Source organism: Doryrhamphus excisus, linkage group LG15 (genome assembly GCF_037039965.1).
Source record: "Doryrhamphus excisus strain RoL-2023G ecotype Guam linkage group LG15, RoL_Dexc_Guam_v1.1, whole genome shotgun sequence".
Taxonomy (NCBI): Eukaryota; Metazoa; Chordata; class Actinopteri; order Syngnathiformes; family Syngnathidae; genus Doryrhamphus; species Doryrhamphus excisus.
In genome coordinates, this window is record NC_136371.1 from 12,304,530 (window position 1) to 12,425,000 (window position 120,471).

The window sequence follows — 120,471 nt, forward strand, 5'->3', positions numbered from 1 at the left end:
CTTTAAACAAGCTGGAGTGCCTGTCTTTCAGGTTCCAAGTATTTCCTCCTTTGGCTGGAAAACCACGGAGGACTATTGTGTTATTTCAATTAGGTTTGACTTTGTATGTTGCCCAGTCCACATCCTGGTCCAGTCCATTCCTTGGCCAGTAGGGGGTTCAGATCAGGGGATGTTGTTGATTGTTGCCAGCTTGAAAAGCCCTTGGTCACACATACACAGTAAATTAAGTCAACTTGATGCCGCTTGCATGTACAGTCTGTTTTCATATATGTTGCAGCAGTACAAGTCCAGTACACACACACACACACACACACACACACACACAGATGAATGACATGAGTGAAATCCCAAACATCCATTCATTGACTTGAAATGACAAATCAGTTTACCACTGTCTTGCATTTCAACGCAGTCGTCGCCATTAGGTTCTCCATCTCCATAGTCGGTGTAGTCAGTGGGTGAACCATCCGTCCACATCATGTCCCCCTCCTGCAAGACAACGTCACATTTCAATCGTGACTCTGACCTGTCCGCCCTCGCTACTTGGCGGTTCCAACACCACTCCTTCGCTTTTGGGGTTTTTCAAAAATTCAATAATGAATAAATGATACCTGTTTTGTGGTTGAATAAGCCTATTATTTGGGAAAACATCACATTTAAGCAACTTTTACGCCTTTTTTGTCTAAATTAGGCATTATAAGTACAAAATGATGAAATGAACTAAGATCCAAATACAACGTTGTACACTGGTCACTCGATGTCAGTAATTGTTTGGTGAGAGGAGCACCAGACACCTCTTATTGCAGATTTCAATCATCTCACAACAGTGAACGATGACCATAAATAAAAATAAGGCTACTGTTCTAAAACTCGACATCACTTCCTGTCCTCCACACATCTGTTTCACAAATGTTTTACCTGGACAGTATCATGGAGTCCGATCCAGGTATTTTCAAACACGGCAGACCCTTTCCGAATGAGTTCTTTAACGACTGCATTTTCCAGGGCGCTGTGGATGGACACCAGATTCCCACCAAGAACTCTGCAGACGCTCTGACAAGAGAAAACAAAGTACAAATTGTTTTATACAATAGCACATCAAGGTAGCGCTGCCTAAATAGGCCAGGAGGCGTCCCTGTGAATGGCTTTCAAATCATGTCATTCATCATCCCACAGTCATGCTTTTAGTTGAGCGTATCTGTGAAACTGGGAACCATTTCATGTTGGCATGCTAACGGTGTTGGGCGTCTGGCTGCTATCGGCTAACTGCTCCGTTTCAGGTGGCCATACATCAGGTTGGCGTCACCGGCTCAAACAGCCTTTAGGGGTGGGGGGCATATAGTGTATAATCGTTGCTAGAAGTCATGTCAAATATGAGCAAATATTCCGCATACATGCGCTGTTCTTGCATGTAGAACTTCGGAAAAAGTTACCACTGGTGGGCCTTGATGAAGGCGGAATAAGTCAGATGGCCTGTGGGAAAAAAAGGTTAAGAAATGCTAGAATTCCAAGGTTCAATGGTTCTCATGATGTCACTTTTATAGACAGTGTATACATATTATACAGTAAAGTCTCGTTATATCGATATTCTCGGGAGTCGGAAAAAATATCGATATAACCGGACTATCGATATATCCGATCCTGCGCCGAACTGCATTAAAAGTGGGCGATAAATGTGGGATCTTTGATATGGCATGTAATTTTCTCCTTGAGTTCATGGATTGCGTATCTAGCATGCTTTTGTACTGTAGTGAAGTGAAAAATAAACTTATGCATTGAATAAAAACGTCTTTACACTTTTTTAATGACTATTTATTTTCTAAAATTCAACCAATGCAAAATCCTCACGCTTCAGCAGACAAAACCATGAACATTGTTGCAAAAAATGATTGCATTCAAATACATAACACAATTCGGTTAAAGTCAGATGGGTCAAATTTTTTTTCAACATTTATTATTTTCATAACGCACTCTTGCAATAGTGACTCTGAGTAAATATTCAATAATGCACTCGACATTGTTCTATACACACAAGAGAAACCACGAACGCCAGCATGTACATATGAAAAACAGTGATTATTGCAAGCGATAAAAAGATATCTGAATATCTGAATACAACTGTAATGCTACCTGTTTCAATAATTCAATTGTTCGTGCGGATCTTATCTCTAAAACGCTTCACGAGCTTCACAACGCCAATTTATACCTGCTTTCATCCCTTTTGATGTTTACTAGTATTGTAGATTTACTAATCATATTAATTTTTAAGATACAAGTGTATTGATTTATTTCAAACAACAAGAGATTGCTTATTTGATCAAGCAATACCGTAAGTTTACTTTCATAATTTATCAGTAAAGCTAGTGCCAAGAATATTGAACACATCTGAAAACACTAAGTCTATTCACTGAATCTTCCCTCTAAATTATACAAATATTTACTCCTTTACTTCAAAAGATTGTTTAATACTTACCTCATATTAATTACCTGTAATCCTCTAATTACCGTCCGTCGGTGGAAAAGCCGAAACGGTGTTAGCCGAAAATCAAACAATACGCCGTTTACAGATTTCGCTAATGGTGGTATTGAAATCCTTAAGCAAATATTGATTCAGCTTTAAGCTGCTTTTGTATCGATATAAGCAGACCAAACTGGCTGGCGGGAGATGAAACGGGCATCGTAGTAATCGGATTATCGTAATAACCGGGTATCGTACTAACCGGTACTAATTATATCATAAAAGACTAGAAATTTGCCGGGAAATGAAAATAGTATTGTAATAAGCAGTACTATCGATATAACCGATATCGATATAACGAGACTTTACTGTATTTGTATCCTTTGCCCCCCCCAACTACAATGATAACTACACCAAAGTTCATGTAAGGGATATCAATTTGGGAAATATGGGCCATTATTTAAACAAAATAAAATACTGTCCAAGCATTCATTCATTTTCTACCGCTCCGAGCAGACGCGGAGCGCCCAAGTTACAGGTCAATCTACATTCCTGAAATTGAAATAGTTGTAAAATTTTGAAAACATTTTTTGATACTAGTAGTAAGCTTTTTAGCTGAGATGTGTTTTTTCTCTTGTGCAGTATATCACTTCCTACTATATCTATACGTGTTGCTTGACAAATACCAAAGTGGCTAAGTTGGACACCCCGAAATAGAATGTATTCAAATGTGTTGTTTTGGCTAGACAATTCAAAAGGTGCACGCTACAATAAAGCTTTACAGTATAGATTTAAAACATGAATTGTATCCAAATAATACTATTGTATGGACTTTATGTGCAAAATGCTTAAAGTATTACAGTAGATATTGTGATACGTCCCAAAAATATCAGGATATATGGTGCATAGCGCCCAAATCCGCTTTCCACCATTAAGGAGTACGCTTAATGTCATAGAGTCTGCTAAGTGGTTTGGAAGAAGAATGTAGGTTCCATCTATCTATACTGTCTATACTGCTTATCCTCATTAGTGTATGCTGGAGCCTATCCCAACTGCCGTGGGGGAGAGGCGGGGCACATATAGACAAACAACCATTCCCACCCACATTCATACCTATGGACAATTGGAGATATGTGATGAGAAGGAATTTCTCTGAATTGCATTGAATTCAATTGAACATCCTGTGGTGGACTCAATTCAAATTCAGCTCAGTGCTGGCTACTGCTTGCTCCATGCCAGCAAGCTAAAGTACCTAGCCCAGGGTGTGTTGATGTCACGTCGGGGGCTACGAAATATCTGACACAGGTTGGAGGATGTCATAACAGTCATGTCTACAGTAAATGTCAGCATGGCTACATTTTTACTTAACCATCAATGTTGACGTAAATAAGCATTGTACGGTTATGTCATGGTAAAATGTCACATACTCACCTTCAATTCTTTAAACAAGCTGGAGTGCCTGTCTTTCAGGTTCCAAGTATTTCCTCCTTTGCTGACGAAGGACTATTGTGTTATTTCAGTTGGGTTTGACTTTGTATGTTGCCCAGTCCACATCCTGGTCCATAGCCTGGTCATCCTGGAAGGGGAACCAGGGACCGGGGACCGGGGACCGGGGACCGGGGACCGGGGACCGGGGACCGGGGACCGGGGACCCCCCCCCCGGGTCCTGGGGTCTTTTTCCCCCAAAAGGGGTTATGAGTTTTCCTTGGTCAGTAGGGGGTTCAGACCATGGATGTAGGATGTTGTTGATTGTCGCCAGCTTGAAGCCCTTTGCTACACATATACAGTAAATAAAGTCAACTTGATGCCGCTTGCATGTACAGTCTGTTTTTGTCACTTTATGAATGCAGCCTGAGGGCAGCTATGCAAATATTTCTTTTTTTCCTGAAGCAAGCTATCATTAGTGACAGTATTTGCCTTGAGGACCTTAAGAAAATCCTTCCTTTACGAATATTCAAATTCCTGTGAATCACTGCCAGGACCAATCAGACCAAGGGTGTACTAGTAAGTGCAGTCGGGGCTATTTAAGAACAGGTTTTTAAAATGAATGAATAGAATAACAGAAATAGTCATTTGACCCCAAGAAGATGACTGGAATTCAAGCATTCACTCACTGTGCAGCCTCAGACATGTGACTAGAAACTAGCCCTGATGACGTTACGACAGGCACAATATTCCTCAGCTCAACATTTTCAAAACATTGCTGAACACAAGAATGTGGGTGGAACATCATCAGCAGCAGGAACTGCAATCATGCGTTTGGGATAACCTCCATAATGCTGGAGGCTTTTCCTGCATCACAGCGCTTTTGAAGGTCATGCCACAGCATCTCAATAGGATTCAACAGAATTCATGCTTCCATTTATCACAGCAAGTATTCCGGGTCCTGAAGCATTTTCCCAAAGGTCTTGGGGATCATTAAGATGTTTTCTGAGATAAGCCTTAATGTTTTGTTGGTTCAGTAGTGGTTTTGGTCTTGGAACTCTGCCATGCAGGCCGTTTTTGCCCAGTCTCTTTCCTATGGTGGAGTCATGACCACTGACCTGGCAAGCGAGGCCTGCAGTTCTTTGGATGTTGATGTGGGGTCTTTTGTGACCTCTTGAATGAGTCATTGCTGCGCTCTTGGGGTCATTTTGGTTGGCTAGCTACTCCTGGGAAGGTTCCCCACTGTTCATGTGTGTGCCATTTGTGGATGAGCTCTGAATGTATTGGTCCATCTAAAGTATATCCTTACCCACGCTGAGGTCACAAGCTTTGGGTTGTGACAGAAAGAACTAGGGGACGGATACTGAAATGCGGAGGCCGAAGGAGTTGGGTGAAGAGCTCGGCCTTCTGGGAGGGGCGTGAGTGGAGCCACTACTCCTTCACATCCAGAGAGAGAGAGCAACCAGTTGAGGTGGCTCGGGCATTTAGCCCTCCCTGGTGAGGTGTTGCGGTCATGCCCAGCCAGCAGGAGACCCAAGGACAGACCGGGGACACACTGGATGGATTATGTCACACAGCTGGCTTGATGCCCTCCTAGTGGAACTGGAAGAAATGGCTGGTGAGCGGGACGGGACGTCTGGCCTTACCAACCAAGACCGCTGCCCCTGTGTGTTGGACCCGGATAAACGGAAGAAAATGGAAAGTGACCAACTCAAAATGGAGGACAGCATCTAAGCAAGAAAACAAGAGCTCTTGTCCAGGAGGGACCAATCCATGCAAAGAAATTACACCCGACCTGACGCTTGAAACGCCCCAATCTCTGTGGGCACAAAGCCCCAAGGCAGTGATTTAGTCAAGAAGCTGCTTACTCAGCCATGTTCAATCCCTAACATCGTCTGCAAAGTATACCAGAAAACCTCACAGATATGACTCAAACATTTCCTGGATGCACACCTTTACCCAGATTAGAACCGGTCTGCCAGGCAGGCATCTTCCACTCAAAGAAAAAACAGCTTTCACTGGTAGAATTTATTCGGCAGTGCATCTGCAATAGTTGTGATGAAGAGCTGTCAGGCGTTCCAACACTACAAGGAAATAAACTTTGTACTGTCCATGCTTGTCAAATCCCCTAACTTGGGTGCACTGACCATCACAAGCGGCAGCTAAAGAAACAAAGATGCTCAGGAATATATTCGGCAGTCCTCAGATCTGCTGTGGCCACACCTGAAGGGAAAAGCCAGAAGAGAACCAAGAAGAAGTCCTCACTGAAAAGTTTGCTTGTTTTGACGTGTTTTTACACTTCTTACCCAATATAGTAGGTTTTTCTACTTCCTGTTGGATACAGTACTTTCTGCGCTGGCTATTGCCTCTTCAATGTAAAATTCAATGTCATCTTCTACTTCATTTAGCCATTTTGTGCTTGAAAATGCTCCACTGGAGGCAAAAATATGCTTTTTAAAACTAATAGGCCGTATGGAACCATGAAACCAAGGTAAATATCGGTGAAGCCGTGCAATTCAAAGCTTGATGCGGTGCAGGAGGACTGTACATATTAAACTCCTTTGTCATATTCTGACTTGGTTAGAAATTGTGAATAACTATAATATTCAGTCCTGAATCTGTTCTTCTCTTTGCTTTGGGAGAAAAAAATGAAAAGATCTTGGTTTCAATGACGTGAAAAGCAATGCTGCATGTGAGTTTTATGAATTATTTACACTGTACACTCACAGGCTGCTCTTTCAGTCTCTTTCAGGGATAAGCCTCATATACACAAACCGCCAACGCACCAAGCGCGCTAATCAACACATTCTCGGGTCGGCTCTAAAAACCCCAAATTAAAAACAAAAAGAAGATGCTCAGAATTCCTCGTGGACGTTCTTGGCATAGTCCATCAACTTGCTGCCCGTGAAGTACTCGCTGTACTTGAGGATCTCGTCCAGCTCCAAGCTGAAGTTCCTGTTCTCATCGGCGACGGCGATCATCTGCTTGGCTTCGTTCAGAGCGTTGTGCTCGTTCATCGGGTCCATGTACTCCTGCACCATATAAACCATACAGGCATAAAAATATCAACGCCTGTGTGATTGTGACAGGTGCTCCACATTAAACGTAGCTTGTAATATTATTGAAGAAATGTTTAATACGTGGAATATATGTAGTATGTTCTGGAGAAAGCAACAGAGCGGTGAAAGCATGGCCTCACCTCCAGCTCTTCCATAGTGACGATGCCATTGCGGTCCGAATCGATGACTTCCCCAAACTCCTTCCTCCGCTCGCGGACCCAGTTGTCGTCCAGGTCCTGGGCCTGCTGGTTCTCCACAGTACCCGCGGGCAGCGAGATGAACTCCGATAGGGTCAGCTTCTGGTCGCCGTCCTGGTCTGTGACACGGGTGCACAGAACACATGAATCACGCACGCCTGTCACACGGCAAGCACCCCGGGGGATGTTTTTGAATTGAAGAGGGAACGTACCCAAGTCACGTACAATCTCCTTGACCATGTATTTGAGCATTCCTTTGCTGTGCTCCGGGTGCAGGAAGGACAGGAACTCCTCCTCGTTCAGCAGCTGGTCCATGGGAGGGTTGTCGGCCTGCAACCAGCGGTCCTTCAGGTTCTCCAGAACCTCCTGAGCTGTGAGGGGCAACAAACACACACAGGTGCTTAGGCCATTCAGTCCAAATTCTGTTTTCATTTGGGAAAAACGGCATGAGGTATTTCTACCCCTTCAGGGATTTCAGGATTTTGTTCTTTAAAAATGACTACTTGTTCCTGATCATATGGTACCTTTCATTACTTCATATAGTAGTATTTATATAATATTATTTTATTTATTATTTGTAAAATTACAACTTCTTTCCTGTATTGCTATACCTCGACTTTTGTGCTACATTAAAGATGTAGCCAGGAACCCAAGTGCAGGAACTGTTTGGTGTCGTTCTCAACTTACTTTCTTCATCCAGTTTCAGATCGTCTTTTTTCTTGATTTTCTCCGCAGTCTCCTTTTCATTAAAACCTTTGCTGGCAAGAAACTTGATTCTGTATTCATCCCACGTCACGTGACCTGCACATTCAAAACAAAAAGTTACAAAATAAAGATGAGAGTTGGTCGTGGTGCTTGAATCAGCTCACCATCGCCGTCCGGATCGACAGCACGGAAACTGTTCTTGTTCTCCTTCACAGCCTCCTGGAAATGCTCTTCCGTCTTCTCCATGATCCAGCGCTGCAACTCCTTGGCGCTCACGCTGCGGTCCTTGTTGAAGTCCACTCTGCGAGAGAAGCGTAACAATCAGCAGCCAAACCAACGTCATCGATTGTAATCAGTCATCAGTATTGCCTCGTACTTTGTGAATATCTCAGTAAGCTTCTTCCTGTTCCGCCTCGGTTCAGAGTCCTCGTCAAACTCCTCCATGTCTTTGCCCAGGAAGACCTCCTGGTGGAAGTCCCTGTTGAGGTGGCCGTCCAGCTCCATCTTCACGCCGTTCAAGTGGTCCGGCGGGAGGATCTCGTTCTCATCCTTGCCAGCCGCACCCTTGTCTTTGGTGTCGACAGACACATTGGCCGGCCGTGCCCTCACGTCTATCCCCAGGAGGAGCAGTGCGCACAGGAACAGGGCCGCCACCAGAACGTTGTGGCAGCTGAGAAATCTCCACACAGACATTTTAATATCGCCTGGAGACATGTAAAGTATCACATTACGAGTGCGAGTTCAACATCTCTGAAACACACACCATTTACCTCCTTTATTTTCTAATGCATTAAATAAGTGCTTTCACGACAGCTTTTTGCCTTGAAACATAAAGTCACCTTAGCTGGTTAGCTGACAGCCTATTTCATCCTTACACTTTGATTAAGAAAATACATATTTGTCAAAACTGTAAAGTTATCCAAGAATGGTCCATGTTTACACCTGCCATTTGCGTGCTGCTACGTGTCGCCAAGTGACGTGTATGACGTAATGACCGGTGCTATGATGCGTCCACGCAAAACAGAGCAAAGCGACGTCAGCCTAAAACTTCTAATTTGTACTATACATATGTATTGATCAAATAATACCCAGAAAAAATAAGGACGCTCCCCTAAAGTGTTGGTATCAATCACGGACCACTTCAAAGATGTCAAAATGAAGGCTACCTCGTCAATGTAGCCCTGCTGTGCTAGCATAGACAGACAAATAATCGAGGGCGTGGTAACATTGGAATTAAATAGACAACACAATTATTTATTGCAATACGATAATGACCGCTCACCTTAATAACCCTTACAGTAGTCAAAACCCGCTAATGATGACGTCGTCGGCCGAGAGGCGGGGGCTACCTACGGCTAACGACGCTAAACTGTCACACTGTCGTAGGTTCTCTTCCTGTTGCCGTGGCTGCTGTTCCTCTGCCGTTGACTGCACAGTGTGGGACGGATAACGACAGCGACCTACAAAATATCCGAGGGAACGTTGTCTTTAAATTAAAAAAAAGACGCATCGAAGCTGACGCCACACAGTTTTAAGTTTACGTCCATGCTAATCAAGGAAGTATCACGAAGACCGGAAGTGGGGCGTTCAAGTTAAAATGTTTCCGTACGAACGTAGCAGAAAAAAACTACCGCCAGACATGGAAATAAATTACAAACTACTAAAGAAATTTACTTATTTGTTGCTACGGTTTATTTAAATAGGGCTTTGAAGTCTAACGTCAAAACTACCCGTTCGCTGTGCTGTGATGTGCGTTACCGAAATGACGCGAGCTTGATCAGAACAAAGCCAGCCATTGACGCAGCCACTGCAAATCAGGTGACATCCATTAGGCGCCATATTGGGAAGGTCAGTTGTACTTCACGCTGCAGCCTCTGGGTGGCGCAATATTACAGCCTAATAATATTGCGTACTACACAATGAACAAAAAGTTGGAAAAAGTCCAGTTTTATTTTTGACATATATTTGCAACGATTACAGGATTTGACACTATTTAGTTACATGTTGTAACTCTCCTACTAGATGACAAGATATTTCGTGAATTTGCTCAAGGCAAATTGGATCTTGAAGGGCTTCAGGTAGCATTTCACCTGAATTATCATGCAGAGCTCCACACGTTGCAACACACCTCTCACGCATGCGAGTCGTTGCCAAAAGAACCTCTTGTACTTCATATCAGATAAAACAGAACCGAGCTAGGTCAGCTGGAGTGCTTGCCTACGGCGGAGAAGGGCGGGCGGACGGCTCCTGTGTGTTCCCTCCTGGAAGCTCAGAAAGCCAAGAGGACACTGACTGACGCACGGAGCCCAGCAACACAACTCGCTGCTGGTGTCTCCTGTGTGTGTGGGGTGCGGTGGGGGGCCTTCAGCAAACCACAATGGCCGTGGATGGCTGTGGCCACTGATGAATATTCAGGAGGAAGAGACTGGGAAGCAGGACCTTGCCTATACTCAAAGGTGTGATCTTTTTTTGTTGGCAGACTTGACTTTTACTGCCTACATCTCTGTGCAGAAAGAAAAGTTGTGGTCGCCCCTCCCCTCTGCCTTTTTGGTGCACCCCCTCTTACCTCCTACCTCCCATCTTCCAGCTCACCCCCCAACAGAGCAGAAAGCGTGAAAAATCTCACTAATGGGTTTATTTGCTGTCAGATGGGGGCCACGTGTCATTCCCTCGGTGCATTCTGCTTGAAACATTTCATAGTTGAGTAACCAGGAGGGCGAAGAGGGGCGAGGGTGGTGGTGTGGGGGGGCTCAGCTGCAGTTAGTGACTGTCTCTCGGAGTTGCTGCATTCTTCTCGGCTCGGTGGCTCGTGAGCATCCTCCCAACAGAGAGTCCTGTCAGGAACCCGTGCGTACGAGTCTGGAGATGCGGTGTGGGTACGCTCCGCTGGCTGTGGCGCTGGCGGCGTTGTGGACGTACTGTGTTCTGGATGCAGTGGAAGCCAAGAAGGAGAGGAGGAGGCCAAAAGAGAGCTCGCCGCAACACACCGAAACCTACAACGCGACTCTGTCAAACAGTGAAGAAGAGTCCGGAATCCTGAAGGTATGTGCCCAAACACTTGTGATGAAGTTTCTCACCAACGCTAACAGGTTGCAGGGGACAGGTGTGACCCGCAGGGGTCAAACCCCATCAAAAATGTGTGAAACCCTGAATGGATGACTTCCAGGGGGTATGCCAGGAATGTGCACAGCTGAAAGCTGATCACAGCATCAATTAGTGTGAAGTGGAGTGTGAACGTTCTCCACCCGCTTCACTGCAAGGTTTTTGCAAGGTTAGCATTGTTAGTCGTGATACCTTGACCCAAGAAGTCAACTTGTAAACACTTGCTAGCTTCTGTTTCTCAGTTACTATGCTTGTTTGAGGGTTGGCTTCAGGGGCGTCACTAGGTTCTGAGGACAGTGGGGGCATAGCCCCCTGGAGATGCACAGGATATGAATGAATGTAGTAGACATTCCAAAAAATTCAAAAAATCAAAAAAACAAATAACGAACAAGAACCGGGATATAACTTTCCCACTTTTGGACAGATTTAGAAGAGATACTCAATTGTTTTAGGCTACCATTAAATTTACACAAGTACACACAATCTATACTGCAAAACCGCTGCTCAAGCTCTAACAACTATTCTGTCCAGTGGACAGTGATCGATTACGTAATAATCATAATTATATTATTAATTAGCCTATTATTATGACTATCATCATTATTCTTCTTGAGATTATTACTACTACTATTACTAGTAGTAGTAGGCTAGTATTAGCCTGCTTATTGGCTCACTTATTAGCATGCTTTTGCCCTATTATATAAAATTTGTCTGAGATTTTTTTTGTAAACAAAAAAGATTTTTTTTTGTAAACAAAAAAGATTTTTTTTGTAAACAAAAAAATCTCTTTGTTTTTTGTAAACAAAAAAATCTATAAAAAAATATATGAAAAAGAAATCAATAAAATAATCAATAAAAAATACCAAATTATTTAGGGGGCCTTAAGAACATTTTAGGGGGGCTGACGTCCCCCTAAAATAGGCCTAATGATGCCACCAGTTGGCTTTATTCAGGTTGTTCAGAAACCAGAAGGTTGGTGGTTCGAACCCTGCTTCCTCCTTTGCAGTCTTAGTTGTTGTGTCCTTGGGCAAGACACTTTACCCACCATGCCTTCAGTGCTGCCCACACTGGTAGTCACGTTTCCATCAGCATGGAGCTGTGGATTCTCACTGTGAAGTGCTTCGGGTATTTTCAAAAGTGCTACATAAAACCAATTTATTAAAGATCAGTGTCCTGTCACCCGCCTCTCAAAGTCAGCTGGGATAGGCTCCAGCTCACCCATGGCCCTGAACAGGAGAGTCAAAAGATCAGGCTTCCAATCTCAGCATCTCTGTGTGGACCATGCAGGTTCTCTCCGTGCTTTCAGGCATCCAAGACCACTTGCGAATAGTGAATAGTGTCAACCAATTCTAGTTTTATTATGCACCACGAGAAAGGACACTCGCAAGCTAAATGCATAAAAGCTGAATCCAGGTTTAAAATGCATAGTTACTCACCGCTAACGAATGATAATGAACTGTGACCAGATGGAATCCAGGTAGGCCTGTCACCATAATAAATCTATGAATCCATCAAACAGGCGGGAAGCATGAGCCCTGGATAAATTGACATATAAGTGTATACATGTCTGCGCCATCTGTTAGTCTTTCTGTGCTACACAGGCTGGATGACAAGAGGGTTCACCCTGCATGTGTCTGTGTGCATTGGCTCTATATAAATCAACACAAAAGAGAGTGAGCATCTTCTCCCAACACAAATGAAAGGCCAAAGGTGATAGTTTGTAAGCCCGATGCAACAGTGTGCACTTGCTGAGGCTTTCGATGGGCGGTGTATAAATATTACACCAAATGGTGCAAAAATGTGACATGTGACATGACAACAATGACGTGACACAATGACCTTTGAATGATCACCTTAATGATTTTTTAAAAGTTGAAATGATATCATCTCAATGACTGTTTAGTCGAAATTGTCGACCAGCAGAACTGGTTATCGTGGCAGGCCTAAATCTAAGCCACGTTTTGCCGTCCTTGGGTGTGAATGTTTGTTTGTGTGTGCCCTGTGATTGATTGGCAACCAGTCCAGGGTGTCCCGGCCTCTCATCCAGAGCCCAGCTCATCCTAGTGAAGACAAGTCAAGTCCTTTCTGCTCTTCTGATGGCATCGCTGTCATCATAGCGAGTGGGCTGACATCATAAGGTAGATTGAATCCTTTGTCATGGGGAAGGACTCAGACTGCTCGCAGATTAGCCACTGTCAATGGGCTTGCAGCAGTTCAAGGTTTTACCAGGCAACTGGGCAACAAAAGAAAATGCAGCCAGACTCATCAGTGGATCAGGTGGCTCTTTTGCAGACTGTGTCCAAACATTTTGAGAAAATCTCTCCAGCCCAGTGGTGCCTCCTAGCTTCGGGTGATTTTGACTCCAGCACAGCAGCCATGCTGGCGGACATGTGCACAGAGATAACCCAAAAACTCTCGGCTGATACAATGAAAAGCGTCATACTGTTGGTCCAGCAGCGGATTGGCGACACACTTGTTGACAAGGTGAAGCCAATCCCGGAGGGCACCATGAATAAAGCCTTTTCTTTGGCGCTAAGTGTCCCCGTGCAGCCGTGTGACTACGCCAACAAGTTGGACTCGCTTCTAACGGATGAGATTTCTCAGAGGGTTAACCGCGGTTTGGCGTCGGCCATCAAAATGGAGGCTCAGCCGTTGGTGCCATTCCTCTACATCCCCGGCACATTCACCAATCTCAAGATACTCTTTCAGATGGTGCGGCTCGCTTGTGGTGCATTGTGGACTTACCTGGGTCAAGTTAAGTTGAAAACCCGGTGTTTTGGACCCTGTTGGCGTCAGTTGTCAGGCAACGAGCCACATGACCACACTCAGGTCACACAGCCATCCCGTCGGATGTCGGCCAACAGTCCAAAGTCAAACATCAGTGTTGATGAGACAACAGAGGCGGTAACTGAAATCCTCCACAAATGGTCTGAACCCAAGGACACAGAACCTACAGGTTTACGACCCAAGACCCCCGTGAATGTACACGGCACAGCATCTGACATTGTCACCACGATAGTCGCCGACCTTCATTACGCCTCAGACACTGACAGCAGCAGCAGTAACAGCAGCAGCAGCTCGGTCAGCCCTCATTTTGATTTGAGGTTGATTCAAAAGACGCTGATCAGCTTCTTCGCATCAAGCGTGCAACCCATCCACCGCCAGGTGTTTCTCCGCAAAAACAGCTTTGTGGACTTCTCAAGAATGAGATTCGAGAAGATGATGGCGGATGTGGTCAGTCAGGGTCTGTGGAAAGAGTCGGAGTACCTGGTGAGTCTCCCCGGCATCTCGGCTGGTACATCAGATCCGAAGGTTTCCCTGCCAACTGTCCTTCCTGAGGCTTCTTTTACTTTTGAGCTAATCCAAGATGACGTTGAGGACCTGTACAACAATTTTGCAGTCGCAGGAACAAAAGTCACCGAAACCCTTGAGAACCTGAGTGATGAGATCACAATGTTTTCCAAAAAGCTGAGGAATAAAATCTACAACTCTGTCAATGCCAACCAGGAGACCTCTCAGCTTGCAGCCAAGCTGTCCCACGGACAGAGAAAGCCCACCAAAACAGATGTTTTGTTTCAAATTGTCGACGATTCTGTCGGGAAGTTCTTGCAGCAGGTGATCCTCTGGATGGAGATGGAGCCCAGGAAGTGGAAGGCCAGTGCTGATGAAGTTTGCGGTACCCTAAGTGACATTGACGCGCTCATCACAACAATAGGCACCTCAGCCATCACTGACTCGTCACTTTCACGATTTTGTGCACAGACTCAAACAAAGCTGGCAAGAAGCCTCATGAGGAAGCTGATTAAGACGCTGGTCAAAGATCTACCTCCCAACAGGCGCAAGTTGCTGAAAGCACACACCATACAGCTGATAATTGTCCGACTAGGAAACAAAGTGTCCAAGAAGGCCAACCTGCAGTCTCTGTCTACCTTAGATGGTAACTTCATCCAGACTGTTGCGGAGGACATCCTCCAGCATTACCGTTCTCAGGAGAAACTCTTAGAAGCTTTAATTTCACAGGAATTGTCTTTTGATGACGTGGTGTTGAACCATCTGATGAGCAACCTCAAGAGATGCAAAAGTGCTGCTGAGAGAAGTAAAATCAAGAAGTTCTTTACAGTTTTACTCAAACCCTTCGCACCTTTCTGCATGGACTGAATGGAGGAAGGAAGGCTGTTCGTTCTTTGGTCCTGACCAAAGCACTGACACGATATACAGTTGTTGTCCAGTAATATCACAGTAATACCACAGTAATACCACTGTAATACCACAGTAATACCACTGGTTACTGGAATCCTCTTCCACTCCTCCATGATGACATCAGTGGTGGAGCTGGTGGGCGTTAGATACCTTGCACTCCTTTATCGTCCTTCCTTCCTTCCTTCCTTCCTTCTGCTTGAGGATGCCCCACAGGTGTGGAGGAGACATACTTGTCCACTCCATCACCTTCATCTTCCTCAATAAGACTCTTTGGTGTGTGTTTGGACTCCTTATTACGTTGGACAACTGCCATGCAGCCCAGTTTTTGCTTCACATTGTCACAGTATCTTGGAATTCATCTTTCTCCTCAATGAACTGCAGCGCCCTCAGTGGCAGTAGCATTCGTGCTGCCCAAATCGTTATGATACCACGACCAAGGGAACTGATCTTCAGAATGGCCCAGAACATGTTGGAATTCATGTTTTGCCTCAACGAACCACTGCTCCCTCAGTGCAGGAGTACTCATGCAGCCCCAGACCGCACTAACACTGCCACCACCAGGGGAGCGGATCTTACGTATCATACGTAACAGTACACATTGGAATTCATGTTTTCCGCTGAACCAGACTTCCCCAGTGTCAGCAGCACTCGTGCAGCCACAGACCGTGGTACTACCGCCACAAAAGGAGCGGACCTTCAGAATATCACAGCACATTTTGGAATTAATGTTGTGAACTGTAGCTCCCCCAGTGCTGACAGGACTCATGGAGCTCCAGACTGTGAGACTGCCGCCCCCAAGGGAGCGGATATTCAGAATGAAAAGTGTATCCGACTTTACTTTGTGTAGTATTGCCCCCTCTTTCCACTTTGAGGAAACGCATGTTTTCATTTTATTGTTTGATTTTTTAGTGGCTCAACAAAAGATGGATAGATTTCATGCTAAAAACAAAACAAATGATGGCTGGGAAGGCTGGGTCACAAGCTCCAATGTCAAAAGTATGGACTGGATGCGAACTGGATGCGATCCAGACTGTGCATTTGGCAGGAATTTGAAGGTAACGTGGAAAATCCCATTGAACATGTTGAGACGCTTTAATGCGTGTGTTGTGTTGATGTAGCACCCGGTTACATTGTGTTCCCTCGGATTAAACATTAAACATTCAACTCATTCATGAATGTGCGCATGTGTAAAGTAGCAAGCCGCAATGAAAAACGTTGCCTTGCTCAAGGGCAGCTTGTTGTGAATGTGTCAGTAGATTTGTTTGTTGATTTGGGTTTTTTGTTGACGTTTGGCCCACCCATTATGTTGGCATCCGTGTTGTAGTGTCCAATATAGAGTTGTGTGTATGCGTGTGTGTTTGGAAGACAGCACGGAGGCACTTGCGGCCGGCTGCTGTTTATTTGGCTTCAGGCCGCCCCATAAAAGCACAGCCAATGAAGAATGACGGCGCGTCTTAACTCAAGGCTGCTCAACATTATGAGTCGCTGGGATTCCGCTCATCCGTCTTGGCGGGGGTGGGGGTCTCGCTGTTTTGACAAACGACACCCCCCACCCTCTCGCCTCCTCCTCATTGTCGGCCCTGTGCCATGATGTCATTCCTGGGAACGCTCGCCGGGCAGATATTTTAAGAGTTCTTCCCAGTCAATTGATTCTGTCATTCAAAGCTCCATCTGACTCCGCCGTGTCTGGGACGTCCCAACCGGGAAGGGGGAGGGTGGGCCTGGAAAGTATCCAGAGTCCTGAAACAGAACACCTTAAGTCCAAAGTGTGGCACATTGAAAACTATCATTCAACAAGACAACAAACAAAACAACAACAGCAAAAATGGACAAATTAGTACTCTTTCAAGAACAAGTCAAAATATTTAGAGAGACATGTTGTCATTTTACAAAAAGTATTGTCAAATTATTAGGAACAATAACTAGTTTGGTGGCACGGCGGTCGAGTGGTTAGCGCGCAGACCTCACAGCTAGGAGACCAGGGTTCAATTCCACCCTCTGCCATCTCTGTGTGGAGTTTGCATGTTCTCCCCGTGCATGCGTGGGTTTTCTTCGGGTACTCCAGTTTCCTCCCACATTCCAAAAACATGCTAGGTTAATTGGCCACTCCAAATTGTCCATAGGTATGAATGTGAGTGTGAATGGTTGTTTGTCTATATGTGCCCTGTGATTGGCTGGCGACCAGTCCAGGGTGTACCCCGCCTCTCGCCCGAAGACAGCTGGGATAGGCTCCAGCACCCCCGCGACCCTTGTAAGGATAAGTGGTAAAAAATGAATGAATGAATGAATGAACTAGTTTGGTTGCATAAAGTGGAAAGATTTAAAAAAAGATTTGCCCATCTATTTCTATGCCGCTTCTATCCTCATTAGTGGGGGGTGGGGGGGAATACAGGGTGTACCCAAGTCAGCTGGGATAGGCTCCAGCATACCAGTGACCTCAGTGAGGATAAGCGGCATAGAAAGTGGATCGATGGCTTTGTTTTGTTTGTTTCTCTTTCAACTTGTCTTTTACCTTTTTACGTTTTTCTTCTTCATATTTCTTTATCATAAAGAAAAGCTACTTCTGATGTTCCCGATTCTAGCTTCTGTTCTTTTTTAATGCTATTTTTATCATGCTCAGCTGGTCAATTTAAAAACAGGCGCAGGCTGCACTTTGGACGCCCCGGCAACAGCATGTCAGCATTAATATCATGTATCCAAAATACGACAGAATGGTACCTTTATGTGTCGAGTGTTGACACGTGGCTAGTAGAAGGACGACACGTCCTGCCGTGACACGTGCATTGTGACAAAAGAGGCAAACATTCAAGCCTGACGTTGACGTAGCGGTGAGGGCGGCCGGGGCCTTCTCTGGAGTGATGGGGCCGCTCATGCCTTTCCAAGACACCTAATCCTCTCCTTGTGCCAGTTTACACTCTCTTAGAGGGAATGTGAGCCTCTACAAACAAAAGACCAGTGCAATCTGTCATTGTTGAGAGCGCTGAGGAATCTGCCATGGCGGTAATTGGGGGCGTGTCCAGTCAATGACTAATGGCGGGAGTTCGCCTCAGGCCCAGCTTTTTCTTTCCTCACGCTCGTCCTTGCCGTGGATGAATGCGCCTCTGTCTGTCTGACATTTTGCACCGAACAACGCCACAGATGCGCCTGTTGTTCGATAAGTCCGCCCGATCACGCGCCCCCGCCTCCGTACCCCGCCAGGGAGAATAACTCTCATTTTAGGATGACAAATACTTCAATACACGCATTGTTTTGGTTGGAAAACTATTTTGTGTCATGGGAAATCAGGGAAACTGTCATACAAGCTTCAACACTGCTGATAATACCGTACATAGAAATAGTCTGTTCCAGGGTCAAACTGTGGCTGTCATAAAAGCTTGATGAAGTGTACGAGCAACAGCCTTTTCTCAGGTGTGAAGAATGATTGATAATGATGGTAATGAATAATGCCACGTGGCTGCTGCACGTATGACAACATTTTACCTGGAGGTTGCCTACAGCCACAGCTGTTCGACCCTTGCCTTTATGGACCGCACACCCGGCGGTTAATTGAACAGAGGCGCCAAGGGATCATGTTGCGTATTCTGAGGTCTCATCTGCATGGAAAGTGAGTTTGTGTTTACTGGAAGCCATCTTGGCGTCTGCTGTTACGTGTTTCCCAGCAGAACGTGGATTTAAAAAAAAAAAGCTAGCTTGTTTGTTTAGTCTGAGAAAGTCGTGCCAGATGTTTTGAAAGCATTTTGATTCCAACGTGTTGAGAAGGCAAACAAGATGTGGCTTTTTTTTATTGCAGTGGAAAGCAGACGCAGGTCCGCTGTTGCTTTTGCAGATCAGCCAAAAGCTAAACAAATTCCACCTTGCTCTTTATCTCCTCATCTATCTGCACTGAAAGACATTGGCTGAAAGGCTGCTTAAGATTGATGCTGTCTGGAATTCATCGGGCCTGACGTTGGACAGGAATAATCTTTTTTTTTTTAAGTGGACGCGGTGCGATGCATGAAAACATCGCCGCGTCCAGACGGCTTCTTGGAGCTTTGGTGTCCGGCGAGCTCTTGGACTGGCTTGTTTCACACCAGCTAACATCGCACCCACGAACTGCACTACGCCGTTTCCCCCAGAGGGCAAACATGGTGTTACAAGACAAGTTTTCCACTTGTCTTGCAGGTTTCCGACCAGCAGAGAGTGGATCCACTGGGATCATGGATGGACTTTGTCAAAAGACCTGTTGGAAACTTCCCGGCCAAATGTCGCAAAAGGAAAAGACCTCTGGTAAAAACTCCATAGCACCCAAACCACCCCTTGACATTTAGCGCAGTACAATGTAGTACTATTATTTATTTAGGATTTATTTATTTCTTTTCCATCTTAATTACTCAAACTACTTCACCATTTTTCATTCTATTCCAACACCATTAATATTGCAACAATATTATTGCAACAAAATTATGGGTAGTACTAAAACCATTAGTACTAGTACTAGTACTAAAACCATTAATAGTAATTGTAATACTGTATTGCTTTTAATAATCATCATAATTGTTGTCAAAATACATGACTATTATCATTATGACCATCTGATGTCTTGCTAACTTTGAATGTCTGTCCTTCCTGAGCCGGGTCCAGCTGGTCCCCCGGGTCCTCCAGGCCCACAAGGCCCACCCGGCTCACCTGGAGCTGAGGTGACGCAGGAAGTTCTTCTGCAGGAGTTCAAAGAGATGATCAAAGGTGGATATGACGTAGATATACGATGTCATAGACGCAGGTAACATCACCGCGTGTTCTGTGACGACAGAGGCCACAGAGAGGCGGACTGCGGCCCTAGAAAGACAGTCCGTATCCAGCCAGCCGGCCGTTACTCTCCTCACGCTGGAGGACATGACCCCCTGCCGGCGGATCCAGGAGGCCTTCCACTGCAAGCTCAAAGGACCCGTGGTGGTCGACAAGAAGACTCTGATGGAGCTCCAGAACTTCCAAACCGTATGTTCTTCACTTTTACCCTGACTCGGAGTGCACGAGAAAGAGGAAAGGTGTAATACCAGTGGTGCCACGGTACAGTCCTAGTGTGTCTGGGTAGACCACCATAGACCTGAAAACGCTCCTTCCGACCCGTTTGCTTCTCTTCCTTAAGACTGTTGTGGTGAGACGTTGTTGTTCTTGGTAGTCGGCAATGAGTTTGTGTGCGGGGCCAGTCGCCCACGGAGGTACCTGGCTAGCGCAAGGCTGAGGTTCGGCGCAGAGACCGACGGGCTGTCCAAAATATCAGTTGAGTCGCACGCATCACTCTCTGGCCGGCGCACAAAAGACACTCTGTCTGTGACTTGGACGACACTTTGGAGAGGACAGAAATAGACACTTTCAGAAACAGCACGCCTGGTGCCCGGGCTAGCGTAGCATAGTGAGTTCCAGTCTTGAAGAATGACCATTTCATTGGGGGCGTCATAGCTCAGGGGTAGAGAGGTCGTCTCCCCAACCTGAGGGTTGCCGGTTCGGCCCTCTGTCCTGATCATGCCGAAGTATCCTTGGGCAAGAAACTGAATCCCCTACCTTGAAGCATTCATGGTTGTCCATGTGGTTATTAAGTTATTAAAGCTCTTTCACGCACCAAACCTCCTGTTGACCTGTTTCCTCTTTAACACACCTGATTGTATTTTCAGCCGCCGGCTAAGGGAGCCTTTCTGAGAGGGTCTGGCATGGACAAGTCCACCGGGAGATTCACGGCCCCCGTCTCAGGGATCTACCAGTTCTCTGCCAACGTCCACATTGGTAAATCACACAAGACAAGCTTCACTTGATGGGAGTGTCAGTGGTCTCACTGAAGTGGGTGCTGGATCTACTGTACATGCGTATGAGTTGTGTTCCTAAGTTAAACAGGACATGTAAAATACATTCATACAAACACTACATGCAAGAATGACCCTTTGGGTGTCTTACAGGCTTACAGGAAGAGGCGTTGCAAGGGAGGGAGAGTCAGGATTATTGCTTCGTTGTCACTTTTCCTTTCATAGGAGCACATGTTCAAAGATACCATCTTTATCCATGATGATGTTAGCCTTCATTTTCATTGACTCGCTGGGATCAGCAGAGCCCCCCCTGCATCTGGGGGACATGCCAACGTAGTTCTCTCTAACTAGTTCTCTCTTTTTGTGTGTGGTATTAATCATTTATAGGAGGGCATCGTAACCATGACACATTGTAACCCAAACGCCGTAATGCCAAACATCATACTACAAAATGTAACACAAAAACTGTAACCTGTAACCACGAAAGGTCGTAATGACAAACCGTATAACCACCAAGCGCCATAACCACAAAGTTGTAACCAGGAAACGTCATAACCAAACTTCGGAAGGCAAAATGTCGTAAAACGAAATTTCGGAAGGCAAAATATCGTTAACACGAAACATTGTAATGCCACATGTCATAACCACCAAATGTCGCTGGGCATGACACTTCACAACTTCAAGCACTGTAACCACAAAATGATGTAACCATGCAATTTTGTAACAGGAAATCTTATGACCATGAAATGAACATGAAACGTTTCAACCACAGAATGTCATAAGACTAAATGGCGTACTGTCAAATGTCATAACCCGGAAACATAACCACGAGATGCCTTAACCACAAACTTTGTAAACAAAATGCCACAACGCCAAACAGTGTAACCACAAAACCTTGTTGCTTTGGACATAAACGCTACAATCTTTCCAGATCACAGTGAGGTGAAGAGAAGCAAGAGCCAACTCAAGGCCAGAGACAACATTCGAGTTCTCATCTGCATCGAGTCGCTGTGCCACAGATACACGTAAGCACCACACATGGTGTCTTGCATGCTCCCAAGCTCCCAACGCCTTCCTTTTCACAAGTAATGCCAACATCATTTATCTCACCGTCTGTCCCCTCTGAAAGGAAAAAAAAAACAGACACTTGCTGGTGATGTTGTTGTCTTTTTAAATGTGGTTGTGAATATTGTCTTTTGTGGTTGTCATTTTGTTCTTTACATTCTCTCACTCTGTCCCCTCTTAAATGAAACTAAACCGAACACTAGCTGGTGTTGTTGTCATTGTCTGACACTTAAGCCTCCACAGCCTCTCAGTCTGTCCCTTCTTAAGTGAAACTAAACCAGACACTAGCTTGTGACGTTGTTGTCGTATTTTATGTGTTTTTGAATATTGTCTTTTGTGGTTTTTATTTTGTTCTCTACATTCTCTTAGTTTGTCCCCTCTGAAATGAAACTAAACCCGACACTGGCTGGTGATGTTGTTGCCTTTTTTATCATCTTGTCTCTTTGTCCCCAGTTTCTGTCAGTTTGGTTTCCATATTCAGTCTCACTTTTGTGTTACTCAGTCTGTCCCCTCTTAAATGTAAGCAGACTACGCACTAGCTGTGTTTATTGTCTTATTTGTAGTAGTTTTTCTATATTAGAAATAAGGTACACAGATGATTGATCAGCGCAACGTTCTCTGCAGGCCTTGAAATGAGAATTCCCTTTGAACTCGTCACTTAAGTGACCATGGCCGGTCCCCTTGAGCTATTCTTATGTCTTGCAGGTCGTTGGAGATGATTGTGGGCTTGGAGAGCAACAGCCGGACCTTCAGCGTGAGCGTTCAAGGACTCCTAGAGCTCCAGGTGAGTCCAAGGCAACTTTTCCACTGATTCTGAGTGAGGAAGGACACCTAGCATCGACTAACAATCGGGCTGGCCCCTGCAGGCCGGCCAATACACGTCCATCTTTGTGGACAACGCCGCCAGCGCCGCCGTGACCATCCAGAACGGCTCCGACTTTATGGGCGTGCTCCTGGGCGTGTAGCGCGACGCTGCGGCCGCCGTTGCCGCCACGCCACCACATGAACTGCTGTGCCGAGCGCGGCCACGCGAGTTCAAATTGAAGGGGGCGGAGCTTAAGCCAGTTTATTTTGGACAAACTCTGAGCAACCAAACGAGACGTGATTGTCACTCTTGTACTCCACGTAGAACGTAGAAGCATGTACAGTACGTATGATTCATACTGTGTACATTTCTTTACGCTGTTGTCATGGCAACATGCTCCAAAGTCCAACATTTGCTGTACATTAATATCCCTACTCTATACACCCTTGTAAATGATCATCATTTGTTAGCACTGGACTTTGTTGTGATATTTATGTATGAACCTTGCAGTGTGTATGCTATTCCACCAAATAAAATGACTTTTATTAGAAACAGTCTGTTCTGGGGTCAAACTGTGGCCATCATAGAAGTACACAAGTACAGACAATGTTTGAAGTCATTTTAACATTTTTACTTGCCATACAAGTGTAAAAAGAAGTTAATTGCTATTAACAATAATATAAATGGGCGGCACGGAGTGGTTAGCGCGCAGACCTCACAGCTAGGAGACCAGTTTGCATGTTCTCCCCGTGCATGCATGGCTTTTCTCCGGGTACTTCGGTTTCCTCCCACATTCCAAAAACATGCTAGGTTAATTGGCCACTCCAAATTATCCATAGGTATGAATGTGAGTGTGAATGGTTGTTTGTCTATATGTGCCCTGTGATTGGCTGGCCACCAGTCCAGGGTGTACCCCGTCTCTCGCCCAAAGACAGCTGGGATAGGCTCCAGCACCCTCCGCGATCCTCGTGAGGAAAAAGCAGTAGAAAATGAATGAATGAATGAATGAATAATGTAAATTGTTTCAGGGTCAAACTGTGGCCATGATAAAAGCTATAATAAGTGCGCAGGTCGAATGTAATTGTAAAAAGAAGTTAGTCATAATGTAAACAGAAATAGTCTTTTCCAGGGTCAAGCAGGTACAGGTAAGTCTCAAATTTTATTTAAGTGTAAAAACGTGGCATGTCATGCGGCGCAAACAGGATGACGTTTGTAGCGAGTTAGTGACCCCTAGTGGCCTTTTACGGATGTGCTGCAATGAATGTTGCCATGTGGATTTTGGGTTTTTGAAGAAATTGGTCTTGAATAAATTGTGTTGAAGCCAGAGCCTTTCCCACGTTGCAGCCAGACAGTCCCATTTCCTGTTCTATGTTTATCATCACATGTTGCCACACGGGCCACAGTTTGGATAGCATTGCTTTCCAGGCTCCCTGAGCTGACGTCTTTTAGGCACATTTTCCCAGAACAGAACTCAAAAAGTGTTGAAAATGGAAGATTCTTCCTTGGTACTTCCTGTCTCTATGGCGACGGCAGGAGGTGTTGGACGCGTGTGCTCGACGCCATCCGTCACCCCGCAGGTCGGTGAGGTGGAGGAATGTGCTTATTAGTGCACACACACACACACACACACACAATGGGGCTGCTTGATGCAGAAAGGTCTTGGTGTAGCAGGGGCGTCTCTCAGCGTTTGCTGTAATCGCCGTCACTCAGTCTGATGCTGATAATGGCGACGATGGGAAATTCCTGTCAGCGCTTGGGCAACCTCTGTCTTGGCAGGCTTACTCCAATGCGTTACGGCACGCACGCTGTCATTAAACACAATTTGGAATAGAAAGACACACAATTAAAACTCCAAAGGCGTATTGTGTGCATCAGGCTGCGCCTTCCTCCTTGCTCATCTTGGCATGTCGTGGAGAGGAATATGTGGGAAAGTGAGCTTTCAGCCGTGATGATGCTTTCATGGGAACAAACACAATCCGACATATGAAACCTCTTATGTCATCAAGCTCTGACAGGCGACAGGATTTTGGACTTGTGGTTTAGAACGCAGCCTATTTCTTGTATGACACTTGTATGACAGTTAGGAGTGTTAAAAATGTGATTTAATACTTTGCCTGGAAACACTAAAGCTTTTATGAGGCGGCTCCAAATAAGGCGGTGTGCAACAGCTGACCATAGTAGGAGGCCTTAGTGTGATTATTATTAGCGGCTGATCCGGGACTCCCGGGATCTTTCTGTCTTTTGTCAGCACTTCCAAACATGGCCACCTGCAGAGCGGCTCAGACCGTCAGACGGTGTGCAAAAGGATGCCAGGGTCCTGCATGTGACATCTCTGGCGGGCCTGGCATTTTTGTCAGCGCTGCCGTTGGTTACTGCAAACACTGGCCTGATGATACTAAACAAAAGCTACCTCCTGCTTATCCTCACAAGGGTGGGGGGAGGCTGGAGCCTATCCTAGATTTGTTGGGTGAGAGGCGGGGTCCAATCACAGGGCACATACGTAAAGACAAACAACCCACCCACAATCATACCTATGGACAACTTGGAGTGGCCAAGTGCGGAATCGAACCCAGGTCTTTCCATCTCCTGTCTGTGCGGCCTCTATTCTAACCAATTGTCCATCCAACATTTTCATGCTTTTCTTTTCTGTGTGGGTCTACTCTTGCTTGGGGTTCCACGTTTGGTGGCGTGGTGGAAGGAAGCTTTGGGTGTAATACATTGGCGGCCACTAGAAGCGCTGTCTTACCGCTTCGCCTGTGTATGGTGTTTTGAAAGCGTAGAAGAAGAGAGTTTTAAATTGTCGATCTTTTATCGGCTTTTCTTTGATTTAATCTTTTTCCCTCCCCATTTGATATCTTGTTATCCAGCACTCAAACAAGTGTTTTTCGGCGCAGTTCATCGCTGTCCGCCATGCTCTATAGACGCTTTGCGAACTCGTTGAATTGCTAAGGAAGTACCATATGGGAGTTGTTGTTCCCTCAACTTGGAGGATGGCAGGGAGGAACTTCCCTCAAGACACCAGGAGGATTTCACCTGTGGATTCAACGGTAGGATTTGTTTTCGTAGTCCATAGTAGCGACCTGAACGTGTTGTCACAACGTTGTACTGATGTGTTTTCTACTGACGTCAACACGAAGCGGACTTCCTTATATGGGCTGGCCGCAGGACCGGGGCTGTCAAACCACAGCTTTTATTTAAAAGGTTAAAAGGTATAAAAGTTTTTTTTTCAAGGAAACTGTGGTTGAGACCTTCTTGAGTCTGGTTGGTAAAACTTCATTCATTAGCTCAGTTCAGGGGTTTGCAACCATTGAGGGTACAATAAGCAGACAATTATTTAAAAAAACAGCCGAAAGAAAGGTAATACAACCAAAGCTTAAGCTAATGACACCACGAGTCACTTAGCCACGCAATAACAAGTCAATGAGAAATCATTCATGGCGCAATCAAACAAGTCACCTTACCACACAACATAGCCAATCACAACGGAGGGGGCGTGGCTGCAGGCGGGCCGTGCGTGGAGTAAATGAAACAGAAAGTCTGTGGAGAGACTGCAGAAAGAGGTGCAGATTCTGGAAGATCTAGAAAGTTTCTGTGCAGGTTGTGGTGAGTAGCTGCTCTACAGGAGTCCACAAATGAGCATCATATGTCCCCTTTGAAGAAAAAACAGTTGTAATATGTCAAACAAAACAAACTGAAAAACGAGTTGTACTATTTGTACAAGTACGTTGCAGGAAAAGTTCAAATATTATGGGGATGAAATAATAATTGTGAAAAGAAAATGATTTAAGAAGTATGTTGACATTTTTGGAAAAAAATAACAGCAAAAATGGGAAGTAGTAGGTAGTAGTAGGTTGGTAGGTAGGTAGTAGTAGTAGTAGTAGTAGTAGGAGTAGTAGAAGGGCAAAGTAGTAATAGATGCAGTTTTTTTCTTTTCTTTTTCTTTTCTTCTTTCTTTGTCTTGCACTCTGTGTGTATGATGGCGGCCCCGCCTCCATCCACGGAGTCAAAGAGACTGTATGACTGACAGAAGGGCTCACTCCGTTCACTCCTTTCTCGATGGCTCCCATCATGACAGGAAGTTAATGTTGTGGGTCTGTCACTGGGAAAGTGCCCTAGCTGGTGGTGGCATCATGTCAGTGGAACACCAACCGAAGACACTACATAAAAAGATGCCGCAAGGCATGCTGGGAGTGTTTCTGTATGCTACATTTTAGTTTCAAAACACAGTTTTTATGCTAGTGTTTGCATAAGCACATTATAATGGCACCCCCGAGCCTCCACCCTCCATTCTTCCTGGGCAAGACAGTAATTCCACCCAGAACAGGGGGTGGGGGTCCCCAACTGGAGCCGCTGGTCAGATTAGTATCGTGTTAATGGCTCCACAGGCTCCAAGAACCGTAAGAGGGCCCGGAATGCGGAGCTCCCTCCGATTGTGGCCCCTCATTAAAGACAATTGCTTGTGCTCGCCGTCTGCTCTTGGCATTTCCCATGCCACTCAGGTCTGCAAGGAATGTGCAGAAAGATCAACACGTCCATCCACGCTCAGCCACGGATGGGATCTATTAGTCTGCCTGCAATCGTACTGCAACCTGCACAAATGTGTTCCTTATACGTCATATACTGGACGTCTTTGTGCCGGCAGACGTTCAGAGAAGAAAATGTCATCATGACATGCATCGTAGGACAGGCAGGAGAGCTCCCTCCAAGTCAAATTGCTCTATTAGCACTAATAAGGCCAACTAGCCCCCATTATCTTTTCTCCGAGCCACGGCCAACGATGGAGATGGCGGTCTGCGAGGGCTGGACGAGGGCTGGACGAGGGCTGCACGAGGGCTGGACGAGGCCACTCGGCGGCTCCTGGGAATAAACGCACACCTTTTGATGACAATGATGCATAAACATACGTACCTATGATGGCCCAGATGCTCCTCCTCCTTCCGTAAACATAACAAATAAATCAACAAATTAATCAATCAATCATCAGGTGGAATATTCCGAGAGGAAAAAGAAAAGCATACATTTTAGGAGGCTAACATTGGAATATATGAAACTACATATTCAAGTTATGAATTATTATTAGTAGTAGTATCATTAGTAGTATTTTTTAAACCAGAAAAGCACATACATTTTCTGAGAATGAAGATGTCATATGATGAGAAAAAGACGATTCATTTTATGAGACTTCTGTTGGCATAATATGAGAACCAAAATATTGAATAAATTATTTTTACCAGAAAACTATGGAATCCGGGGCTGCACGGCGGTCAAGTGGTTAGTGCGCAGACCTCATAGCGAGTTCAATTCCACCCTCGGCCATCTCTGTGTGGAGTTTGCATGTTCTCTCCGTGCATGCGTGGGTTTTTTCCGGGTACTCCGGTTTCCTCCCCCATTCCAAAAACATGCTAGGTTAATTGGCCACTCCAAATTGTCCATAGGTATGAATGTGAGTGTGAATGGTTGTTTGTCTATATGTGCCCTGTGATTGGCTGGCCACCAGTCCAGGGTGGACCCTGCCCAAAGACAGCTGAGATAGGCTCCAGCACCCCCACCCTAGTGAGGATAAGGGGCATAGAAAATGATTATTATGATTTGCTGTTGCGATATTGTTTCCTTTGGTTCCATAGAGAAGGCATACATACTAAATAGAAAAAGCAGATCTTTGGGGAGAACACATTTGTAATATTAGAAGAAAAAGCTGTGGTTGCGTGTGCGCTATGTTGGTTTTGTAAATAACTATGGAATAAAACGTTGTTCGTTGAACCACGCATGCGAGTAAACCCGGGGATGTGGAGCGATCCTCATGTCGGATGGCAGCCAGTGGTGTTTTGGGCGGGTGGGAGAGGTTGCCAGGATGGATTCCTAAAAGTATCTTCCCAGACGCAGGGAGTGGAAAAACAACAACTCCCTGTCTTCTCCCAGGGAGACACGGCTCGGCCCGATATCCATCAACGGGGGTAACCTTTAACCCGAGCATCACATGACGCCGGGTGCTCAGAGATCCCGCTGCAGCCAGACAGTCTGTCTAGGAAGTCTTATCCCGACACTTCCTTTGCTCTCTCCTCACAGCCCCGCTTTATCTGGAACTCCACTGCACATTTGACCAAGCAACCTGCCAGGCAACACACACACACGTTTAGTAGCAAGTAAATATTTGGAAAATGTAAAAAACTCAAGAGCAAAAAGCGTGAATTTGATATTCATAATCGGCTTTTTCACTGATATCACAAAGCTGAGATGCAGTTTTTTCGTGATCCGAAGCAGCAGCGCAAAGAGCAGAGACCACGGAAGTGAAAAGCAAAGCGGAAGAAAGACTTATTATCGTCAATGCGGTCACGACGTACGACGGATGCAGCGTCTGGTTCCATGTTGGTTGCTTCTGAGCGTTGGATGAGCTCGCCAGATCTGGTGGAGCCAGGAGCTCGGAGCTTCCATGTGTGTTGAGCTTCACTGACGACCAAATCTTACTCAGGGAGAAGCGCTGTCACGTTCTCTGGCCGCTGGCGTTGTTGAGTGTCCACACGGGCTTGCAGGGATGATCATCTGGTAGACCGTGTCGAAAAAACATGGCCTGCTTTGACCTTCAATGGCATGACCTTGACCACCAATCACTGGACCGCTTAAACTCCACAACTTAAATACGTTGAACAAAATCTTAAAAACTGTCCTGACAAGACCTCTAACTAAATATTTTGGACAACACATGCCCGTCTTTTATTGGGAGGTTAGAGCTTGCTGATGTTTGGGATCTCTGCTTCTGGTTCAGCCAAATGGGTCTAGTGGACTTGTTCTTCCACAGCAGAGGTTTGTTGGGGGATTGGACATGTCCGGGTTTGGTGTTAGTTTTAGGTTCATTAGGTTGATGGGGTCAGGATTAGAGATTATGGTCATCTTCGTCCGAGTTAAGGTAAGCAGTGTTGAGGGTTAGGGGGTCAGGGGGTCAGGGGGTCACGGGGTCAAGGGTTCAGGTTAGGAATAGGGTCTGGTTGGAGTTGGAGCTTGGTTTGAGGGTGGAAATGTTTTGGAGCGAGGGTCGGTATCAGGGTTTCGTTGTGTTGGGGTTTTGGGCGTGAGCACCAGAATGTTAGGGTATCAGGGTTTGGTTTCGTTAGGGTTTGGGGCGTGAGCACCAGAATGTTAGGGTGTCAGGGTTTGGTTTGGGGCGTGAGCACCAGAATGTTAGGGTATTAGGGTTTGGTTGGGTTAGGGTTTGGTTGTCTTAGGGTTTAGCGTGAGCACCAGAATGTTAGGGTATCGGAGCGAGGGTCGGTATCAGGGTTGGGTTGTCTTTGGGTTTGGCGTGAGCACCAGATTGTTAGGGTATCAGGGTTTGGTTGGGTTAGGGTTTGGGCGTGAGCACCAGAATGTTAGGGTATCAGGGTTTGGTTGGGTTAGGGTTTGGGCGTGAGCACCAGAATGTTAGGGTATCAGAGCGAGGCTTAGTATCAGGGTTTGGTTGGGTTTGGGCGTGAGCACCAGAATGTTAGGGTATCAGGGTTTGGTTGGGTTAGGGTTTGGGCGTGAGCACCAGAATGTTAGGGTATCAGGGTTTGGTTGGTTTAGGGTTTGGGCGTGAGCACCAGAATGTTAGGGTATCAGGGTTTGGTTGGGTTAGGGTTTGGGCGTGAGCACCAGAGGCCATTTTATGTGATGCTCATGTTTCAAAAGCAGAGCGATGAATATAGAAGCTGCGTATTTGATGTGTTTCCCCGTTTAGCATTGTGCAGGAGTGAGCCAGCGTGGCCAACGTGTCGTCTCACGCTCCGTGCGCCACGCCGCGCTCAGGCCGACACCCCCCCTCCTGTTGGCGTGGCGTGACTCACTGCTGAGACATGCCTGCTGCGTGACGCCTGCCAAAGTAGGAATTGCACATAAATGTGTCAAGCAAAGCAAAGGGGGCCCACCTTCGAGACCCCCAATTTCAAAAGCTCTCGTCGCCATTCCCTCGCCAAAGCTAGTCATGTTTGGGCTCCGTGCCGCTCGTTGATTGGCGCTGAGCGGCGTCTTGCAATGCAAACACTGCATGTTTCAGCAACAAAGTGATGACATGTTTAGTGAAAGTATGAATGCACGCCGGCCTCTGCAATTATCACGCAGCGCCTATAAAAACCTCAACAATAAATCAAGCGCACGTCAGGATAGACGATGTCAGGGTGCAAAAGGAGGATTTAGGATTTGTTTGCACAACCACAGACGCGCTCTCGCCGCATTTCAAGTCAGGGCTGTCCCAACGTTCTCCAGCCTGGGCCACCCCGTGAAAACAGGGAGGAGGCAACCTGGATATTTGGTACGGCAACACGTGTGGAAGCGCTAAGATGTTATCAGATACACAGCAGCAACCTTCTGCTAGTCAATGTTCTCCACTCACAGGGCCATCAAGCTTTAGACTTCTTTAGATGTTTATGCTTCTTGATGATCTGAAACATTTCAGTGTGACCAACAGGAAGGGGAACACCAAAGGTTTGGGACGTCACCCCAACATTGGATCATAACTTTGAATTTTCCACGTTTTGGACAGCTGTAAGCTAGGCGGGTGGGGACACTTTGGGTAAGGCCCCAATGCCACAAAGCATTCTGGGTAAATATTGTGCTTTAGGAACGGATGGCGGACAGGCCGCCCAGGCCCGGGACGTGACTATCACCTGCGCTGACGTGCTGACGTGCTGCTCAGTCAGCCAGGAAGGCTCCCGGCAGCGAGGTCACAGGTCAAGTGATGTGGTGCTGGTGCCTCGGCTTGAACGCTCATGTGGCTTTCATGGCCTCCTCCCTCCCACTGATGTATCCCACAGATATATTTCTATTCATACCATATATATATATACATATATATGTGTATATATATATATAGATGTATATATGCTTTTTGACTTTATTCTCTGATGTTTTTTGTTTGATGAAAAAAAAGAAAGGTTTTTATTATTTCCATATTTTATTCTATTTTATGTATCATATTGTAATATATCATGTAATATGTATCATATTGTAATAAAAGTATTTGTTTTTATTATATTTTACATATTATATGACTTATATTTGATGTGGAATGATAACAATTCTAAGGTATCTGTCCTAATTTTTTAAAAAAAGCAAAATTGATGGATTTTATTATTTATTGCATATATTTTGTTGATCTTTATTTTCATAAATATTGTCTATAGTTAATGTAATACAATTATCAGAACATTATATTATATCATTAAGTTTTACATAAATAAAAAATTCATTGATTGACATTGTGTGATAAAGCTGCCAAGCCCGATGTCGACTGAGTGCGGGGTCAGTTTTAGGTTTTTCTCTCAAAAGAAAAAGATATAATTAATAAGTGACATGAAATTTGTATGAATGAATCAGAGGTAAGATGCGGTGAATTGCTGCCATCTTGTGACCGACTTGTGAAACGACGTATAATGTGACCTAACTCAGTCCAGCAATACAGTAAATGTGACCCAGCTGTCCCTGGGTCTGCTGGTGTGGAAGATGCTCATAAAAAGCTTGATGTAGCACAATTCTTTTTTATCGCAGAAGTGCAACTTTTTTTTTTTTGTAAAATTGAGACTTCTGTCTGAAAGATGGAACTTATTTAGGACTAATTCTTGATTCAATTATTTTTCTCTGCTCAAGTTTCGCCTTACTTTTTTGAAGAATTGATTGAGTTTTTTTCTTGTGAAATTGCGACTCTCATCTCATAAAATATTAGTTTTCATACTTTGTTTATTCTTACTTTATTTTTGGTACATTACAGTATTTTAACATAAAATTCTTACTTTTTGCTATAAAGTGAGTTTCTTCTCACCGGCTTCTTCTTCTGTGACAACGGTGTCACAAAAACTGCCAGCAGATTTCCAAGCCAAGATCGATAGTTTCCGTGAGTTTGTGAAAAAGAAGTACTGAGCACAGCGTGACACCGGATCATATCATCAACATGGACAAAGTCCCCCTCAGTTTTGACATCCTTGTGGGTCAAAGTGTCGCAGAGAAAGGGCAAAAGAGCATGAATATAGTGACAACTGGCCATGAAAAATCACGCTTCATAGTGGTGCTAGCATGTTGTGGCGATGGATGACAGGTGCCAGGCATCCCAGACGTCCTCCATGCTGAAGTGACAGCACTGCCAGAAGAGGCAAATGGAAGGTGGCATCGTCCCACAGTAGCTCGGGAGAGGTCTTTGACTCTAGTGCTTGTTGTGAGATTTTGCTTCCAATGTCTCACACCTCCTTTGGAGACTCCCAAAGGAACTTGTTGCCATAAATGCTGACAATGGCTCTCAACTGGGAACATCTTGGGATCTGATGGGAGGAGACAAAGTCACCAGGGAGAGGAAAGTCTGAGCTTGCCTGCATAGGCTGCTGCCACCCTGGCCCCACCTCAGATAAGCGGAAGTAGACGGACAGACGCATGGACGATGGACGCATGGACGGACGCCGCATGAATAGACAGACGGACACACAGACAGACGCATGGACAGACGGACACATGGATGGACACATGGACAGACGGACGCACGGACGGACGGACGCATGGACGGACGGACGGACGGACGGATGGACGCATGGACAGACGGACGCATGGACGGACGAACGGACACGCAGACGGACGCATGGACGGACGCACGAATGGACGGCCGGTCGCATGGACAGACGGTCGCATGGACAGACGGTCGCATGGACAGACGGATGCATGGACAGACGGACGCATGGAGAGACGGACGCATGGAGAGACGGACGCATGGAGAGACGGACGCATGGACAGACGGACGCATGGACAGACGGACGGACGCATGAACAGACGGACGGACGCATGAACAGACGGATGGACGCATGGACAGACGGACGGACAGACGGACGGACACACGGACGGACACACGGACGGACACACGGACGGACACACAGACGGACACACAGACGGACGGACGCACGGACGGACGCATGGACGGACGAACGGACACACAGACGGACGCATGGACGGACGCACGCATGGACGGACGCATGAACAGACGGACGGACGCATGAACAGACGGACGGACGGACAGACGGATGGCACAAGACGAAGAAAATGATGTCATTTGATCAAGACGTTTATGAGGCTGATACTCAGCAGTGGGTGTTCTCCGAGGCGGGAAACTGCTGAGATCTTACAGCATCAAAATCTCATCACAGCACCACAGATAGAAGTCCAATGAAATGAATATGAAAGGACTTTTATTTTTATTTATTTATTGAAAGGCCTCATTTGACAGGTTATTTGACAGGTTATGAAATACAATCTTTAAAAGATTGATTCACTCATGGTTGGGCAAAGGGCGCCCCCTGCTGCATGCAGATGGAGACACACTGGAACACGTCTCGGGCACAAACATAGGGGTTGCTCTCCGAGCAAGATGCCTCAGTCCACACCCCCCCTGTGCAGGAACACACACAGAGCAGTGGAAGGAAGGTGTTAGGTCGGTTGTTTTTTTTTTTTACCAAGTCAGTCTCTGAAAGGCACCAGATGGAAAAATGGAGCGTGTACCGTCAAACAGTACGCAGAATGGAATGCCATCGATGGCGCCTACTGAATTCGGAAGATCAAAGTCAAAGTCTGAGCCATCGGTCCAAACAAAGGCTTCCTCCTGGAAGACAAAGTCCTAGTGAGTCAATCAGGCAGACAGCGTCCCTCAGGACTGCAGTATGAGTATCGACAGTATCTATCCATGTTTTCATGGAAGAGGCTCCAAAAGTTTCCTCCTGGATTTGCTGCCCGTTGCTGCTTTGAAAAACACAACCTTGAGTGGCCTGAATGCCGGCTAAATAGTAGGCAACAGCAACCCCTCATACTACATCTTCTTCTTCTCCTATTCCAGCTGACGTCAGAATGCCCGGGGGGGTCAGACGGACACCGATGTTGTAACAGGAAGAGTGTGGAGGATGAGTCTTCCGACTCAGCCTGGCAGGAACATTTCTTTACCAACGTTGGATTTGTAACAAATGTCAACCTGTAGGTGGCGCTAGAGGACATGTTCTGTCTGAGGGACACCTTCATGTTGTGTGTACCAACAAATACTTCTACTGGGCACAAGAAAACCCTGTTTCACCTCTGTGGAAAAGTGGAGTCCAATCCACAAGTCTCCGCCATTGGCCGAACCATCGGTAACTTCTCCGTTAACTTGCGTGTTGAGCAGCACCTCCTCAGTCAGCACATCGATGAGTGCTTGTTCCACGGGATTGCGGATGGAGGCCAAATTCCCACCAAGACGTTTGCAGTTTTCCTAACAGGGGAAAGAGAATTGTCCAAAAATACACTGGTTAGCGCCCTGGTTAGCGTCCTTTCCCTCTCAGAAGGTACAACTCTAACCCAAACAGAAACAAAACCAATCCATTCCGATTCATTTTGTTAACACAAACCCTCTTTTCATTGTATGGAAATGGCTTTGCTTTAGGTTTAGTGTTACTTGATCCATACCTCTGCTTCGGCAAAAGTAAGTATGTCATTTCGAACGATAAAACAGCGATTGTCCAACCGCGTCCAGCCTGTGGGACACTGATGACCTGCATCACAAAGGGAATTTTAGCATGAGACAAGACGCAGACGGTGAAGCAGGCATCAGAACATCAGACCACCTACTTGAGGCTCCAAGTTGAGACCACTGTGAAGAAGAAGAAGAAGAAAACGCCAATGTCAGGAGCACATATTCAATTGCACGGAGGTCCTAATCAGTCTTTGAATGGGACGTATATGTGTATTGGACATGTGCCATCATAGGTTTTTGATTGAATCTTGACTCCGTTTACTCACTCCGCTAATCACGGGTACTCGGGGTCAAACATGCACGACAAAGACTCAAGGTTCACTGACTCACATGCACTGGACAAAACCTCTGGTTTGGCTCACTTGCAGTGCCCGAGGAAGACCTGGGTTTCACTGACTCTGTGGCTCTTGACAAAGTTGGACGTTTCAGTGAGTCCAAGGTACTGAAGCTGATTCATGGGTACTTGACAAAGCCCCAAGCTTCACTGGCTTACGGGTTCTCCAGGAAGACTCACGGTTACTCCACTGACTCACTGGAGTCTGTGCTGGAGCCTATCCCGGCTGTCTTGGCGTGGCCAGCCAATGACAGGGCACAACCATTCCCACCCACATTCATACGCCAGTTCACTTAGCATGCATGTTTTTGAAAAAAACAGGCACGGGGAGAACATGCAAACGACACACAGCAGTGCCCGAGCTAACCACTTGGCCACTGTGTGGCCCATATAAATGTCTGATAATTCATTCATTCATTCATTTTCTACCGCTCTTTCCTCACGAGGGTCGCAGAGGGTGCTGGAGCCTATCCCAGCTGTCTTCGGGCGAGAGGCGGGGTACGCCCCGGACTGGTCGCCAGCCAATCACAGGGCACATATAGACAAACAACCATTCACACTCACATTCATACCTATGGACAATTGGAGGGGTCAATTAACCTAGCATGTTTTTGGAATGGGGGAGGAAACCGGAGTACCCGGAGAAAACCCACGCATGCACGGGGAGAACATGCAAACTCCACACAGAGATGGCCGAGGGTGGAATTGAACCCTGGTCTCCTAGCTGTGAGGTCATGTCTGATAATAATAATGAATAATATGATGGACTTACAGCTCCAGTCATCAGTCCGCTGACCCCACAAAGGAGGATCAATGTCCGACATGCTGACGCCATCTGTCCCGATGTAGACAAATACTTTGTAAATATGACAACCTAAAATGGTGGCCAGCTTCTCATCTGACCTTGTGAAAGGTTTTAAAAAGGAACATCAAACTTGACATCAACTAAAAAAAGCATGTAGATTCGTCTTACCTTTGCTTGAAGCGGCGAATGATGACTCCGCTTTTGTTTCTAGCCAGCTGGAATGTTGACGCCTTCCCAACCGGGAAAGCAGGAAACAGACTTTCAGCTCAGACTTTACAATGTCAGGTATGGTTGTCACGATCGGGCTTCACCCCCTCGTGACAGCTCTCTTAGTTTCCTTCTTTGCCTCTGTTCTGGTTTCCATGCCCTTATTTTGGTATCCACTTCCTTTGTTGTTCTCTTCCATTTTTCTTACCCCTGCTCTTTTCACACACCTGCTTCTAATTTCATTATCCCTATTTAGTTCAGGTGCGTGCTCTTTCGGTTGTGGTTTCATTGTGAATTATCTTTGCTTTGTAGTTGCTGTTGTGTTTTCCTGCAGCTGCCATTTTTTGCATTAAACTACCTTTTATTTGCACTTTTGGTCCGGCTCTCTGCATCCTGGGGTCGTATCGCAACACTGCCAAGCGCGATCGTGACAGAATGAAGCCACCAAACGACGACCTCGCGGAGAGCGACTTTTGGACCTGGCAGATCCTGACGGCGAAGAGGAGTGCATGAAGTTCACTCCGGAGGAACTGGAGGACATGGTGTGGGGGCCGGATGGCACGCTCGTACCCATGGCGTGGGTTTATCCGGGCCCCGTGGACGACACACCGGCCTGGCTGCGACACCGACGTACGTCTCGGCCGCCTCCAGCCAGGGGTCCACGGCGTCGAAAGGTGAAGCCGCTCATTTCCTCCTCGCTATGCCAAGCCAGGGCGCAACCCTCAGCTTACGCCGACAATGAGTGCTGGCCCATCTCGCAGCTGCCGATGACTCCCATGTCACGCCTGCCGAGCCCCAGCTGCCCACCTCTTCGGAATCCCTGTTGCCTCCCATGCAACACGAAGAGGACCACGGCACACGTTCCCCACCTGTGCCCAAGCCACGCAGCCTCAAGGGTACCCAAACCCCGCCTCCCGTGCCAAGCTGCGTGACGGCCCAGATTCCTCCTGTGCCCAAGCCACGCAGCCCCAAGGGTCCCCAAACCCCAGTTCCTGGGCCAAGCTGCGTGACGGCCCAGATTCCTCCTGTGACCAAACCGCGCAGCCCCAAGGGCCCGGCGCCACCTCTTCCACGGCGGGATGCCACGCCGCCGCCTCCTCCGGCGCCACCTCTTCCACGGCGGGACGCCACGCCACCGCCGCCGCCTCCTCCGGCGCCACCTCTTCCACGGCGGGACGCCACCGCCGCCGCCTCCTCCGGCGCCACCTCTTCCACGGCGGGACGCCACCGCCGCCGCCTCCTCCGGCGCCACCTCTTCCACGGCGGGACGCCACGCCGCCGCCGCCTCCTCCGGCGCCACCTCTTCCACGGCGGGACGCCACGCCGCCGCCGCCTCCTCCGGCGCCACCTCTTCCACGGCGGGACGCCACGCCGCCGCCGCCTCCTCCGGCGCCACCTCTTCCACGGCGGGACGCCACGCCGCCGCCTCCTCCGGCGCCACCTCTTCCACGGCGGGACGCCACGCCGCCGCCTCCTCCGGCGCCACCTCTTCCACGGCGGGACGCCACGCCGCCGCCGCCTCCTCTTCCACGGCGGGCTGGCCTCCCCTGCCAGGCCCACCACCCTGGCCGCCCCCCAGAGGGGTCCATCCATGGCTTCTGCTGGGCCTGCCGTCATGGGCGTCCTCCAGAGGAGCCCGGTTCCCTTCGGGCTGCTCACCCTTCAGGCCGCCCTCCTGCGTGGCCCTGCCACCCTGGCCGACCTCCAGTTCAGGTGTGTGCTCTTTCGGTTGTGGCTTCATTGTGAATTGTCTTTTGCATTGTAGTGGCTGTTGTGTTTTCCTGCAGCTGCCATTTTTTGCATTAAACTACCTTTTATTTGCACTTTTGGTCCTGCTCTCTGCATCCTGGGGTTGCATCACAACACTGCCAAGCGCGATCGTGACAGTGGTACTTTTATTTCAGCAGAGACAGAATATCAACAAACACCAACAGATTACCAGAGTGACCAATCGCCTTGTTGGGGTTGGACAGTCCCTCAGCTGGAGGGCTGGAGTGGAAGTGAACCCACAGCCTCTGGATGGACAACCAAGTCCTCACGAGTTGAGCTATACAGCTTCCATAGACTCAGCAGAATTATGGATAATAGTAATAGTGTAATAGTAATAGAATCATTCTATTGCTGTTTCCCAGGATTACAACATTTTCTTAAAATTGCAGCATGAAAATTGAGTTTTTACTATTTTCCCCCGGTAAAATGCAAATTATTTCTGATATTCACATTTTTGTATTTCTGTGAAATGTAAAGTTTTTGTGCAGTATTCATTCATTCATTTTCTACCGCTTATCCGCACAAGTGTGGCAGGGGTGCTGGAGCCTATCCCAGCTGTCTGTGGGCGAGAGGCAGGGTCCACCCTGGACTGGTGGCCAGCCAATCACAGGGCACATATAGACAAACAACCATTCACACTCACATTCATACCTATGGACAATTTGGAGTGACCAACTAACCTAGCATGTTTTTGGAATGGGGGGCGGAGTACCTGGAGAAAAGCCACGCATGCACAGGGAGAACATGCAAACTCCACACAGAGATGGCCGAGTGGAGATTCCAACCCAGGCAACAGGGAGGAAGTCAAAAGCCAACGTAGGAGGCAGCAGAGTCATTACTCCAACCCGATTGGCCGTTCTTCCTCATACTTGACGGGCCGAGCATACACAACCCAATGACACCTGACGTTGCAACTTTATTTATAACCGTACGGAAAACAGACTAGTTCCACAACTCAGCAAGCCTGCATGTTGTTCTACGTGGATAAAGTACATGATGGCACTTTAAGATGTGTAGCAAAGCCTTGTTTGTGGTGGTGGGCCTCGGAGGTTTATATTTATATTCATGTTGGTTTGGTATTGACGAGTAAAGTATTACAATATTACAGTATATTCAAAACCTGCTTCTTATGGGAGGCAAATGGGACCCAATCGGACTCAAGGGCATCTTTGCAAATCTCATAGTCATAATTTCATTTGAAAGAAAATATTAATACTAATAATAAAGCAACTTTTATACAATTGTCTTATTGCTCTCTAAAAAGCTAACTTAAAAAATGGTAATGGTTTTATTTCCCATATGGTTTTATTATCCCATAATCAGTTCACAGTTCCACATGTCCAAAAGGAGTAGGAAGAAGCAAAGCTTATTAAATCCTACCCCTCCATCTGGTACTTTTACAATCAGTAACTGTTACATTTGTTCACTTCCTGCTTTTCATAATACAGTTTAAGGTTTTTTTTTTGTTTTTTTTTTTAAATAATGTACCTCGTACCGAAGTATGAGGTGATATGACCATCCAATGACATAATGGGTACCATAGTAAGTGTCAATATAGTGATATGTATAGCACATCATGACTGGTTCAAGACTCTTCATCCTTGTATTTAGCAAACATCAACTGCTTGTATTGTTTCTTGAATTGGCTCATCGTTGTGCATTGTGCAGGTCCTTACTCAATCCATCCCATAGTTTGATTCCACATACTGAAATGCTATGGCTTTTTAACGTAGTCCTAGCATATAAGTGTTTCACATTTAGTTCTTCCCTGAGATCATATTTCTCCTCTCTTGTAGAGAAGTATTGGATGACATTTTTAGCTAATTGGTTATTTTTTTGCATTATTTTAGCTGTTTGGAAATTAACTGGAAAAAGAAACCATTTTAGTGGCAAAAAGTTTAAATATTTATGAGACAAAACAGTGAAAGGAGAAAAAGTTTCAATTTTACAGGAATAAACTGGTCATATAGAAGAAAGTTGATCCATTTCTGTTCATTATGCCAAAAGGAATGACCACATTGAATGAAATCGACCAATCATTAGCCTGGAACATTAGCAGCCATAGCAAAGACTTCAATAAGAATGTACAGGCATGGTATGGTTTTCATGGACAGAAGATGAAAATACGCATTTGAATGATTTGTTCATGAAAAAGGTGCCAGTATGAGGCGCTAAATGTGTCTTTATTTCATTTAATGACATAAAAACATGCTTGAATAAGAACGTAGGCATGGTAATCATGGAGAGAAGATGAAAATGTGCGTTTGGGTGGTTTCCTAATGGAAAAGGTGCTGATATGCTTTGAAAACGTGTGCAGCTGAGTGTGTGCGGCCTCCTCCTGCAGGCTCCTCCCTGAGAGAAAACATTCCAAGAGAGAACTCGGCTCCAGGACTCGCCGAGTCTCCTGTCTGTGTCCAACCCCCCAGCACCCCGCGCTTGCTTGGACCAGGACGTTCTGTGAAGTTCGAGAGGGATTTAGACGAGAGAAGAATGAAGCTGGTGTTGATTTTGCTGGCGTCCACTGGCTGGACGCTGTGCGCGTCTCAGTTCTACGACCAGGCCCTGATGGACTATGTGGAGAACCGGCTGTTGGCTATGGAGGTAGGATCCATGTCCACCCACCCACCCACCCACCCACCCACATTGCAGCGCTTCCAACTTTGAAAGGGAATGTTACTCTTGCGTGTCTGGTGTAGCAAATGTTTCCAAAGAAAAGTCCAAAATATTACATTTTTATGCTCGTAAAATGTGTTACATTTTTTTTTGGGAGGGGGGGGTAAAATTCCAATGACATTTTTTGCACCTTTTTTTAACACTCATAATATTATGACTGTAGTGTCTTTAAAATGTACAAATCTTATGGGCAAATTTGGACTTAATTGAGATCTTTTTTGTAACTTATGATATTACAACTTTATTTTTGGAAAATTGACAACTTGATTTTATTTTTTGTAAAAATATGACTACTTTCTAGTAAAGTATGCAACTTTTCCGGTAAAATGACAACCTAATCTTATTTGCTTCATCTCAATTTTGGTCTCGTTCATCTTGCCAGCAAAATTGTGACGTCATTCAGATAAAAAGATTCCAAACATTTTATCAAAAATTTGCAGAATTTTCTTGTATATTCTATATTTTCATTCATTCATTCATTCATTTTCTACCGCTTTTCCTCACAAGGGTCGCGGGGGTGCTGGAGCCTATCCCAGCTGTGTTCGGGCGACAGGCGGGGTACACCCTGGACTGGTGGCCAGCCAATCACAGGGCACATATAGACAAACAACCATTCACACTCACATTCATACCTATGGACAATTTGGAGTGGCCAATTAACCTAGCATGTTTTTGGAATGGGGGAGGAAACTGGAGTACCCGGAGAAAACCCACGCATGCGCGTGGAGAACATGCAAACTCCACACAGAGATGGCCGAGGGTGGAGTCGAACCTTGGTCCTCCTAGCTGTGCGGTCTGTGCGCTAACCACTCGACCGCTTTATTTTCAAAAATGATATATTGATGTGATAAATGATGTTAATATTGTTTTTTAATAATATTGTTACATTATGCCTTTATTGTCTTAAAAAGATAACTTCTGGCTTTCACTTCAGTCGAATGAAAAAGGCAAACGCAGTCACGTCAAGTGTTGGAGTTTTCTAAGGAAATGACCATCAAAAAGGTTTTTTTAGCCACATTGCTGATATATTCTTGAAGTGTTTGTGCTTCCCAGGGCCACGTGCACCTTTGGCAGGAGCAGTTGCGTCAGCACCACGGGGAGCTGCAGGACTTCCACAAACAGTCCAACAGGACCCTGGAGGCCCTGAGGCGGCAGCACGCTGCGCTGTCCGAAGACATGGCGGAGGCGGCGGCCCGCGTGGAGCGCGTGGAACGAGACCTGTACTCGGTGGAGAGCCGGACGTCCCCGAGGGCCTGCGCTAACCAGGCGGAGCGTGTGGTGGAGCAGGGGGTGTGGAGCCAGGAGGAGAGCCGAGGAGACCGGGATGGGGGTTGGGAGGAGATTCCCTCCAGAGTGTCTGGTGAGAAAGCCTTTCCATGATTCCCAAAATAAACCGACGCTGGCTGGTGCGCATCGTATGTAAGATACACGGAAAATGATCGACCATCAACTACTGTCAATTGGCTTGAATGTTCACGTAAACAAGTACGTTTATGTTGCCTTTGTGCAAAGCAAATGAGGTCAAATTGATTCAAATTCATCAGGTCATCAAAATATTAATTTGAATTCAGCTGAATGTCTGTTTCACTCTGAGGAAACACTGGACAGTTTTGTCCTGGTTGATGCTGTCATGATTGGTAGAGAAAGTTTCCAAGTCAAACCAACAACTTTCCTTTTGGACCCGATCCCAATATCACTTTTTAAAACATTTGATGGATTCTTTGAAGTTGAGCTTTTAAACATTGTCAGTTCTTCTCTTCATACAGACGTCTTCCCTGCAGCTTTTAAAACAGCTGTAGTCAGGCCTCTTCTGAAGAAGAAAAATTAGTATCCCAGCATTCTTAATAATTACAGACCTGAATGCAACTTACCATTTTCAAGTCAAATTTTAGAAAAAAAAATGTTTTTACTCAGCTGAATATTTTTTTTAACTAACCTAACTAACCTAAGACACCTGGTTGGCCTCTCTGGTTTCTCTCACTGTTTCTTTTTAATTTATATATGCTCCCACGAGTTAACATGAGATAAAATGTGGTGTGCCCCAAGGATCAATTGGGCAATTCTCTCTCGGGCAAATACAGAGATGCTGATGCATGCTTTTAGTTCCAGTTGTATTGACTATTGTGATGCTCTGCTTTCTGGCCTTCCTAAAAGAAACATCACAAGTCTGCAACTTTTACAGAACTCAGCTGCTAGTGTGCTGACGAGGACCAGAAGGCAGGCGCGTATTAACACCGGTTTTAGAATCACTACATTGGCTCCCTGTATGTTTCAGGATCCATTTTAAGGTTCTCTTCATCGTTTTTAAATGTCTTAGGGGTTGTGGGCCTTCTTATCTTTCTGAATTGCTTTTACATTATGAACCCTCGAGGAACCCTCAGGTCCTCCGACACCGGCCTGTTATGTATTCCCAGAGTTAAAAGACAGACAGGCAATTGAGGCATCTTTCCAATTTTATGGCCCCCGATTGTGGAACAGCCTGCCTGAGGGCCGTAGAGAACGTTGAAATTTTTAAACATACGTAGGCTCAAGACCCACTTATTTCCATCCATCTCTACCGCCCGGTCCTCCATGGGGCAGTGTGCCCGGGCCTCTTCTGTCCTGGCCTGGGCGGTCCTATGTCGGTGGTCAGGCCTGGGGTTGCCTGGGGCGGGCCTGGTTCTGCTTCCTGGGGGTGTGTGGGGGGCGGGAGGCGGTGCCTCCGGCCGTGGACGGGCTCCCTTCCGGCCGGCGGGGGCGCCCCTGTGCCCACGGGTGTGTGGCCTTCGATGCCCTTCTGCCCTAGTGGGGTATGGTCTCCCGCTGGTCTCGGGGGTGCGGCTCTCCTCCGGCCTGCTGGCGCCCTGTTGCCAGTTGGGATTGCTCCTCCATGGCCTCTTGCTGGTCTCTTCGGGGAGTTGCTTTGGGGGCGGGTCTTGGGGAGTCGGCCCTGGCTTTACCCGCACCCACGGGGCCGGAGGATCTCTGGCGGTGGGGGCTTGACCTGGCTGCGTGGGGCGGGGTTTGCTGGGTGGTAGAAGGCAGTCCCTCTCCTTTTGTCATTCTCAGTGACAATTACACATTCACACACTCGCATTCACATACACAACACACCTCCATATGGGCACTCACAGCACATGGGTGCCTCTCTATACAATCTACTATCTTATCCCTGATGTTTATATAGTATTTGTATGCTATTATTACAGTAATAATGATGTCAAGCAGTGAGATTTTAATTACTGTAACCGTATGGTTGCAATTGTGTTTACTATCACGGTTCATGTCTTCATTGTTACTATTGCTACTGGTAAGTTGGACTGTTTCATTTCAGTGATATCATCTCCATTGTGGCCCTTAGTCATCATTAATTAATTTAACTGATGCAGTCCTGTTTGTCACTGTTGTTGTTATGGGAATTCTTGTTGCTGCTGTTTTTGTCTCTCCCTCTACTGCCCCCCCCCTGACCCCACCTTTCTCTTCTCTCCTCTTCTTTTCTGTTCTTCTTCTTGCTCCGGTCCAGTCACTCCAAATGGCATAACAAAAACATCAAATAACAGCAAATAAAATGTCATGGTACAGGGAAGTTGTAGCCAACACCTTTCCTGACACAGAGCAAATCTGTCTAGCATGTAAGGGCATTTAGATCAACAATACTATCTGCCCCAATGGCTGGACGGGACAAAAAAAAAAAAAAAAGACCCACTTATTTAATTTGGCTTTTAACTCATGCTCTTAATATACTCTTTTTTTTTTTTTTTTACTTTTTGGACTTGACTTTTATCTAATGGTTATTTTATAGCCTATACCTTTACTCATGCTTATGTTAGTTTTTATTAATGTTCTTATTCATTCATTCATTTTCTACCGCTTTTCCTGCTGGAGCCTATACAGCTGTCTTCGTGCAAGAGGCGGGGTACACCCTGGACTGGTGGCCAGCCAATCACAGGGCACATATAGACAAACAACCATTCCCAATCACATTCATACCTATGGACAATTTGGAGTGGCCAATTAACCTAGCATGTTTTTGGAATGTGGGAGGAAACCGGAGTACCCGGAGAAAACCCACGCATGCACGAGGGCGGAATAGCACGGAAAAGCACGTATGTATGTTTGGTCGGCAGATTGACCCAAATCTTCAATGTTTGACCACTGGTCTTTTGAAACTGGGAAGGTCGGGGCAAGCACAGAGCGAATGGGGCAAAGAATTCCAGAGGGTGGGGGCAGCGATGGAGAAGGCTCTGTCTCTCCAGGTTCGGAGCTTGGTCTTACAGGGGAGTGCGGAAGAAAAGGCGTCAACAAGCTGGACCAAAGATGAAATTGTCTCGGCTGTGGATGAACGTTGACACCACATGACGATACTAGCTTGGACTTTTCCAAAACCACGTGGGTTTGAAATGCTCCTGCGACTGTCAATCAGTCGATCATCTGTCACGGCGCCGTCTTCCAGCAGTTCATCTCGCTCGTGAAGTCATTTATCAAGGACAAGGTCGGCATTTGGACAAAACGGCGGTAATAAGGCACACGTGGAAGGATACCAGCACCATCATGGAAGAATTCCCAATGAGGGCTTTGCTCTCTCCAGCTGGTTGGAGACACCTGAGGCCAGGAGCATCGCTGTTGCCGTGCTGTTGTCAAGCAACCCCCGAACGAACCCTGATGTTTATTTTACTGCCGGTCACCTCCAAGGAGCATCTTCTGTTGTTCTGTGCTGCTTTGATGTTGAATTGTGGGGGCCTCTTTCCTCCCCCTCTGGGCTTGGCATCGCAGAAAAGCGGAACAAAATCTTCCAAACTCTCTTCCATTTTGGATGAGTGATTGGACTTCCAGATTACTTCTCGACTTGCCTCAAACAATGGAGGCCTTTTGTCGTGATAGGAGGCAACAAGTCTGCACTGACTGGAATCCAGACGTTGATTGGAGCTTTTGGGGGGGTGGACTGACAATTGATGCAAGGGCCAGTGATGGAGATTTCAGCAGTTATCACCATCGACTTTGCTCTTTTTGTTCCAAATATTTCAACTTTCTTCATGAATATTTTTGTAATATTACAACTTTATTCCCATATATATATATTATTATACTATACTATTATATTATACATATTCCCAACTATATTGTAAACCCCGCCCCAATTTTCCAAAAATGTTATTTTGTTTTCTTTGTTTCTCATGATAGTATATAATATTTCATATTTCCAATCTATGCTAATAAAATCACTTCATTTTTCGTCCTAATATTGCAGGTCAGTTCTTGGAAAATCCATACTTTTTCCCTTCATATTTTGACTTTAATTTCTGCCGTTTTTTAGGGCTGGGGCAATATGCCAACAATTTCAACTTTCTTCTCGTAAATTGTATTTTATGTTATTTTCTTTGTTTCTCGTAAAAAAAAAAAAAAAACATTTTTCTTTACTATTTCAACTTCACTAACACGACATTATTTTCCCTCATAACAGTGAAAATTCATTTTGGGAAATGTGCAACTTTTTTCATATTTTTAGCTTCTTTTTTTACTTTGGTTTTGTTTCAACAATATCTACTTTCAGTGTGTAAATTGTATTGTAATATTCCCATAACAATTGGACTTTATTCTATTTTTTTCTTTATTCTATTCTTGTAACATTAGAAATATTGTCAAAATATTCTATATATTTATAATATAATATATTATAAATATATTTTCCCTTCAATATTTTGACTATTTTGATAAAATGAGTTTTTTTTCTTTTTTTCAACAATTTTTAAAATTCTTTTTGTGATATTCCCTGTAATTTTTCAACCTAATTTTGCAGAAATTACAACTTTGCTTTTGTCCCAATGGTGCATCTTTTATCTTTAATAACTTCAACTTTATGCTCCTCATCGTATTACTAAAATCTCAGTAAATTACTTAATTGTTGTTTGTGTTATATTTTTATGTGCCGGGGCCAATAAAAACGATCCCCCCACTCAGCGTATCAGCCCACGTAGCAGCGATGTAGCAATGACGAATCCATCATTGTGTGTTTTGTGTCTTTGCAGACTGCGTGGAGATCCCCTCTTCCATCCGCTCGGCGAAGATCCTGAAGCGGGTGGGCGCCCCCAAGGGCGTGTGGCTGCGAGACCCCCGGTCGTCCAAGGTTTACGTGTTTAACGGGACGTCAGGGGACACCGTCTACCGGTTTGAGTCGGTGAAGGAGTTCGGAGGGTCTGCTGGGGGTGCCCTGGGCCGACCCATCAGGCTGCCCTCTCACTGGAGGGGGAGCGGTGTGGCTGTTTACAACGGGTATCTGTATTACATCCAGCAGGGGGCGGACGTGCAGGTGGTCAAGTACGACACCCTGAGGGGCGAGCCGGTGGACACGGCCATCCTCCCCGTGGAGAGTCGCTCTGTCGTTTACAGCCTCAACCCGGAGACGCTGGCTGACATCGCAGCGGACGACCACGGCCTGTGGCTTCTTTACGCCGAAGGCGAGAGCGAGCCCAACATAAACCTGGCCAAGGTGGACCCCGTCACGTTGGACATCGAGCAAATCTGGGACACCCGCTGCCCCAGGGACAAGTCGGAGGCGGCGTTTGTGGCGTGTGGGATGGTCTACGTGGTCTACAACACTCTTCCAGCGAGTCGCTCGCGTGTCCAGTGTGTCTTTGACGTCAACGACAAGGTGGCGAGCGAGGAGGCGCCTCTCTTCTACTTCCCCCGACGCTACGGAGCCCACGCCAGTCTGAAGTACAACCCCGAGGAGAAACAGATCTACAGCTGGGACGATGGATACCAAATCCTCTACAGGCTGAACACCAAGAGGAAGCTCCCGGTTTGAAAATGAAAATACTTCATCCATCAAGGAAGATCGTGGAAGTCAGGAAACATCCATGCTAAGCTGGACGAAGACTCGCCTTTGCTATTTACGCTAGACTAAAACCTCCATGTTTGCTTTACTGACAAAAAGGATCTTCAAAAGAACTAATATCTTCCAGTGACGCTTACGTTTTGTTGACACAAACGTTGTCTTGAAGACGTGTACATAGTAGGTTGGTGGGAACGGTTTTTGCGCTTGTTGGAGACCCTGAACTCTCTCCACGAGGTCCCTCTGCGTGTACGTGGCTTGGGTGTACTGACGGCTCTAAAATTGTCCTACGCCAAGTTTGCTGAACGGGACCATTTGCAATGTTTTTGATAACTCCTACCTACATTGTGTTCGTTGAAGACAACAAAGAATTTTGGACTTTTACGGTACGCATTTACGGTAGACAAACGTCTTTGGTGGGTTTGCTGAACATGACCCATCATTTTCAGTTTTTCATAACCTCAACGTTGTCTTCATTGAAGATCGTTTTTGAGGTCTACCAAAACACGTACGTTAGCTTCATCTACGTTGTCTTTCTGTGTTGTGCTCATCTGAGACTCTAAATGGTCTTCTACGTTCAATGTTACCATGGACGGTACATTGCGTTCGTTAAAGAATCATTTTAAAGATATTTATCAAAACGTACGTAGGTTAAGACTTTCACATTTTCTTTGTTGTTTTCTGAAATGTGTACATTTGAGTCATTGTTTGTTTACAAAATATGTCAATTTTGCAAGGACAGCCTTTTGCTGCTGTTGTTACAGTTTTTCTTGATTGTTTACACACAATTTGTGATGCCTGAGACACAATGACCACAACATACAGTAAACCTCGGATATATCGGACTCGGATATATCGGAAATTCGCTCACAACGGACAGATGAAAAAGAACCGATTTTTCTGTAATGCATTTCCAATAAAAATTCATTGCATATATCGGATTTTTGATAACGGATTTCGCCTATTTGGGACAAAATCTCCAGTCCCGTTCCAATTTCCCTCGCATATATCGGATGGCCGCATCGTGTCTTTCTCCTGGCTCCAGATTTAGGACAAATATAAAAGTGAGTGACGTCAATAATACTAGCACAGCAGTGAATGAGATCTTAACCTCACTATTGGAAATAACGTAGGCCTGACGGGCGTAACAGGGCCTAGCTTAATTAACAATTTGTTATGCTCAGAGTCCAATAAAGTTAAATTCTCATTACCTTACGTCTCTTTTCATTGCCCAGTCCAGGTACATTGGAAACATAGTCAAGGAAGTGCCTTTTTATAACGGATAAAATCCGATTTACGCATATACCGGATATAAATCCGATATATGCGTAAAACGGACATTTTCCGGTATACGCATATAACGGATTTCGCTTATATCGGACAAAACCAGTGGGAACAATTGAATCCGATATATCCGAGGTTTACTGTATAACCAATGCACCAACTCCATGAACCAAGTCTGCTAAACTATAAGCACAATTCCTGCTTTACACTCAGACTGCAGATTTACACTTTTTTCAAAACACTACACACAATTCTTTGAGTTTTGGCACAATTTTCATGAAGTAAACTTCTTGTTTTCACAAAGAACACAATGCCACTCAAAACAGTAAAATTAATATTCCTATTATTCACTCTGACTCATCACATGGGTAAACACCTGTCACACATTTTTACAATGAGCAATCAGAGCTTTAGCATAAAACGGCAACAGGTGAGTTTCTCTGTTTTGGAACAATGGATGCCAACATTGAAATCAGAGGGAGAGCCAGAGATGTGACAATGAGAGGAGGAGGACGAGGACTAGGAAGGATGAGGGCCATAATCTGTGATGAGCTCAGGGCCACTTTGGTTGACCATGTGGTAAACCATGGTCTAAGGGTCAGAAATCCACAAACACACAATCTCCTTCTCCAAGCTATGGAAGATGCATGTGGAGAGATTCCAGTGGATGCTTTCCATGGCTGGATTGGCCATGCTAAGCGATATTTCCCCTCGCTGACCAGAGACCAGAGACCAGAGAAAACCTTGCATGTGATGTAGATGAGGTGCTGTGGCCTGAACCAAACAGAAGACGTGATGCAGCGTAGTGCTTTGTTATTGATTGATTTTTTTGTTTATTATTAATATTTCTTTAACTGTAGCTGTATACATTTAGATGCAGACCACTGTATGTGGAACCTTGTGTTGGCTGTGATGAACACTTCGTACATTGTTTTTCTGTGAAAAATATATATTCCTGTGTAATTTTGTGTTCTGAGTCAAAAAAAATACAAAAAAACAAAAAACAATTCTAAAATATTTTGTATTTTGTATATGTAATGTGTCACACTGAACCCAAGAAGAAGTCATGATGAATATGATGTACGTATTCCCAGTGTTTTACACTGAGCACATCAGTGTTCAACTGGTTCATATAAATGTTTGTTCATATAGTGGTTTGTGTGCGTCATTTGGAGACCAAACACCATTTTGAGAAGAATGAAGACTGTTTTGGATGTAAAGTTTTATTTTGCAGGAGAATTGAGGGGTTTTCAGAAATGTGTGAGTGATTTTTTGATTTTTGTGTAGAGTTCTGAGAATATGAGGCATCCTTTCAGAAAATGTGTTTAAACAATCGAGAAAAACTGTAATTACAAAAACAAAGAATTCACTAGTGGACTTTTGTGTCAAGTTGAGCATTAAAGTTTGGCTATACATTGTTTTCCTCATGCTCATTTCTAACATGCTGCCCCCTAGTGGTTCGGAGGGCTGACGAGGTGAGCTATCTTCCTAACGACTTACCTGAATCTCAGCATTTCACTTGGCATTTTGGTTTGTAAACAGAGCGAATCCCACGTCCTCCATGGCCGTGTATCTTCTATATTATTATTATTGCCATAAAACAACAATATAGAAACACTTTAATTGGATGTTGTCAAGCCGTCTCATTTTGTGTCGTCGGTGGCCGCCGTGGCTCGTTAGACGGGGGGCCATTGGAGCCCAAAAACCCACAAACAAGATCCAGTTTTGCATATAAGACCCTTTTAATCCAAAGAAATAGCAGGTCACAGAGCCCAGAACAGCAAATGACACCTCAAGGAAGGAAAACAACACAGCGGTCTGACAGTAACAGCTATTGGCCCATAGAGTGGCGATAAGAATGTCATCAAACAAACGTAAGGATAACAACTCAACTCTTCATGGCATCACACACGTTCATCTTTGTTACAAATACAAAATGTCCAATAAGAAACGTCTGTGCTATCGTATCAAGAAATCATATCGAGAAAGGTAGGCAGAGCGAAGAGATAACAGTCCAAAAAGTACTCAAACCAGATCGTATGATTTCAACGGTTGAGCAAACAAACAGACAAAGTTTCAAGGAAATATTATTGGAAGTGAAACAAGTGTAGAACTACCGTAGAACTGGGACAATAACGTACAATAAAGTGGATGTTCCGGTTTGCTAGATCCTAGCTTATGTTTCTGATGCTTCTGCGTCAAGGCGACGGCACAGATCGAAAGAAGTGTGATTGGTCGGTCTTTACCATGATTTTTCTGTGTGTACCGATCATTCCGAGGGCGTATATGTAGCCAAAGTTTGTGAAATGTTTCTGTTTCTGATGAACATTTGCAGTAGAAGCGACTGTTGAACACATTGATTCATTCCTGCTCCAATGACACTCCGCTGGCTCAACTCAACTCTCAGCGGGCTTGTTTTTGCAGGGCTGGACCACCCAGGCTCCATCCTGCGACCACACAATCCCTCTGATTGAGCACTGAGCAGGCTAGAAGCCCAGGCCTCAACCCGAACGACTCCTGAAACGGCAGGAGTCAGGTTTACTCAACTCGACTTCCGATCTCCAAATGGGGCAAACACGGTATTACTGAAAAGGAAATAGATCTGCATCAGTTTGACCATTGAAAGACAGCTTCGTTCTCCGACTCTGACAGATTTATTTAGAACAGGGATCACATGATCCTTAGGTCATGTTCACATTTTGGTATTGGGAACTCATTCATTCATTTTCTACCGCTTTTTCTCACGAGGGTTGCGGGGGGTGCTGGAGCCTATCCCAGCCGTCTTCGGGCGAGAGGCGGGGTACACCCTGGAATGGTCGCCAGCCAATCACAGGGCACATATAGACAAACAACCATTCCCACTCACATTCATACCTATGGACAATTTGGAGTGGCCAATTATCCTAGCATGTTTTTGGAATGTGGGAGGAAACCGGAGTACCCGGAGAAAACCCACGCATGCACGGGGAGAACATGCAAACTCCACACAGAGATGGCTGAGGGTGGAATTGAACCCTGGTCTCCTAGCTGTGAGGTCTGCGCGCCATGCCGCCGGTATTGGGAACTCTAACTGAAAACTAAATCACTTGGGTTGTAGTTTAGGTTTTTGCTTGGGTATGCCACGTGACAAGAGAGAGAGATGACACAACCACCAATGAACACGCTCCCCGCCGCCGCCTCTCAACGAGCGGCAGTTCGACTAAATGTCACGGCTTTTCCGCCGCCCACCCGACTGGGCTGACCCCCGTCAGGCCGACGCAGCAGTAAATGTCGAAAACAGATCCTGCCGGAAACATCTGCACGCGGCCTACACAGTCTGGAAAGCGGAGCCCCTGGAGACACTGTTGACATACGGTCAGATAAGGGGCGTGGTTTAGACAAATTATGGAGGAAATTACTTCCTGTTGAGTTGTTTTTGATTTTAGGACCTAACCTGACATCATCAGTCACCCTTTTTTATTTTCTATGATGACACGTCTAATCTTCATCTAATCATCCCATTAGAAAACAACTTTGCTTTTTTTTTTGGCCAGTCGGGGGCAAATTAAAGGACTTGAACCCACCCTGATCAAAGCCGCCTGGCCGCCATTAGATATGACGCACTGGATCACCAACCAATCGTTTTTACCCATTCCTATCTTTCTCATTGATAGACTGAAAACCAGCTGGTTAGTTTAATGTCATTGGGTTTTTTGGCCATTTTGAACCCAATCCTGATGGAAACTGATTGGCCGTCTGTAGATATGACCTACCGGATCATCAAGCAATCGTCCAACCCTGGTTAGATTTTAAATGTTGTCATGGTCTTTTTGGCCAGTTGAGGGTGGCATCGATGACTTTTGGAATCCGACACACTGGATCATCAACCAATTTTTTGCCCTGTTTTTAGACTTTGAAAACAATCTTGCATGAGTGTGGTTAGATGTGCCAATCCTGGCCAGTTGGGGGCAGGATTTTGTACCTAACCCTGGTGGAATCCCATCGGCCGTCACACCGGATCATCTTTCTCCATGTTTTCCCCAGTTTTCAGAGTTTGAAAACGACTTGTCTTTTATTTGTGGATGAAATGAGATTTCTGATGTGGTTGTGGGTTTTTTGGCCAGTAGAGGGCAACATAATGACTTTTAAACCCAACCCTGATTGAATCTGATCAGCCACTTAGATTTCACACACTGATTCATTGACCAATTGTATTTCCCCATTCTCTTTCCCCAATTTTAGACTTTGAAAACAAGTGTTTTCGATTTTGTGCATTGTATTGGGGGCAGCATAAACGACTTTTGAACCCAAATCTAGAAATGCCCTGATGTAGGTGTAGATGACATCTAAATGTAGATGTCCATGTTTGGGTTTTGAGCAGACAAAAGAAGAGCTTGCAACCAAAAGGCGCTAAATCCATTTTTTAGTACAAGTAAAATAATGTTTCTCATGAAAGTTGGAGGTGTCAAGGTAGAGACATGCCTTTTATGGCGTAAAAAAAACTTCCATGTTACAGAATACTGTAAAAACACAATTTGTGTTCTCCTGAATTGCATAACATACTGTAACTATCATACGTGTACTTAATGTACACAAACAAAACAGGATGCACACTGATACTGGCTTTCTGTATGTGCAATGATAATTGTATTCTTCTCTCTGATTGGTCAGATTATCAATAGATGGGAAACTTGGGCCAATCAGAATAAAGAAAGGGATTTAGCTCCTTTTGGTTGAAATCTGAAATGGAAATAGCGCCTTTTGGTTGAAAGCATACATTTCATATCACTTTTTTCATATTTTTTAAAATGATTTCAAGACCAAAATATGTGATTTGGATACACATGACAGAGGTCTATTAAACTCATGAAAAACATGCAACTTAGTGAAAATTGGATTTAGCGCCTTTTGGTTGCAAGCTCTTCAAAAGCAGAAACACGTTTCAAACCAGACCTTAGATCTGCTGGGCCACAAATGGGTGTGACGTGTCTAATCCTTATCATTTGTGGCCACTAGGGGGCAACATAGACAAGTTGAAGTTGATGACAACTCAAAAAGTGGAAAAGAAAAACAAATATGTCCTGTTGAGATGTCTCCAAAAGACTTCCCGAGACTTGTCGCTCATCAGAAGGCCATCGAGCGTGTTCAAACCCGAAGCCTCCTGCTACATCTTCTTCTTCATCGTCTCTGGCAGACTTGGCGTATGGGAAACACGGCACCAAAATGCTGATTTCATCTCACGACGTCCATGAAAAGTGTGGCTGTGAAAGACGAGAGCCTGAGGGGATCCGGGTGAAGCACAGAATCACAACCAGAGTGGAAAAACCCACAGAGGGAGGGAGTGTTTGGGGTTGCCTTATTTTCCTCGGAATGTCACCACCGGTGAGGCTACGCTCCAAACATCGCTACGGTTATGTACTCGTCACACCGAAGCGCTAAAAACACATGACATGAAAACATACAAACTCCGCCTGGAGGAACCACCACAAACGAGCAGAGAAGGTCACGGCCTGGCGGGCTTATAGTCGTACTTTTCTACAAAACAATTGCAATTCACCAGAATTACTTTTTCAGTCATTTGGTTTTATGATTATTGATTTTGAATTATTTTATGATTATGTTATGATTATTATTTATTATTATTATATGATTATTTTTAAACACTTTTATTATGTTAGACATGTTATTTTCATTATTTTTTGTATTTTTCTTGAATCAATTCAAACAAAATCTATTTTAATTCAATTAATTAAGTAAAAGTGTAATGAATATTGTTTTCAAATTTCATTTTCTATTAAATGAAAAAAAGCCTGATTTGTGTAAAAAACAAACAGAGAATTAACGAGAATTTTTTTTTAGAAAAATTAATTCATTTCAATTCAATTTTAATTATTTTATTTTATTTTTTTAAATATAGAAAACATATGTCAATGAAATTAGTTTAATTTTGAGTATTACTAAAAACGAAAAACAACGAAGCCTAAAACTAACGAGTGGTGCTAATTTCAATATTTTTTCAAATATTTTTTAAGTTGTTGTTTTAAGTCAGTTTCATCATTCTGAATAAATTGTAATGAATTTAAAAGGTAAACAGTGTTTTAAATTAAATTAATTTAGCTTATTTTGATTAATATTATACATGAGTTTTATTGTTTGAATGAAAAAAGAATAATGAATGAAGACTTAATAGAGTAAAACAACCAGGGAAAGTGGCAGGTTGTGCTAATTTCATTATATTAATTTTGAGTTAGTGCCATTAATTTTATTGGTCAAAACCACATTTTAATTTGAAATCATTTAGAAAATGAATTAAGACTTTAATTAGAGTGAAAATAACCAGGAAAGCAAATGTTTTTACGTGTTGCTAGGCGGAAAAACAACCATTGCACGATTAGTCATGTCATCGTGTTGTTGATGCGATGATGCAAACTCAGTTTGAACAAAAAACATTTTTTTCATATGTGACACTTAATTTCGGAACTCCTCTCCTCCGATTTCCCCTTTTGCACCAGAAATGTTCCCTGGTGACCCCCGACCTTCCCGTCAAGGAACAGCCGCTTAGCTGACGGACGCTCTGACCTGACGTGACCTGGTGGAAGGTGGGGGTGGTAGGATGGGGCCTCGTTTGGGAGGGCAGACGGAGGGGTGTCAGAACAGAGTCAGACAGACAGGAAGTGGACCGGCAGGAGGCAGAAGACACAGCAGCGTCGCCCCCGCCCCTGCCGCAGGGGGTCTCAGGTGGCGCCTCTCAGGGTGTCGCCGGGGGCCGAGGGGAGGGGCAAGAGCCCTGGCTGTCAAAACTGGCCGTCCTCGCTTTCCACTGTCACACACACACACACACACACACACACACACACACTTGTATTTTAGTCTGCAATCAGTAAGACAAAGGGGCAAAAATACGATACCAAAATCTTTCAATACCAATTTTAAACATTTCAATATTTCAACTATTTATTTTTTATTCAATTGTTTTTTATCTCACAAACTTATCCCCCCCCATTATGAAAAGTACAAAACATTACAATAAATAAATAAATAAATAAATTGTGAATTTGTTTATTATAGCGATATGATATCACCTTTTTGATAATTTTTAATCAACTGACATTAATTAAAAATATTTGTTATTATATATATGTATATATGTGTATATATATGTATATATATATATATATATATATATACACATATGTATGTATATATATATATATATATATATATGTATGTATATATATATATTTATATATATATATATATACATATGTATGTATATAGGCGCTCACCTCCTTCTCGGACTTCTTGGGCTCCAGCAGGGGGTGCCAGTGTGCGATGGGCTTGCGGGGGTAAGCCAGCATTTCGTTCCAGTGGTCCCTTCCCAGCCCCTCTGCGTTGCATCCCAACAGCATGACCCCGATTACCTCGTTGTGACCCACCCTACGGGGGGCAGACCAGCGCCATGTGACTTCACGTGGAAAGCTTACTTTGATGAGATTAGATTTTTTGCGGTCGTGTTTTTCCGTACAAGTCATAGTCCATGACGGAGATGTGCAGGCTGACGTGGTCCATGCTGTCGGGGGGGATGTCGAAGATGATGGCCTCATTGTAGGTGGGGTTCAGGGTGTTCTTCTTGATGCTCGTCTTCTTTTTCTTCAGACGTCGCCCGTCACATATGAGAGACACTTTGACGTACGGATCTGCTCGGAAGAACCGGAGACAAACGGGCAGGAAGAGAAGTCATGACGGGACACTTTGTGAGACATTTACAAATGTACAAATTCAATTGTACATTTGCTAACTGTGTCTCAGACCAAATGGCTATGACCTGCGGTGTTCCCCAGGGGTCAATCCTGGGACCGCTATTGTTCAATCTGTACACGCTCCCTTGAGGCCAGCTAATACGCAGATTTAATGTGTCATACCGCAACAATGCCAACCTCACATCTACCTGTCGCTGACGGCAGGTGAACACGGCCATGCATGTTTACTTTCACTGCAACAAAAAGATTTTCATGGAAAGGTTGGACCCCATATGAAAATAAATGGTACTTTCCAGAAAAAAAGATACAAAGCTTTTTTTTAAAAGAAGAAACAAAGTGGCTGCACGGCGATCGAGTGGTTAGCGCGCAGACCTCACAGCTAGGAGACCCAAGTTCAATCCCACCCTCGAGTTTGCATGTTCTCCTCGTGCATGCGTGGGTTTTCTCCTTGTACTCCGGTTTCCTCCCCCATTCCAAAAACATGCTAGGTTAATTGGCCACTCCAAATTGTCCATAGGTATGAATGTGAGTGTGAATGGTTGTTTGTCTATATGTGCCCTGTGATTGGTTGCCCACCAGTCCAGGGTGTACCCGCCTCTCGCCCCAAGACAGCTGGGATAGGCTCCAGCACCCCCCGCAACCTTTGTGAGGATAAGCGGTAGAAAATGAATGAATGAATGAAGAAACAAAGTCATAATAATTTGGGAAATTTATATAATTCTTCACCCGAAAATCGTAATCATAAGTAAAGAAAATTTCTCATAATATGAGAATAAAGTTTTTCATTTTCCAGATTAATTTCTGTTCCGGATTGTTTTCAACAGTGAGGTCTTTTTTTGAGGGGATATTTTGTAAGAAAAAAGTTTTCCACAGAAGCAAGAAAAAAAAGTATATTTTCAAGTACATCGTTTTGCTGGACGAAAGCTTTGTTTTTCCAAGAATAAAGTAATAATAATAATAATAATAACATTAGAATAAGGCATATTTTCCAGAAAAACATCCTATTTTTCAAAAGCACATTTTATTTTTAGGTGTATATTTTCTTGAAAAAGTCCTAATTTTGCAGGACTACAGTCGTAGTTTTCAAGAAAACATATATTTCATCCCCCAAAAGTAATAATCTTGTCAGAGCAAAGTCGTATTCTTGACAAGAAAAGAACTTCTCACATGAGCAAGTAACGCTGTTACTTTGAGAAGATGTTTTTTATCCAGGATTGATATTCATATTCATTGGTGACGTGACAGCGTTGTTTGCCGCCCTTGATGGTCCAAGCAGACAACGACTATGTTACGGTAGCGTGCATCTTTGTCTGGAATGATGCTCCGCCGGCGCCGTCCGGCTTTCGTAGATGACGAGACGCACCTGAGTATCCGGTGATGTCCATGGCCTTCAGGTTCCTGCACTTGATGACGGTCAGCGTGAGTCTGCCGGCGGTGGGCAGGTAGCAGAGGGAGAACATGATCTCCCCGAGGTCCACGCTCTCCTGAGGACGCATAAGACCAAGCTTAGTGAGAAGCGTCCCAATATTTTTGATATGGAATAATAATCATAAAGAAAGAGAATGCCATTTCTGCCATTATTATAGAATCCTTTTTTAGGAATAAATTCCCACCCAAGCAGGCGAGGAAGGAAAAGGGACGACGGGGGGTTGTTGGTCTTACGCTGGTGGCGTAGTCGATGTCCTTCCACACGTTGGTCTCCCGGGACAGGTCGGACGTCTCCAGCAGGTTGTCCAGCACCACCTCCCCGATCATGTCGTGGCGGGAGAACCTGTCGAAGTCGAAGACGCTCATGTGGAGCTTCCTGGCGGTCAGCTGGTCGTAAGGCACCGGGAAGCGGAAGCTCTCGTCGAAGGTGGGGTTGAGGGTCTTCCTGTGGACGCGCGTCTGGAACTTCTTGCGATCAGGCAGCAGGTAGATCTTCACGTAAGGGTCGGACGTGCCGCACAAGTCCTTGGCGGGGAGCTCCGCCGCCCGGATGATGTGGACCAGCAGGGCCTCGCCCTCATAGTCGTACTTGAGGGAGAAGTTCATCCGGCCGCAGTTTTTGCTGCCGCTGTTCTTGGACGAGTCCTCCGACTCCGACGTTTTCTGCTGGTAGAGCTCCGGCTGGATGCGGCCGATGCTGGTGGACTTCTCCTCTTTGTCCGACACGTAGTCGTTCCCCAGGTCCAGGCTGCCCACCTGCATCTGCCGGGGAAGATGACGCTTGAAGGAGCTGTGTCTGCATGAGGACGACAGACAGACGCGGGTGACTTTGGAGTTTGGTCCATCCATCCATCCATCCGTGTGTATATATATATATGTATGTGTGTATATATGTGTGTATATATATGTGTATATATGTACATATCGGCTCATTCACTGGGTATGGATGCAATTGACGGGTGAAATCTAGATTCATCGCGATGCGTTTCTGGGTATCGGTAAAATCCGATGCAAGCGCCGTTTTATTAATGTTCAACTTCACCATATATGCTGTTCCCCAGGCGCCATGAGGCGAGGAAGTTTCTATATTTAACCCCCCCCCCCCGCAACGTTTAAATGGTATGTTTGGAAACACTACGGGTTCTCAAAGAACGGCGGAAAGCTGGACAAAACGTCCGTCATTCGCAAAGAATGCCGTGTTAAGAAGTCGTACAACGGCAGCACTACGAACATGCAGACCCCCTTAAAAAGGGGACACCACAACACGGACAAGTCTACCCCCCCATTGTATACGGTGTAAACAGTGTGCATGGTGTATACGGGTATATGTTGTATACAGTGTATAAGTTGTATGGTGTATAAGTTGTATACGGTATATAAGTTGTATGGTGTATACGGTGTATATGGTTTATACGGTCTACGTATATTGTGTATAAGTTGTACGGTGTATACAGTGTATACAGTGTATACTGTGTATATTGTGTATAAGTTGTATGGTGTATACGGTGTATACAGTCTATACGGTCTATATTGTGTATAAGTTGTACGGTGTATACAATCTATATGGTGTATACTGTGTATATTGTGTATAAGTTGTATGGTGTATATGGTGTATACGGTGTATACGGTGTATACTGTGTATACGGTGTATATTGTGTATAAGTTGTATAGTGTATACGGTGTATATGGTGTATACAGTGTATACTGTGTATGTTGTGTATAAGTTGTATGGTGTATATGGTGTATACTGTGTATATTGTGTATAAGTTATACGGTGTATACGGTGTATACGGTGTATACGGTGTAAACGGTGTATACGGTGTATACGGTGTGTATGATGTATACGGTGTATAAATTGTATGGCATATGATTGACGCAGCAAGAGAAAGCTTGAATTGTGACGGACGCCAGCGTGAGACGCTCACTTAGCATGCCAACACTCAAGCCCCCGGTGCCCCCCCATCCCGGTCCCGGGCTCCTCATGAAGTCGTCTTGTATAATTAGCGTCAGAGTGATGACCTGCGAGGCGACGCGTGGCTTTGGTCTTGCGTGACGAAACACTTTTTATGCATTTCATGTGGCCGTTAATCCCAAGAGGACCGGATTTCATTTCAAGCTCTTTTGGAGGACTCTTTGTGCCCCACGGAGCTGGTTCATAAAAGTCACTAACCGGGTGGAGGAAGCGGGCTCCGTGGTCTGCCTCTGCATGCGCTGCGTGCGGCGCAGGAAGTGCTCCCTCATGGAAAGCTGCACATCGGTGGGGATGTCAGGAGATGTATGGCTTATCTTCACCGCCGCCTCCAGGAAGCCCATACGGCCCACAGGGTCGTTCACTTTCTCTGTCGCCATGGTAACTGCCGGCTGCTGCTGCTGTTGCCGTCGATGCTGGTGGTGGTAGTGGGGGGGGGGACTGGCCGCCGGCTGCAGCGGGCGTTCGTCCACGCTCCGAGACCGACCCGGGAAACCGGCCTTACTGCGGCCAGGCAGCCCGCACAGCTTCCAGGAGCCAAAGACCAGGAGGCCCAGCAGAACCAGGCACAGCACAAACAGCCAGCAGGAGGCCAAAAGGAGCGTCTGGTGGCCGCCCGCGGGGTCCGGGAACACAATATGGACAGACAGATGGCGAGGACGAGGGTGAGAGGACACAGAGAGACACTGTCAGGTCAATGCTCAGCACACAGTCATAAAGATGCTTGTAAAGGCAAGTACGCATTCGATCTAGTGATGTCATGATGGAGTATCCATTCCAGCTACCCCCCCATTTAGCAGCGGGGGGGCTGCTAAATGAAATTTTAGGAATATCCTATGAATTTACTTTGGTCATCTTCACATGGCTTTTCCTAAACTGAGGAAAAACCTTTATTGGGGGGGAGGCCACAGGGTTAATGGGGGATCCAACCCTCAGGTAAGGACACGACCACTCCCTCTGAGGCCTCCGTGTCAATCTTACAAGGAATACTGCACTTTAGTTAGGAATTTGGCCATCATCCACAATATCCTCCATAGGAAAAGAGCATGGGGGCGAACCTGCTTTTCAATCAGGTTCCAGTGAATAACATGAGGAGATGATAAATAAATCCAAAAGGTGAGCTGTGGACACCAGCATGTTGTTCCTGTTCTGGTAAACAAGCATAGTTTTATATTCCAGCGATTTCAGTTTCCTTCTTATAACTTATAACTTTATTCCCATAACACTTTGACAAATGACAGATGTTCTTTGTTTTTAAAAAATCTTTTCAGATGAAATACAGCCCCGGGCCACACTTGGGACACCAGTGGTTTACGTATTTCCCTGTTCTTGTCTTCCTGTTCCCCCACATTCAATGTGTCCATGGGGGAACTTTTTGTTCAGAGGGGAAGCTGCGACTGCACGTACATGGACTGTTCCGCACCTCGTGTCACATGACATAAAAAGCACAGTAGTTGTAAAGGACATGATGTACTCCAGACATGGGTGGCACAGGATAAGCATGGAAAGTAAGGATGACCGATACCCGATATTTGTGTTCTTTACTTCAACACAAGTAAATGTGATTTGTTCGCCAATGTATTTTTCCGCCGCATGATTTACAGACAGGCATCCGCCGGGCAGCTTTGTGTTGCCGGAGGACCCTGCAACACAAGTTACCCCTCCCACACCGCAACAGTGGTGAATCACAACAAGGGTACGTTTTCAACTTTTAATTAGCCTCTAATAGTTAAACTTAGTTGAAATATTTCCACCTGCTTTGAAATAGGAAACATGGACGCCAAGTGGATGCGATATACGTGCTTGAAAATATAGTTTAGTTTGTGGGTCTGAAAACCAGGAATGCTGCTTAATGCTTCATCTTTAAAAGTGCCTACCGTTGGAATTAGGGAGCTGTTGATGTAGTTGGAGGCTAATATGTACAGCTAACAGTTACCAACACCGCTTTAATGGCAACGTTGGCAATTCAGTCCCATGGTGTTTGGAGGACTTTAATTCAGCCAACGCCGGGCTGAGGTTAAATGCGTGTCGTGTTATGTGTGTGCGCTCTCTCCGAGCATGCGCGCACACACACAGAATGAATTGGAGCAGCCGTGTCTGCTATCAGAGGTCTTTAGCGTGCCCAACACGAACTTTAATGATGAGAGAAATGTTTCATATATCGTACTGAATTGTGTCAGTGTTTGTGTGTGTGGAGGCGGGGGGCGTCTCACTGCGGAGGAGCAGTCATCACATCGATGCTGGATCAAACTTAAACGACAACAGAAATGTTTGGCACATGGTTGAATATGTATTCCTTTTAAAGTTGATAGTGCCGTTTAAATGTGTGTTTAAGAATGCTGAATAATTTCAATAAATATTTGTTTAAAATTGAGACCTGTAATATTTGTTATCATTATCATTTTTTCATGTAAATTGAGGGAGCAAAAGCAGTATCTGCCACAAATATCGGCCCAAGCAAAATCGGCCATCGGCTAAGGGTGATGGAAAAAAATCTGTATTGGCATTACCCCCCCCCCCCCCCCAAAAAAAAAAGAAAAAAAACATATCGATCCCTAATGGAAAGCATTGAAATGCGATTAGGGATGGGAGATGAGAGCTGAGGGGTGGGGGATAAGGGATGGGAGATGAAGGATGTGAGATGAGGGATGAGATATGAGGGATAAGATGAGGAATGAGAGATGAGGGATGAGAGATGAGGGATGAGATATGAGAGATGAGGGATGAGATATGAAGGCTGAAGGATGAGGAATGAGAGATGAGATATGAGGGATAAGATATGAGGGATGAGATGAGGGATGAGATATGAGAGATGAGGGATGAGAGATGAGGGATGAGATATGAGGGATGAGATAGAGATGTGAGATGAGGGATGAGAGATGAGGGATGAGATATGAGGGATATGAGGGATGAGATATAAGGGATGAGATATAAGGGATGAGATATGAAGGATGAAAGATGAGGGATGAGGTGTCCAAGTGGCCAACAGAGGAGGCTGAGCTTTGAACGTGCACACAAAGACGTAGACGCCAACCAGGCGTGCCGACAAGCAGGATGCACGGGGCCTGAGGGAGAAGAGGCAAAACCCACTATTTGTTGAATCCATATAGTAATCATATAATGATATTCCCGTATCTGATACCTGGAACACTCCCCATTGCATTTCGCAGGAGTCTGCCTTGACTCTAATTTATCTGGGCCAGCTGAGTGCTGCTCTTTCTGTGTAATAGTGCACGGATAGCAGGAAGACGCTTTAGGCCACATTCAATGAGATTTTTTTTCCTACTCCAAATGTTTACTGAGCTAAATCTTCCTGTGCTGAAGACAAACCCGAGCTGCTGGAGGCTCCGGGCAGGGATGAGTTCACGTTGCTTTTGTCATAATGGAAGCCTTTGTTAATCGAGAGAAGCCCGTTACTTTCATCTGCATCGTGTCGGCCTTCATTATCTGGCGCCACCCAGGGAACGCGAGCGGACCGATTCGGAATCCAAGAAGCGGCAAAGCGTGGAAAGAAGACGACAGTGTCAACTGGACTTTAACGTTTCCTCATCTGACGACCCAGACAGGTTCTTTGACTCTTCCTGCCCAAAGATAGCTGCTACATGGCGAGGAGACCACATGTGCAAGCCCGTGAGGGACAGACTCGCATGCCCAGATATCTTGGCCAAACCTTTTCATTTTTCCCTTTTTAGTCAATCAAATGTAAAACAAGCCTTTTTGTGTTGTTTATGTTGGTATAGTTTGTCACAAGAACAAAACATAGTGTCAAAGTGAAAGCTGCCTGTCTGTCTTTTTTAATGGGGAGCTGATATTTCCCTGAAACTTACATATGTTCTACTGCTGATTACTAAACAACGGAAAAAGGTAGAAACAAATTTGTCAGATTTTTCGTTTTGGTAGTTTCCATGTTTAAATAACCATAGAACACAATTTTCTGTGTACCAAAATCGTTGTTTTGAAAAGTGGCCGGGATTGAAAGAGTTACAGCGGGTGGTAGCCACTGAGTCCGTTTTGGAAGTTTGTGTTTGGCACCCCGGGAATTTTGTTGCGTTTTGGTGCATGTCGAGGCCCTCAGAAAAAGGAGGAAAGTGCGGAATATTAATAGTAAACATGGCATTTTCAAAATAGCCTTTGCACCGCTATCGCTAGGTGCTAAGGGCCTAAATGTAGCAGTTTCAAAAGGGCCCTCGCCCGCCGGTGTTCCTTTACGTCTCAAACGGCTTCCAAACTTAAGCTGAGCCAAAAAGTGGGTAGGATTTAGGCGCAAGAACCACTCAGCGGGTCTCAGCTGACCACGCGTTGGCCAAATCCTGGTGACGGTGGATCATCCGTCATCACAGCAAATTGATGCTGACTCCGCAGTCTGCATGTGCAACGGAACATTTGCACGGCTGACTATTCGGAGGAGGGGATTTATCCCCAAAGCGGAGTACAAGAAAGAGACTCATGTTGAGTCATGTCATCCCATTTCCTGTCAGAAGATGGTTTGCGTGTCTTCATGGTCTTCTTTAGCCTCTTTGTGTTTAAGAGCGGAACAAGCATCTGTGCGCTAGAAGAGATGAAGTGTGTTGTCGGGAAAAAAGGTTAATGAGGGAAAGCCACGCCCGCCCACGCACTCGTCAATCAGACGCGGAAGGCGCGATTAGCATAATGGCTACAGAAATAGACGCAGCCCAGCTTCAGTGGCCAGATTGGTAATAACCCAGCCATGGTCAGACGTAGACAGGCGTGACTGTAAGCCCCACGGCCAGCCAGGTAAATGATAATAAAGTCATGGGTGCCTGCTGACACACACCTTATGGAGCGCAGCCGAGTCAGCGCATTATTCCTGCCGGACAGCGTGGGAATGTAGCCACCTCCGGCTTTTTTTAGCCGCACTGTTAATGATTGTACCCACGCCTATTTCCGCAGGAGTGGGGCTCTTTTCGGGATCCCATCATGCTGAGAAACACTTCTCCCAATCAATACTTCCTTCACGGAATCAATCAGGCCGCCGCGCTCCCTCAGGTGGCTGTCGGCACCGCAGTGAAGGGCGGGCAAGTGAGTCTTTTTGTTGCTCACAAGATGATTTGCACAAAGACCGTACCCCCCAGTCCCCCCCCCTGCCAACCCCCAAAATGACAACTGAAGTTGGATGGCTCATCCGTTTGTTTACAAGGTGCACACATTTAATGAACGTTTGCGCCGGAATGGAGCAAGACAGCAAATTGACACCCGAGGGTCTTCTCCTTTTAATCAAACGGCGTTTCCACAGCAACCAGGTCATGTGTTGCATCACAGCTTCAGTGAAAAGCCGGAGGACATCTCGCACTTCAAGTGTGATGACCACATTGCGGCGTGCCGTAAATGCTACATCACGTACTTGCTAAAAAACCTGATCCGATTCTCCATTCTCTTGAACCATTCGCCACGAGCGAGCACAGAAACCTGCGTGAATCCGCCACTCCACTGACTCCATTGACTCCAGCCACACAGTACATGCACAGGAACTACTCGCCTACTACATCATCAGTCGCAGAGCGCACGTGCGGGAACACAGTGTGCTTGGGTCGCCTGTCACCTGCGTGTGAACCAGAGTGAAGCCGCTATGTGAGTCACCCAACTCATCCGTCATCATGCCGAAATGTGCGTCAATCAGATTCACGATTCAGAAACTTGCACAGTTGTGAAGCGAATGACCCAATAGAGAAAAAGACGCTGGCTTTAAAGGACGCCTTCAGGACTCGCACGTCTACTCTTCAGCCCGAGTGTTGTGTTTTACTTGAAAGAGGGAGCTAATGAAGTCGGGTGGCGTTCCGTGACGCTGGAAATGTAGGAATGGGATTTAGCAGCTGGTGACATTCATTTGTAAACGCTGTTTCACCAACAGGCTCGTCTTGCTGTCTACTTTCCCTGAGGGCGGCAAATAATTCCCGCTAATCTCCATGTGGGCACCTCAGCCATTTTTGGAGCTCTTATTCCATGGTGCCTTTTTCACCAAATCCCATAATCCCCTTCTCATCCCCCCCACCCCAGCACACACACAAGCCCAAATCCCGAAGCTCCAGCATCCACCCGTGAGGTGGTGTGAGACGCTGGCGGATAAGTCGGATGTGTGAGGAGGTAAACGATGCCCATGTGGGGTTTCTACAACTTCTGCTTTGTCCTATTGAAGTATTGTGTCACGCTGCGCGTTGTCTTTGTGTTTCACAGCCTGTGTCAATCCTCCACTATCATTTGTGTGCGAGCTGTGCCGCAGAGATCCCGTGTTGACCGAGCAGGTTGATTGTTCCATTCCGCTGCAGCTCAAGTGGCCGATAGCGGCCCAGCACGGAAGCAGGCGGGAAGTGACCCAGAGGAGAACATGGGCAGGCATTAAAGAAGTTGAATGGGTTAACTTTCCCGGAGGGATGACGATGATGAACATCACACTGGAAGTACCCACCGGATGTAACAGCTCCTGGCGTATGGACGCTGATAGAGAAGAAATACTGGGAATACTACAAATACTAGAAATATTCACACACTCAAGCACAAGTTCCACAATTCCAAACATTTTTTCCAGCCATTTTTTTTGGCGTTTCCATTAGCATGACTGGCCACGCCATCGCAAACGAAACAGAGCAGCCTGGGAGAAGTTGGCTGGGTGGGGGGGTTTGAGGCGAGCGATACATGCTTTTAAAGTTTCCATCATGTCTCCATCATGTCTCCATCATGTTTCCATCATGTCTCCATCATGTCTCCATCATGTCTCCATCATGTTTCCATCATGTTTCCATCATGTCTCCATCATGTCTCCATCATGTCTCCATCATGTTTCCATCATGTCTCCATCATGTCTCCATCATGTTTCCATCGTGTCTCCATCATGTTTCCATCATGTCTCCATCATGTTTCCATCATGTCTCCATCGTTTTTCAATCATGTTTCCATCATGTTTCCATCATGTCTCCATCATGTTTCCATCATGTCTCCATCATGTTTCCATCATGTCTCCATCATGTCTCCATCATGTCTCCATCATGTCTCCATCGTTTTTCAATCATGTTTCCATCATGTCTCCATCATGTCTCCATCATGTCTCCATCATGTCTCCATCATGTCTCCATCATGTTTCCATCATGTCTCCATCATGTTTCCATCATGTCTCCATCATGTTTCCATCATGTCTCCATCATGTCTCCATCATGTTTCCATCATGTCTCCATCATGTCTCCATCATGTCTCCATCATGTTCCCAGCATTTCTCCATCATGTCTCCATCATGTTTCCATCATGTCTCCATCATGTCTCCATCATGTCTCCATCGTTTTTCAATCATGTCTCCATCATGTCTCCATCATGTCTCCATCATGTTTCCATCATGTCTCCATCATGTTTCCATCATGTCTCCATCATGTTTCCATCATGTCTCCATCATGTTCCCAGCATTTCTCCATCATGTTTCCATCATGTCTCCATCATGTTCCCAGCATTTCTCCATCATGTCTCCATCATGTTTCCATCATGTCTCCATCATGTCTCCATCATGTCTCCAGCATGTCTCCATCATGTCTCCAGCATGTCTCCATCATGTCTCCAGCATGTTTCCAGCATGTTTCCAGCATGTCTCCATCATGTTTCCAGCATGTCTCCATCATGTCTCCATCATGTCTCCATCATGTTTCCATCATGTCTCCATCATGTTTCCAGCATGTCTCCATCATGTCTCCAGCATGTCTCCATCATGTTTCCAGCATGTCTCCATCATGTCTCCATCATGTCTCCATCATGTCTCCATCATGTTTCCATCATGTCTCCAGCATGTCTCCATCATGTCTCCATCCAAGGACATGCGTCTCTTTGGACGGGACTGTGTTTTGCTTGAGCGGCCTTGAGGAAATCGGACGCATTGATCGTCCGTCTGCATCCAAAGAGGCCCAGCATGGATCTTTGGATCAATAGTCAATAGCGGGGTCTTATGTGAGGGCCCGCCGTTCGATCCCCTGTTGCCAGACAGACTGTTGTTTCCTGTTTACAGCCAAAAGCTTTGACTTTTCCCACAGAGTCTTCCTGTGATGTGCAGTCACAGTCTGCCATTTTTGTATTCCAGTCTTTTGTCCGCTCTGGCTAACAACTTTAGAACATGTACGTCATCACAGGTTATGGACAAAGTGCAGCGGTACTCGTTCAAGTCCCCTTGCTGACCGACTGGCTCACGTTGACGTAACTGAAATGGAATCTTGCCATTGCTTGCACATTTAAGACCTCCATATGCTGCAGGGGCTTCTTCCTGCTCTTCCAAACCTCCACACCCTCAAGTGGAACCTTTCGTGCACCTCCAAAAAATCCCAACCTCCCGTCATCGGCGACATGACTTTCAGCAAGGAAATGGGAAATGTGCAAATATTTATCATGTAAATAGGGATAGAGTTGAGAACGCTAGCCATCCAGCTATAAGCCAAGACTGACAGCTCGGTGGACCTTGGTTGGAGCCCAGGGTGGATGATTGGCTTGCTGAAGCAGCTACATCACTGCCGCCACTTGGATGAGTGTGACGTATGAGTGTGAGGTTTGGGGGGTGAGTTGAACGGGTGCTAGCCAGGGTGGCCGTGCGGGTAACCTTGGTAAACCTCTCTCTCTTTCACCCTGACCGTCGAGTTGAGAGCTAGCGAGCTCGACTCTGCTGACCCGGGTTCACACTCATGGCGAAAGGTAGCGGTGCAGCATAATGGAACTTAGCGGAACGTAACCAAGCATAGCGGAATCTAGCGGAACGTAACCTAGCATAGCGGAACCTAGTGGAACGTAACCTGGCATAGCAGAACCTACCTTAACATAGCCTAGCATAGCGGAACCTACCTTAACATAGCCTAGCATAGCAGAACCTAGCCTAACGTAACCAAGCATAGCGGAACCTAGCGGAACGTAACCAAGCATAGTGGAACCTAGCGTAACTTAACCTAGCATAGCGAAACCTACCTTAACATAACCTAGCATAGCGGAACCTACCTTAACATAACCTAGCATAGCGGAACCTAGTGGAACGTAACCTAGCATAACAGAACCTAGCGTAACGTAACCTTGCATAGCGGAACCTAGCAGAACGGAACCTTGCCTAACGGAACCTAGCCTAACGTAACCTAGCATAACGGAACCTAGCATAGCAGAACCTAGCGGAACGGAACCTTGCCTAACGTAACCTAGCATAACAGAACCTAGCATAATGTAACCAAGCATAGCGGAACCTTGCCTAACGTAACCTAGCATAACAGAACCTAGCATAATGTAACCAAGCATAGCGGAACCTAGCAGAACAGAACCTTGCCTAACGTAACCTAGCATAAAATAACCTAGCATAACGGAACCTAGCATAACAGAACCTAGCATAACATAACCTAGCATAGCGAAACCTAGCCTAAGGTAACCTAGCATAACAGAACCTAGCATAATGTAACCTAGCATAGCGAAACCTAGCCTAAGGTAACCTAGCATAACAGAACCTAGCGTAACGTAACCTAGCATAGCAGAACCTAGCGGAACGGAACCTTGCCTAACGTAACCTAGCATAATGGAACCTAGCCTAACGTAACCTAGCATAGCGGAACCTAGCGTAATATAACCTAGCATAGCTAAACCTAGCATAACGTAACCTAGCATAGCCAACCTAGCGTGCCGTAACGCAGTCTTGACTTGTGATCTTGTCCTGAGACATTATGAGAAGCATGGTTTGTGCCATGGTTTTGTGCCGTTTTGGAATGTTGTTTTTTACTCTAACTGAGTCATTTTGTCGTACATTTCACTCCAACGACAAGAAAACATCAATTTGACCCTGGAACAGATTATTTCCATCGCCTCCTTCAGGGAAAAAACTTTCCCAAATGGCATTTATTTTTTTAGCCAATCATCTTCTGTCCCGTTCCTCTGAGTGTCAAAGATGATGGATGTTTTTTTGAAAGAAAGTCTGGCCCCAATCTGTTGCAGTTACTGGGGGTCGAGGGTCAAATTGGTTTTGCCAGGCGTCCGCCACATATAGTGGTCTACTCGCAGCTACTTTTACAAGCTGATTTTCTCCTGGCCTCAGGGGTCCCAAATCAACCTCACGTAGGTGTCCGAGTACATGACGCAGCAGCAGGGGGCCCTGGAAGCGTCCACGCTTAGGCCAGGGCTGTCATAATACAACTTTATTCCCCTAATATTTGGACCCGATTTCCATAATATAACTAAAGCCAGGAAGTTACATTTCTAAAGCATTATTAATCACGGTTGTAAGGACATCGTCATAGTAACCTGTTCAGCATGGCGCCATTCAATAATAATAAAGTTTCCAGCAGCATCACAATAAAAAGCAGGGGGCTGAAATGATCAACAACAATGGAGCCCTGGACTCATTTTCAGTCTGACTCATTTTCATCAGCAGGGATTAGCAATGGCTTTGCTGCATCCTTTCCAAGCACACAAGCTAGACGACTATACAGTAGCGCCTGCCACCGGCCTGTGACAAATCCCGCTGGTGAGCCCGTCGGAGGGATTGCGAGCCTGTGAGTGATGGGAATTGAGGGGGAAGACGCTTTAGCTACTTAACGTCTCGGATTAGCTTGGGAAAACCAGTTGGGTGGATGTACTGTATGTACAGTTTTGATTCTAAGAACCCGTGATTTGTTTGCAAGCCACAGCACGAGGAAATAGGAGAGTAACACGCAAGTTTAACTCATAGCTCAAAAATATTATATGGAAATTAAATCATTTGGGTTTGGGTTTGTATCATTAGTATTTTTTATATCAGGACTGACATTAATCAGATCTACAAAACAAGTAGAAAAGAACACGCAGACATTTATTAGGCCATCTACGCACGCTAACACCTAGCATGGTAGTGTTTATATAATAGTCTACCTATGGAAATGCTTAAAATGCTAATATTAGCATGCAAACCCGCATAATAGTGCTAACGTTAAAATGGCAACACCTAGTATAAAAGTGTTTAAATGTCTAACTGTGTTAATGTTGGCATGCTGGCATGTTGGCAGTGTTATAGTACGCACGCTAACACCTAGCATGGTAGTGTTTATATAATAGTCTACCTATGAAAATGCTTAAAATGCTAACATTAGCATGCTAACACCAAGCATAATAGTGCTAACGTTAACAGGGCAACACCTAGTATGATAGTGTTTATATGTGTAGCTGTGTTAATGTTGGCATGCTAGCAGTGTTATAATGCTAACATTAGAATGCAAACACCTAGCATAATAGTGCTAACGTTAACATGACAACACCTAGTATAACAGTGTTTATATGTCTAACTGTGTTAATGTTGGCATGCTGGCAGTGCTATAGTACTAACATTAGCATGCGAACACCAAGCATAATAGTGCTAACGTTAACATGGCAACACCTAGTATAATAGTGTTTATATGTGTAGCTGTGTTAATGTTGGCATGCTAGCAGTGGTATAATGCTAACATTAGCATGCTAACATCAAGCATTATAGTGCTAACATTTACATGGCAACACCTAATATAATAGTGTTTATATAGCTAGCTGTGTTAATGTTGGCATGCTAGCAGTTCTATAATGCTAACATTAGCATGCTAACACTTACTGTAATAATCCTATGTCCTATGTCTATCTACCTATGAAAAAGGTGAAAGGGTAAATGGGAACACCTAGCAATAGTGGTAACTATCTAGCTATGAAAATATTTAGCAATACTACAATGCTCATGTTAATATGCTAAAATTGCTAACTAGCATAAAAGTGCTAAGTGTTTGCCTACGTATGTGTCTATGTGTCCAATGAAAACGGTGAAAAATGCTGCTATGATAATGTTACCATGGCAGCAATGCTATCATGCTAATGTTAGCATACTAACAAGTAGGGAAGGCTAAATGTCCCAAGTGAGCTGAGAATTTTGACTTTGGAAGCGTCTGAATAGGTTGAGCAATGTGGAAGTAGCGAGGAGTCTTTAGATCAAAGGCATTTTGCATTCCAAGAGAAAGGTGGGAATGTTTGTGCTGTGGCTACTAGCATGACTGTCCTGACTTTGTTGAATGGTGAGAGATATACTGACTTTTTTGTCATTTTTGGTGTGCGTGACGATGATGACAATCACAGGTCACTTCCTCAGGTAGTCACAGCGCCACCTACTGGTGACAGGAAACGACAAATCCAACGCTGGGGATGTTGACCTTTAACTTGTTGGAGCCACTCAGAAATCTTTGCCAGGATAAAACATCCGCCCCTCATTACGGAGTGCAGTGAAGCATGTTTGTCTTAATCACGTCTTAACAAGATGTCATTCTGCTCCTTCAACTCGGAATGGGCAAATAAAAATGCCACTACATTAAATTTTTCAAGTTTTGACCGGACCCCTGTCCCCACTGGGTGTGGGCGGCAAACAACAAGTCAGCATGAAGAAACGAGGCGTCCATCACACTTGGCGACCCCGTTGGACGGTCTGGCGTTAGCCTGCCTAGCTAGCTGATTTACACAGACATTCTGCCTTTGATCCAACTTGTATTGATCAGCTGATATCGGTCCTGGAAAGCCTGACTTGGGATGGGGTGAGCTTAACGTTCACATGTAATGTTCAAATCCCTTACTTTTATCCCCGTGCTTGTCTTTTGCACTGGAAGGGGCGTTGCAAGGGAGGGAGAGACAGGTCTCAGGGAACACTGCTTAGTTGTCACTGTCCATTTCATACGAGCAGATCCTTTCACATGTTCAAGGATGCCGTCTTTATCCGTCTTCATGGTGGCCAATTCTCTTTGCTTCACTTTTCACTTTCCTTTTCTTTGACACACTCCAATCAGAAGAGTCTGCCTCGTGTTTGGCACACATAAAGGAAATATGTCCACCATGTCCCAAACGAAACATTGTTACACCAAATGCGCCAAGGGTAAAAAGTATGGATGACTTGGCGGTTAGGAATGCTACATTCCCAGCTTTGTGTTGAGTAGACATAACGAGGGCATTGGGGGGTTGAGGGGCTGGGGGGGCCTGAGGCCTGAGGGGGGCCATCACATTGCTGATGAAGTGAGCGTCTTGCAAACACTTCCTGTGCAATTTCTGATGTCATCCATTAAACATGCGCTTCCTGTAACAAGTGAGATCATTGTCGGCTGACTGCCTCCCCTCGTTTACACAGCCGATATTGTTTCCTCTCACGCACTATTGATCCGGCCCCCGCTGCCCCCGCCGTGATCCGCTCCAGTTTGGTATTAAGCGTGTGTTCCTGCAGGAGGCTGGAAGGTGGTGCTTTGGATGGGAGGGGGGGTTGGGCTCAGCATTATCAGTCCTGCAGCCTGTTTGTGGTTCCCGTGTTTACACGCTACTGCCAGCGTGTGTGCAGACGCGGGCCAGCGAGGGACCTTTAAACAAGGAGTCGTAAAAGGTGTCACGCCACAGGCGCCGCAAATCCCCGAATCCACGCACGCACACAAAGAACAGCCGCACACCCCCTCCTTCACCTCACGGACATCCGCATCACACGCAATCATGTCAGCACTGATATACACGTGCACGTGCACTGTAAGTGTGCACACGCACGGCGAGCCCGAAAAGGCCCCAGCCAGTCGGATGAGGAGGAGGGATTTGTTTCCGTCCGTGTAGTCGCTCCACGCTTGAAAGGGCTAATATTAGCGTGGCAGCACAGCACACGGTGGGAGCCGACGGAGGAGATCACAACATTCTCATTTGTTTTCCATGCTCGTCTTTTCAAACATCGTTTGCACTTTTTCATTCAAAAGTTAAATATTTCAGGGAAATGTCATATTTTCTAGATTTTACAATAGAAATATTTTCTAGAAAAAAATCTACTTGAGAATAAAAAGTAGATGCAGGCTTTTTTTTTGAGTGACTTTCAGGACTTATTTTTCTTGAAAACAACCTTCTTCTGTAATCTATGCAGCAAAAATAGAGGATGCATATTTTTGAGGAAGAAAGTCGATTTTCTTCTGGAAAGAAAATCCCATTTTCACCAAGGGGAGTCATATTTTGATTAAAAAGTTAAAAAGTCAAACATTTCATGGGAGTAAATGGACCGAGGGACGCGTCCTGGCTCGGGCACACTTTCATGACAATGATGACGTGAACAATACAGCAATCCCTCGTTTATCGCTGTTAATTTGTTCCAGACGCGGCCGTGATAAGTGAATTCTCATGAAGGATTCCTTATTGATAAATGAAATATTTTCATTATTAAAACAAAGAAAACCTGATTTTGACCCTCTAAAAATGTTTTTTAAAACAAAATTAGAGACCTCTATACATGAAATAACACCCCTACTACCCAATATAGTAGACATGTTGGGGCTAAACAGGTTTATGACATTTTTGGAAATGTCATAAACCTGAGTCCATAAAATGAGTCCATCCTCTCTGATTAACATCTGTCTATTTTTCATGTTGTTTTCACCTCTAAGTGCATACACCGGCAGAACCTATCCCACCCAATACCAACGTAAGTGTAGGCATTCAGCGCTATTTGGATTGAATAAGCGGCACACGTGGGCAACAAAATACACCTGTCAGTCACGCCTTCCAATACTGAAAAAGGAGGTTTTCACACAAAAGGTGCTACCTTCTAAGTTGTGCTTATGTAACATGCACATAGATGTAAACACCTAGGCAGAAAACCTCAGCTCATTCTGAATTTGACTGAAAAGATCTGCCTGCAGTATCTAAGCAACTTTGAGGGGTTATTTTGTGTTAAGGAAGTAAAATACAAATGTAAGACATTCAGATGATGTGTAGAAGCCCACACTGGTCACTAGGTGTCAGTAATGTTACGTTGATGAGACAATAACCACTGCAGGAAGTACTGTCCAGAATGCTAACATATGTGAGTCTATATGCTTACTATATTGTTATTTGATGTATTATTTCATGTCTAGAGGGCTTTAGTCTGAAAAAATTAAAATCTGAATTTAGAAGGTTGGAACTATGAATAGATTCCATTTTAAGAATAAGGAATCCTACTTTTATGGAAATTCACTGGAATAGATGTAGCGTGATGAACGAGGGATTGCTGCGGCAAGAAAACACAACTACAGTCATCCATCGCCACTTTGCGCTTCCAGTTTAGCAGCTTCACTCTTTTCACTCTTTTTCAAAAATAAATTATAATTCATTGCTGTTTTGTGGTTGCCTACGAATATTGTTAGTCCAAAAATATGCATAATTAAACAATTTTTTTTGTTTAAAGTAAGCATTTTCAAGCATGAAAATGGCTAAATGAAGTCAAATAAAAGGCATTCAGAAGACTCATTCAAAGACGTTTGAATGATGTGTAGTACCCCACACTGGTCACTAGGTGTCAGCAATGCTACATTGATGAGACAATAGCCACTGCAGGAAGTGCAAAGGTGACTATAGGGGTGTTGTTTCATGTCTAGAGGGGTCTAATGATTTTGAAGGTTGTAAACTGATTTTCTCCGCTCAGGCTACTAAAATCTTCCATTCATAAAAAAGGAGGGATGACCATACATCCCTTGGCAACTTTCCTAAGTAAAAAGCTGATGAAAGTGTAGCTAGAATGAATTCTTGCATTCAGCTTCACTGAAAGCTGCCGTGTTGGGGGTGGGGGGGGTGAAATGGCAGCAAAGGAACAGGTGAAAGAAAACCCCCATGACATTAACAGGTTGCACCTTTTTTTCCTCCCATGTCTTCCTTTGCAAGCTCATCTCGTCATCACACACAAGGCTGCTCTAGAAGGTGCCGACTCCGCTGTCACAATCCCACTTTAAACCCCCCTCCAGTCCGCCCCCTGCCGCTCCGGCCCCTTCATCAAAGTGTCAGGACAAGGGAGGGCAGAAATGACGCGAAAAAAAAAACCCAGTTGACATTTGGTGGCGCTTTGCAGCAGAGCAGCTTGAAGACGGCCAACACACGCCGCTTTATCGGCCATGCAGACAAAGCACACCAAAGTAAACTGCAGAGCAACATCACAACATCACAACATCACAACATCTCACGCTACGTGCCGTACTCACCCGTGAAAGTCACTTTTCCCTCTCTGGATAACCTCGCTCGTTCTCCTCCCTCTGCTTCTCCTCACCTCCCCCACCCCTCACCACCTCATCCTCCAATAACACCGCCATCCCTTTCCCCGACGCTCTCTCTCCCGCCGCTCCCGAGCGCACGGATGCGCCACCCAGGATGCTCCTTTTGGTTTCTATGGCAGCGGGGATGCTGCGGCGCATAATGTCCAAATAGAAGGTGGGGTGTGGGGATCTTGGGCAGGGGAGGCAGGGGGGCCACGGGGGGACGGGGGGAACGGGTCAGACCAGAGCTGACTGAGCATGCAGTGTTGGAGTTGACAATGCAGCAAAGCCGTGTAGGTTTGGGCTGAATGAAGATCAATGGAAGAAGTGATGAATATCAAAGCGGGTGTTTGAAGAAGAACACTCCTTTCATGACAAGCGATGGATCAAACACCTTATTGGTAAATACGTCAATACATCAGCAAACAAGGTTTTGCTCAGTATTCACTTATTTCTTTTGTTTTTTAAAAATGATTATTATGTCTCCTGTGGAATCTATTTATGTCGACACCCCTCGGACCTCGGCTTGCAGACTATTCATTACTTGCACATTTGCTCCCCATTTTTATTCAGACTGCCCTTTTTTAAAATTGTGTAACCAGTAACACCTTGCTTATCACTGTTAGCTGGGTTCAGGCCCGAGCATAATATGTGAATTTATAAATATTTATAACTTAGACCGTAGAAAACCTGTTACAACCATCTAAATGTGCTCTTTAATATTACTAGAGCCCTTGAGCCATGAAATAACACCCCTATAGTCACCTTTACACTCATATTGCCTAATATAATCCTTATTGGGGACATGGGGGTATGCTGGAGCCTATCCCAGCTGTCTTTTGGCAGGACACATATAGACAAACAACCATTCCCACCCACATTCATACCTATGGACAATTTGGAGAGTACCTGTTTTTGGAAGTACCCGGACCGGAGATAACCCATGGGACAACAGGGAGAGGGCGGCACGGTGGCCTAGTGGTTAGCGCGCAAACCTCACAGCTAGGAGAGCAGGGTTCAATTCCACCCTCGGGCATCTCTGTGTGGAGTTTGCATGTTCCCCCCGTGCATGCGTGGGTTTTCTCCGGGTACTCCGGTTTCCTCCCACATTCCAAAAACATGCTAGGTTAATTGGCCACTCCAAATTGTCCATATGTGAGTGTGAATGGTTGTTTGTCTATATGTGCCCTGTGATTGGCTGGCGACCAGTCCAGGGTGTACCCCGCCTCTCGCCCAAAGACAGCTGGGATAGGCTCCAGCACCCCCGCGACCCTCGTGAGGAAAAAGCGGTAGAAAATGAATGAATGAATGACAACAGGGAGAACATGAACACTCCACACATGATGCCCAAGTGGAGAATCGAACCCAGGTTTTCCCCATCTTCTGACCGTGTGGCCGTACAGACATACATTAACTGTCTCATCAATGTAATGTTACTGACACCCAGTGGCCAGTGTACAATACCACATTATATTTGCATTTTACTTCATTTAGCCATTTTGTGCGTGAAAATGCTTCATGTACAATTTGCTTAAATATGCATATTTTTGGACTAATAGGCTGTATTTGACTCCAAACGAGCGTGATGCGTTCATGTATTTCAGAAAAGCGTATCAAGAAGGTGGATATGAAGAGGGCCCGCCCGCCTGCTGTATGAAGTATCGACTGCAGTCCTGGCGGCGGTCATGCGACATATTGCAGCATCTTCACCAGAGAAAGAGAGAGAGTAGGAGGGCTTATCGCCGCCCCCCCCCCCACCCCCGTCTTGCCTCTATCTACGTTACAATCAGCAGCAGCCTGTGGAGGATGGCCGCATGTGACTGCAGCCACACCAGAATTAAAGTTAACTGCTTTGTTGTTACGACGCTGATGGTTTCACCTTTATCGCCGCATGGCCCACAGCGACGCGGACAAAGGAGGAGGAAAATTTGGGGGGTCAGAGAAGATTGGGAAAGAGTTGGGAACCATAGACCATAGACCAGTCGGTTCTAGGTGGCACAGAAGCCATGTTGCCTTATTGGCATATTTTTATGAAAGGGCTTCTTCAGATTCCATGCTGAATGTTCCATTGATAGCGCTTTTATTTTGAAAAGTCATCTTCAGTTTGTCTGCTCGAGCATTGCCAGCCACCAGTTTTTGCGGCGTCTCACGGTTTTTGAAAAACATGCTAACTCGTATTTGACTTGGAAAACATGCGTATTTAAACATTTTGGCCAAAACAAAGCATGGAAGAGATTATCTCCATCGTGATTGTTTGTTCTTTTTATAACTTGATTCATCTGACGAGTCAGGGAGGCCCGAGGTCTCATGCATCATCCTGTAATGTTTACCCTGTATGGTGTGTGTGGTGTTAGCAGCCCAGCAGAGCACTCCTGATTCTGTTATGTTTTGGAGAGAAATAGAAATGATTTTCTTTCTTTTTACGTCACAAAGGGGGCTTGAGTGCTTTTAGCGATGGGGGGGCAGCTGCTGCTCGTTGAGAAGAGTGATTCTAATTAGGACAGAAAAAGTGTTTGTTGCTAGGCGCTCTTTTGCAAAGATAATCAAAATGGGGTGTGAATACCGGCTAAGTTGGCAACACTGATCCCTCCTGCTACATCTTCTTCTCTGGAAGACCATATGGTGCAGTGGTAGCGTGAAAGCAGATATCCAGCTCTGGTGATGGGGAAAAACATTCTCCGGCTGCTTTCTGTCTTGAAATTCAGTCGATGTTCATGAATGTGAACATGAACATGCATGAACATACTTGCATGCTAATGGCTGTTCATCACCCCATGACATTCTTGGTGCCACACAGGTGACGTTCCTCCCGCAGAAAATACATTTATCTCATCACGCATCTGTGAAGAAGGTGACCCAGCTCTTCACAGCACGCACGTTCGCAATTTGTATCTGAAGAGGCCTCGTCACACCTGAGCATAACCTTCAGTCCGAGTTGTCTATGGAAAGCACGCCACCTGCATCTCGCCGCAGAGCATCTTGACAGTCGCGGCTCGTACCTGACAAGTGTCGGCAATCGCTTGACAGCTCTCCAACCCTCAAACCGTCATCACCTGTCCAGCCGCTGTCAGCACTGCCATGCAAACTCATCTCTTTAAAGGTTAGGACTACACGTCACCGAAACACATCCTACTTCATCTTCAACTGCCTTTAATACATTCATTCTTTTTCTACCGCTTTTCCTCACGAGAGTCGTGGGGGGCACTGGAACCCATCCTAGCTCTCCTCGGGCGAGAGGCGGGGTACACCCTGGACTGGTCGCCAGCCAATCACAGGGCACATATAGACAAACTACCATTCACACTGACGTTCATACCTATGGTCTGCGCACTAACCACTCAACCACCATGCAGCCTGCTTCTAATACATCATATTTACATTATATATGCCATCATGCCAACATTGGCATTCTAATGTACCATATTGGTATGCTGATGTACCATTACCTTGTATCATATTGGCATGCTAATGCACCATTACCATGTACCATATTGACATGCTACTGTCCCATTACCATGTACCATATTGGCATGCTAATGTCTATTACCATATACCATATACCATATTGGCATGCTAATGCTCCATTACCATGTACCATATTGACATGCTACTGTCCCATTACCATGTACCATATTGGCATGCTAATGTCTATTACCATATACCATATTGGCATGCTAATGTCTATTACCATATACCATATACCATATTGGCATGCTAATGCTCCATTACCATGTACCATATTGCCATGCTAATGTACATTACTATGTACCATATTGGCATGCTAATGCTCCATTACCATGTACCATATTGGCAAGCTAATGTCTATTACTATATACCATATTGACATGCTAATGGCCATTACCATGTACCATATTGGCATGTTAATGTGCCAATAACATGTACCATATTGGCATACTAATGTTCCATTACCATGTACCATATTGGCATACTAATGTTCCATTACCATGAACCTCATTGGCATGCTAATGTTCCATTACAATGTACCATATTGGCATGCTAATGTACCATCACCATGTACCATATTGGCATGCTAATGTACCATCACCATGTACCATATTGGCATTCTAATGTACCATCACCATGTACCATATTGGCATGCTAATGTACCATTACCATGTACCATATTGGCATGCTAATGTACCATCACCATGTACCATATTGGCATGCTAATGTACCATTACCATGTACCATATTGGCATGCTAATGTACCATTACCATGTACCATATTGGCATGCTAATGTACCATTACCATGTACCATATTGGCATGCTAATGTACCATTACCATGTACCATATTGGCATGCTAATGTACCATATTGGCATGCTAATGTACCATTACCATGTACCATATTGGCATGCTAATGTACCATTACCATGTACCATATTGGCATGCTACAGAAGGTGTTGGGGTTTTTTGCATGGTTGGCATGAAAGGAAAAAATGTATTGATTGTACAAGTTTGGTTCTGTAAGGGTTTTTCTAGATTAGTTAAAGGTCATTCTTGTTTTCTAGTTAAATATCAAAGGGTTCCCATGGCGATGGCGGGTCCTCCCAGTAGCTAGCAGCTACTTAGCATAGTTTGCCGATACATATGCATGCCCCCAAATTCTCTAGTAGAGATTCTAGGGTCAGGAACCAAAGTGGTCTCAGGGAGGAAGCACATTTGAAGTTTGTGTCTTGAGCTGAAAGCCCGCTATTGACTTTTGTGTTTGTTTATAGTCATCTGGTTGCCAGGTTGAGTTCCTTCAAGCTACCGCTCTTAGCCCCCAGAGGCCCGTTCATCCTGCATCTATGTTAGCTTATATATCATGCTTCTCCGAGCAGTACCCACTGAATCATTTAGCATGCCGCAGCCAAGACTTCCACTGAAGCACGGACTGGTGGTAGTATTGGCTGCACTCTGGAGGGGAGAAGTCTGACATATTCCTAAATTCTGCCCTGGAGCAATGGCTAACAACTCTCAACTTGAAACTCTTCTGTCATCAATCTCAGTGCTTGAACCCAGTCAGTGAAAGGTATGGGATTCATCAAGTGTATCGCCTTGAGTTCTCCTCATTCCGGAGCACAAAGAACAGCTGAAGGCTTCACAGGGCCGCCTGCGGAAGTGGACTCAGTGGAGAAGGAAAATGGTATTAACTCGCTTCTGATGCCTGAAGGGAAAGAGTGGCTTTCACACGTTAGTGTCTTACCTTCATTCAAGTCACACGGGACTGCAATCTATTTGTGGCGATCCAAACGTATTTGTGGCGAGCCACCACAAATCAATAATGTATGTGAAACCCTGCGAGGTTAAGCCTTGCAGGTTTAAAAAGTTCGGGAAAGTATCTCAGGGGTGTTCACCATGCAGCCCAGGAGCCAACTACAGTCCAATAAAAGAATTCAATAAAAGCTGATAAACTGTTGAAATATTGATACTAATATCAATACACTTCTGCGTATCTTCTCATGTCATTTTACAAACCTGGAGGAAGTTGCCAACTTTTGTTAGTTTTTTTTTATACTGCTATTCACCCTGCCCCAAAATGAAAATTGGTGCTATCACATCATGGTCCATAAACCAGGAAGTGGCCCACTAGCTCGCCGATAAACAAAACTTTTCACTTTTTCTACAGGAATTCATTTCCTCCCAAAAGCCATTCCAGTCACACTGGAATCCAAAGTCTTACGTCATCCTCCCTTAACCAGGAAGTGGCCTGCTCATACTAACTTTACGAGTAGTAGTTTCCATCCATCCTCTTCCGTTTCTCCGAGGTCGGCCTAAGCAGGGAAACTCAGACAGTGAGCTCTCTGGAGGTGTGATGGGCCGATCAGTGGGCCTACCATGGAAACATCAGTGACGTTTTTGGTCCCAGGTCAGGATCCAATTGCCTAGCTCAATGGTCCCTCACCTCTCCCCCCACCGTCCAGGCACTTGGGCTTGTGATTGGGCACGGGACACAGGCTCAGGATCACCCTGTATTGGCCACCTTTGATGGAGGTGTCCATTGTTGAAAGGCCCAAACACCCACTGATTGAAAGTTAGTACACGACTTATGATGTGTCCCTAATTTGTCAATTTTGATAAACTTGCCATGCTCATGTGTTTTCCATCTATTGGCCCAAGGAACATTTTCCATCAAGTCCTGTGTATTTACCAACTGATGACAGTGCTTCTCACTTTATCTCCAGGGAGAGCCCAGCCACCCTGCGGCCGCTTGGTTTTGGCTTAGCTCCCTCTTCACCGCAACAGACCGATGCAGAGTCTGCATCATTGCAGATGCTGCACCAGTCCAGCCTGCCAGTCTTCCGTTCAGTCCATCCCTCACTCGTGAACAAGACCCCGAAGTACTTCAACTCCTCCACTTGGGGCAGCATCTCATCCATCCCGGTTTGTTTTTTTCCCCTCCAAATGTGAATACGTACCTCAGCCTTGCAGGGGTTCAATATCCCAGATGGTGCCTCATTTGCAAAAACAGTCAACAGGTCCACAGTCAGTCGTTACCGTTGAATTTTGCGAGTAATGAAGCTCTCCTAAATGTCAGCGTGAATAAAACATGTCTTCCCACTAACAAGCTTGAATACACATGAACTTTAGTTTCATGTCACAAGAAGGATGGAGCCACCTGTGAGTGCACCGAAAAGTCTCCAATAAGACCACAATAAGTGACAAAGTGTGTCCAACAATGAGTGCTCCTCCTCAGGCAGGTGAGGTGGACGTAGCTTCTCCTGAGCTCCACCACACCAGCGTTGCTACGTTACCATTCCGAGTTCATACACAGTAAGTCAGGGGTCTCCAGCCAGTAGCTCGTGAGCGCTCCATATGTTTTACTCGTTTATTATTATCTCCTATACCCACCATATTAAAAAGGCTTCGTTTGTAGTTAGGAGGCACTTGGACTGTGACCACTCACTGCGGAGTGGGCGGGCCCAGGGGCGGGCCGTGGGTGGAATCAATTACAACAGACCATTTTGACAGGAAGCACAAATCTAAGGAAATACAACTGGAATAGGTGCAGATTCTGGAAGATCTTGAATGTTTTCTGTGCTGGTTATTGTGAGTATTCTCATAAAAGTGTAAGTTTTTTCTCATTTGAATTCAAAACTTTTACAAATTAATATTTTGACTTTATTCTCATAAAATTCTAGATTTTATATATATATTTTTAGTTACTTCAACTTTCTCATTGTCAATTTTTTCTGGTAGTGATGACTTTTGTCCCACAATAAATATTTTGACTTTATTTTCATAACATTATAACTTCTTCCTGATCCTCCTTTTTTAGAATATGAGAATATGACGTGGGCCAATACAAAAACAGCCGCGGACTGCAAATAGCATCCAGGTCGCACTTTGGACACCCCTGTCTTAGTGCGACCATGAAGGCTTAGCTCACATTTGATTGGTCAGTGGATTTCCTGGGTTTGATGCATTCTTTTGGAATTGGGAGTCAAGGAAAGAGGTCCAAGAGATTTCTCCAAAGCGTACCCAACAAGGTTCCAAGAAGGCGGGAGCCCGGAGCTGTAATTAGCCTCTCCCGGTGGATAAATAACCAGCGCTAATCCTTCTGGAAGAGTAACCTGAGCAGCGATAGCTCACCGCCTCAACAGGATTAGCAGCGATTAGGTAGCAAGCAGGCCTCCATCACTCTGCTCAATGGGTCTCCAATGTCTCCAATGAAGGAAAGCAAAGGTAAGATGGCGGGAGGCGTTGTAGATCCCAGCCGCTGTGCTGGAAAATGACAGACGGTTGATGTCACATTAAGCTTGACACTTTCTCCCACAGGAAATATTGTCAAGTCTGTTGATTCCTTCCAGAAAGAGAGCTTCATTAAGTGTACGGCCGCCATTTCATGGGATAACCTTTTCCATCGCTTATGCTGAGGATGAAAAGGCCTTTCAAGATCAGGAATTCTTCACTTCAGAGTCAAACCTCGCTTTTTGTGCGACCAGTTTTCGTAGGATTCACTTTTGGACACTTTTTTCCCTTTTGCCTTTGGTGTCCAAAGTACGGAGCAGGGGCCATTAGCAGCCCGCAGCACATTCTAAAAATAGAGTGCAACAAGAACGCGAAAAAAAACAATCATTTTCCAAGAATAACAATAATGTCAAAATAGGAAGAGAAAAAATGTGTCATTTTACCAGGAAATCACGTTTTGTTTTGCTTTAAAAGTTATAGTAAGAGAAACAAAATAAAGTTGCCATTTTGGGAAAATTAGTGGGAAAAGTTTAAATATTATGAGAATACAGTCAAAATATGATCTGAATGACAAACATGGACAAGAGGAAATTAGAACCGGTTGGATAATAAAAATAAAAATAACAGCAGAAATGGAAAGACCTGTTGTCATTTGACAAAAAAGTCCAAATAATTAGACAAAAATGTTGCAATTTGAGGAGAATAAACTCAGAATATTATGAGCAAAGATTTCAGTGGCATAGAGTTGGAAGATATATTATAAGAATGAAAAGAAAAGAAAGTCGTCACTTTGGAAAATTAGGTTGTGATGAAAAGTTCTAATATTATGGAAATGAAGTGAAAATATGAGAATGAAGTGGAAATTATTAGAAGCAAATAAAGTTGAAATATTTTGGAAGTGCAAAAGAGAAAGTACACTAAGGTTGATCACGGCCCCAGGAGGAGAATACTAGTCTGAAGGTTCAAAAGGCAAAGGCGGGCTCGTGCTGGAGGACCGGCCTCTCCGGGGAATCCCGCTCCAATCGGGTATTCATCGGAGTAGATCTAATGCGGCTCTCCTTAAGTCCTCCCGTGGATCCGACCTGGAAGCGATGGAGGAGAAAGAACGTCTTCTGCCACCTCACTCAGGGAATATTCATGGAACGGCATTTTGTTATTCCACACAGGTTGCCATCACGGGAACTTAAGTTGCTTTTCCAGGACGGACGTCAGTGGATCTGACACTTCTTCTCCCTGGAAAGAAGGGATAGAACGCACAGTCAGCAATCGGTCTTCAAGCGCTTCTCTCACATATGTACGTGGCTCTCACTGCTCATGACGGAAGAACGCCAAAGGCGACGTCCGAAGGCATGCTGTGTTGTCGTCAAGTCAACATTTGTAGATGCTCAAATCTAAATTTTCCAAGAAAAAGTCAAATTTCCCAACATTCATACCTATGGACAATTTGTAGTGGCCACTGAATCTTCTTTTGGAATGTGGCAGGAAACCGGAGTACCCGGAGAAAACCCACGCATGCACGAGGAGAACATGCAAACTCCACACAGAGATGGCCGAGGGTGGAATCGAACTCAGGTCTTCGAGCTGTGAGGCCTGCATGCTAACCACTCTTCCATTCTAATTCTTAGAACATATACATACATTTTACAGAAAAGTAATTTCAAGGAAAATACTATTTTAGGAAAATCCAGAAAAATGTCAAACCTTTTCTCCTTTTCAGTAAAATAAAATAGTGAAAATTTGATTTTTGTTCAAAATAATTCAAATTTATTGTAGAAAAATGGCAACAAACAAACACATTGTGATGTCTACAGAAGACAACAAGAAAAAAGAATATTTTTAAGGAAATATATTTTTCTAAAGTATATTTCAATGAACGGGCTGCACTAGTGGTTAGCGCGCAGACCTCACAGCTAGGAGACCAGGGTTCAATTCCACCCTCGGCCATCTCTGTGTGGAGTTTGCATGTTCTCCCCGTGCATGCGTGGGTTTTCTCCGGGTACTCCGGTTTCCTCCCACATTCCAAAAACATGCTAGGTTAATTGGCCACTCCAAATTGTCCATAGGTATGAATGTGAGTGGGAATGGTTGTTTGTCTATATGTGCCCTGTGATTGGCTGGCCACCAGTCCAGGGTGTACCCCGCCTCTCGCCCGAAGACAGCTGGGATAGGCTCCAGCACCCCCGTGACCCTCGTGAGAAAAAAGCGGTAGAAAATGAATGAATGAATGAATATTTCCATGAAAGTCACTTTATCAGAAAATATACATTTTCATTTTTTTCTCCAGAAATGTACCTTTTACTAGAAACTTTTTCTGAAATGACAAATATTCTTTTTACCCTTCCCTGAAAAAATGCCCCCCCAGTAGCTGTTTTCTCAGGAGCCTACTGATGTAATCTGTTGAGGCAGAGACTGGATATTAGCGGACTTTAGCGTTCCTGTGTTTGGACTTTCCATTTCCTGCCTTGGACTGACCCGCTCTTGAACTGTGAGGGCAGGGCAGCCTTCTTCCAAAAGCTCTCTGGGGTGGGGGTGAGGGGGGGGTTCCTCCTGCAGCTGTGGGCTGGAAGGGAATACCAGGACATCAGAAAGACACACAGTCTTCCGAGCAGTGGAAGGTGAACTCTAGTGTTTTCCTGCAGTAGTCAACCTCCAAGCCATGAAGTGACAGCTTGTGCAGCCCTCACCGGTCCAAGGAGAGGCGGGGCATGTCCAGCACCGCGGGGGGCAAAGAAAATCAAGCAGGAAATGAAGAAAAACTAGTAAATGAAGTGGAGAGGAAAAACACGCTAGAAGGCATTGATGAAGAGCACAGCTGGATGGGTTCTAAAATAGGACTATACTTGCTCGAGGCAGATGGTCACCCTCGCTCACTGGCTGCACTAAATTGTTTATCTTTTTTATTTTTTCAATAGCCACCGGAGCCAAAGTGGAAGTACATTCGTGGAATTTAGGCACCTTTATCCAGATGTTCACCAAATGGAAACGTTTGGTGAAATTCTACCAACCATGTGTCATGCTATTGACTGTTTTACGGCGTCAAGATGATTGCTTTGTTGGATTAGCACAGTAATTGGATTGAAAAGAGTGTCCATACATGTACACACACGTGTGGGGAAGGGGGCAGGGGAGGGGTGACGATTTAAGTAACGATGCTCTGAACACTTCGAGGAATCACTTAGCCGCACTTCCATTATTTGTCTTCATTACAAGCCGGCAGATCAAATGCATTAGCGCCTGCACTTGGCCAACGACGTCGCTGACAGGTGATTCGTTACCGCACCGCCGGCACATGCCACCGCCGCAGCCTCAACTCCCGCCACGGACAATCTCCGCCCTTAATTACACGCTCGGCTGGGAATTTGCTTGTCAAAGAGCGGGCGATGATGTCGCAGGGGATACGTTAGCGACTGCGAATTGTATTTACATATGGAGATTTTCATACTTGACCCCACCGTTTCCACAGGTCACTGCTGTAAATTACCTTGCCGCTCTCCTGGTGATCCGGGCGCGTTCCATTTGTGTAACAACTGGAGAGAACAAGAGATGCAGCAGGGCGATGAAATCAATCAACGTCTCGGATCTTTGCAGTTAAAAGCAGGTCAAGTTTGGTCCGGATGGAAACAAATGTAGCAGGATGCTACATGAATGATGCTACACACAAATGACACCTGTTCAGTGGATACGTACGGTATATGCTACATTTACATTTCAGATCCACATCTGGATATTTAACCTTCTTGGTTTTCAGCCTCCTTTAGTTTTGGGGGTTTTGGGACCCCCAAAAGACAACTATTGTACACAAAGCACTGCAATACAGAATGCTGTAACATGGAATGCCGAGGCAGAGAACAGCATAATACGAAAAGGCATAACACGGAACATCACAGCAAAGAACATCATATCAGCAAGCCGAATATGACTGCAACAGGAAATGTCGTTACACCATACGGTGTAGCACGAACCGTCACAACATAAAACATTGTAACGCGAATCATTGCAGCACAGAATGCCGTACCACGGAATGTCTCAATAACGCTGCAACATGAAATATTGCAACGCGGAAAAGGAACGTTGCAACATGGAACATAGTAGCACGGAACAACAACATAAAACTGCACAACACAAAACGGAACATTGTAACACAGGACAACCCAGAGCCGTAGCGGAGAACAGCATAATCCGAAATGACATAACACAGAACATCGCAACACATCAGGTCATAGCAAGAAACGTATTACCAAACCCCGGATTTGTGTCACAAAAGTATGCAGCGTGTAAAATGAGCTTAAATATGTCATATGTTTTACCGATAGGCCATCGTCAATCACGATGATGTATTTATTCCTATATTCTGGAAAAGCTGTGACGTTCTGTTTCCTACCAATCTGCGTCAATCAAATCATTTGTAAGCACGTGACGAAATAACGCTGCAGTGAAGTAATGTGCTAAGTAATCAGTCCGCTAACAACTCCGCTTGTGTTTTGTTTGCTTCGCCGAGTCAAACCTGCCAAATAAAACTAATTAACACAAGTCGCTTTTGCTGCGGAACACCATCTATAGCCCAATGTTTATCTCCGTAACCGGAATGATCAATGAGATATGCTAATTCAGAGTGTAGGCCACTGCTGTTGGAAGACGCAGACAGGTTTTCTCCAAGGGGGGGCTGATGATTACTGCTTGTCTGAAAGATGAATTAACCTTGTATTCTCTGCACCGCGGTGCTGCTTAACCAGATTTATGCCCGTGGAGCTCATACGCTAATCATCATACGCTAATGCCGTTTGCCGTACTACTTACTGTGTAGCGTACTGTGTAGTACAGGGGTGGGCAAATATTTTGACTTGTGGGCCGCACTGAGTTAACAAAATTCTCCGGGGGGCCATAACATATATTTATCATATATATTTATATAAATAAATATTTATATATTTCAATATATATATAATATAATATATATTTTTTTATATATTTATTTTATATAAATAAAATATATATATATATTAAATATTTAAATATATCATTACATATTTAAATAAAAATGTATTAACACACACACACTATTTTATGCTTATAATTTTCCTTTAATTATTAATCTAATTTTATCTGTAAAAGTGTTATACTATCAGCTGTATGTTCTCATGTTCTTTTTTTCCGGAGCACTTTAATCATCAGACCACATCAAACTATGTCATTTAATTTAACAGTTTTGTTGGTTTTTTTTTTACTAAATAAGACATCCGACTAGCAAGTCATGTTGCTAGTTTGTATGAATATATAAAAAATTGAAATACGGTCGAGTAGTTAGCACGCAGACCTCACAGCTAGGAGACCAGGGTTCAATTCCACCCTCGACCATCTCTGTGTGGAGTTTGCATGTTCTCCCCATGCATGCGTGGGTTTTCCTCCCACATTCCAAAAACATGCTAGGTTAATTGGCGACTCCAAATTGTCCATAGGTATGAATGTGAGTGTGAATGGTTGTTTGTCTATATGTGCCCTGTGATTGCCTGGCAACCAGTTCAGGGTGTACCCCGCCTCTTGCTCGAAGACAGCTGGGATAGGCTCCAGCACCCCCTTGGCATTTGTGAGGATAAGCGGTAGAAAATGAATGAAAGTTGAAAGACTTGGAAAGGAACTGGCGGGCCGGATTCAAACGCTTGGTGGGCCGCATGTGGCCCCCGGGCCGTAGTTTGCCCACCCCTGGTGTAGTATGTACATATATAGTAGTATGCATCTTCCCACTCTTTTGGGTATGGGAGGCCGTTTAGGGCAAAACACATCAAACATCTGCACACACACTTATAATGTACTCAAACACACACTGATTTTTGGCACAAAACACATCAAAAATCTGTCCAAACAAACACAATTCACACACACGCACACTGATAATCGGTACACCTGCACACAAAAAATGTGTACACACACCGACAACAGGCGCATACACGCAAATAAAGACTCACACACAGATATAATATTCACACGTACCAACACTCATACTGGAGTAGTAATTTTCTTTTGTTTAAACTTAGGTTAATTAATGTGTGTGTGTGTGTGTGTGTAAAAATACATTTGGTGCACCCGGAAGCCCAGTTCAGTGTAATCGGAAAGCACCTGAAACTGAGATGTGAGTTTCAGAATAAAATACACTCATACAAAACATGCTAAAACCAAAATTAGCAAGCAAGCGAGGTGGTTTGTTTTTCCACACACACACATACACACGTGCACACACACACGCTGAATAACCCGAGTTTAAACAGACAAGAAAATGACTACTCCTGTGTGAATGTTGGTCCGTGTGAACCCATTATCAGTGTGTGTCTGTGTGTGAATTGTGTTTGTGTGTACATATTTTTGATGTGTTTTGCACCTTTTTTGGGTCATATGTGCCAAAAATCAGTGTGTGTTTGAGTACATTGTAAATGTGTGTGCAGATGTTTGATGTGTTTTGCCTTCCATATTTTGGACACGCATGTTATAAACATGTGTGCAATACAAGTTGTTTGCATGGAGAGAGTGTGTATGATGTGAATGGACAAACCGACGTGTGATGTGACAAACAAGTCATGAGTTTTTTGCACGGGAAAAAGGTATGGTTTGTTTTTTTTCATCTGAAAATCTACCCCTCCCTTTTTTCATAACACTTAACGTGAGCAATTGACATTGGTTTGCCGTGTCACGCTTCACAGATCAGTCATCAGCAGCCATACTGATGTTGGATGACAATGTGGAGTACACAAGGAGTACTTGTGAAGTACACGAGTACACGTGGAATACAAGTGAAGAAGAGAATGTGGAGTGCACGAGTACACGTGGAATACACGTGAAGAGAATGTGGAGTACACGTGGAGTATACATGTGGAGTACACGTGTAGTATACATGTGGAGTACACAAGGAGTACACTTTAAAACAACAAACACTTCATGCCATTAACCTCCTTAAGTTTAAAAAAACGTCCCAAGCTGCGAGTTTGTCATGCTAATGCTACGTACCACTGATGTGTTGGGCCAATAACATGTTATTTTGAAAGTTCCACTTCCTGTCACTTCCACGGGTTGTCTAAATAGACGGTTGACATAAACGGGTTGTGAACATAAAACTAGACGGGTTGTCTACATAGAAGGTTTGTTGACATAAACGGGTTGTGAACATAAAACTAGACGGGTTGTCTACATAGAAGGTTTGTTGACATAAACGGGTTGTGAACATAAATCTAGACTGGTTGTCGACATAGAAGGTTTGTTGACATAAACGGGTTGTCAACATAAAACTAGACGGGTTGTCTACATAGAAGTTTTGTTGACATAAACGGGTTGTCTACATAGAAGGTTTGTTGACATAAACAGGTTGTGAACATAAAACTAGACAGGTTGTCTACATAGAAGGTTTGTTGACATAAACGGGTTGTCAACATAAAACTAGACGGGTTGTCTACATAGACGGTTTGTTGACATAAACACGTTGTCAACATAAAAACTAGACGGGTTGTCTACATAGATTTTGTTGACATAAACGAGTTGTGAACATAAAACTAGATGGGCTGTCTATATAGACGGTTTGTTGACATAAACGGGTTGTCAACATAAAACTAGACGGGTTGTCTACATAGAAGTTTTGTTGACATAAACGGGTTGTCTACATAGAAGGTTTGTTGACATAAACAGGTTGTGAACATAAAACTAGACAGGTTGTCTACATAGAAGGTTTGTTGACATAAACGGGTTGTCAACATAAAACTAGACGGGTTGTCTACATAGAAGGTTTGTTGACATAAACGGGTTGTCAACATAAAACTAGACGGGTTGTCTACATAGAAGTTTTGTTGACATAAACGGGTTGTCTACATAGAAGGTTTGTTGACATAAACAGGTTGTGAACATAAAACTAGACAGGTTGTCTACATAGAAGGTTTGTTGACATAAACGGGTTGTCATCATACAACTAGACGGGTTGTCTACATAGAAGGTTTGTTGACATCAACGGGTTGTCAACATAAAACTAGACGGGTTGTCTACATAGAAGGTTTGTTGACATAAACGGGTTGTCAACATAAAACTAGACGGGTTGTCTACATAGAAGGTTTGTTGACATAAACGGGTTGTCAACATAAAACTAGACGGGTTGTCTACATAGAAGGTTTGTTGACATAAACGGGTTGTCAACATAAAACTAGACGGGTTGTCTACATAGAAGGTTTGTTGACATAAACGGGTTGTCAACATAAAAATAGACGGGTTGTCATAAACGGGTTGTCGACATAGACGGTTAGGGTTACGTTTACGAAAAGACACAAAAAAAACAAAAAGTGGTGTGTAGTGTTTGATTGCTTTTCAGCTCAACTTTGCGCTGTGTGTGTGTGTGTGTGTGTGTGTGTGTGAAGGTGCAATGCAGCGTGGTGAGTGCTGATGCTAATGTCCTCTGCCAGCCAAGCTTCTGTCCAATAACGCTCTGCAGGGAATCATGCCATCAAAAAAGGCCGCTTCATTCACGTCCTGAAGCAGCAGCTGATAATGAAAGAGTAATTTGCATTGAGGGTGTGTGTGTATGTGTGCGTGTACAATATCCATGTGCGTGTGTGTATGTGTGTGTGTTAGAAGTAAGACCACCTCCTTCTTCCACAGGCTTGAATTTAATCTTTGCAGACGTCATCCCCCCCCACCCCCCCCATGCTGGGTAAATATCAACATTTTCAGAACCAAAGACTATTTGCTAACATAATGTACCAAGAGCTGAATGTGGGTGGGAATGGTTGTTTGTCCAAATGTGCCCTATGATTGGCTGGCCATCAGTCCAGGGTGGACTCTAGCCTCTAGCCCAAACACAGCTAGGATAGGCTCTGGCATACCCACATCCTATGAGGATAAGCGGCATAGAAAATATTTCAGGACTACAGACCAGGCAGAGACCACAAACGTGTGCTGCAGGGCCGCACGTGAGCAGAAGGGCGTCAACAAGAAGCAAAGCAGGACGCCAGCGCTCCAGAGAGTCCCGTCATCTCGCAAATGAGCTTTGACATGCGAGCGGGCTGCAGGCCTGGCGCCAACCATGCTAATCGGCTGCTCCGGGACCATGTGACCCGCCAGCAAATGGCAGCAAGACCAAGAAAGACCCAGAATACCGCATGGTTCCTCTCATCAAGAAAATAGCCACCGACTCCTTTGACTGACATGAGGTACAACCGTACAACCGTACAACCGTACAACCGTACAATCGTACAACCATACAACCGTACAACCATACAACCGTACAATCGTACCGTAAAAATGAATCACCTTTGGATGATTTATTATTCAAAATTGATAGGAAATAAAATGAAAGTGAAGTGAACGCTGTCTTGACCTCCCAACATGGCGGACGACAAGCACGTTGTCACCGGGCACAAAGTGACATTATGAGACATCACGTGGAACAGCGGTGCGGCGGTGGGCGCCCCGTGGCGCTTTGACGTACGTTCAATCCCTCGCTGATGATGACGTGGGTTGACAGCCATGCCGTCCAGGAACGGCGAGGCGGGCGTCAACTCTTGCCGATGGCGCTAAGAACGCTGGTCTGTCATCTGACGGGCATCGGATGACTTTATGGGAACAATTTCATTCTATTTATTCCCATTCTACTTAGACTCGTGGCCACAGTTTGGATGGGAGCTTGCTGATAGCATTAGCAAGGTTAGCCGCTAGCCATTGTGTTGATGTAATGTTTAGCAGGAAGACAGTATTAGTATAATACAGTAAAAAGTATTTAGATTGGTAAAGTTACCATCAAAGCCCTGGCAGATGGCTCTTGTAGCAAGACCAAAGTTATTTGTATCTACTGTCGCTGTGTTTGACTTATCACAGATTCCATGGCCTGCCAGAGACTGGAGCAGTGCAGCTATTGTTTTTATTGTCATATACAGTGCTACCTTGGCATAAGAGTGGCCCAACTAACCAGTGCTTTTCACATTTTTACATCTCTGATGATTTTGGCATTGAACTGCCAGCTAAATTGGACTTCCAGCTGCTATTGACGGGCTGTCAATGTGATGACTGTGGCTGAAGTCTAGTGTTTTGCTAGTGTAAGATTTTCAGTTGGAACACAATGGCCTCTTACTAGCCCGGGATAGCCATAGCAGCTGAAATGTACACCAGACATGGTGAGAGCTTGAGAGCTCTTCAAGTTTATTTCGCAAGATTATTTATTTCCCCCAGCGCACACAACAGGCCTCTCCAAACAATTCACCCAGCCCCCTTTTACCTGTGAAGGGCCAACCATAGTTCCCAATGAGAGGGTGAGGCAATACATCTAAAAGGAACCCTATTTACATTCATAACACCCTTCTTTTATATTACAAGTCTTTCAAGAGTCCCACACTGAAGTGTCACTTCCTGTATATATTTAAACACTCAATTACACATAACTTAGATTACTGAACTACCACCCAGTTAATCCCCCCCTCCTCCAGGTGACACTTGGCAGAGTCCAATTAAGGTGATCAGCCTCTGGCCTGCAGTCACATGGGCGCACCTCCATGTTTGTGCCCCGACCAATCACCACAAAAAAAGGAGAAACTGGTGAGAAATTAGGAACAAAACCAATGACTTCTAAATGAAAAAACTAACTAAAGTGGCAATTTAACAACTTAAATGGCAAACAAATATAATTAAAGTACTAACCAGAATATATGTAAATAACAAAAGCCCACTATATACACAAAGAGAAACACCTGATCAGTGAGGGAGGATTGGCAGCTCCCTCACAGCTAGCATTAGCCATTTAGCATGGAACTAGCTAGGAAAAGATTTTCAACATCTGGGTAAAACATAGATACATTATAGCCATGTGATTAATGCTATTGATGCTGTTTGTTTGTTAGATGAATTTGTTTTGAACATGTAAACTTTGAAGCGGACACCTCAGGTTGGAATCTCCACTGGTGAGCACCATGGGTATTCGCCATTATATGATGTATGTCCACTGTCGCTGACGTCTAACAGACACGTAGAAGTACACGGAGTACCCAGTGGAGTTTTCTGCCATAATGATATCACATCAATTATGCAAAAAAGGCTTGGAAAGTTGCCATCAGCGCTGTCATCCTCATGATGCTGATCACGACTTACCTGCTCGTCCGTGCGCCAGCAGGAAGACGAAGTCTTGGCAGGCGTGCACGTCCGGCAGCCTGGTGGTGGTGTTGTGCAGGCACAGGTCAAGCATGAGGGTCACGGCGCTCTGACACGCCGTGTCATCATTGACCACTCGCTCCTCACTCATGCTGCTGCTCAGCCTGTGTCCTCAGCCTGCATCCTTAGCCTGCATCCTTAGCCTGCGTCCTCAGCGTGCTCATCACACACGCACTCAGCAGAAGCAACTAGTAGTCGCCACACGCTCATGCTAACGCTGCATCTTATGTATCCTCTGCCGTCCCCGTGCAAACCTTCATCGTCATATTTCAATGATGTCTATGGTCGCTCTCCTTTGTCGGCTTTACTGTGGAGAGAAGAGGCGCTCAGGCGCTCGCTTCCTTACGGACAGGATGCCACCTCTGACCCCGCCCCTGTCTACATGATCCCGCCCCATGCACTGCATCAGGCCGGGGGTGTCCAAGGTGCCGACTGTATCAAACTAACTAACCAACTAACCAACAAACTAACCAAAACAGACCCTGGGAACCGTTTGACTCCCATTTGACTCCCACAGGAACATCAAGTTAGAATATTCTGTTATCCCGACTCATCGGAATAATTAATTCATAAGACCTCATCAATGGAAGCCTACTGATGGAAGCCTCAGAAGCAGGCTTCACTACACGTCGGACAAGCTACGGACAGTTTTTTTTGGTACTTTTTCAAGTGAGATTGCAGTATTATTAGAAGTATTTCACGTAGAAGCACCAAAACGTGTTAAATTGTGCCATTCATCTTGTAAAATTGCAATTTAATGTCAAATTTGAAAATTTTTCTTTTTTCTTTCAAAGCTAGCTTTTTTCAAAAATTTTCACTTTCACTTTGTGAAATTGCTTTTTTGCAAAAAATATTTAGAAAAAACACACATCCAAAATTGCAGCTATGCCAATTGTCTTGAGTCAGACTTGTGGGACGAATAAGGGCTTGGCTTGTTTTGTCTTAGCTTGGCTTAGCGTAGCCTAGCTTAGCTTAGCTTAGCTTGTATTAGCCTATCTTAGCTTAGCTTAGCTACGAACGTGGGAGCTTCAAATTTGATAAAAATTCAGATTTTTTTCCTAGTATTCCAGTTTTTTTGACTAAAACTGCGGTATTTTTCCACACAAATTATAACTTTTTCACGTAGAAGCACCAACAAAAAAATTGTGAGAAATTATGCCTTTTAGATTGTAAAATTGCAGTCGTTCATTGTAACATTTTGACATTTGTCTGGAAAATATTACAACCATATTTTCTCAGTGAAAGCGATAGTGTGTTTCGACTTTGTCAAATTGCTGGGGGATTTTGTCACCTTCTAATCACTTGCCAGAGGACAACATTTAAAACAGGAAACAGGCTTCGCTACACGTCCTAAAATGCCGCTCTGCCACCTATCAGTGGGTCAGCTACGGACATGGGAGTTGTAAGTTTGACCATTCAGCGACGAGGCTAAGCTAGCCTCATGTTGCTGTTACAGTATATGAGTGTCATGTTAGCGCTTTAGCATGGCGTAGCTATGCAACTGTTGCTAACGTTAGCATCACTAAAAGCATTTTTAAAATGTCTCAATTGCAGCATCCAGGCTAACACTAACTGATGTGGTACTTTCAAGTAATACTGTATGCATGCTACAGTAGACTGTATATACACTGTGTGAGTGTGTGTATACATTTGTGTATCTACTGAAGAGCACATTTTCTCTGGTGACACAACAGGGTTGTGATTGCGTCACCCCCCCCCCCCCCCCACACACACACACTTGGGCCTGACTGGTGTCCTACTAAGCACCACCGGGATTGTTTTTCTCAAGTCACGCCGCCTCCCTCTAATGGCAAAGTCGCACGGGAGGACTTTCCCCCAAGGTGGACCACCTGTGGCGGGGAGGTCCTACACACACACACACACACACACACACACTGTACACTGAGACCACCACAGGATGAGGGTTATGATGTTAACATGAAAAACACGTCAACAAAGGGCTACTAAAATTTGTCATTTGTTTTTTCATTGTTTGATGCTATTGTTTTATTTTATTGGATCATAAAAAGCATTTTTCCTGGACATTTTTGGCAAAGGTCACATGACCTTCCAACATGTATCTTAAAATCTCAGTTAGTTTTTCATACCGTTCTTGTTAAAAAGGTTAATCTTCTGTTTTCTTGGAAAATTGTAGCATTTTCTCTTCTTTTGACTTCCTTCTTTTCCTGTCAGATGCTGATCCTTTATCCTGATACTTTTATGCAGTGAATATAGATATCATATCTTGTCAAATTGCATTCATTTATGGTGTTTAATTCTTCCTATATGATTGCATTTCTTTCTTGTACAATTTGACCACTTCTTTCCTAGAACATGACTTCCTTCAACCTGATGAGGCAAAATGGCATTCCTTTCTCAACAAATTGTAGCAATTGACTATAAAAAGGGAATTACATTCATGTCACGTAAAACCATTTTTCCTAAGATAAAAGATGTTGTGTATCGTAGAGTTGGAACATTGTCATATTTTGGACATTGCGGCGTATTTCCATAAAAAGATGAGCGTTTTGGCCGTGACTTGTGATGGAAGCAGTTCCAATTCTCCTGGCTGAGGAGGTTTTTGTTGGTGTTGAGTTGACTTTGATGAACTACGTTTGACCTCTGCCATCTTCATGACGTTGCCAACATCGTGGGTCGTGGCGGGGGTGCGGCGGTGGTGTCCGAGTGTGGACGTCACTGCTCCAGGACGGCTCAGGGGGTTATCCCAGCCTTCTCGTTATTGACGACGGCATGAGCCAGCAAAGACGCCATGACGCCATGATGCCTTCCTCCGCATCTGCAGCTGAAGACACTCACGGCGACGTTCTACCTCGCTAGCGTCCGCTTGGTTAAAGCATCGATTAAGCTGCCGGCATTCAACAGGCCTCCTCTGGTCTCATGGCCACTGTTAATAATTGACGAGACGGGGTAGCGGCAACACAAAATAGCATCTCTCTCTTTCTCTCCCGTGGAAGCGCTCAGCCGCCTCTAAATAATTGAGAGCCGGGCAAAGCTACCCCAGCCTTGCGAGGGGGAGCTAGCGCCCGTACGCTGATGGCAAATTAATGAGATCGTAAAGACAACTGCTGAGAGAGCTTAACCGGAGAGCGGCGCTAACTAATAACACAGTTAAGACGCGTCCTTGGGGATCGGGGCGGCAAAAGGAGGCCATTGAAAAGCCAACACAGCCTCGGAGGAGGTGCTTTTCTTGTACAAATGGGCGCCGGTCTTTGACCCGTACACGTGGGCTGCTCACTCAAAGCTATGCTAATCCTTTCCCGCTCACTCTGAGCTTCCGCCGCTACCGCTGTTGCCGCTACCGCTGTTGCCGCTACCGCTGTTGCCGCTACCGCTGTTGCCGCTACCGCTGTTGCCGCTACCGCTGTTGCCGCTACCGCTGTTGCCGCTACCGCTGTTGCCGCCGCTACCGCCGCCGCTACCGCCGCCGCTACCGCCGCCGCTACCGCCGCCGCTACCGCCGCCGCTACCGCCGCTTCTTCCGTGTTGCCACCTTTCTTGGCCTAAAATAGCATTTTCTCATTTTCATTTCATTTGTCATAAAAAGGATGACTTTTTCACATAAAAATGCATTTATTTCTTTTTTGGAAAATGATCACTTTTTTAATCTAAAATGTACAACTTTTTTCCGTACAGTTGGGATTTTTATTGTGTAAAACTGCAAAAAAAAAAGACATTTCTTTCGGAATCTTCCCACTTTTCCTCATTAGTGCCATTTTCCTCCTAAGAGTACCATGCAAAAGATTTTCTCAAAATTTGACCTCGTAAAATTAAAAAAGTGTTTCTGCCCAATCATCCAACCTTTGCTTGTCAAACCTCCCCGACGGGGTGTCCTGGCTGGTCCACCAGCGCCTTGGCCAGCTGTAGAGTAGATTCTGTGGTTCTTGTGTGTTGTCACTTTAAACGTCAAGAGGTGGCGTCTGACACGTCCCGGCGGCGCGACGGCGAGGACAAGGTCATCTTTCATCGTCTGCGATGCTGTCAGCCGCCTTTCACATGGCATTTATTTTCTCTGAGCTGTCATTTCTTTCACTTTCTTTTTTCTTTCACTCCTCAGCGAACACGAGGCTTGTCTGGACGTCCCGTATAAGAACCCTATTCATCACCTAGCTCTGGATTAGCTTTGCTTTCTTCCTGTACAGTATCTCTTGGACCAGCAGGTCCCAATGGGAAAACAGGGAAAACAGGGGGTGCCAAATATAAAATGACAGGTCATATTAAAAACACAATCTAATAAAAAACAGGTAGGGCCAAATATAAGATCACAAATGAAAATTCAGTCATGAAAAAAAGAATAAAATGATTTTTCCTAATGAAATGACATTCAAAACTAAATGAATGTCTGGGAAAGACTGAGGCCATCCGAGACCGGAAGAAAGCCAGGATTGGAAAAGGCAGCATCACAACACGGGCCTGATTGCAAATGTCTCGTGTGCGTCTTCCACGCCACCTGCTTGGAGGAAGCACACGGTTGCCGTCGGTAACGCCGTCACGCTCCATCAGTCCCGGCCCGCCCGCTCGCCCGCCTTGGGCCATCAAGCCCCCGCACGACAAACGGCACCACTGCCGTGACTAACATGTCGTCATTTGTTTTGATATGAGGTGAAGCGGCCGACCGGATGATGGGCGGCGTGGCAAAGTCACTTTTCATGATGTCATCACGCCAACCTCGTCTCTCTCATTTGGCTTACTCGGGGGGCGAGGGGCCCTCTGATGCTGGCCTTTCAGCTTGTGTCTTCCTCACGAACGTGATCGTACCTCTGACCCCCTCCAACCCCCACCAAAAAAACAGCAGGCTTCGCAACACATCTTCAAATAAAACCATCAGTCAGCTACACATGGGAGGGGCAAGTTTGACCATCCTAGCTAGTCAGTGTATTGTTAGCCATAACACTGCCTAGCTATGCTAGCGTTGCTAACGCGTAGCATCGCCAGGGTATACGTGCGACACGGGTCACGTGTTTGCTGATGCACGGGCCCCCGGGTGCCTCGTGTTGCTCATAACCGGCCCAATGTTAGTCATAGAATGCATGACCAACGTGGAATGCAAATGAATCATCAATGAATACGTCGCATCGGGCTTCTTGTCTTTCTCCCGAGAGTCTGTGGCCTACTTTGCAGGCGGCGTGCCTCTTCAACGTGCCCAAGGACGGCCCACTGAGGACAGCCCACAGAGGACAGCCCACAGAGGACGGCCCACTGAGGACGGCCCACTGAGGACGGCCCACTGAGGACGGCCCACTGAGGACGGCCCACTGAGGACGGCCCACTGAGGACGCTTTGTTTGATATTGTTTGACACCACCGAGGCGGCCGAGTCAGCGCAGCATCACAGGGCCCTTGAAAGCCCCGTCTCTATGAGGAGAGGAGACGAGAAGAGATGGGGGGGGGGCACCACAATACATTTGGAGTGGGATTAAGCAGAGAGCACGTCCTGACTGTTCACGTTTTACTAGGTTTGTTTGTTTCTCCTAATATTACCACATTACCACAGAAAAATGATGTCTGATAATTATCGGTACTGATATCAGCATAGAAATATCAAATGGGTTGATAGCGGGTTTTTGTTTTCCGAACATGAAAACCATATTTAACAAATGCTGTATGTCATGTTACACATATCGGTATTGCTATCGGCTCACATCGGTATCGGAAATAGTGAGTTGGACAATATCGGCAAAAAAGCTGATCTGACATACCTCTTTTTTAATATATATATTTCAACTGTTTGCTCCTAAAATCATGGATGGATGGCCGGATGGATGGATGGATGGATAATGGATGATGGATGATGGATGATGGATGATGGATGATGGATGATGGATGATGGATGATGGATGATGGATGATGGATGATGGATGATGGATGATGGATGATGGATGGGTTGATGGATGGATGGATGGATGGATGGATGGGTGGATGATGCATGGATGGATGGATGGATGATGGATGGATTGGCTGGATGATGGATGACGATGGATGGATGGACGGATGGGTGGGTGGATGATGGATGGATGATGGATGGATGGATTGGATGGATGATGGATCATGGATGGATGGATGGATGGATGGATGGATGGATGGATGGATGGGTGGGTGGATGTATGGGTGGATGGATAGATGGATGGATGGGTTGGTAGGTCTATTGATAGATGGATGGATGGGTGGATGGATGGATGGATGAATGGATGGATGGGTGGATGGATGGATGGATGGATTGGATGGATGATGGGTGGGTGGAAGGATGGATGATGGATGATGGATGATGGATGATGGATGATGGATGATGGATGATGGATGATGGATGATGGATGATGGATGATGGATGATGGATGGGTTGATGGATGGATGGATGGATGGATGGGTGGATGATGCATGGATGGATGGATGGATGATGGATGGATTGGCTGGATGATGGATGACGGATGGATGACGATGGATGGATGGATGGATGGATGGATGGACGGATGGGTGGGTGGATGATGGATGGATGATGGATGGATTGGATGGATGATGGATCATGGATGGATGGATGGATGGATGGATGGATGGAAGGAAGGATGATGGATGGATGGATGGATGGATGGATGGATGGATGGATGGATGGGTGGGTGGATGGATGGGTGGATGGATAGATGGATGGATGGGTTGGTAGGTCTATTGATAGATGGATGGATGGATGGGTGGATGGATGGATGAATGGATGGATGGGTGGATGGATGGAATACGACTTTTGCCATAAATATTTTGACTGGCTGTTTGTTCCCGTTTCTGCTGTTGTTTGTTTCAAGTATTCCAAGTGGTAAATGTTGTTTTTTGTAAGATAATGAATGCTACCATGCTGGCTTGGAAGCGGTCTGTGAGGAAGGAGGATGAGAAGCCATTCCGGAAGCTATTTTTCCACAGATGGACCATTTCTCATCTGGGACAAAGTTTGGACGGCGCAGCTTTAGTGAGGTGTTCACACACCTCTGACGGGGTCCGTGTGCGTGGCGGCGTATTGATGTCAGGCTTTGCGTATCCAGGGAGATGTATTGACATGCACAGCTGCCTGCCTGCCGTCTGCCATATCAATAATTCACACCAGCATCACCACACTCACGCCTCTTTGGTGTAAATACCACCTTGTCAGGTCAATTTACTGCCAGATTACTTAGGGCTCATTACACAGACTGGCAGTCTACTTTTAACGTTTTACTCATCATAGGAGTAACTTCACTCACAAATATTTATTCTAGTTATTCAACTTTTCCCCCAAACTAGTTGTCCTAAAAGCTTTCATATTACCACTTAAACAACATATTCTTCTTTAATATTTCAACCCCACGTGACTAAAACAGAATTACTTTCGGGTCTCCTAGCTGTGTGGCCTGCTCGCTAACCACACCGCATCCATATTCAGACTTTATTTCCAAGATTTTTGGACTTTAGTCCAACATTATTTAAACTTTTTCCCACAAAAATATTATGACTAAAAAATTAATTTAAAAGAAAAAACAATTTGAGCTATGGCTTTATTGCCATAATATTGTAACTTTTTTCAAACTTTTAGAAACTTTATTTTGTTTTGTTTTTCATAATGTTATGACTGTATTAGCATAATATTTAGACTTTATCCTCAAAACAATCTAACTCTTTCCATTACTTTATTCACCCCAAATTACCAGAACCTTATTTTGTAAAAATAATTTTCCTTTAATATTTGAACATTATGCTAATAAGATACTATTGTTTCTATATTAATATGGTATTAATTAATTCCTATATTTTCATTGCTAGCAAATTTGAAAAAGAACGCTATGTCAGCAAAGTTTTTGTTGTTTTTTTGTGCATTGAATGAAAGAGTGTTTGTAATGTTGCCGGTTAAAAGTGTCATTTGTCTCCATCTAGCGGCCAAGCAGTGCTAGCAGCACTGAACTGGCTTGTTGACACGTACTCATTCAAACCTTTTGCTGACACATTTGATTTCATGATGCCATTTGTCAAAAGGAGCTCCCTTGTCTGCTTTAAATTGGCTGATTATGACGTAGACGTAAACTCATGTTGTACAGACGCCCCAACCTTCTGTCACGAAAGGTCACCATCCCGCCAGCAATGCTTCTAGTTTGCCAGTTGTATTTTTACAAAAAGGACAGATACATTTATAATAACTTGTATAACTTCATTATGTCATCGTACTTCCGTAACTTGTATAACAGCATTATGTCATGGTACTGTAAAAAAATAAAAATAACAGAAAACAAAGCATTAGTATTGTGCATGGATATACATACAGTCAGTGAGTGGTGCTTTCGAATGTTGGTATTCCAACTTCTCAATGCAATGTTGCTAAAGCGAAGCTCACAACTTTAAACTATAAACATTTATTAATAGGAATATTATACTTGGTATGTGTATGGTATAACAGACGATGCAGAATTGAAAATGTCAAGAAATCCAAATAAAGATTACATTACGTAAGTGCCTGCGTATTCACCTAAGCACTCGTTTTCCCCACAGCACGCGAAGGCAGCATAAGTGGCGGTCCACAGGGTGTCATGGCGTCGAAGGAGGCCGAGCTCCGACAACATCACATCGGCAACATCAAAGTTTCGTCGACACTCCATTCGTGAGGCTTTTTTCATCGAACGAGTCCTGAATATTTATGAGCTACGGGCGAGGACGTAGGCTGGTAAGTTGGCTTTGAAGCTCCTTGTTTACCCGCCGAATCTCCCCATACGGCGAATTAACTGGAACGACCGCGACAGCCTACCGTTCCAGGGAGTCGTGACGTGAAGCTTCGACACACGTTGAAACTTTTAACCAACATGTAAACACAGTTGTTCTATAAGATGTCACAAATATTAAAACGTCACTGGCATTATGTCCGGCACATAAACGCCTAAACCGACCTTTAAGTTGATAAATCCTGCTAAATGTTGGTTGGTTAGCATAACTGTGCTAAGATGTAGCTGTCCATGTCTACCTTTAAAAAAAAAATTAAAAAAAGAGCACCTCCTTGTTTTTTTGTGCTTCCAACTTGAGTTTTTATTTTGTTTTTTGTCACTCTGTCATGATGGGGGGAAAGTTTGTGTAAGGCACATTGCAATGGACATGTATGGTTAACCTGCTGAATGAGGAGGAATGACTGGAATGCACAGCCAACACTACTCGGTATGTACAGCTACCATACTAACTGCACAAATATGAGCACAGCATTATTAAAACGTCATGTTATGATATGGAACGGCAGTCATTTGGGAATTAGATTAAAAAAAAAGTACAGCAACACAAAAGCACAGGTCTTATTTATATTTTATTTCCTCTTATGTCTACTATATTGGGCAAAAGGAGTGGGACGTTTACTATGAGTGCTATTTCATGTCTAGAGGGCTGTAATAATTTTAAAAACCGTATTTAGGAGGTTATAACTAGGTTGTCTATGTCTTATTTTCTTATATTTATTATGTCTACTTTATTGGGTAACAGCCATGTAAATGTGACTATACCTCTAATCTTAAAATCAGCTTCTGCCCCCAAAACACGGGACCACGAAGGGATTAGAACCCTCAATCATCCTTATCCATGAGACCATACAGCCCTACATCAGGTGTTTCATTTTATACAGGATCCATTCCGCTACTATTACTACTACTATTACTGTAAAGAATAGCAATAATAATAATAGAGAATGATGAACTGAGTGACCTTGAGCAGGTCTGCTTCAGTTGGAAATGAGCTGAATGTGAGTGTCTGTTTATGGTCCGGAGGACCCAGCCAGGCTTTGTCGTTCCACTCGGGTGGCTGACCGCAGCTGCCGCTTGCGTGGCCGGCGTCCAGTGCGACATGGCGCTACGTAACCTACGTAACTTCTTGGTTCAAATCAAAAACCTTACACATTAAATTGGCTAAATTAAATAAAAGTTATTATTAATTAATAATATGGACATTGAAGAAAATTGTACTTTCTTTTTACATAAATGAAGTATTTTCAGGGCTATAAATGGCTAAATGAAGTAAAATACAAATATAAGGCATTCAGAGGGTGCATTTGAAGATGTGATGATATGTAGTATTTTACACTGACCACTAGGTCATTAACCAATGTTAAAACCCATATTTTAAAGGATGTAAACATGTTTTCCATGCACTTAACTATGAAAATATTAACTGTGATAAATGAGGGGTTACTATGTAATATAGTTATAATTCTAAATAAATACAGGGCAATATAGGATGTGAAAATGTCAGCTGAATTGGTTTCTCAACAAATAGCATCCATGCTCCCTGTTGTGCAGGTGTGAGAAGAAGTTTAGCACTGCATTCTGATAGTAGAGGTTGTGGAGGTGATGATGGGGACAGAGGCGTATTTAAGGTGACGTCCGGCGGCAGCTGTTTTCTGTTGAAAGCCCGTCAGGATCTATTTTCAGCCGTAGGAGAATAACAAACATCACATGTCTTCTCCAGCCTTGTGTACAGCTCAGACGGGCTGATCGGATCATTTCATGATGGATGTACCAGCAACGTCAGTGTGGTGATGGATGCTGGTCAGCTTGTCGCCGTGTACATACACGCTGTTTGTCTTGTGTTTACATGAATCAGTGGTTGGACTCCACCTCTCCCTCAGTCAAGGCTGGTTCCACTCGGGTTCCGTTTCTTTTCACATGCTAAAATAAATGAATGTCAAATGCTAAAATAAATGAATGTGTTGCAGCAAATCACTTGGCATTGCTGTCTTATGTTGGTTAAAGAGGAAGACGATTTTTGACTTGAAATGTTCCATATGAGACTATTTATATACATTTTAACAAGGTACCACAATAGTGTGCGAAAGCGCTAACATAACTCCCATTTATCATGGTGGCTTAGCCTATTCGCTCAAGAAAAACAAAATGATCAAACATGCTGATGAACGGTTGGCTTTATTTCAAGATGTGTAGTGAAGCCTGCTTTTTTTTAACACAAAGCTGACAAGTGGTGGTTGCAGTAGGCTTAGATGTTTGAGCATTCATGAGATGAGAAAAATATGTGCTAATGGGAGTCAAATGGGACCAAAATCAGTCCCCAGTATGCAAATCTCATTTTCGATACACCTCGCAATAGAAACAGATAAAAAAATTGTATATAATAATCCGGGCCAAGTTTCACCCAATAAGCTTGAAAGGTTAAGATGTGTAGTGTTTTTAGCTGCCCTTGGTGAATTGGGGTGCAGCTTAGAGAGGCCATCATGTCCTTTGGAGCACCTCTTCACACATTAGGTCTTCATAAACAGGCTCTGGGGACACAGGGCACCATTTCATCATGCTAACAACCTCGCGGACTACAGCACACCTTGAAGTAGACAGCATGCTAGCCTTGTCTGGTTGTGTGGTGCAGGTTGTTGTGCATGTCGTCTGCTCTGGCAGAGAGTCTGATCCTTTACAGATCTCCATGTGTGGCTGCATCGTTCAAGCGCCGCTGCACGGAATGCGTCCCAAGCCTCTCTGGCGGCAGACCAGTGGCTTTTATTACGGCCTTGAAGCAAAACCTCTCCAAACAGATAGCTGCTTATTTTCATGCTCTCCAAATGTTAACAAGGATCTTGCCTGTGCAATTAATGATGCCTCATGAGCAGGTACTTAAATATATGTGTACAAGTGTATGTCACGACATACATTACCGTGTACAGTCTACCAGGTACTGTCTTATATATGACCTTAGCATTATTAATTGTCCTGTAAGGTGCTGCCTTTTTTAAAGTAGTGGTTGTCTTTTGGTGACACCTTGTAGTCGCAGTAATTCATTGGGACAATTAATTATCATACATGACCAACGTAACCAGCATGAGACACTGTGAGTCAAAACAGAAACCTGAGGGCTCGGAAGAGAGAAAGCACACAAATAGTAAGTGTGCAGCATGCGAGTGTATTAAGTGTCATTGCAGCTGTCACAGTGACTCCATCTTTAATATTAATATGACGACAATCAGCAAGGAGGCTCACAGTGGTGCACATTATACTGCCACTGCGACACAACATGGAGCGGGGGCGGGGGGTTGTACAGTCAGTTCGAAGTGGCAGCTCACAACAGACTAGGTGTTCTCCCCAACCCCCTTCACTGCAAACGGACACTGCCGGTGTATTTATAGCCTCAGCACACAAGCTAGCTGCGTGTCTCATAACTACCCGTGCTGGCCGCCGTTCTAGACTGTTCTGTTACCTCGCTTTAGCTGTTTGAATTACTTTTCACTTTGTTTTGACTAGCTGGGCTTGGGGTGTGGTGAGGAATCCGATTAATGCAGTGCCGTGTTGACTTTTGTCTCTAGATGTAAGATGGAGAAGCCCGTCCTACAGACGCAGCCATCTACCCTGCCCTTTTTCGACACGGCCCATGCCTTCAACCTTCTACGCGGCATCCATGAGCTCCGCGCCGAGAGGAAGTTCTTTGACGTGACTCTATGCGCCGAGGGCCGAGAGTTCCACTGCCACCGCACGGTGCTGGCGGCGGCCAGCACCTACTTCCGGGCCATGTTCGCCGGGACACTGCGGGAGAGCGCTATGGACAGAGTGGTTCTCTACGAGGTCTCGGCAGAGCTTTTGGGACTTCTTGTGGACTTCTGCTACACGGGACGGGTCACTGTCACACAGGACAACGTGGACCTGCTGCTGAAAACGGCGGATCTGTTTCAGTTCCCGTCAGTCAAGGAGGCCTGCTGCGCTTTTCTGGAACAGCGTCTGGACGTTTCCAACTGCTTAGAAATCCAGGACTTTGCAGAGGCCTACGCTTGCAGAGAGCTGGCAGCCAGCGCTCGCCGCTTCGTCCTCAAGAACCTGATGGATCTGGCCAAAGGGACAGACTTTGAGCGCCTGCCGTGGAAGCGCCTGCTGGAGTTTGTGTCTGATGACGAGCTGTGCGTGGACAAGGAGGAGACAGTTTATCAGATTGCCGTGCGCTGGGTGAAGGCTGACCTCCAGCGGCGGCTCCACTACTGGCCCGAGCTCCTCCAGCAGGTGCGGCTGCCTTTCGTCCGCAGGTTCTTCTTGTTGGCCCACGTGGAGAGCGACCCTCTGGTGTACCTGTCGCCCGCCTGCCTCCGCCTGGTGAACGAGGCCCGCAGTTTCCAGTCATGCGAGTACGACCGCCATGACCGGCCGTGCCGCCGCATGCGCCCGCGGCCGTCCACCGGACTGGCCGAGATCCTGGTGGTGGTGGGCGGCTGCGACAAGGACTGCGACGAGCTGGTCACCGTCGACTGTTTCAACCCACAGACGGGCCAGTGGCGCTACCTGGCCGAGTTCCCGGACCACCTGGGGGGAGGCTACAGCATAGCGGCCCTTGGGAACGACATGTATGTCACCGGTAAGTCTTGTTCCATCTTTGGAAGCATTTTTAGATGACACTAAACTTTCCTTTGTCACAATACGTTCCATTTCCTGTTCTATGGTCATCATCACATCCGTCCTCTCTACCATGACTCCCATGGTGGAACAACTGACAAGCATGATATGATCAATGTGGAAAATACAAAAAGTAAATAAGGCCACTGAGTGAAGTGCACCAGCCACGCGGTGACACAAAGACACAAACAAAACCACAGCAACTGTTCTTTTCGCGGCGCTGTAAGTTTCCACCGCCTTGGAAATAAACTGCAGGCTCTTTGGCGAAGGGGTGAAAGCAAAGAGGGTTACGTTGTGCTGCCAAGGCCTCATGGTAGCCAGCCACAGCCTTTGCCTTTGAGTAAACATCTCAAACCTCTCCTGATGAGACACCGATACGGGCTCTGTAACCTTAGCAGCTTTGGCTCACTCCGTCGCTCACTTAAATAACTGCCTGATTGCGTACTTGCATGCGTCTTACGCCCAACACGGTTGATGATTTGAACGTATGAAATATGCTAAATACGCTTTTTAACATTATCAGAGCACTCTTGACATGAAATAACACCGCTATGTTTAAGATTGCGCTTTTAACATGATTAGAGCCCTCTGGATATGAAATAATACCCCTATATTCACTTTTACAATCATATTACCCAATATAGAAGACATAAAATCACAGAAAATATGTTTAGGATTGCGCTTTTAACATGATTAGAGCCCTCTGGACATGAAATAACACCCCTATAGTCACCTCCTATTACCCAATTTAGTAGATATAAGAGAAAATGAAGACATTTTTTGTTATATTACAACTGTCTGTAAAAAAGCCTGTAATTTTTCATCTCTATTCAACTCTTTTCTCCAATATTCCAAAGGTTGAAGGCATGGGCCGTGTCGAAAAAGGGCAGGGTGGATGGCTGCGTCTGTAGGACGGGCTTCTCCATCTTACATCTAGAGACATTCTTGTAAAATTTAAAAAAAGTGTCTTTTTCTTTAATTTTTCAACATCATGCTACTGAAATCATGTTAATTGTTATTCTCATAGAAGTACTGCTGATTTTTCCATTAATGATATAGCCAAGATAAATACTGATATCATGAAGATAAATACTGATATCATGAATAAAAAATAGTGATATTGCAGAAATAAATACAGATATCATATATACTGATATGATACAGAAAAAGTATATACAATAGAATGTACTGTAATACAGATAAATAAGTGGTGATATCATAGAGAGCAGTGAGTTGATAACAGAACTAGCATTACGGTTGTTGTGTCCTCCCGTCAGGCGGATCGGACGGCTCGCGCCTCTACGACGGCGTGTGGCGCTACAAGTCGAGCGTGAACGAGTGGACGGAGGTGTCGCCCATGCTGAAGGCGCGTGAGTACCACAGCTCGTGTGAGCTGAAGGGCCAGCTGCACGTGGTGGCGTCGGACAGCACCGAGCGCTACGACCACACGCTGGACTGCTGGGAGGCGCTGCCGCCCATGCTGCACGCCATGGACAACTGCTCCACCACCACCTGCGGCGGCCGCCTCTACGCCATCGGCTGCCTGGCTGGCGAGGACACCATGGCCGTCCAGAGCTACGACCCGGAGAGCGAGCGCTGGTCCATTGTCAACTGTGGGCAGCTGCCGCCGTGGTCCTTCACCCCGAAAACGGTGACCCTCAACGGCCTCATCTTCTTCGTCAGGTGTGGACGGAATGGAGTGCCTTTTTCGTGACAAAGGGGTGGAGATGTTGGTTTAGGAGGGCCAGCTTTGACTTGGATGTCTGTTGTAGGGATGACCTGGCGGAGGTGGATGTCTATAACCCTCAGAAGAACGAGTGGGATAAGATCAGTCCGATGAACCAGGTTTGTCTTCCATCATCCTGTCACGTTTGATTTAAGCCTGGGGGTTTTCCTCCAACACCTCAGCTCTGGCATACAGGTCACAAACCACATTATTAATATCATATCATTCCTCATTTTTGCTATTTTTATTTATTTGACAACTGTCTTCTATGAAAATGCCACTGTTTTACCATTTTCCCAAAACTCCATTTGTTGCTTTCTTTCTTTGTCATGATGTTAGAACTTCAAAAAAGATTTCTACTTCCTGCTAGTAAACTCAAAATATTATGACATTCTTCTCAGAAAATTAGGACTTTTCTCCTTAAACTTTTTTTTTCTTCATGTTTTCACATTCTGCTAATTGTAGAATGTGCCACGGGTTCACAAATGACCCCCATGTCGCAGTTTGGACACCCCAGACTGCAGCGTATCCATCTGCGGTTGTCATAACCTAAAATACATTTAGGAGTAGTACATTTTTTAACCTTCAGGCTAACAGCTCACCTCTCGGTCCAGGTCCATGTGGGAGGCAGCGTGGCGGCGCTGGGCGGCAAACTGTACGTGTCGGGCGGCTATGACAACACGTTCGAGCTGTCGGATGTGGTGGAGGCGTACGACCCGGCCACACGCGCCTGGAGCGTGGCGGGCCGCCTCCCCCAGCCCACCTTCTGGCACGGCAGCGTCAGCATCTTCCGCCAGTTCATGCCGCTGGTGTCCAGCGCCTTCCAGCCCGCCGAGGTCCCCGTCTCCGACGCCATCCACCTGCACCGGCACCAACGCCAGCAGGCCCTCCACAATCTCAACAACAACCTCAACCAGAACCAGGAGGTCAACGCGGCGCTCTGAGGGTCGTGGACCTTTGACCTCATCGCCATGCTGAAACCCCAAGGATGAAGGATGAGCCTCTCGGGCTGTCATCCGTGTCTCTCCCTTTGCCTTCATTTCCCACCGCCACTAGCCCAAAATGCTAATAGCAAGCTGACTGGTCTCCATTGGCACTCTTCCGTTCTTACTACGTGCGTTCAAGCACTGGCGGCACCCCCGGCCACGGGCACCTTCCACCCACAGCAGTCGCTATCTCGGCTGAGTAGCGTAAGGGGAGGGGCTAATGCTAAGTTGTGGCAAAGAACTAAGTACGCAGCGTACCACAGGGGTGTCCAAAGTGTGTCTAAGAATAACAACAATTCCAAGAATAAGGTCAAAACACTACAGAAGTTATCATTTTAGAGGCAAAAGAGTTTACATTTTTGTCATTTTGTTTCTCTCTACTTACATATTTCTTGAGTGTCAATTTATTGACATTATTTTCCTCCATATTACAAAGTCATTCTCATTATTACAACATTTGTCTCTTCATTTTTGACTTTATTCTTGTACAATTACTGCTGGTCTGTTCGTTTCTTTTATTGGGGCGGGGGATTGTCATTTTGGGTTAATATTTAAACTTTATGCTACTTATTGACAGTTACAATGTTATTCTGAATACATCTACATTCCATGGACAGTTGACACCATGGCGTCATTGAAGTTTAGGAGGGCTGGGTAGAATAATGAGCAGCACAACCAGCAGGGGGCGCTGTGGAATGCTAAACTATCTATAATGCTAATTATCTCTGCTAATACTAACAGTCTAGTGTCTGTGTACCAGGGGGGTTGTTTTTTTTACAATGAAATGAAATGCATGACTTAAAAAATGTATTTAAGAAAGCGCAGAGTGATGCATTGACCTGGAATGTATAAATGTGTCTGTGTCAGCCATACGTCACACGTGTGTGTTTAATTGTTAGTTGGTTCCACCAAAGGCAACTAGACTCTCTCTGGGAGGGTGGCTGTGGTGAGTGTCATGGCGTCCATGTGCAGTATCCTACAGTATTATGACCTTCATATTTCATCATGTCTCTTCCCTCAGTGTTGCAACACACGTCTGCTCTACTCTATGATCACTCGCACCACGCAGTCCAGGCCCAGCCTTGAGGAAGCAGAGCTCGTCACCTCCTCGGGGCCCGCAGGAACCTCCACCTCCTCCTCCCGCTCCTCCTCCTGCTGAGCAAGCGTCTCCACGGTGGCCGCAAAGGTCTCTGTTAGCGGCACTGCCTCGTCACCTTCGCCATCGTCATCCTCCACGACCACGTTCCTCAGCTTCCTCAAACGGGGGTTGTAGTTCTCGGTGCGCTTGTGGATCAGGACATGACGACGCAGGTGCGCCTGGGTGAGATGATTAGAAACGAGAAAGAAAATATACCAATGAATAGATCTTAAGGTCTATTAGCATATGCTACAGTTATTTTGCCCTTGATGAGCATTTAAGCATCACAAAGACTAAATACAGTAAAGTCTTGTTATATCGATATCGGTTATAACAAATTACTACTTATTACGATACTATTTTCATTCCCCGGCAAATTTCTAGTCTTTTATGATATAATTAGTTCTATTAGTACGATACCCGGTTATTATGATAATCCGGTTACTATGATGCCCTTTTCATCTCCCGCCAGCCAATTTGGTCTGCTTATATCGATACAAAAGCAGCTTAAATCAATCTTTGCTTAAGGATTTCAATACCAAAAAAAGAACACGGCGAACGGCTGCTTCCAGTCAACTTTATTTTTCACACTTCCACCACCAGAGTGCAGCACACACACCGATTCCCGCACTTCCTGGTTCACAGGTCATGCTCAACCCGCCCCACATAGCTGGCCAAACACATGCCTGCAACAGAAGAACCAACTGACATAGCATACACACCTATTCCAACGAAGACACAAGCGTACAAATACATGTATTTAATTGTGTTGTATTCAGATATCTTTTTATCGTTCGTGGTTTCTCTCGTGTGTATAGATTCTATACACACGAGAGAAACCACGAACGCAGTTGGTTCTTGGTTCTAACCCTAACCCTAACAACCATTCACACTCATCCCATTCAGTCGCCAATCAACCAAACATGCTTTTGGAATGTGGGAGGAAACCGGAGTAGATGTCTTATTTTCTAGGTGACTGTAGGGGTGTTAGTTCATGTCTACAGGGCTCTAATAATGTCAAAAAGTGTATTACATTTTTAAACAGGTGTTTTCATAACAGGAGTATAAAGGTGACTGTAGGGGTGTTATTTCATGTCTAGGGGGCTCTAATGTTCAAAAGCCTGTTTAGAAGGCTTTAAATGGGTTTCCTATGTCTTATTTTCTCTTATGTCTACTATCTCGGGTAATAGGGGTGTGAAGGTGATATAGGGATGTTATTTTAAGTATATAGGGCTCTAATGTCTCAAAATGACTTAAAGGTCTTAAAAGAGGAGTTTCAATATTGGTGCTATTTAATGTGTTGTAGGTTGAAAATAGCAGAATATTTCCGACAATTAAGAAGGAAGTAGTAAAATAAAAAAGTGGGAATAACAGCTGTAATTTTGATGAGAATACAGTCCAAATATTATGGAAAAGTGGTATTTTAACAAGGAAAAATGTCTTGTTAAATACATGGCTAATATTTTGAGGGAAAATAATGTCATTGTAGTAGCACAGACTTGAAATATTGAAATTTCTTCAAAAAAGGTGTAGTATGCAACAAAGAAAAGAAAATCAAGTTGTCATTGGAGAATAAGAGAATAAATGGTAATATAAAGAGTGATAGCATAGCAACAGTACACGAGTGCCACCTACTGTACTTTACCTGTCGGGTGAACTTGTACCCACAGTCGGGGCATTCAAACTTCCTCACGCCCTTATGACGCCGCAGATGAACCCTCAGCTGTTCTTTGGCTGGGAAGAGGAAGGAAGGCTGCTGTCTGATGCTTGCCAAAAGCCATGGCGGCCATGTCAAATGGGCGTTTACCTTTAAAGGTCTTGCTGCAGATGTGGCAGCCGTGGGGGCGACCCTCCTCGTGCTTGCTGGCCTTGTGGCGCAGGAGGGCGCCCTTCTCGGTGAAACGCTGCTCGCACACGTCGCACGGGAAGGGACGCTCGCCCGTGTGTGTGCGGTGGTGCTTGTCCAGGCTGGCTGGAGGGTGGGGGGGTTACTTTAGTTTATTCTTTCATTTTCAACTATTTCTACTTTCTTGTATCAACTTTTCATGATGTAATTATGACTTTATTCCCATGAATGATTTCATTTTGTTAAATAAGGACTTGGCAAGGATATTATTTGGACTTTATTCTCATGAAAGCGCAGCTGTTTTTTTCCATCTCTGCTGTATTTTGTTTCCAATTTTCATCTGGAAATGATAACTATAGTCCTATAATATTAATTACTCATCATATTGTGACTTTCTTGAATAACTACTACTGTAGGCTAGTAAAATGACACAATTTCTATTCTGGTAAGCTTAATGTTGAATTGATTCTGGCAAGAAAATGTGAAAAGTAAGCGGTGAAAAGGAGTCACGGCAAGGCCAGGGGGTGTTACCTTGTGTTCGGAAGGTTTTTCCGCACAGATGACACTGGTAGGGGCGCTCGCCGCTGTGCACGCGCAGATGCATGTTGAGGTTGTTCTTCTGGGAGAAGGCGTGGCTGCAGATGCTGCACACGAAGGGCCGCTCGTTTCTGCAAACAAAGTTGATACGGGGTGCTTTTGTAGCGATACCAGAGACATCGGCATGGGCTGTGATTATATCATGGGGGGGCAAATGAAAGGTTATACCAACTTACTTACTAACTATACTTACTATATTTCAGCCTAGTCAAATACCCCACCCCCCAATATATGCTGTTCATTAGTATAAGTTTCTGTAGTATTTCAACTTTATTTCTCCCCATAATGTTACAAGTTTCTCAAAATGTCATTTTTCAACTATTTCAACATTCTTCTCGTAATTGTGACTTTATTCCCACAATATTTGGACTTTATTCCCATCTTAATTTTCCAAAATTCATTTTTGTCATATTACTACTTTAATGTTTCTTAAATATATCAATATTAAGCTTCTCAACTGACATAATTTTTTGTCATATTATTCTTGTAAAATTGCAACTTTATTCTTGTCAAAAATGTTCTTCTCATAATTGACTTAATCCCATATCCATATCTGGTCTTTGTTCTCGTACATTTAAAAAAATTACTACTATTTGTTATATAGGATCATGTTTTTTAAGTATTTCATATTTCAACGTTATGCTCCTAAAGTTAGTTAGTTCAGTTGAACGTGAGTTTGGCGTCCTCTAGCGGCGGGCTGTGGCGGTGCAGCGGCTGTACCTGTGGATGGCCTTGATGTGCATCTGCAGGCCGTTGCGACTTGACGCGCGGTGGCCGCACTCCTCGCACACAAAGGGCTTTTCACCGCGATGTTTGGACGCTTCGTGCACTCGCAGCTCCGAGCGTGTCAGGAAGCCTTTGGGGCACTGAAGACACTGAAAGACACGTCCACCCATGCACTACTTTTATTCACGCAAAAACGCCTGGAAACCCGTGCAATCGTTCTGAGGAAAAAGATCTTTACAGCAGCAGGATGCTCCTGTCGTGTCAAAGATCTTTCACCATCATTTCTGGAGTCCGGCTGTCATATTATAGGATATACGATATTACAGGATATTTGACTCGTGGTTTTCCTGTGGATTCCCAACAAAGGTAGTGTTCCTACCATATACACAATCTATCATGTTTCAAGGTTACTATCACTAATAGCAGCATGCTTCTTGGACTAATGTTTTTGCTGTAGATTCCCAAGAACAGCCTGTCAATTTTGTCATGTAGAGGATCTTTGGCTAGTGTTTCCGCACAAAATTACGATACACAGCAGAGTGCTCTTGTTATATTGCACTCTTTGCTATCAATTCCTAAAAACAGCAGATCATCCTTGTTATATGGAGCATCTCTGTGTGTTTTTGCTATGGATTATTAAAAACAGCAGATCACTCTTGCTGTATAGAGGATCTTTGCCTCGTGATTTTGCTATGGATTCTTAAAAACAGCAGATCACTTTTCACAGAGTATCTTTGACTTGTGTTTTTGCTATTAATTCCTAAAAACAGCAGATCACTCTTGTTGTATAGAGGATCTTTGACTCGTGTTTTTGCTATTGATTCCTAAAAACAGCAGATCACTCTTGTTGTATAGATGATCTTTCACTTGTCTTTTTGCAATCAATTTATAAAAACAGCAGATCACTCTTGTCGTATAGAGGATCTTTGACATGTGCTTTTGACCTTAAAAACAGCAAAGCATTCCTGTCACATAGAGGATCTTTGAATGGTGCTAGTCCCAACTGTGCTGCGCTTACCGCATGCGGCTTGGGGTATCCGTGGACCTTCATCATGTGACCCGTCAGGTTCTTCTTGTACATGAACTGCTCGGCGCACGTGGGACACTGCAGGACACGCAAACGCGACACATCAAGCGTTGGCAATCACGTCAGGGACGCGACGCGTGCACGTACCTTGTAGGGCATCTGTCCCGTGTGGGAGACCACGTGCGCACGCAGCCCCTCTTTGTCTCCAAAGGTCGCCGAGCACGTCTGACACGCGTACGTCTGGAAACCACACCGCTGCATCACAAACGAGATTCCATCAGGCGGCAAACGCTCGGCTCACCTGTGTGCTGCTACAACGCCTCAGCTGGTGGATCATCAGATTCTCTTTTCGGAAGTAGCGCTTCCCGCATTTCTGGCAAGCGAAGGGTTTCTCTCCCGTGTGTCGTCTTTGCAAAAACGGCGCAAACAATATCAGACGCGGTGTCCATGCTAACGGGCTAACCGTAGTCTACCTGTTGTGGACTTTCAGGTAGTATTTGCTCTTGAAGACTTTGCCGCAGACGGGACAGCGTGCCGAGTTCATCGACTCCTCCGCCGCCACCGCTTTGCCGCCGTCATCCGACGTGAGCTGGCTCCGCTTGGCGGGAATGTACTCCTCGTCTGAGTCCGGGACGGCGGTCTCAAAGTCCTCGCCTGCGTCTGTGTCGTTTATGTCACTGGGCAGCTCCGTCGCCTGCAGAGAGGCCACCTTTTATTGCTGCATGCTGGACGTCTGCACCAGCACTTCAAACATCACGTACACGTGTATCAATATAAGACTAAACTCAGAAATGGGACTGAATAAAATGTCAAATAGGCTATAAAACTCATTTCACAAGATTGAAGTCACCAATGCGTGCTAAATTGTACTTTTACTGTAATCAAATGTACAACTTTATTCACGCACATTTCAGAGAAAAAAGGCACAAGTTAAGGAGAATAACGACTCCAGTACATTTAGTAGAAGAAAGTCGTATTCTCCTAAATTTGAGAATAAAGTCCTGATGAAGAAAAAAGTAATAAATTCACAAGGAAAAAGTGATTTATAAAAATAACGACTTTATTCTCGCACATTTACGAGAAAGTCATAATACAGTTGTACATTAAGGAGAACAAATCTGGAAATGAAATAGGAAAAATTGTCATAAATTTAAGAGCAAAAAATATTGTAAATTTAAGACGTTTTCTTATATATTTACAGCTTTATTCTGGTAAATTTAGGTGAAAAAGCCATGCATTGATGAGAACAATGACTTCATTCTGGGAAATTGTTTTTTTTTTTCCAGGTACATTTTTGAGAAAAGTCATAAAGTCGTACATTGCTGAATGTATGACTTGTAATATTGTGCGTTTTTCCTCGCACTTTTACAACTTTTTCTCGAATTGCGATGAAAAAGAACTTGTAAATGTACTTTAAAAAATATTTCTTGTTATTCCTAAACTTTATTCTGGTAAATGTCGGACTTTATTGTTGAAGTCTCAATGTGGCACTAAGGCTCTGCAGTTGTCTTTTTTTTTTTAACTTGATTTATTCTCTCGATTCCAGCTCTTAGTATTGGACTTCCATTTTTACTGTTTTTTTTGTTTTCTTGTTGAATTATATTATATTTTTAGAAGTCATGACATTAAAAACATGCACCTTTTTATACAAGATGTTACAAGTTACGTAAACATTACAAGGCTAATTTGACAAGAAAAAAAAACAAATATATATATATATATATATATATATATATATATATATGTAATTTTTTTTTTTTACTTTTTCAATTGGGTACCTGACTTCCAGCAGCGGTCTGCTCTGGGATGTCATGGCAAAGAGGAGGCGGGGATTTCTGCGTGACATCATCGGCGGCGTCCTCATCCGGCATCAGCCGTCTGGGACCTTTGACCACCCGGCCTGAGCGTGTGGTGGCCGGGGTGCTCACGCTTCCCGCGTGTGCATCGGAGCCAGTGTCATCTTGGGTAGACGCCGTGCAGTTAGCGTCGGAAACCACGTCGGCGGCCTCCGTCTTCCGGGGCCTGCCTCTCCCCCGCTTGAGAGGGGGGGCGTCCTCAGGCGTGTCCCTGAAGCACTGACACAGCGCTAGCGCCTCTGGGACACGTAGACTGGACGCCGCACTCCGCACCTTGTCCAGGACGCCAGGGTCCAGCTTGAGTTGCCCTGTGTAGACAAAGTCTAGCAGGAGCTCCAAACCCTGGCCGGAGCACTCGTGGAGGCTCAGCTCCTCGCCGGCGGACATCTCGGCGCTCTGGAAGGCTTGACTGAAGCAGGCGAGGACGCCGCGGTGAGCGGAGTAGACCCCGCCATCCGACACTTTCAGGAGGGTGTCGCAGAACCTCCCTGCCACCCTCTGCTGGTTCAACATGGACAGGACGCGCTGGGCGTGCTCCGCCGCACGCATCCTTGCTGAAACAACATAGCATCATATTAAATAGCGTACACGTTTTTATTGAAATAAATATTTGTGCCAAAATTAAATATTTATCATATACAAGTTCATTGAGATACAGCAGTGTAAAAACAATGTCTAGATTCTTCATAAATAGGGCTAGACCTTGCGTGTCTGCAATCACAGGTTCAATTTAAGTACAAAAAGCTCGAAAATGGCCCTGGTGTACTGCTCTTTGAGGGGTCAAAAACCCCAGAGCATTAGATGATATCAAGGCATTAGTGGGGGACAATGCTACCTTTCCATCTGCTCTTAAAGAAGCTAGAAGTAAAAGTACTCAAATTAGGAACTCACATTCAATTCGATTTTATTTCACATTGCAGTTCATGAAAAGTTCCCCATTCATGTATTTCATGGACTTTATTTCACCATATGTGGAAAAATAACTAACATTACAATGCATTGTACAAGTAAAGGCCTGACATCAAACAGCTGCTTGATACTCTCTGCAGTTGAGTAATTAAGGCTCCCATGGCCACATGAGGAAATTAGATATTTTCCCCTCATATATTAAGCCAGAGTTGTATTTGTAGTTGTAATAGGAAATCCCAGATATGAAAATCACCGGTTGAAACCAAGTATTACCTGCTGAATTGTGGGTACAAGTATACCTGTACAGGTGGTACCACTCGGTACTATACAGAGTTGTTCTAGCAACAAACCTCGACGTTTACTCCCTAGCATGCATTTTCAAGACGCTCCCTTAGCTCGCCCGGCGCGCAGTAGCTACTTTAAAAAAGCTTCCATGAAACCGACGTGACTTAAACGTCGACTTGTAGGCATTCATAAGCCTCGCGGTGCCGTTTGGCCGTTATGGCGGTGTAGTTTGTAGGAAAGAGGTAAAACTACCTTCACTTACCTTCTTTTGCTTCTTGCAGGCCCCTAAATGTTACCGGAAAAGGAAGTGATGTCATCGCTGACCGAACTCCGGAATAGAAACCTTTGGTTTTTGGGATGTGTACCGTAGTAGACATACTTTTAACCAGAAATAGTTTTCAAAAAGCGAGCACTTGTTTCGACTTATATTAAAATCACAGTGCGACCGATAAAAGGCTACGATAACGTTGTATTTGGCACAACTCGTAAAGAGCATCACTCCGGGAGCAGTGGTAGTTGGCCATCTCGATTCTGCTTCCTCCGTGGCTGTACACATGTTAGCTCGTCCGCTAACTTTGGCGACTCTTTAAAACATTTCAAGTGGTTTGCTAGAAGCGAGGATTCTGAACGATTTGAAAAATTTAAATGTTCTTTTAACGTAATTTCCCTCGGTGTCTGTCGAACAGCATTTCGCAAGTAATGCAGCGTTAGCGACGGCACGTTAGCCACTCGCTAGCGGCGCTATTTTTGTTGTTGCCGTTGCTGAATGGTTCCTATTTGAAGGTAAATGGACCTAACGTCAACTTTCATCTAAACTAATTATGCA

General features: G+C 44.9%; 8 protein-coding genes across 11 annotated transcripts in view; 4 read left to right on the forward strand and 4 right to left on the reverse strand.

Moving 5' to 3' along the window:
• Positions 1–5,896: 5,896 nt before the first annotated feature.
• sdf4 (stromal cell derived factor 4) lies at positions 5,897–9,567 on the reverse strand. The gene is made up of 7 exons (XM_058052271.2): positions 9,127–9,567; positions 8,221–8,548; positions 8,009–8,145; positions 7,827–7,940; positions 7,352–7,510; positions 7,083–7,258; positions 5,897–6,915 (listed from the first exon to the last, which is right to left on the reverse strand). The coding sequence occupies exons 2-7, from the start codon at positions 8,535–8,537 to the stop codon at positions 6,739–6,741; spliced, it is 1,080 nt and encodes a 359-aa protein (XP_057908254.2). The 5' UTR covers positions 8,538–8,548; positions 9,127–9,567; the 3' UTR covers positions 5,897–6,738.
• Positions 9,568–10,589: 1,022 nt separating this feature from the next.
• c1qtnf12 (C1q and TNF related 12) lies at positions 10,590–23,324 on the forward strand. The gene is made up of 8 exons (XM_058052272.2): positions 10,590–10,886; positions 19,308–19,412; positions 19,757–19,868; positions 19,936–20,120; positions 20,798–20,906; positions 21,855–21,948; positions 22,694–22,772; positions 22,855–23,324. Exons 1-8 carry the CDS (start codon positions 10,710–10,712, stop codon positions 22,951–22,953), a joined length of 960 nt encoding a protein of 319 aa, XP_057908255.2. The 5' UTR covers positions 10,590–10,709; the 3' UTR covers positions 22,954–23,324.
• Positions 23,325–25,553: 2,229 nt separating this feature from the next.
• olfml3a (olfactomedin-like 3a) lies at positions 25,554–48,211 on the forward strand. 2 transcript variants are annotated; one of them, XM_058052270.2, is made up of 4 exons: positions 25,554–25,840; positions 40,756–41,012; positions 42,138–42,444; positions 47,090–48,211. In XM_058052270.2, the coding sequence occupies exons 2-4, from the start codon at positions 40,902–40,904 to the stop codon at positions 47,866–47,868; spliced, it is 1,197 nt and encodes a 398-aa protein (XP_057908253.2). In that variant the 5' UTR covers positions 25,554–25,840; positions 40,756–40,901; the 3' UTR covers positions 47,869–48,211. The 2 variants fall into 2 exon arrangements, with proteins under 2 accessions (XP_057908253.2, XP_078652652.1); XM_078796526.1 differs by lacking the exon at positions 25,554–25,840 and adding an exon at positions 38,284–38,354.
• Positions 34,019–36,665, reverse strand: LOC131104767 (galactose-specific lectin nattectin-like). Its single transcript, XM_078796527.1, has 7 exons — positions 36,603–36,665; positions 36,402–36,464; positions 35,391–35,412; positions 35,229–35,314; positions 34,861–35,034; positions 34,299–34,398; positions 34,019–34,188 (listed from the first exon to the last, which is right to left on the reverse strand). The coding sequence occupies exons 2-7, from the start codon at positions 36,462–36,464 to the stop codon at positions 34,073–34,075; spliced, it is 561 nt and encodes a 186-aa protein (XP_078652653.1). The 5' UTR covers positions 36,603–36,665; the 3' UTR covers positions 34,019–34,072.
• A 2,667-nt stretch (positions 48,212–50,878) lies between the features above and the next one.
• On the reverse strand, positions 50,879–61,170 carry syt6a (synaptotagmin VIa). Its single transcript, XM_078796820.1, has 7 exons — positions 61,162–61,170; positions 60,517–61,001; positions 58,581–59,142; positions 58,282–58,402; positions 56,684–56,855; positions 56,445–56,595; positions 50,879–55,978 (listed from the first exon to the last, which is right to left on the reverse strand). The coding sequence occupies exons 1-7, from the start codon at positions 61,168–61,170 to the stop codon at positions 55,907–55,909; spliced, it is 1,572 nt and encodes a 523-aa protein (XP_078652946.1). The 3' UTR covers positions 50,879–55,906.
• Positions 61,171–103,683: 42,513 nt separating this feature from the next.
• klhl21 (kelch-like family member 21) lies at positions 103,684–111,715 on the forward strand. Its single transcript, XM_058050909.2, has 5 exons — positions 103,684–103,865; positions 107,478–108,511; positions 109,827–110,232; positions 110,322–110,394; positions 110,890–111,715. The coding sequence occupies exons 2-5, from the start codon at positions 107,485–107,487 to the stop codon at positions 111,217–111,219; spliced, it is 1,836 nt and encodes a 611-aa protein (XP_057906892.2). The 5' UTR covers positions 103,684–103,865; positions 107,478–107,484; the 3' UTR covers positions 111,220–111,715.
• Positions 111,480–120,054, reverse strand: zbtb48 (zinc finger and BTB domain containing 48). Of its 3 annotated transcripts, none has more exons than XM_058050905.2 (11): positions 119,908–120,054; positions 118,374–119,005; positions 117,069–117,289; positions 116,897–117,002; positions 116,743–116,835; positions 116,587–116,673; positions 115,563–115,717; positions 114,777–114,913; positions 114,207–114,371; positions 114,045–114,133; positions 111,480–112,578 (listed from the first exon to the last, which is right to left on the reverse strand). In XM_058050905.2, exons 1-11 carry the CDS (start codon positions 120,020–120,022, stop codon positions 112,303–112,305), a joined length of 2,076 nt encoding a protein of 691 aa, XP_057906888.2. In that variant the 5' UTR covers positions 120,023–120,054; the 3' UTR covers positions 111,480–112,302. The 3 variants fall into 3 exon arrangements, with proteins under 3 accessions (XP_057906888.2, XP_057906889.2, XP_057906890.2); XM_058050906.2 differs by having other exon boundaries at positions 119,898–119,955; XM_058050907.2 differs by lacking the exon at positions 119,908–120,054 and adding an exon at positions 119,634–119,751.
• The window catches only part of nol9 (nucleolar protein 9), a 6,234-nt gene continuing 5,713 nt past the window's right edge, over positions 119,951–120,471 (forward strand). Inside the window, exon 1 of the mRNA XM_058050908.2 lies at positions 119,951–120,428. The gene's annotated coding sequence lies outside the window, so the exon portion shown is untranslated. The remainder of the gene's footprint in view (positions 120,429–120,471) is intronic.

What these genes read in the sequence shown, in the direction of transcription:
- sdf4 (XM_058052271.2), bottom strand. Translation starts at nt 8,537, where the DNA reads ATGTCTGTGTGGAGATTTCTCAGCTGCCACAACGTTCTGGTGGCGGCC. An exon ending in CTTACTGAGATATTCACAAA is followed by an intron (nt 8,146 to 8,220) that starts GTACGAGGCAAT and finishes CTTCTCTCGCAG; the next exon opens with AGTGGACTTCAACAAGGACC. An exon ending in TCACTATGGAAGAGCTGGAG is followed by an intron (nt 6,916 to 7,082) that starts GTGAGGCCATGC and finishes TATATGGTGCAG; the next exon opens with GAGTACATGGACCCGATGAA.
- c1qtnf12 (XM_058052272.2), top strand. Translation starts at nt 10,710, where the DNA reads ATGCGGTGTGGGTACGCTCCGCTGGCTGTGGCGCTGGCGGCGTTGTGG. An exon ending in AGCTCCAGAACTTCCAAACC is followed by an intron (nt 20,121 to 20,797) that starts GTATGTTCTTCA and finishes TTGTATTTTCAG; the next exon opens with CCGCCGGCTAAGGGAGCCTT. An exon ending in CTCTGCCAACGTCCACATTG is followed by an intron (nt 20,907 to 21,854) that starts GTAAATCACACA and finishes CAATCTTTCCAG; the next exon opens with ATCACAGTGAGGTGAAGAGA.
- LOC131104767 (XM_078796527.1), bottom strand. Translation starts at nt 36,464, where the DNA reads ATGGCGTCAGCATGTCGGACATTGATCCTCCTTTGTGGGGTCAGCGGA. An exon ending in GCGGACTGATGACTGGAGCT is followed by an intron (nt 35,413 to 36,401) that starts GTAAGTCCATCA and finishes TCTTCTTCACAG; the next exon opens with TGGTCTCAACTTGGAGCCTC. An exon ending in TTACTTTTGCCGAAGCAGAG is followed by an intron (nt 35,035 to 35,228) that starts GTATGGATCAAG and finishes TTCCCCTGTTAG; the next exon opens with GAAAACTGCAAACGTCTTGG.
- olfml3a (XM_058052270.2), top strand. Translation starts at nt 40,902, where the DNA reads ATGAAGCTGGTGTTGATTTTGCTGGCGTCCACTGGCTGGACGCTGTGC. An exon ending in ACCGGCTGTTGGCTATGGAG is followed by an intron (nt 41,013 to 42,137) that starts GTAGGATCCATG and finishes TGTGCTTCCCAG; the next exon opens with GGCCACGTGCACCTTTGGCA. An exon ending in GATTCCCTCCAGAGTGTCTG is followed by an intron (nt 42,445 to 47,089) that starts GTGAGAAAGCCT and finishes GTGTCTTTGCAG; the next exon opens with ACTGCGTGGAGATCCCCTCT.
- syt6a (XM_078796820.1), bottom strand. An exon ending in GGACATCACCGGATACTCAG is followed by an intron (nt 56,856 to 58,281) that starts GTGCGTCTCGTC and finishes TCTTCCGAGCAG; the next exon opens with ATCCGTACGTCAAAGTGTCT. An exon ending in TCCGTCATGGACTATGACTT is followed by an intron (nt 56,596 to 56,683) that starts GTACGGAAAAAC and finishes TGCCCCCCGTAG; the next exon opens with GGTGGGTCACAACGAGGTAA.
- klhl21 (XM_058050909.2), top strand. Translation starts at nt 107,485, where the DNA reads ATGGAGAAGCCCGTCCTACAGACGCAGCCATCTACCCTGCCCTTTTTC. An exon ending in GAACGACATGTATGTCACCG is followed by an intron (nt 108,512 to 109,826) that starts GTAAGTCTTGTT and finishes TCCTCCCGTCAG; the next exon opens with GCGGATCGGACGGCTCGCGC. An exon ending in GGCCTCATCTTCTTCGTCAG is followed by an intron (nt 110,233 to 110,321) that starts GTGTGGACGGAA and finishes TGTCTGTTGTAG; the next exon opens with GGATGACCTGGCGGAGGTGG.
- zbtb48 (XM_058050905.2), bottom strand. Translation starts at nt 120,022, where the DNA reads ATGTCTACTACGGTACACATCCCAAAAACCAAAGGTTTCTATTCCGGA. An exon ending in CCTGCAAGAAGCAAAAGAAG is followed by an intron (nt 119,006 to 119,907) that starts GTAAGTGAAGGT and finishes ATGTTGTTTCAG; the next exon opens with CAAGGATGCGTGCGGCGGAG. An exon ending in GGTACAAGTTCACCCGACAG is followed by an intron (nt 112,579 to 114,044) that starts GTAAAGTACAGT and finishes CATCTCACCCAG; the next exon opens with GCGCACCTGCGTCGTCATGT.